Raw genomic sequence first — 142,166 nt, 5'->3', positions numbered from 1 at the left:
GTATTTAGAATATTACCTTCTTTATTTCATAATATATCCAGTTTGTAATTCCCAAATTGCAATTGATCTATCTTAATAATCGAACATAAACATTAAATATTGTTTGTATAAAACTTTCCATCTTATAAAGTCTATTGAGGATGCTATACATAGCCCTTAGGGCTACATATAAGCATTAAATTTACACTTAAAAATTGTAAATAGTTAAAAAATTATGAAAATATAAACACTATTTACACTGATTTACGTGTGTTTTTTTTATCATGAATTTCTAATTTTATACAATTTCTAAGAGTATATTTAATGCTTATATATATCCCATATAACATTAACCCTATTTATTTTGAAGGGAGAGGGGCTTTAATAATTGAATACGAGTTAACTTATACTCGTATTGTCAATATCATCAATGTCTTTTTGTGACCTCCTAAACATCAGGGATGAAAATTAATCATTCATTTATGCTTTTCCGTGATAGGAAAACGATGAAATGATGAGAAATGCAAAAGTAATGAGAATACGTGACTTACTACTACGTAATAAATGTGGTATAAAAGTAGCACAAAAGATAAAGTAGATAAAAAAGAAGCAAGAAAAGGGTAAATTGAATAAATCCTTCAAGGAATGAAATAATTTTTGACCAAGACATGAGTACTAGTCCACTATACCAACTTTGTGCTTACAATATGATAACTTTTTTTTGATACAAATCTTTGAAGACCATGGAATTTGGAAGAGGTTGGTCATTTGGTCCTTTGTAAGTCTCTTAGCTGAGGTAGTCATATATTAGTGGGCCTCTTAATGTAACATTACATTTGTCCCTTCAAAATTGGATACATTGATTGATTAAAATGGTTTTGTTGTTTTATAAAAATATAAAAATTTTACTTCTGCAAACAAAAAATTATAAAGTTTGAATTTTCTAAGGTCCATTAGGATTTAGGACCACTATATTTTATTCCTCCAAATTTGGATACAATGATTGATTAAAATGGTTTTGTTTTTAGTTGTTTATAAAACGTTTATTCTTTTTATTTAAATAAAAATATTATTTAAATATTTAAGGTCCACGGTTGAGAGTATGATTCGAATTTCTAATCTTGTTTTATTTTGACGGAGACTGAATCGAAATTCTAATCTTAAAATGACATAGTGAGTTCATCACCATTTTCAATTTTTCATCTAGCTTGTTTGGTTGATAATCAAATTTTATACCAATTATATATTTATATGTATAGTATTGAATAAAACTAAGATTGTAAGTTTGTATAAGCCCAACTTAAAGTACATTGTAGAAGCCCCTATTAGGTTAGGTTAGGTTCGGCTTTATCTTGAATAATTCTTTGAATACAAATTTTAGAAATAAAATAAAAAACACAGGTGTACATTTACATTAGCTGTAAAAATACCTTAAAATGTTTTTTTTTTTAAAAAAAAAAAAACTACACTAATATAAATAAAAATTACGTATGTTTATTAATAAAGTTACTCTCTTTAAATTATGGAGTAGTTTAATGTGTATTACTCTTGTCAGAAGGTATGTGTATTACCTTAGCTTTATAAAACTTTCCTACAATTTATTTACATTAAAATCATATCAGGTTGACTTTAAAGTTGCCTCAAGTTAAAAAAAAAAAAAGCCCAGTTACCCTAAAATGACTAAATATTACTCCGTAGTATATTACTGTAAATGTGTTCAATAATTATTACAATGTACGGATTATCATAAACCAGATATACATAAATATATTTTTTGTTCATAATCTAATATTGATAGAATATAAAATATATTTCTAGGCTTTAATTAACCATCAACTTAGGGTTCATTTGGCATCACTGTGGTTTTCTGTTTTTTGGTTTTTTATTGTTTAAAAGTATATTATATATGTCACATAATGAATCAAAAGTTATTTAGACTTATCAAATCATAATAATTTTGAAAACCGACAACAGAAAAGTGGAAACACCTTTTTTTGTTTCCTGTTTTTGGTTTTTAGTTTTAAAAAAAAACAGAAAACTGAAAACCAAAAATGATGCCAAACAAGCCCTTAAATTTTTAATTGAGTTGGTCATTTAACATTGTATCAGAGCCAACGTGACATCAGGGTCGTCCCAATAAATATGGAGGCCCTGTGCAATTTAGAAAAATATAGGCCTCATAGGATTCGAACACTAGACCAAGAAACATATAGAATAGTTGTATTGCCACTATGCCAAATTTTATGCAGTTTAATATATTTGCAACAAAATTGTCAAATTCAAGAATTTGAGAGCCCATCAGATTTTGGACCCTGAGCAACAGCCATAAGGGCCGGCCATGCGTGACATAAATGTCACATATTAAAATCACATTCACCCTCGCTTTCAAGTGAAATATTTCGCGCAAGATATGCGGAGGGCCCATGTTGCATCCATATGTCAAGTCCAAAGAATTCTCATGTGAGGGGGCGTGATAGATTTATATTATTAAACATATTCAAAGCTCCAACCATCAGGTTAAGCTTTTTTTTGAGTTGGTTCTTTAACAATTTTGATCCCATGAACTAACCTAGGCCACATGTGAGTGAAAGTTTTTGTCCCACATTAAAAGAGTGTAAAAGTATTGAAAAATGTATCTTAAATTGAAAAAACAAGAAAGTTGTATCCACTTTATATATAATGATGCTATAGGGTGACTCCCCTCATTGTCATATGATTTTAAAGTAGAACTTCCTTAGACTTGTATAATGGACACTGATAACAGATATAGCCCAGACTCGTTTATCAATTATTTCCACGTGTTGTAACGTAGCACATAAACTTATAAGCAACGACCCAGGGCATATTTCTAGTCACTAGTTTTTTGTGTCCAAGTTCGTACCCTCCACCATGACTGGTTGAGAATTCGTACCTTACTACGTTATCTACTCAAGCAAGATCGAGTGCGCATGCAAGAGCTACAAATCTCTTCTATGTCCCCACTCAACGAGCAAAATATATAGGTATCGTGCATAATTGATCAATGCATTATAATCCACAATAAATACTTCCTAGTTTCTTTAAAATGGTTTTATTGAACTAATATATTACGAAATATTTGTATATTATTGGACTTACCTAATAACCTTGCTTTAAAAGTTTAGGGAAGAAATATAAAATGAGAGGAACAGAAGATGTTGTTGATAACAAGTTTTCTTATGGTGATGATGAAGATCAACCTCTTTGATGATGATGGCAAGCCCAAAAGAACTGGTAACACCTTTTTTTTTCTTTTATTTGCTATTTCTTATATTATTTGATTGGTATTTATGCCATTCAATTCTCCTTGAATCACTACAAATGTACGATTTTAATATAAGCTCAACCATATTCTTTATGAATCGGAATAAGGCTTTGTTGTTGTAGTTGTAAGCTCAATTCAAGCTTGAGACAATAGGTTGGGATATTGCCAATACAACTTGAAATCACAAAAAAGGATGGAGTATACTTGTAGTAATTATTATTATTGTATGAAATGTCATTAAGAAGTAATATTACAAGTAATATTACAAAGGTATCTTATACTGCCAAATAGAAGTTCGTGGACATTCTTAATGATACTTTTAGGTACTTCGTACTCCAATGTAATCTTTTTTGTTTTACATATCCATTGAAAAAAAAAATGAATCTTGATGAGAAAAAACTTTTAAAGTAATAGAAGTTTAATTTTACAGTAGAATAGTCATATGTTTCAAATAATACAAAAAAAAAAGGGGGGGGGGGACAAGAATAAGATAATAATAAATGTGTGTTTGAAAATAGAGAATGATGATTAAAAATAAAGGAAAATTTAATAACTATTACGTGTAATCTATTAAAAAAAAAATATACTTCCTCCGTTTTTTTTTATTGCATCATAGTGGTTTTGGAGGCAAAATTTGGTAGTGGGAAAAAGTAAGAGAGAGAAACGTAAAAATACAAAATTGTCCATGTAATGTAAGATAAAATAAAAAGTAAGTGTGAAAAAGTAAGGGTATGTTGAGTATTTGCAGTGTGAACATAGATATTTTTTATCCTAAAAAGGAAATGATGCAATAATAAGTAAACTTCCTAAAGTAGTAAGTGATGCGATAAAAAAAAGAACGGAGGAAGTATATTACGTGTGAGTTTTGTCTTTAGTTATCATTTTGAATTTAACTTTTAAAAACATCAATACTTAACGTTGTTCTAAAATAATTGATAAAATAACAAGAATTTTGCTACTGAGCACTACAAATTCTTAAATGGACCTGGTTCACACTAATTTATCGTGGACCACTAACATCAAGGAAATTATGGTTGTTTTATTAGTAAAAAAAAAGGGGTCACTACAATAGAAAAAAGGTCTCCATGTTGAAATAAATTAAAAGTCATTTTGACAATATATAGGCTATAAGAGGTTAATTTTTTAATGTAATATTTTATATATTGGTTAATATGAACAATAAAGGTCACTATGTTAAATTTAGGGTCATAACGTTGTATTTTAAGTTCACAATAATATTAAATGTTATACTAGATTTAATAAAGGTTAATATGTTAAAAATAAGGTTACTATGTAAAAACTAAGGGTCACTATATTAAAAATAATGTAAGTTGCGTGTGTATAAACCTCGGGTCCACAATAGTCCACGCAAGTCTTTTTGACTGAGCACTCCTGAGGGTTAGGGAACAATTTAAAATAATTTCTAAAATAGTTTTAATTTGGAATGCATGTCCAAATCACTCATTGATCAGTGTAATAATGTTTATTCTAATTTTTTGTTTTTTGAAGTAATTTTTTTAGCTTTTTATTTGCCAAATAACAAAACGCTAAATTTTACTCTATTAAAACCTTTTCCTCCCCATATTATCACATATTTTATCAAACTTAATTGTCTCATGTTGTTATTATTTGATACCTAAGATTTAACTTTTGTTGCTGCATGATTTTTATTTTTTTATTTTTATTTTTTTTTAATAATTTGTAAGAAATATTTACTGAAAGTTATATTTAATACGTATATTTAATTTTATTTTAGACATCTGTGAATTTATTTAAGGTGTGATATCAAATGGTTATACATTTTTTTTATAAGTTTCAAATAATACTAATATAAGTATATATATTTAAATACTTTGTGTTATAATATAATTATAGTAAATTAATAAACATTTCCGATCTGGTTTCAAAAAAAAAAAAAAAAAAATCCAATCTAAATACAAAAAATCAAAAACTTAAATTAAAGAGCCCATTTTGTGTGCGATCAGTCACACCGTATGGTCGCTTGTAAAAAAGGTGAACTAACCCCTGTAATTTTGACTAAAAATCCCCTTTAACAATGACTGAGTAACCCCTTCAACCTTGATTGGGTAACCCATATAACACAAATCGAGTAACCCATATAATATTGATTGAGGGACCCTTATAACACTAACCAAGTAACCCCTATAAGACTGACAAAGTAACCTCATAATTGACGTATATTTTGTAAAGTGACCTGGAGGATTAAGTCAGAAACTCCCAACATTTTAATTTGAAATACTCCATAACAAAGTAATGTCAAAATGCTAAACCTATGAGCTAGTGTGTATATATAATATGCTGCCTTTGGAGTGTAGATTAAATCATCTTTGTTGGTTGATAATACTGCAGGAACTATATGGTCAGCAAGTGCACACATTATAACATCAATCATAGGCTCCGGAGTTCTTTCACTAGCATGGGGCACGGCACAACTTGGATGGTTAGGAGGACTCGTTACACTTATAACATTTTCATGTATCGCGTTTTATACTTCAAATCTCCTAGCAGATTGTTACAGATCCCCTGATCCTGTCACCGGAAAGAGAAATCACTCGTACATGGAGGAGGTCCGCGCCAATTTAGGTACAATCATGTACACAGGTTACAACACGTACGACCTTGGTTCATCAAATAAATTCTTTAACTGACCTTAATTTTTTTTTTATCATTAGGCAGAATAAACAGCATTGCTTGTGGGCAGTGGCGGATCCAGGATTTGATTAATAGGTGGTCCCATCATCGTCCATCGACCGCATAAAGTATCAAAAAAAGTCAAAGCTTGTATAATGAACAAAAAAAAAATTACATAAAAAAGTTCATTTCATAAAGTAATGCAAATTCGTATTACAACTAAAAAATTATTAATTTTATTACAATTGCTCTCGACGAGTTTTCATATTTTGATAACGATTTACAATATCATCCATGCTAACATTCAAAAACAAATCTCTTTCTAAATAAGTAATCAAACAATCATTCAACATTTGATCTCCCATGCTATTACGCAATTTATCTTTCACTTGCGTCATTCCGGAAAATACTCTTTCTACACTTGCCGTTGCAACAGGAAGAATCAACACTAACTTCAAAAGTAAGTAGACTTGATCATGAGTTTCAAACTTTCCCGTCTCAACAAGTTTCGTAGAAAGTTCACTTAGACTTTTCAAATTCCAAAATCTCTCATCATTTCGAACATCAACAATAAAATTTTCAAGTGAATGTTCAAAAAATAATAACTCAGAGCTTGAAAATTCATCGGGATAAAATTTGGCAAGTTGAACTAACTTTCTTTTGTCAAAAGAATGAAATCGATTTGCAGGATTAAAGCAAGACATACACACAAGTAGTTCCTTACTTACCTCGGGAAATCGATTTTCAAGTTCTTGTAATTGAAGATCAATGACACTTAGAAAAACTTCAACTCTAAAATGATGAAGATTAGTCACTTGTGGACCTTTACCTCTATACATTCTTCTCCCAGGAACCACATATCGCCCCTCCATGTTTGGAACCTCAATGCCATATTTAGCCATAAAAGAAGTGACTTTTTCCATATGTGAATCCCATCCTTCATCTCTCAATTTTTGCAAATTAGTCTTGGTTACATCAACCATGACCATTGCATTTACAATATCTTGATCATGTTTTTGCAATGCCACATTCAACGCATTTGTAATTCCAAATATATCAACCATCAAGTGTGCCACAAACACAAAATCAAATGACATCAACAAGTGTGTAATAGATTGTGCTTTATTCGAATCAAGTGTATCAGATACTTCTGCAATGGAATCAAGTGACAAAACTATTGAAGGATATAAATCAAGCACATTCAAAATGGTTTTAAAGTGAGATCCCCAACGAGTATCACAAGGTCTACATAAGCCACATTCTTGATTCAAACCAGTTCCCGATTCAATTTCACCCAAAGATAATGCTTCTACAACCCCTTGACGTTGTTTTTCTCGAAGAAATTCTTTCCTCTTAGGTGAACCTCCCACAAAGTTCAAGAGAGGTGCAAGTACATCAACAAAAAGCCAACCACAATCTGAGTTTTTCTTAGCAAGTGCAACTTGTGTCAATTGAAGTTGATGAGCAAAGCAATGAACAAAGTATGCTTGAGAACATTCATTCAAAATTATAGTTTTAAGGCCATTGATTGAACCTTGCATATTACTTGCCCCATCATAACCTTGACCTCGAACTTGAGAGAAAGTTAATGAGTGTTTCATGAGTAATGACTCAATAGCAGCTTTGAGAGTCAAAGAACTAGTATCAGGAACATGCACAATACCAAGAAAACGCTCACACACTTCCCCCTTTTTATTAACAAATCTCAAACAAAGTGCCATTTGTTCCTTATCGGAAACATCGGCAGATTCATCAGCAAGAATAGCAAAAAATCCACCATCAAGTTCTTCCAATATTGCTTTAGTTGTTTCTTTAGCACAAGCATTGATTATATCTTTTTGGACACTTGGAAAAGTAAGTTGACAATTACCAGGGGCCATTTTAAAAACAACTTTGGAATACTCAGGATCATGGTTTGAAAGAAGAGTTAATAACGAAAGAAAGTTACCTCTAGACAATGAACTTTCCTTTTCATCATGACCACGAAAAGGCAACCCTTGGAACAATAGCCATTAAATGGTTTCAATTGAAGCTTCTAATCTCTTACGATAGGCACTCATGGTTTCCGCTGTTTGTTTTGATAAAGCGGTGGCAATGCTACTCATTTGATTCATGAAAAAGTTCATAGCAATCACATCATTATTGTGAGCACTCTTGTGTCCACCAACATGCTTTACAATTGTGTCTCTTCTATTCCAACGTCTGAAACCTCCATTAACAAAAGCATCCACTCTCGCTGTGTTACCATCCTTAAATAGATAGCAAATGAAACAAAAGGCAGCATCTTTCTCAACACTATACTCAAGCCATGTTGGCCAAGTATCAAACCAATTAACATTAAATCGACGTTTTTTCGGCCCAAAAAGTGTTTGAGGAAACGCATGATCTTTAGGTTGACATGGCTTTCTTTGAATGTATGATCTCCGCACTAAATCCCTATCATCGGGATGAAAATCACACATCCTTCTTCTTTTCCCGAGGTCTTGTGGAAGATTAATAATATCAAGTGCACTTAACCTTCCTTCACCAATTTGAGCACTAGGATCCGAACCACCTTGGGGAAAAGATTGCCCATCTTCATTTTGAGGGAAATTGTGAGATGGGGAAGAATGTTGTTCACTAGCATGATGTAAAGGAGAACTTGGTTCACTTTCTTGAAAGGGTAAATCATTTTGTGGAGGAGGAGTATCATTTTGTAGAGGAGGAGGATTTAGAGTACGCACTTTTTTAGTAAAAAAACTTGAAATATCTCGAGTTGTTTTTCTTTTCATTCTGAAATTGAAGTTAAATGTTGAATTAGATAAATCATACAAGAAGGTAGGGTTCTCTCAAAGTTATTAAAACTAATAATATTATCAAAAGAACGCTCATTAACCTCAATTTCAATCCATCCTTCAACCCCAAATCTCCAAATTAGCAATCACCATTCTCAATAGCTAATAAGCAAGTTGGACAACTATTATCATTTATCAATTAAACAGAAATAATACTATAAAATAATAGGGCTCAAATGGTCAAATATCGGCCACAACTCACATTCACAAATCACAACATTCAACCTCTAATAAAATCATACAGATAATCAAGTGACGATAATCAAGTCATAAGATTCAAGCTCTAATAAAGTCATACAAATAATCAAGCTCTAATAAAATCAAGAAATTTCACCAAAAAAAAAAACAACTCATACAGTAAATTCGTGAATCGTGATATACATATAATCTGATAATTTTGATAATTAAACATTTAAATTGATGATTTGATATAGAATCTAATCAATTTGCAATGTAATTATGTAAATTAAAAGTTTAAAACTAACCTCAAAACAAAATTGAATTCACGGAGTACGGAATGAAGACCTCACAATCACGCCTGAGCAGAGCCTTGCTGCGGTTGCGGGACGCCGGGACAGACGACTGAAGTTGCTGGCGAGGTCGGCGACGGGGTTGCTGACCAGTGGTTTTGCTGCGGTTGCGGGCAGTGGACTGAACTAAGTCTCACGCTGCCTCTGTTCTCAGTCTTCTCACGCTACGCCTCAACGCCTGACGGAGTGACGGACTGAAGCTAATAGGACGCCGCGACGGTGAGAAGTTGAGAAGGAGCAAGAAAAACGGCCGGTGAGGCGGTGAACGGCGACGGGGTTGCTGGAGTTTGGGGATTTCGATTTAGGTGAGTTTGGGACTTAGGGTTTTAATTTGGGGGAATTGGGGTTCTGACTTATGTTTTCATTCTAAAGCAAAAAAAAAAAAAAAAAAATTGTGAGTAATGGGATTTGAACCCACGTCTCATGAGTGGTAGGATGGGAAAAAAACCACTAGGCTGCAAGCTAAATCCTTAATACATAGTGTTTTTTTTTTTTTTATAAAATAATAGGTGGTCCGCGGACCCACTATGACTACACGTGGGTCCGCCACTGCTTGTGGGATACTGCAGTATGCCAATTTAAGTGGAATGGTTATTGGTTACACGATTACTGCATCAATAAGCATGGTGTAAGTCCATCTATTACGAATTGATTTACAATGAAGATGTATAATTGCATCAAGCTAGCTAATTTACGTTCATTGTCGAAAATGTTGCAGGGCAGTGCACAAGTCTAATTGCTTCCACAGAAAAGGCCATTCTGCTTCTTGCAAGTTTAGCAATAATCCTTATATGATTGGTTTGGGAGTTTTCGAGATTTTTTTGTCACAAATTCCCAACTTACATAACCTCACAATTTTGTCAGCTATTGCCGCGGTTATGTCTTTTGGGTATTCTTCAATAGGCATTGGACTTGCTATTGCTACCATCATCTCAGGTACAGAGTAAAGGAGTAATCTACCTTTTATAGCGCGATAAGCTGATAACTAATTGAAATTTTTGTTAGTTATGACATTAATTTATTTGTGCAGGGAAAGGAGGGAAGACAACCTTAACAGGAGTAGAGGTAGGAATCGATGTAACAGTTGCTGATAAAGTATGGAGGGCATGTAGAGCCCTGGGAGACATCGCGTTTACTTACAGTTTCTCTGCAGTCCTTGTTGAAATACAGGCGAATATATGTGCATTTGATTTGTGTTTCAATAAAAAATTTAACACGGTTTGATAATGTACAAAATTTACATTAGCATTTGGTTATATTGACCTCAGGATACGCTAAAATCGGAACCACCAGAGAACCAGGCGATGAAGAAGGCAAATGGGATATCATTGTTCACAGTCACAGCCTTTTACATGATGTGTGGTATCTTAGGCTATGCTGCATTTGGGAATGATGCACCTGGTAACATGTTAACCGGATTTGGGTTTTACGAGCCTTTTTGGTTAGTAGATGTGGCCAACATTTTCATCGTTGTCCATTTGGTGGGTGCATATCAGGTACATATAAAATAAATCAACTTATCATATACCAAGTTATATTTATTATATAACGTGTTGAACTCAAATATTTGTTATGATGGGCCAGGTTTTTACTCAGCCCGTGTACTTATTTTACGAAACATGGGCCCGGGAGAAATGGCCCAACTCAACATTTGTAAACAAAGAGTACCCGATCAACATTAGCAACAAAACAGTGTTAAGCTTCAACTTACTTAGGCTAACTGGAAGAACCATATTTGTGGTGATAGCAACCGTATTGGCAATGGCAATGCCCTTCTTCAATGACTTCCTCGCGCTACTCGGAGCAATCGGGTTTTGGCCACTGACCGTATATTTCCCGGTGCAGATGCATATTTCTCAAAGAAAGATCAAACGAAGTTCAGTGAAGTGGTGTGTGCTCCAACTGATCAACTTCTTTTGCTTGCTTGTTTCCTTAGCTGCTGCTGCTGGGTCTATCCAAGGAGTTGGAGAAACTCTTCGTAAGTCCAAGCCATTTCAGTATAAAGTTTAAAAGTACAAAACTTTGATTTTATTTTTTGTCTTTTAAATTGTAATAATATGTATAGAGTGATTGTTGATTGATGCTCCTAAAATCACTGTAGTTAAACATGTCAATGGGTTTGTTTAATGAACATGTTTTTAATAAGTTGATTTATTGTAATAATAAGGAATTTATGTAGTGGATCACATAGTGGTTTGTGTAGCTAAGTTTTAAATACGATAGTTAATTAGTTAATAGGATATCGTTTGTACTTTGTATGGAGTATATAACCTTGTCAATTCGGTTAAAGTATGACCCCTATATGTTGATGTAACTTGTTCAGTTAATTATATGTTTGATGGATTATATCTAAATATCTGAGATTAAATCTCGTCTATATTTATATTGACATGTAAAGACCAAAATTTAATGGAATCTAAAATATCTATAGCTTAGCACATGTTCAAAAGATGATTCAAAGAAAGATAACACTAAAAATATAAAAATATGCCCTAATTTCCCCACTACACTCCCACTCACAGTCACCAGACCAACCCACTGCACCTTGCTGAGGCTGCCAAAGTGAACCAAGCTTGAGAGTAGACTTAAATAAAATAATATTGCATTAAGCATACTTTAAGATCACAATTTACTACTATTTAATTTTCTATTACCTAAAAAGATGATCTCCAACTATTTTGTTCCTCAAGATTTTGTCAAAACCCAACTGTAAGTATGTAATTAAAAGATGCTTGCCAAATTATAAAGTGTAATTATTACTAATGGTCCCCTTAATGCAATTTCAATGGACCAAATTATAGTGTTAATGTGTTATCACTATTATCATTCCCAAATTAGTTGTTTGATTAACATAGTCTTTACTAATTTAGGATGTAACATGATTAATAAAAATCAATTATTTAATAATCATGGAAATATATAGGATCACTTGTACTATTATTATTTTGGAAAATAAAGTTATGAATAGTGAACAGAAAGTTATAAACTGGGAAATCTAATTGATATACTGAAACACAAAGTACTATACATGTAAGGCCCTGTTCTCATCTGATTATTTTCACTTTAGTTCAGTTTAGCTTTTAATTTCCTTCTCTCATAAAATATTCATTTCATTTCACTTCAGTTCAATTCAGTTCAGCTTATTTCAGTTAATGAGAACAGACCCTAACTTTTTATGTAAAGTATTCTGAAACAATATTAAATATGTACACAAAATTATGAGTTTTAACTTTTCAACAATAATAAATAGCTTAGAGTATTTATAGCTTTAGTTGTACTCTAAAGTTATCGTTAATTGATATAGTCAATTACTCAACTTGGGTCATCCCCTTCAATAAAAATTATCGAGAGTGTTAGTGCCGAAAAAATAATCTGGTTTTGTTAGACGTTGAAGAGATAGATTGAGAACGGCCAAAATATAAAATAGGTGGATCATTATTCCACTTATCATCAATTAATTTTAAGATAAAACTATGCTAAGCTTATATGTATGTGGTCATACTCTTCTTTAACGTGGATATATGCTTATTGCTTAATCTAATGAAGTTTATCAGATACAATTTACTTTTGTCTTTTTGATATATTCTAGCTATAATGTTCCAAACACCAACTTTATTTGCAAAGTTAATTCATGCTTTATTAGATGAAAAGATATTGGGAACCTTAAAAAGTAGTAACAACCCTTTAATTACAGCCTACAAAGTCCATATCAAAGTATAAAACGGAATTTTAGGTGAAGAAAAGGTTATTATTAAAGCTAATCAAATACATAAGAAATAAAGATGCTTCAAAGTTTGATATCCTCACTTTGTAGAATTGTTGGTCTTACATACACACCGTTGAACGAATTATTTGTAACTTTTTTTTTTTTTTGTCATAATTAAGATAATTCATGACAAATAAGTGATTAAAGGTCTGTTCTCATTGACTTAACTGAATTGAAATAAAAGAAATATTTTATAAGAAAAAAAATTAGAAGCTAAATTGAACTGAATTGAATTGAACTTATTAGAGCTGAATTAAACTAAAAATAATCGTAGGAGAACATGCCTAACTCTATGATATAATGTTACTTTTGACAATTACTCCGTACAAATCTAAAATATTTTATTTCCACGAAAAGTAAAATTGTTTTCAACATTTCGTCCTATCCACCCACACCAAATATGCAGTGATTGGTCAATTGGTAACAACTCACAAGTCAAAACTCTCAAGTTATGAGAATTAGAGTAGGTCTCGTAAAAGTAACCTTCTTTGACTGAAAGTGCGTGTGTAACATCACTATGGCCATGTTTGGTAATTGGTTTTTTAGTGGCTTTTTGTTAGCTTTTAGTTTTTGGCTTTTTTAGGCGGTCAAACAGACAAAAAATGTATTTGATAATTGACTTTTTAGTCAGCGAAAAAGCTGGCTTTTAAGCCAAAATGAAAAAGCTGTTTTGAGTAGTTTTTTTGTTGGCTTGTTGGGTCACAAATTATCTAATAAACAGCCAACAACCAACAATTAATTTACCAAACACTTTTATAAACAGTCAAAAGCCATTATAAACAGCCAAACATTCCAGCTAGTCAAACAAGCCAAGTGAACCAGCCAACAACCATTTGCCAAACAAGGCCTATATCAATGTGAAAGGTTAAGATTTATACTTTCTCCGTTTTTAAAAGTTGATCTCATTACATTTTCTGGTCAAAATTCAAATGACATGAAAATGAATTTTCATTAATCAACAAAGGGTAATACTCTGTATAAGATATAAGATATAATATCATACTTGTAATTTAGAGTATATTCCAAAAGTAATTTTCAACTATTAGTTGGTGGTGCAATGATAAATGTGTGAAATAAACAGAAAAATTCAAATAAATTTACAAATATGGAGTATAAAAGAAGAAATATAATAAGTGTGGTAGCTTTAATTTGTTTTCATTTACGAGTATAAGGTATTAGGGGATTCCAATTAATGAAATCATAAATTAAAGATATTTGAACCAAATCAATGAGATGCTTTCACTAATCATGATACTTATTGGCTTGGTTTTAAAACGTGACAACTATTAAGGTGTGAGTTGTGTGACATTTATAATTAAGTCGTATAAGACGACTTCATATTACGAGTACTCTGTAATAAATTACTTAAGGGCGAGTGAAAAATACATATGTCACATTGTCACCATGTTTAGGGACAAACGGTATAATAATTGAACATTGCATTGTGTTGCAAATATTAATATTTGTAAAATACTTGCAAGATTAAAAAAAAAAAAAAAAAAAAAAAAACACTTAATTTAGGAGTTTCATATATAAGTAGCACAAGAGCCTAGTCACAAGTGACATAACAGTCTCTCCCACTTTAAAAATAGGGAGAGAGTATAGTGTGTGAAAGAACAAGAGTATTTTTCCTACCTAAATTATTTCTCAAATTATTGTAGGGCAATAATAAATTGCCCGCTTAATTTTGTAAATTCAGATTTTGGTATATTTTGTGGTTTTTCCAAAATGAGAGGTAGAAAAGATGAGGAATTCCAGCAAGGTGGTGTTGATTCATTGGCTACTAATTACAAGTTTGCAGATGATGAGGAATTTGATGATGATGGCAAGCCTAAAAGAACTGGTACGCATTTTCTCTTTTACTAGGGTTTCTACAACTTTTTTTTTGGTCCATTTTGTTGTGCCTACCAGTTGGAATTTGATCCTAAGTTGTATCTACGTGATATCTTATGAGTTACTTTATATCCCGTAATTTTCTTGTTAACACCATTGTTTTCTTATTATAACCTTGTAATTTCAGTTAAATTTTGCCAAGTTTAATTTAAACTTTTGACATATCAATTTGTAATAAAGTTTAAATTTTTTTGTATGATATGTTAGCTAACTTAATTTGTTGTGTAAGTCATGAAAGATGTTTTAAGCCTTGTTGATTTGTCTTTAATAGTGAGTGATATTTATAATTTCTTCCTCTATTCCCTTAAAATAACCCCAGTACAAATTTATTTATTTATTTATTATTTTTTTTTCAAACCTTAAAAATGTAGATTGTAATAAATTCCAATTAATCTATATAAAATTTTCATAACATGGTTATGTATGATTTTGTTTGATTATTTTGATGTATATATACACAGTATATATATTGTTATCATCAAAATTTCACAATAATTTTTTTTATGTGTATTGATATAAAATTTCACAATATGTTTTGAAGATTGTAAACAGTCAAATGTAACCGTCTTTAAACAATAGTGGGAGTACATTAATTGTTACATGCTTACATCCATTGAACAAGTGGTAAGGTGTTGTATCTTTGTAACAACCAAGGTGTGAAGGAGATTATATACTTCATAATTAACTTAGGATCGGAATTTATAAGTGTTGACAGCGATGAATATTGTCTTATACTCATAAAAATCTTTATCTTTCAAAATCTAGCTACCTTCACATGTATATAGACTTGTCCAGTATATATATATATATATATATATATATATATATATATATATATATATATATATATATATATATATATATATATATATATATATATATATATATATATATATATATATATATATATATATATATATTGGGGAGAGGGGAAAAAAATTCCTTTGACTGGTGATGTCCCAGCGATGATTGCTTCTAACAGACTATTTAACTAATTAATGCATCATATATATATAAAAGTGATAATTGAGAGAGTATGAGACTGGTAGCCGAGCGAAGGTGGCTGGTATGGACCGTATGGTTTGTTAGGGGGAGGGGGAGGGGGAGGGGGAGGGGGAGGAAGAAGGGGTATATTAGTCCTATTACTTTTTACCAAAATTTGTCTTGTTACTTTTTTGAAATAAATGTGCCTTATAACTTTAATTAGGAGGATAAAAAGGAATCATATTTCCCTAATTTGGGAATGATCTTTAATTTAGTTTTAATGTCTTAAACACCTCATGCTCAACTCATTTAAGTAAACTTATTTTTTTTTTCTAAAAAAAAAAAGTAAACTTTAATTTAATTATCACCCAATTTTCCCAAACATTAAGTTGATTCTCTTAATAAACCAATAATCAAGGGTGCATTTTATTTACGGGTACCAATTTTACTTATTCACAAAGTGGTGTGGTCATCCATCATCATTAGGTTACTTTGTTATTGATATAGGGACCGCTCGTTTAGTTTTACAAGAATTACTTTGTCAATATTATAGGGGTTACTTAAGGGTTACTCGTTCAGTGTTACAAGGATAACTTTGTTCTTTTACAAGTGGTCACGTAGTGTGATGATCAGCCGCATATAAGACGCACCTATTTCACCAAAATTTATGAGACCTTTTTTTTTAGAACAAAACTTATGAGACCTTGTGTAATTGTGTTTGGTTATTAAATGAATTTAATAATTTTTATTACCTCGGCCTTATCATAACTTATTTATCCAAAACCCTTATTATAAGGATCTTGCTAACGAGTCCCGGGCATTAGATAAGGATAAATTATATTGGTTGAAATGGTATTAAGTTAGGAATTCATGACAAAATCACGCGTCGTTCGGTGTAATTAATGTTAATTTTACTCTAATAATTTGCACTTTAATTCTCTTATCTAACGCCCCGGGGGCGCTCATTAGCTTTTGCCTTATTATAATCTATTACGAATACAAGGTACTTCCTTTGTTTTCCGTGCTCAGATTTGTTAATGTACACAGACTTACAAAAAAATGTGCATTTGTAGGGACTGTATGGACTGCAAGTGCACACATTATAACAGCAATTATCGGCTCTGGAGTTCTTTCACTAGCATGGGGCACGGCGCAACTTGGATGGATTGGGGGGATTGCAACCCTTGTAATATTTTCCATCATCACGGGTTATACTTCCAATCTTCTTGCTGATTGTTACAGATCTCCTGATCCTGTCACTGGTAAGAGAAATCATACTTACATGGAGGAGGTTCGCGCTAATCTAGGTATAAAACTACTACATACATAGTTAATATTGTTTTTTGCTTATATGTAACATAACATAGCAACATTTTTGTACATGTACTCGTTTTGTAGTGACAAGTAACAATTGAGCTAGCATGCCTTACGATTTTTGGCTGATGAAAGTGTTATTTTCGGGTTTATATAGGTAGATTGAACTGCATTGCTTGTGGGACAGTGCAGTATGCTAATTTAACTGGAATGGTAATTGGTTACACAATTACTGCATCCATTAGCATGGTGTAAGTCCTATTTTTTTTTGTTTATCAACTCTGTATTCTGTTTTCAATTTTCGATAAAAAATGATAATTAGAGTATGTTTGGTTTGATTGAAATTATTTCAGGGCGGTCCATAAGTCGAATTGCTTCCATGAAAAAGGACATGCTGTATCCTGCATGTTTAGCAGCAACCCTTACATGATTGGTTTGGGGTTGTTTGAAGTATTCTTGTCTCAAATACCGAATTTTCATCAACTAACATGGTTGTCAAGTGTTGCTGCTGTTATGTCTTTTGGATATTCCTTAATTGGTATTGGACTTGCAATTGCAAAGATTGCCTCAGGTTAATTAAACTCTTTCAAATGCTGCATGATGATTTTGCTTTCAGAATTTTTCAGTAAATTGTACAATATAGCTTAACTTGAAATATATGCAGGGGATGGAGGGAGGACAACATTAACAGGAATTGAAGTGGGAGTTGATGTAACATCTGCTGACAAGACATGGAGGATGTTCCGAGCACTTGGTGACATCGCGTTTGCTTACAGCTTTTCTCAAGTCCTTGTCGAAATACAGGTAGTAAAACTACTTTGTGCTTCATTATTATGACAAAATTTTAGGAATGTTCAAGTAATTAAGTTCTAAGACATTTGCCTAATGATATTGCTCATTAATTTACTTTAGGATACACTGAAATCAGATCCACCCGAAAATAAGGTGATGAAGAAAGCAAGCACAATCTCTGTGTTCACTACAACATCATTCTACATGATGTGTGGCTGCTTAGGCTATGCTGCATTTGGAAATAGTGCACCAGGAAACATGTTAACTGGGTTCGGGTTCTACGAGCCTTTCTGGTTGGTAGACATAGCCAACATCTTCATTGTCATTCACTTAGTTGGAGCATATCAGGTATCACTTTGTCATTTTTTGTGTTACAAACTTGTCCTAAAAGAGTGCAAAGAGTTTATCTAGCTAGTTTAGATATGTTAGACATTCTAAACATGATTTTATAGTATAATTATTGAAGATTGATGATATTTTGTTATGATGGGCCAGGTATTTGCTCAGCCTGTGTACCATAAGCTCGAGTCATGGGCCAGCGAGAATTGGCCCAACTCAACATTTGTAAACAAAGAATATCCCATCAAAATAGGCAGCAAAGTTGTGTTCACTTACAACATGCTCAGGCTAATTTGGAGAACAATATTTGTGATCTTAGTAACAACATTGGCAATGGCAATGCCCTTCTTCAATGACATTCTTGCGTTTCTTGGATCACTCGGGTTTTGGCCATTGACCGTGTATTTCCCAGTAAGAATGTACATTGCTAAAAACAAGATCAAAAGGCGGTCCATGAAGTGGTGTATGCTACAACTTCTTAACCTGTTATGCTTCCTTGTGTCGTTGGCTGCGGCTGTTGGCTCAATCCAGGGAGTTAGCCAATCTCTTGGTTCCTCCAAGCCTTTCCAGTTTAAAGTATGATTTTATTTAGGATGGCCTTTTAGAAACAATGGTTTGCAAGTGTACATTATATGTTGTCCGAAAATTAAGATGTTTGATGTTTATGAGGCTAGGAAGAACACCTTTTCTTTGGAGAAATGCAACAATTTTTATGAAGAGTATTGCTAATTGCATTGGCAATTGCCTTCAACTAAGTACACTTATCTAAAATGTATGAAGAAATACAGATAACTATAAAGTGTCTTTAAATTACTAAGGATCAATCTAGCAAATATGTGAAAAATCATCTCTCAATTAAAAATATCTTCCGGAGATCCAACAAACATATATATGACAATGCATGGGCTAACACAATTATATAATATGACCGGCTCGTTTTGTGTGTGGCTAATCATACCATGTGATCACTAATATATATATATATATATATATATATATTTTTTTTTTTAAAAGTAACCCTTATACTACCTCTGTTTCGTATTAGTTGCAAATTTGGAATATTTTATATCTCACAAATAATACCCCAAAGTTGCAACTAATAAGAAACGGAGGTAGTAATTAATATTGACCGAGTAACCATATAATACGAAGTAACCCACCCCTTTAACATTGACCAAGTAACCAGTATTACACTAACGATGTAACCTCTATATGGCTGGCCACACGCGTTGGTGTGAGTCGTGTGACCAGCCACATATAAGAATTTGTGGAATCCTTAACAGAAAGATATTCAATTGCACACATTTATCTAATGCAACGCACTGTTTCGATTGCTCACACACATTCTCCTTTTCCTTGTCTAAAATAACCCTTCCTCAAAAAATATTATTAGTGCTTTGGAAATGATTTTCCCTTTGCCCGAATTGTATCCCACTATTTCATGCAATCATCGCTTCTTACACTTAACTATGTAGTGTGATTTTCATAGTATGAACGAGTCATATTAAAGTTTGGTTAAATCATTGAGGTCAGAAAGCTCAATCCACTTACAAATCATAGAAAGGTTTTATACTAAAATTAAATCAATTGGTGGCAGTTGAATACCTTCTTCTAGTTTAATGTTATGTATTTTTTTTTTCTTCTGATCCTCTCGTTTTTTTATTCGGGGTAATTCACATATGAATAATAATGAGATTTAACTAAGTCCATGATATAGGGTCCGTTCACATTTACTGAGCTGAGTTGAACTAAACTGGATTGATTGGAGCTGAACTGAACTAAACTGTGCTGAAATAAATATTTTATAAGAGAGGAAAATTAGGAGCTAAATTGAACTAAACTGATTGGAGTTGAATTGAACTGATTAGAGCTGAACTGAACTGAACTGATTGGAGCTGAACTGAACTGAAATGAGTTGAAATTAAGTAAATATGAACAGAACCTTGCTTAGACCTAAAGTAACAAAATAACATTTTGCACAAGAATAAAATCTTATCGGATTTAGAAATCCTTATTCGGCACCCATAAACATGATTAATTAACACTATGAACTAGTTGACCAAATTGATATGAAATGGAAAAATAATATTCTTTTACTTTTAAGTTAAAGGCCACTCATAAGATGCTTTTAAGTTGTAATTAAATATTTTGCTACAATAATTACTAGGGAGGACCATTCTACAAGGAGAATTTTGTCAATAAATCTGATTATTTAAACAAAATAATTGATGAATAATTTCAACTTAGAGAATAATGAATTTCATTAATAGTGTATATTCTATAATAGAAATGTCCAAATAATTGAGTTTGTCATTCATGCATTTTATAGTAGTAGAAGCGAATATGAAAAGCAATGGCTTATATATCAGTTAGCTGTTTATGGATGCTTCAAAAGATGAAACCATATCTTTTTAGATTTTTTGGTCACTAAATTGAATAAGCACTACGTATAAGTTCAACAAAAAATAAGTTTATCAAAGTGATATCAAATGACAATTTTTTACATAAATCAACGGCTTTTTAATTAAATGTGGACCTCATGCATGATTATTAGGCCTGTCAATCCTTGACCCGACCCGATAACCCGATCGAACCCGACCTGAAGTTACTGAGAGTAACCCAAACCCGACCCGATCCAAACCCGAATAACCCGAATCGACCCGATTTGACCAAAATTTAATATTTCGTAATAATATTAAGTTTTACACTATTTTTAATTGTTTCTAAGCATAACCCGAAATCGACATGAAATAGTGAAATCTTACCCGAACCCGACCCACTGACCCGAATTGCCACCCCTAATGAAGTAATGATTATTGATAAAATGGGACAAGCTCAAACTCTGAAGTATTTGCATGTAAAGAAAGTGTTCAAGTCTGAATTTTCCAATTGTGATGGATGATAGAAGGGTCAAATATTGTTAAGTACTCAACTCGTAGAAGCCCCAGTTGTGATGGATGATAGAAGGGTCATTTTTTTTTTTCTTTTTTGAAAATACTACCCGTATAAAATTTGAACATGTAATCTTCAATTAAAACATTCAAAGTCGTACCACCAAGCTGTGTCTTTTTTTTTTTTTTTTTTAAAAAAAATTTTAATATGCAAATTGATACAAGTAATAGGTGCATCTTGATTCTTTGTTATGTACGAGTATATATATATATATATTTTGTATGTAAGAGTGTAAGACGAGGATTTTTTACGAAAGTAAGCTTAATTGGCAAACAATTTACCAATCTAGACGCGTGGCCAAACTATTTACAAAACTGAGCTTCTGACATAAAACGCTGCCTCGGTCAGCGTTTTACCTTTGGTTATTATTTTTTTTTTTATAAAATTTCGTATTATGTGAAATACAAATTTAAAAAAAAAAAATGGAAATACAGTAAAACGATGACTCAGTCAGCGTTTTTTTTGTATCCATAACAGAGAAAAACGCTGACTGAGTCAGAGTTTTACACCTAAGCATAAAACGCTGCCTCAGTCAGCGTTTTATCTGCTGGCTGAAGGCAGCAACAGCAGGCCCCCAACAGCAGCCAGTGCAGCCCCCTTCCACATCCACCACCCTCTCCACATCCACCAACACCACCACCCTCCTCCTCCACATCCTCCACCACCCTCCTCCTCCACATCCACCACCACCATCACCCTCCTCCTCCACATCCACCACCACCACCACCACCCTCCTCCTCCACATCCACCACCACCATCACCCTCCTCCTCCACATCCTCCAACACCTCCACCACCCTCCTCCTCCACATCCACCACCTCCACATCCACAATTTATTTTGAACGAAATGAGTCAAACGTGGACAAATAAGGAATTTGAAATTCAAACAAGACATAAATTCATTCAAATAATTATTCAAATAATAATGTAATGTAAGTGTTATGTACAACAAACTAGAGAAGGTCATTACAGCAAATAAATCAGATAATTCTATCCTATTCTGACTCATCAATTTGGTGTAACGGCTCTCTATCCTGTATGTCCACTCTCGGCCTTTGACGACGGCTGTAGTGACGGACCGTGGTAAATGGGTTCGGGCGTACTGGCGGAGTCAGCTGGCTGGAAGATGGGTCATCAGGATGACGTAGGGGCGCGAAACTGCGAATGTCGTACTCCTCTGCGTTCGTGAATGACGAAGGATCACCCCCACAGCTACTCTGGCCAGCCTCGAACTGTGAGTGACTAGAGTGGCCGCCATGATCGTCCCGGGGGTGGACGAGATAGGCGTGACCATATCTCTGCAAGGTAGCCATGCCCATATCTTGCACCCGCTCGACCTGTGCTCTGGGCGGCTCAGGTATGCCTGGAAGGACGTCCGACAGTGCGTCAACCATCGCCGTCATATCCAACGCCTGCAGTAATTAAGGATGAGTTAGTTGAATGATATACAAATTTAAAATTGATAAAAATAAGTTAATCAAATACACTTACATATCCCCTGATCACGTCAAAGGATGGATGGTAATGTGCGGATGGCGGTGTGTAGCTGGGGTTGATGAAACGCCGTGTAATCCGCATGTACTAAACTAACATCAATTTAGGGCTTTTATACTAGACAATTATCAAATTACAACAAACCAACTTAGAATTATCAACATAATTGTCAATTTACATCAAACTACCTTAGAATAAACAACAACATTATCAAATTAAAACAATGTAGTATATAATTATCAAACTAACCTAGGTTTTAAAATTTTAAAAACAAATAAGTGAGAAGTACTAACAATGTGATTATAAAGAAGAGGAGAGGCGCGGCGGCAGCAGGCAATAGGCGGCGGCGACGGCGGCAGGCAGCAGGCGGCGGCGGCGACGGCAGAGCTTTGAGGAAGATAGGCTATTGCATGAGGAAGAGTGAGTTTGAGTTTTTAGTTTTGAGGAAGAGTGAGTGCGCGAAAAATATACCAGGCAAAACCGCTGACTCAGTCAGCGTTTTAAAGACAAAAACGCTGACTGAGGCAGCGTTTTTATGTATTTCCATATTTTTTTTAAAAAAAATTTGTATTTCACTAAATAAGAAATTTTTAAAAAAATAATAACAGAGGTAAAACGCTGACCGAGGCAGCGTTTTACCTCAGAAGATCAATTCCGTAAATAGTTTGGCCACGCGTCTATATTCGTAAATAGTTTGCTAATAGGGCTCAATTTCGTAAAAAATCCGTAAGACGAAGTAGAAGTCTTTGTTAAGAAGAAGACCCTTGTTAATTGGTTGCAAGTGGATAATCGCAGACCCTCCTGTAAGGAATGATGATGGAACTCTTTCACAAAAGTGAAAGGAATGTCTCTAACTCACCGATCATTAGTCATGTTTGGTAATTGACTTTTTTTTTTGTGACTTATTATTGTCTGACTTTTATTTTTTTGTATGTGGTCAATAGCCCTTAAAAAATATGAATGGCTTTTAGAGCACTCACATCAATGAGCATTTTTTTGCTCATGAGCAAAAGTGGTGAGCAAATTTGGTAGAAATGGTACTACATCAATGAGGAAAATGAAAAATGCTCATGAGCATTTCACAATTTGCTCATGAGCATTTCACAATTTGCTCATAGGATGAGCAAATTTCATGATGAATAGTAATGTCGTGGGCCCCAGCATTCATCCAAAATTGATGAGCAAAAATGATAGAAATGTTACTACATCAATGAGCAAAAGAAAATATGCTCATGAGCAATTCAATTATTTTTTGATCACTAGTGGGATAAAATTTCCTCACCAAAAATGCTCATGAGCAAATTTGGTTGAGAAGAGAGAGAAAGTGGCTAGAGAGAGAATGAGCAATTTTTTTTTTGCTCACTAATGTGAGTGCTCTTAGGTTAGATGATGATCAAAAGGTAGCTATTAAGCCATTTTTTTAAAATGCTATATAAGGCTAAAAATAAGCATTTAATACCTTTTATAATTTGGTATTAATTTAGTAATGCATGACAAAATCACACTCAAATTAATGTAAATTACTGTTATATTTTCACTTGTTTTTTCCATTTTTAGCTCTTTATGTGTTATATATAGCTCTCAGGGCTACATAAAGCATGTAATCTTTAAGACTAAGAATAAGTATTTAATACCTTTAATTTCCTTAATTTGATTTTTGGTTTTAAAAATGTGACAAATAACTCATAGTTAATGTTAATTGGATAAAGTTGTTTATCAATTAATTAAAAACACATTCTTTAATTAGTTCAAAATTTGAGTTTAACCCAAAAAAAGTCCAATAACTTAGTTGATCCCAATAAGTCAGACACAGAAAGATGGACACAACTGCACAAGATTTTGTACATAGGCCTGGCTCGACCTGATTTTTATCACCTCTAATATACAAAAATGCATTAATCTTCATTGCCAAAGTAATTAGTGAAGTTTTTTTTTACATGATTTCAGAAAGGAAAAAAAAAAATATAAGTAAAAAAAAAAAAAAAAAGTAATTAGTATTTAACATTATTGAAAAAAGCTTAAAGTTTTATGCTTTTTTTTTTTTACGAGAGGTTAATGCTCAATTTATATGGTTGACTATTATAATACACCTAGTTGTGACATAGTAAAAGTAAAATTTTTCAACATCGTACTGTATAAATTTTGTACTCCGTATTTAATATGAAAAGGTTTTAAATAAATGTAACAATTTAAAAGTATTGGAGGCTTATAAATAGTACTGGTATGTTTCTGGCAATAAAATAGTGGACGAAAAACACTCCCTCTTTTGAGTCAATTACAAATCTAGCTAGTTTTCTTAATTGGTTGTTTTTCACCATTTCACTCTTTCATTTCTTTGGCTTCTTACCAACTTACTACAACACACTAATCTAAAACTGCTTCCCCAAATTTTATTTTTCTAATGGGAGACCCAAGAGATGAAGAATTCCAACACAAAGATGGTGTCGTACCGCCTTCTATATACCAAATTCCATACGATAGTGAAGAGTTTGATGACGACGGCAAGCCTAGACGAACGGGTACTCTCTCTTTTTCTTTTTTCTTTTCCTTTTATCATCCAATGAACTGACCTGACCTAAATTGAATTGTCGATGATTATGATGAATTATAATACGGAGTATAAGTAACTTAAATTGGTTTGTCCCGAATTTACAATAATACTCAAAACTTAAATGGTATGAAAAACATGCATCAAATCACTTCATGCTTTTTACTCCAAATTCATGAATGTTTTGCTTAGTTTGTAATTGGAGCTAGACCGAGTCACTTGGTCTCAATGTCACCTTTGAATCTTAACACTTTAATTTATATTTCATGGTTGAGAGTTGAAACACTGCCAAAAGAGTAGGCATAGGCAAAATATTAGCTAACTAACTTCTTGCTTAAATCTTAATTGGATATAACTTGTGTCGGACCATGGTCTTAGGGACATTAGTTATATTTCAATTTTTGAGACTTTATTTTCTCCATTATTACATAGTTGCACTATTTGTGACATTTGTCTTCTTCTTTTTGTTTTTTTATTTTATTTTTATTTTTATTTTTTTTATTTATAAATTTTAATGCGTTACTTTAATCATAAGTGCCTTTAATTGTACAATAATGATAAGTTATACTCGTAACAAGATAATACCAACATTTTACACCTGGGTGCACATAGAGGTAAATGCATGTAAGGATGGTTTTTTTTTGCTCATTGAGCAAAAAATATCCTTAGGGTATACTTTGCATCCGAGTACATATATACAATTCTCTTAAGATACTACTGTACTATTTTGCAAGTATAAATCACTAACTCAATTATACTCGTATATGTTTTCAGTTTTCTACTCTCTACATCACTTTATTCATTTGGGTTACGGAAATTAAAGAATTTGAAAATTACATACTCCATAATTTGATGCTTTTTATTCATTAAAACATGTTCTTATGAGGTCATGAATATATACTCCAGAGTTGTTTCTCATAAATGACAATAAACACATGTTCTCCATGCATAAAAATTTATTTTCCCCATGAATTTTTATTTAATGTGAGCATGTATTTTAGGAATATATTGACAAATTTGGTTTATTTTCTACCAATGTAATTTTAGTCAACGTTTTCAAGGTTTGAACTTTAAAGAGAAATATGCTGTAAAAAAAGAATAAAGGGACGAAGTGAATATCATTTACGAGTACTCCAATGAAATTTTATTAGTCAGCATTATCAAAGTTTATCCTTCAACAGAGACATTGTGTTGAGTACTTCTGATCTGTTTTTTTTTTTTGGTACTAGTGAAGTAGTGAATAATCTTATTATGATATTATGATGCAATCGATGCAAATAATATGAAACGGAGGTAGTGAATATGTATAAGAAAAAACTTTAGCCTAAAAAAGTTTTACCCGTCATAAAAAACTCTTTTACTCAGCCAAAAGCCAAGCACTTTACAAATATTGCTAGCATCTGCAGCTCAGCTTAGTCTAAGCTAGAACACTAAATTATTAAATTCTCCAATGTTGATGTATATAATTTATCAATTATATATAATTTTACAGGAACTGTATGGACTGCAAGTGCACATATTATAACAGCAATTATAGGTTCTGGTGTTCTTTCCCTAGCATGGGCAACGGCGCAACTTGGATGGTTAGGAGGAATTGCTACTCTTTTAATATTTTCTGGCATCATGCTTTACACCTCCAACCTTCTCGCGGATTCTTACAGAACTCCTGATCCCATCACCGGAAAGAGAAATTACTCTTACATGGACGAGGTCCAAGCCAATCTAGGTACATGTGTACCAGTTTGATAAATTAAATATCTTTAATTGCGTATTAGTAAAAAAAAAAAAAAAAGACTAAAAAGTTAATCTATTGAGACGTTTATAACAAGATCCATTTTAACTTTACAGGTAGATTCAGTTGCATTGCTTGTGGAATACTTCAGTACGCTAACCTAACAGGTTTCGTAGTAGGCTACACAATTACTGCACCCAAAAGCATGGTGTAAGACCTTCTATCAAAAGCTCAATCTTTTGCAACTATTGTTAAACGACCCTGATCCCATGTAGGCATATTGTTAAACGACCAACTCAACCAAAAGCATAATCTGATAATTAAGACCCAGAAATATGTTTTTTTATTCTATGAACATATATGAAGGTAAATGAATATAACTAAGTAAAGTAATTTGATGAAAATATTTCAGGGCAGTCCAAAAATCAAATTGCTTCCACAAAAAAGGACATGCTGCTTCCTGCAGGTTTAGCAATAACCCTTACATGATAGGTTTCGGAATCTGCGAGATATTTTTGTCACAAATTCCCAACTTTCATGAGCTAACATGGCTGTCAACTATAGCTGCAATCATGTCTTTCGCGTACTCCTCAATTGGTGTAGGACTTGCACTAGAGAGACTTATCTCAGGTAATTATACTTAGTCAGTTTCTAAGTCCTAACTCTGTTTAATTCCCCTGCTTTTCTGATAGCAATTTAGCTATGTTGTGTAGGGAAAGGTGGGAAGACTAGTTTGACAGGAGTAGAGATAGGTGTGGGTATATCTGCTGCTGAGAAAACATGGAGGATGTTAAGAGCGATTGGTGACATCGCGTTTGCTTATGGCTTCTCTCAAATTCTTGTTGATATACAGGTAACTTTGTGCTATCCTAGCTTGATCATGTAACCATTTTTATGGACTGAAGAACGCGTTCTTAGAGTTGGAGTAATACTAGTACTACCGAGGTTTAGTTGTGGCATGAGATCGATTTTCCTAGCAAAAAATACTCACAAATTTGTTATCATTACCATAATTAATTATTGTTTACCTTGTGAATTTCAATGTCTTAAGATTACATTGTCAATGAAACTATTGCTTAATCACAGAATTGTTTTACGGTCTCAGGACACGTTAAAGTCACGTCCAGCAGAAAATAAGGTGATGAAAAAGGCGAACGCAATATCAATGTTAACAACCACAGTATTCTACATGATGTGTGGTTGCTTAGGCTATGCAGCATTTGGTAATGATGCACCAGGCAACATGTTGACCGGCTTTGGCTTTTACGAGCCTTTCTGGTTGATAGACTTGGCCAACATCTTCATTGTCATTCACATAGTTGGAGCATATCAGGTATCTAACAACATTACCTCGACTTCAAACACATTTCGAATTTACCTCCAAACTAGACTTTAGTCACATTATATAAAAAACATGTTATATATATGATCCTAAGAGTTTTTGCTATGATGGGCCAGGTACTTGCTCAACCAGTCTACAAGATGATCGAATCATTCGCCATCAAAAAATGGCCCAACTCATTTTTTGTCAAGGCAGAGTACCCCATAAAAATAGGCAGCAAAACTGTGTTAAGCTTGAATTCTCTAAGGCTAGTTGGAAGATCAATATTTGTAATTTTTGTAACCATAGTGTCCATGGCAATGCCCTTCTTCAACGATGTCATTGCGTTCTTAGGAGCACTCGGGTTTTGGCCATTAGCCGTGTATTTCCCAATCCAAATGCACATTGCTCAACACAAGATCAAACGATGGACATTCAAGTGGTGTATGTTACAACTTCTCAACTTTCTTTGTTTGGTTGTTTCGTTAGCTGCAGCCGCTGCTTCGATACAAGGGATTAGTGAATCTCTTCGTACAGCCAAGCTCTTTCAGTTCAAAGAATAGTGAAAACAATTACGAGTACATTTTTGTAAGGCAATGAAAAAGTTAATGTTTTGTATGGTCTAGTGTAATTTGTATCAAAATTCGTTATGTTGTACGCTTAGAAGCATGCTAAGAATATGATATACAGAAATGAGTAGTTGGAGTGTTTGTGATAATGTCTACTAGCTAAATTTGTTAAAAGTCTAAATTTGTATGTACTCTGTAGTTTATAACATAATCCTTATTAAAAAGTGCTTGTGTAAAATTTGAAAATTATTAAATTATTTCGTTTCTCTCTTCGGAGAGAATCTTCACCATAATATATGTTAATTCGGATGATATACTACAAGAGGGGGGGTGAATTGTAGTATGTTCCTAGTGCCTACTTTTCGCGGAATATAAAACTGATTGCTGTTAGGAACTTAGACAATGCAAAGCGGATTTTACGAGGAAACCATTCAGGGCCCAACTGGAAGTAAAACCTCGACTCTACCTTAGGGATTTCAAACACAAACCACTTCACTATAATAGGGCAAACACCAAGTTACAACCTATTAGACACGGACCTTTATTTCACAAGTTCCTCACTGGACTTGCTACTTGATAGGATCCTATCCTACCCAATCTAAGTTCCATACTTAGATTCATGACAGGGTAAAGTCGTATCCCCTTATCAAAAATAATTACCTAAATCACTAACTAAGGTAGATAGGGAAGTAGGGTCGATCTCCACAGGGAAACTAGTCTTTTTACTCCTAATTTATTATTATAATCTAAACTATTTAAGTAACCAATATTTATAGTTAAATAAGAAACTAAACTACAAAGGGTAGGAAAAGGGAGAAAATAATATATGAAAGGATCTAGGGCATAGGTTCACCAATAAATAATACTCCAGGGTAAAACATAGTAATCAATCATTGACATTGCATAAATAACATGATTAACAGGCTCTCGCAATTTATTAATCAACATAGATCTAACAGGCTCTCGCAATTTACTAGATCTAAGTTCTTATTGAAAATAGCCTTTAATATCAAATTAACATCTGCTCGATTCATCAATTTAATATTGCTATACTTTTACAAGCCGCAATTGTAAAACATTAAAACAATTCAATAGGAAATTATCATGCAATATCAATAATCAATAATAGTCAATCATCAATGCATCAATTAACCAGATTGTAAAGGGCTTTCGCTACGTATTACAATCACAGAATTAATCTACCGGTATTAAATCTCATCTCTCGAATCTCGACTTAACCATTTATAAATTAATATGCCTATTGAAACTAGACCTAAACATTAATTCTCATCTCTCGAATCTTGAATCAATATTGTCAAACTCATGCATAAAAGATAGGCCTAATCTAGTCACAGAGCATTAAATCAATCAATAGGAAATTAATCTAACATTGATAATTAACAAGAATAAATTACCCCTTCATATTATTTATTAGATCCCCATAAACCCTAGAAATTAAACTACTCACACATATTAAAAACTAAACAAATCAAAGCAATAAAATAAGACATGATTAAAGGAATAGAATAAATAACTAAGATTAAGAGAAGAGGAATCGTTACCAAAATAAATCTGGAATTAAAAGTAGAATTAAGAACAAAGGTTTAGAGAGAGAATTCTAAGAGAATAATTAAGAGAGTAAAGAAAGTAAAGAGGAGAAGAAGAAGAAGTCCTAAAACCGTATTACGGAAGAGTATTTATACTCCGTACAAAAATCCTAAACTAAAACAAATTAAAACGACGCTAATCGTCTCCTAAATATACACGCGCCCGATCGGGCAAGGCACCGCCCGATCGGGCGTGCCTTTTTTCACCTCTAATAGCAATCTCGCGCCCGGCCGGGCGCGTCACCGGGCGATTCTCCCGCCCGGCCGGGCGCGCCTCCGGGCGCCAGCCTTTTTGGCCGGGCGGATCATTTGGGCCACTATTTGGACTTCGATTGGGCTCCAATTCTTCGGACCAATCTGGGTTTCCTCTTTGGGTCTTGAATACTCAGTCCAAACGCCCCGGTATCACCTATACCAAGCCCTTAATCACCGGTTCGATGACTCTAACCGGCCCTGGGCTATAAAATCTGGTCGTGCTTTTCCAATGCTCGTGATTGCTCCTAAATATCTCGGGAAAATACTCCAAAAGCATAATTCCCTGCAAAAGTCAACCAAACCTACGAAAACACTAGAAAACACCAATTAGTAATAAAAGTGGCTCTAAAGAGCCAAAAACACTACTAATTACGACCAAGGGACGGGGGTAAAATACAATATAAAATAGACACATCAATTCACTCGTACCACCAAAGTACTACACGTACTGCCAAAGTACAAACTGCTTGTACCACCTAGGTACAAAACTACTCGTACTACCAAAGTACTACCCACTCGGCCTCACACTAGAAGCTCAATTGGCTTCACCTAGAAGCTCACACATTGCACACTTACAATATAATTATTACGAGAATCCTCACGAACTCTCACACCCCAATACATAAAACACTCAAAACCCTTTTTCCCAATTACAAGATCTCAAAGAATAACTCTAAATACATACCAATGAATAAAGAGATAAAACTAATATGCTGGACACTTCAAGATCTGTCTGGAACTTACTGGACGAACTGTAACTGAAACCTGACTGGAACTTCGACCTGGAGGTTTGACTTAGCTTCGTGGTGAAGGATGAAACCATTAAGCACGACCACTACACTTCGTCTACCTCAACTTTGAATGAATACATATGAGCATATTTATAGTACACCCAAATTATTCTTTTCGTAAAAGATAAGTTTTATTAAAAGATAGAAATAAAATATATTTTCCAAAAATAAGTTTTCCAAAAATATATCTTTTGTTAAGAATATAATCTATCAATAATAATAAGATATATTTACCATAAAATCAGATTTTATCTAGATCATATATTTTCCAAATATACTAATATATCTTTTAACAAAAGATATACTTACCATGTCTTTTTACAAAAGATATACTTGCCATATCTTTTTATAAAAGGTATACTTACCATATCTTTTACAAAAGATATATTTACCATATCTTTTAACAAAAGATATACTTGCCATAAAATTAGATTTTATTTAAAACTTATTTTACTGAAAATATTTTCCAAAAATAACTTATCTTTTTCCAAAAGGGATTTATTAGAAAATAAATATTTTTATTCTGTAAAACCAAATCCCTAAAAAATATGCACGTATTAGGTAAATATTTATATCATTAAATTCGACCTGCGACCTTTAACGACGTGCAGACCTAAGTTCCGATTAGGGTTCGGAACTCTGACAGTCTCTGAGTTCCTGACAAGTCAGTAACTCTAATTTCATTGACTATCATGAGTTCACCTTGGTTCTTTAGACTTGTTCCAGACTGAATTTTATGTCCAACATACTTACATGAATCCTAGAGCGATATATTTCGATTTCTCCGTCTTCATGTTGTTTCTTTGAAACTCTTGTTCTGGAATCTTGTAGTATTGATGTATTCTAGATCTCGGGGCAACGTTAAGTTCCTGTTAGGGAACTCTTCATGTACCTGTTGGGGAACACGGAACTCTTCATGTACCTGTTAGGGAACATGCTCCGGCTCTCGTGGGAAAGCCTGCCAAAGGTTCCTTCTGCATCTCGTTAGAGAATATCTTATGGTTCCTTCGTGGTTTGGTTCTTGTGGGAGAACCTGCTTTAGGTTCATTCATTCCCTCTTGTTCCTCTTGAAGTCTTCTATGTTCCAACCCATTGACTTCACCTAAGTCAGTTCCTGTCTTCACATGAACACTTAAGAGAAACATTAGATTGAAGTTTGTTTGTCATAAACAAACTTCAAGTGAGAGAACTAATTAAACTTAAAGCTTATGTAAATACTCCTACACATATACGACTCACGTATGTATAGAGTACTTACCTCATGAAGCTAACATATGCAAACACCTATTTACATAGTTACCTTCATAGTTCCTTAGCCATCATCATGCTTATTAACCATAACACTCATCATTGTTCTTGTTCTTCTATTGCTTATCATATATTGCTTAAGTTCCTTATATATATACTTGTCATTGCTCAGGTTCCTTGTATCCTGTTCCAAGTATAACTTGTTCTTTCTATGCACAACTTAACAAACACATTAGATAGATAATCATCATTAGTTTACAATCATCAAAACCTAATTACTCAACAATTTCCCCCCTTTTTGATGATGACAAACTAATGATTCTTATCACACATTAAAGAATAAATCGTTGTACATTTATTCCCCCTTAGTTCTTCAAGGAAATAACATTTAGAACAAGTTAGGAACATACACAGGAACTTCACATAGTTATAAACTTAGCAATACACATCCTTATTATTATATATATACTTTCAAAGATCATGTTGCATGAACTTTAGACTTAACTACTACATACCATAAGCATCATACATATTCTTCCCCCTTTTGTCTTTATCAAAAAGGGTATTGTTCCACAAGTTTGTTTTCCGTAAATTACACACACATAAAGTCATATGTCACACCTACCACCATATAATAAGTAAATATATAATGGTTAAACACTTGATGTTCCTAAAAGCCTCAAGGTACTCACTTTTCAAACTGGATACTATTTCCACACTAATTTCCAACTCACAATCCAAAGGCTCAACTTCAAAACCCTTAATTGAACTTGACAAATAAGAAGTTAAAAATCAAGTAAAGATCAAAGCTAAAAAGTTATAAATGGATTGCATGAATAGACAAATGAAAGCGCAAGCTCAAAGGATATATAAAGAAGCATATGGAACAAAATAAGTAGAGGGAACATGAAGTGGAATTTGTGCTCTTCGTTTAGACCTTTTGAGATGATAAGGTTCACCACATTTGTTCTTCATTTCATACTCTTGAACCTCCTACTAAACACAACACATATTCATCTTGCTAATTGATAATTAAGTTCCCTTACTTCAACTACCAACTTCTTTGAGAAATATTCTGCTTACTGGAACTTAAACAGATTTCAGCTTCATAGTCAAGTTCCTTCAACGTTTAATGTTGCTCCTTCACTAGCTAGCTTACCAAGTATACGAGTACACGACATCAACATAGTCAATATTCTTCATATTTAGATATCTAGGAAATTAAATATTGGATCACCCTTATTCTTCTTCTTCTTCTTTCCTTTTTTTTTTATTTTATTTTTTTTAACATAGGGTGTCATTACACAGATTTTGCATGCTTTCCTAGAATAACACATTTTAAATCAATGAAGAAAATACTTACTCATACACTTGATTTCCACAACCAAATATGAACCAATTTGATTTCTTGGTTCCTACCTTATTCCCCCTGAGTTCCTTACCATTCTTCTTCCTTTTCAAGTGCTTACTTCTTTTCTTTTTCTTCAACTTCCCCCTCAACATGTAATCACTTTCTTCACGTTTCATTGAACCATAAAAAGATGATGAACAAACTTAGAGCACATGGGAATTAAGAATAAGAAGTATGGCTATATGAAAAGATAAGGAAATAGGGTCAATAGAATTCCGAATATATGAAAATATGAAATAAGTATAGCGCAACACGGACACACAACTAAAAGTTGTTGAATAATGTTGCATTCGAAGAGATATGGTGTGGATGCTTGAAAGTTGGCTAATAGATAGGTTAGTTCCCTCTGAAATTTAAACGGGTGAGATACAAACGGTCTGGGAACTTACCTGTCTTGTTCCATCAAAGTTTCTTCCATTGTTCCTTTGGCAACTTAGGAACTTCATGTTTGACAACACCCATAGTTCTATTATGAGACCTCTAATACTCTTAGGCAAGTGAGTATGTCTTTTACAACACAAGAACTAAGTGTGACACATAAACAATAAGCGTACATTCCTTACTTCAAGTTTAACATGCATAAGAACCCCAACTTGACATAACTTAAGGGAAAAATACTTTATACTCATGTTATGTTTCATCAAGTCTTGTTCCATTAAGCAATATACAAGAATATGACAAGTCAAGACAAAACCATAAGAGAATCCATTCACAAATTCACATATTGCATTCATACCAAAAATATATCAATTCAATTCATCTAATGCCGACATGTGAAAAGGAACTTATATCTTATGTAGTTTATAACCAGTAAAAATATAACTTTTAAAACATTGGTTGACATGATGACTTACCTTGGAGTTCTTGAAGTGGTTGTTTTGTTCCTTGATGATCTCAAATCTAATATGAACTTCCACTTCTAACTCAAGTTCCATTGTCAATGGTTAATGCTTACAAATATGTTTTCTCATCATAGAATCATCAAAAACCAATGCACAATGGCTCGTTAGTTGTACCAAAAATATAATCAATGTAAATAAGTACAACTAAAACCTTAGTCCATCTTGAAAACAAAAATTGACAATTTTAAAGCTCAATTTTCAAGAAGGAACTTGGATAGCAATCTATCCTAGAGTATGTTCCACATAGACATCTATAACAGAAAGTTATTCAAAAGACATCCATGACATCCATGTGGTACAACTCTAATCCCATATAAACAACAAGATAAAATAATATTCAATTACCTTCAAGTCTAGCTATACGAGCAACAAGTTCCTGAAAAACAATACATACCTCTGTATTGGTTGTTTCCTATAAGAACCAACATGGCCTTGTTCCAATCACGTGCCTTACTCAATAAGCTTTTTCCAGAACACCCTTTTTAATCTCCGACCCTTTTTAGGTGTTCTAGAATAGGTTCAGGATGTAACAAACACCTTCTTCCTTTTAAGCTCATTGAGTTCTTGTTACACATCTAACCTTCAAGCTCCATCCTCAAATGCTTCAATGTCTTGAGGCTCGACCTTAGTTACATATGCATATAAGACACTGTAGCTCCATAGTTTGTTGAGATTTTGCTGGTCGGAACAAATATTATCTCAACTCTGGAACTTCGTCGGAACTTGCTTTCTTGTATTGAGTTCATTGAACTTTTCTGCATGAGCTGGAACTTAACATCTAAAAGTTCCTCAACATATGTAGCTAGCCCTTGCTGTTATCCTTAGTGACATATTTCTTTACTAGGAACTCAGGTAGTTCTACAAGAACATGTGAGTTCATCTTTTATAACCTGCTTGATGGGAACAAACCTGTTAGTCTCAAAATATGTTCACTTATTGCACATTAAACATGATAGTGTAAACTCTTTATGTTTTATTGTTCTAGGCATTTATGGATAAATTGTCTTGGCACTTGTATCATTAAACATCCCTAAGTGGAACATAGGGTACGGTGTCTTGTTAACCAAAGATCTATTGCTTCAGTGTTGATGATGTAGTAAGCTAAGCGACATTGAAAACTATTCCAAATAACCTGCAAAGACCATTAGTATATAACTTTGTTCTCTTCATGTCTTTCATGATTCAAAGTTGGAAACTTGTTGTCAATCCTGTGTTCCTACTACAAACATCAAACATGAATGGAAATAGGTTCCATTGTTAGATCCATAACTTCATAAATAATTAACACTTAGCCACATACCCTATGATAGAAAAGACTTTCAACAAACAGTTCATCATCTCTTCTATTAAGAAAAGTAACCAAGTGTCCATTTGCGTTCATTACTTATAAACAAGACATCTCTTTCAATTAGTCTCTAAATATCACATGATAAACAGATCCATATCACTAAGATCCAATGGATTAGTGTTGCTTACCATCTACCCGATGTTGAAAGAGAATATAACATGTTTTAATTCTCATGCTTCTCAATCTTCACCTGTTTGGAACTTACGTATACATATACCTATTATCGAGTTCCTACTAGGTTTATCAAGCATAAAAAGATTAACATGTTTACAGTTTGAAGCATAGAATTATTTCGTAAAACATCTAGAGTTACAAGCATTTAAACACCAAAAAGTGCATCAAAAACTCGACAAGAAAAATGTTCACAATGGTATAGGAACTTGACTTACTAATCACCTGTTATGTAACAATTTTACCTTCTGTGTTAGTCTTATAAGTCAAAGTTCTTCCATTGTAGGTTTATAGCAGAAAATATCTTGATTTAACAATCATCATCCCTTTGGAACCTCGCTGTCGAGATACTACGAGTTCCTTCCTACTATGCACCTTCAACTGTTCATGTTCCTATTGATATCAGGTTGGAACATGCCCTTCTAGTCCTTTTGACCATTGTATCTTGGGTAGAGGAACGTGTTGGTTTAATCTCAAATTCTTCAACACCTTGTCAAAGTTCCTCAAGTATTCATTCTGAAGGTATAACCTGAAAAATCAAAACCCAAGAGAATTCTTTTGTGCTTTCAAAAGGTTAGTAGGTTAGTCAAGAGAAATAGATAAAATCTAAAGCATAAAAGTATTGAAACATAAAGTTCCAGTAAGAATACTCCCTTTTGGATGTCGTTCCATAAACGAAATTATAGATCTCTAACACGTAGTCTAAGATAGTCATCTTAACTCATCATCCTTCATAAGAGTCTGCTACAGGAATTTATGCTTGGTTCCAAAGAACTTTGAACAATAGGAACTTAACTGGAACTTGCATAAGAAGCTGAACACGAACTTGTACACTAACTCTTATAGCACCTTGATATAGAAGCTTTGTTATTCCTTTATCCTAAATCTATTTTATCAATTCAAGTTCATCAAGTTCCAACTAGTTAAGCACCAAGTTTCCAGCGGAACAAACTTTTATGCACCGATTTATCTCAATGGACAAACCTACAAAACAATCATTAACAACTAGCACCAAACTAGAAGAGAAGTTAGTTTGTCATGATATATGCTATAAGCTTTAAAACAACTTCTCTTTTACATCCATTCACAAATACCACCTTGGAAATATGTAATTGAATTTCGACAGGAATCTGTGAAGGATTAAGATATATACCAAAAGAAAATGACCAATATTTACATAGAGAAGTATAGGCGACTTACACACTTTTCCATATTGTCACTTCACCTACTACAAACCTCTTATAAAGGCTCTCTAGTGAGAGGAACTTGCACATAATTCCTTATATAAAAACAACCAAAGTATCATCATTATTAATAGGTTGTCTCCACTCACATAGCCTGCAAAATCATTCACTTTTTGGCTTTGGTTACCCAATATATATTGGGTACCTTCTTGTTAGTAATAGTCGTCAATAATCCATAATTAAAACAACTACGATTAAGCCAACTATCTTTACTAACAATAAACATCACGTGTCTACATAATAAATATTCAGAATAATAAAAACACATGATAAGGTCATTATTTGGCAAATATTCAAAATATTCGTTTATTACCTTGCCTAAACAATTAAGTTTCCATTCAAGGGTAGTCCAGGTTCCAAAAGACCAAATATGCATAATTCTAAACAATAAGTTCCTTAAACTATTTCCAGTAAACAGATTCTTTATTAATAATTCAATTTATAAATCTGAAAAAATGATTTTTAAATACACTCAAATCAGATTTGAGGTTACACAAAATTGATTTAAAAACATTAATAATAAAATCAACAATTTAACTAAAAATACCGCAAGGAACTCGCACACATAATAACATGCATATATCAAAGAATTCAAAGACGAAACACTTACCTCAAAGATGTTGATCTTTGAATTACTTCTGCTTTACATGAAGATTTTGGTCTTAATGTGGAGTTGGGAACATTCTCGGGCTGGGTTCCAATTGCTGCATTTCTCGTAGATATACATCCTAGCCTGGAACTTGCTCCTCGGGGTTACTCGGTTTTATCTAGAGCATTGGCTCTGATACCAATTGTTAATTCAGATGATATACTACAAGAGGGGGGGTGAATTGTAGTATGTTCCTAGTGCCTACTTTTCGCGGAATATAAAATTGATTGCTGTTAGGAACTTAGACAATGCAAAGCGGATTTTACGAGGAAACCATCCAGGGCCCAACTGGAAGTAAAACCTCGACCCTACCTTAGGGATTTCAAACACAAACCACTTCACTATAATAGGGCAAACACCAAGTTACAACCTATTAGACACGGATCTTTATTTCACAAGTTCCTCACTGGACTTGCTACTTGATAGGATCCTATCCTACCCAATCTAAGTTCCACACTTAGATTCACTCGTACCACCAAAGTACTACACGTACTGCCAAAGTACAAACTGCTTGTACCACCTAAGTACAAAACTACTCGTACTACCAAAGTACTACCCACTCGGCCTCACACTAGAAGCTCAATTGGCTTCACCTAGAAGCTCACACATTGCACACTTACAATATAATTATTACGAGAATCCTCACGAACTCTCACACCCCAATACATAAAACACTCAAAACCCTTTTTCCCAATTACAAGATCTCAAAGAATAACTCTAAATACATACCAATGAATAAAGAGATAAAACTAATATGCTGGACAGTTCAAGATCTGTCTGGAACTTACTGGACGAACTGTAACTGAAACCTGACTGGAACTTCGACCTGGAGGTTTGACTTAGCTTCGTGGTGAAGGATGAAACCATTAAGCACGACCACTACACTTCGTCTACCTCAACTTTGAATGAATACATATGAGCATATTTATAGTACACCCAAATTATTCTTTTCGTAAAAGATAAGTTTTATTAAAAGATAGAAATAAAATATATTTTCCAAAAATAAGTTTTCCAAAAATATATCTTTTGTTAAGAATATAATCTATCAATAATAATAAGATATATTTACCATAAAATCAGATTTTATCTAGATCATATATTTTCCAAATATACTAATATATCTTTTAACAAAAGATATACTTACCATGTCTTTTTACAAAAGATATACTTGCCATATCTTTTTATAAAAGGTATACTTACCATATCTTTTACAAAAGATATATTTACCATATCTTTTAACAAAAGATATACTTGCCATAAAATTAGATTTTATTTAAAACTTATTTTACTGAAAATATTTTCCAAAAATAACTTATCTTTTTCCAAAAGGGATTTATTAGAAAATAAATATTTTTATTCTGTAAAACCAAATCCCTAAAAAATATGCACGTATTAGGTAAATATTTATATCATTAAATTCGACCTGCGACCTTTAACGACGTGCAGACCTAAGTTCCGATTAGGGTTCGGAACTCTGACAGTCTCTGAGTTCCTGACAAGTCAGTAACTCTAATTTCATTGACTATCATGAGTTCACCTTGGTTCTTTAGACTTGTTCCAGACTGAATTTTATGTCCAACATACTTACATGAATCCTAGAGCGATATATTTCGATTTCTCCGTCTTCATGTTGTTTCTTTGAAACTCTTGTTCTGGAATCTTGTAGTATTGATGTATTCTAGATCTCGGGGCAACGTTAAGTTCCTGTTAGGGAACTCTTCATGTACCTGTTGGGGAACACGGAACTCTTCATGTACCTGTTAGGGAACATGCTCCGGCTCTCGTGGGAAAGCCTGCCAAAGGTTCCTTCTGCATCTCGTTAGAGAATATCTTATGGTTCCTTCGTGGTTTGGTTCTTGTGGGAGAACCTGCTTTAGGTTCATTCATTCCCTCTTGTTCCTCTTGAAGTCTTCTATGTTCCAACCCATTGACTTCACCTAAGTCAGTTCCTGTCTTCACATGAACACTTAAGAGAAACATTAGATTGAAGTTTGTTTGTCATAAACAAACTTCAAGTGAGAGAACTAATTAAACTTAAAGCTTATGTAAATACTCCTACACATATACGACTCACGTATGTATAGAGTACTTACCTCATGAAGCTAACATATGCAAACACCTATTTACATAGTTACCTTCATAGTTCCTTAGCCATCATCATGCTTATTAACCATAACACTCATCATTGTTCTTGTTCTTCTATTGCTTATCATATATTGCTTAAGTTCCTTATATATATACTTGTCATTGCTCAGGTTCCTTGTATCCTGTTCCAAGTATAACTTGTTCTTTCTATGCACAACTTAACAAACACATTAGATAGATAATCATCATTAGTTTACAATCATCAAAACCTAATTACTCAACAATATACAACCGGTACAATTTTGTTTGGATGAGCTAACATGGTCTTCAACTATTGCTTCAATCATGTCTTTCGCGTACTCAACAATTGGCATAGGACTTTCAATTGCTAGGATTATCGCGGGTAATTAATTGTTTTATTCTTGAATTCACCCTCATTTCTCTGTTTTTTTTTTTGTAGTAGAATGTGTAATTAAGAGAGTTTTTCGCTAAAATGTGTTAGGGAAAGGAGGGAGGACTACATTAACAGGAGTAGAGATCGACGTAGATGTATCATCTACTGCTGATAAAGCATGGAAGATGTTAACAGCCCTTGGTGACATTGCATTTGCTTATCTTGTTTCTCAAGTGCTCGTCTACATACAGGTAATAACCTTGTAATTGATAATACAAATTTAAATTAGTACTTATATTATGGTTATTGCAACATAATAACTTGAGATTAAGCCTTTCTATTTTAGTCATTTTGAATGACTACTTGTGTATAATCTTCATGTAAATGTCCATGGTAATGCAAGTAGACTCTCAAAGGACGTGTTCTGCTTAAGTTCTATATATATTTTCTCTTGTTATGACTCTGGCTTAAGTTTTTCCTAGCAAAAATTACAAGCAAACTTGTTACTATCACTGTCCACGATCCAAAAAAGTTTTAAGCGCGACTTGATAATCACAAAGTTTTTTTGTATGATCTCAGGATACGTTAAAGTCTAGTCCACCAGAGAATAAGGTGATGAAGAAAGCAAACACAATATCAATGTTGACGACCACCATGTTTTACTTGTTATGTGGCTGTTTAGGCTATGCAGCATTTGGGAATGATGCACCAGGCAACATGTTGACTGGCTTTGGATTTTATGAGCCTTTTTGGTTGGTAGACTTGGCCAGCATCTTCATTGTCATTCACTTAGTAGGCGCTTTCCAGGTATGAAAACGACGTTTCCCAAACTAGCTACTCACGTATTTTAATATTCTCATTGTCCTAAAATAATAGGTCACATTTTATTAAGGAAAAATTAGAAAAAATAATCCCAATTTTGATACAATAATCCCAACTTTGGATTATTTTGGAATAATCCGAACTTTAGGGGGTCTTCTTTTTCTTCAATCCCAAACCGGTCAACAAAAGTCAATGACCTATTATATCAGGTCACTTGACACGTGTCAAGTCCTGATTGGTCTAAAAAAATTAATAAAAAAACAAAAAAATTAAAAAAAATTAAAAAAAAAAAGAAAGAAAAAAGAACTTCCCTCCCTCAAAACCACCAGCCCCCCACCCAAACCACCCCCTCCACCAGCCCTCCCCCACCCCTTCCACCAGACCCCACCCGAAAACACCCCCCACACAGCCAAAAAACCGCCCCCACCCCACCACTCCCCACCTGCCGAAACCGACCCAAACCACCATCCCCGTCGCAACACCCAAAACCCTCACCGCCGTACTCCAAAATTGAAACCCCAATTATGTTTTTAAGGCTTCAATTATGGGTCAAAATTGAGGGAGAAAGGGGGCAGAAATGGTTGGGGGAGTGAGAACGTCGGCATAGAGGAGGAGGTTTGGGTGCCAGTGGTGATGGAGGGTTTTTTCGAGGAAGAGATTGAGGTGGTTTACGGGGTGGGGGAAGGGAGGGGGAGGGTTTCGTGGGTGGGGGAAGGGAGGGGGAGGTGTTTCGGCAGGTGGGGAGTGGTGGTCGGGGGGTGAGGGTGGTTTCTAGCTGCGTTGGGGGTGTTTTTCGGGTGGGGTCCGGTGGAAGAGGTGGGGGAGGGCTGGTGGAGGGGGTGGTTTGGGTGGGGGCTGGTGGTTTAGGGGGAATTAAAAAAAAAATTAATTTTCAAAGTTTTTTTTTTTATTTTGGACTAATCATGTACTGACACGTGGCTTTTAAAAAAAACATAAAAAAAAAAAAAATTAACCTTCTCAACAGGTAACCGATCATAAGGACTGAAGAAAAAGAAACCCCCCTCCAAAGTTTGGATTATTCCAAAATAATTCAAAGTTGGGATTATTGTACCAAAATTGATGAAAGCTGAGATTATTTTTTCTAATTTTTCCTTTCCTTTTATTTAACCTTGAATGTATATATGTTACGATGGGCTAGGTACTTGCTCAACCAGTCTTCAAGAAGATTGAATCATTAGCCATCGAAAAATGGCCCAACTCAATATTTGTGACAGCAGAGTATCCCATAAAAATAGGCAGCAAAACAGTATTAAGCTTAAATTCATTAAGGCTGACCGGAAGAACAATATTTGTGGTTATTATTATGTAACGTTATTGGCCATGGCAATGCCCTTCTTCAACGACGTGATTGCGTTGCTAGGAGCACTCGGGTTTTGGCCTCTATCCGTATATTTCCCAATACAGATGCACATTGCTCAACACAAGATCAAAAGATGGTCATCCAAGTGGACAATGCTCCAACTTCTAAACTTGGTGTTTTTGCTAGTTAAGATAGCTGCTGGTGCTGCTTCTATTCAAGGCGTTAGTAAAGGTCTTAATACATCCAAGCCTTTCCAATACAAAATATGATGAAATTTAAATCGCCTTTTTTTAGGTTTAGGCAATGCAAATGTTTTGTAAGTATGGTCTAGTAGTTTATAGTTAGCTCTTATGTGCAGAATTTTATTTTATTTTTTTTATGGTAAAAAGGACTCTGATTGAATCTCAACCCTCACGGTATTTTTGGTACGGTATTTACGGTTACTTTGAGAGTGAGGGGGGCTCTTATGTGCAGAATGCTTAGCATGTTTTTAGTTAATTTTATTTCTAGTACTCCGTATTTGGTCAAAGATGTGCAAATAGTACTCGCGGATAGAAATATTATTCCGTATTAGATATCTATTTTATGTTCTAACATATTTATAGACTCACTTTCTCACTCATGGGCAAAAAATAAAAATGCCACACTCTCTCTCTACTCACTTTCTCACTCCTCTTTTCCATTTTTTCTTATGGGCATTTTATTAAGAGCTCTTCCCACACTCATGGGCTAAACAAAAAAAAAAAAAAAAAAAAAAAAAAACCACACCACCATCTCTCCTATATTTTCTCTCACAAACACTCATGGGCCCATAGGTATTGTAGCAATTTATTTTTGCCATTCTTATGGGCATTTGATAATCTCCTCATGGGCATATTTTTTTTTGCTCATGAGTGGGATAACATTTTTAGCATTTTTACCATTAAATTCTCCTCATGGGCATTTTTTTGCCTCATGGGCATTTTTTTGCCCATGAATGAGAGTGCTCTTGAATCAAAGTTTATAAATTTTACCTTACAACCTACTTTTAAAATATTAATTTCTTCAATATAATATCTATTTTATGTTCTAACATATTTATAGACTCAAATTTATAAACCTTGAAAAGTTAATATTTATTTGAAAGATTATTTTTTTGTGGTTAATTATTTATCCACAACTAGATTAGCCCCGTGCGATGCACGGTTTTAATTAACAAATAAAATTGTACTCCGTAGTGTTGAACTCGCATATACTCTACAAATAATCTTCTCGAATGAGGCAGCGTTAGATAACTGATTAATATATTACTTAAAATAGTACTCCATATTAAGTTTTGTAATGTATGACAAAATCACACATCAATGGGATAATTATTGTTAATTTTACTTTAACATTTTCACATTTTTGCCATAGATAAAATCATAAGCCTATGTTGTTAAATGATATATTACTAATAATACAATCAACTATTTCAATATAATTGACCTGTAGTGGCCAACTTAGAATTAAATGAAACAACACCCAAATTATCAAATACAAAGAAAAACTACAAAGTTCAATTTATCAATCTTTGAAAGAAAAAAAAAAAAAAAAGTATTATCAACAACATGCTCAATAGTATGTCAAAATATTAAGGTGGGTGATTTCTAAAAAAAAATACACACACACACAAAAACAAAATTTTTGTTTTAAGAAGATATTCTGATTTGAAAAGAAAAAAAAAAATCAAAAGTCTTGTATTAAGAAGCAACCCCAGCAATATGATTAATCATTATTTAAAAGCAAACCAATCATTAATATGAATTTGAAGTAGAAAAACAACTATCCGTTAATATCCCTACCTTTTAGTAAAATATTAGTCAATTTATTTTATTACTTGTAATTTAAATTATTGATTTATGTAAAATGTATAATAATTTGGGATAAATACAAAAAACAACTATACTAATTCAAATCCCATTATTTTTGGAAATAATAGTGTACTGAAACTTTAAATAATGATTTTTTTTATTAATTTTTTTATTTATAGATATTTATATGATTATGGGTATGTTTGGCAAAATATAGTTGTAAAGGTAGCGGTAGCTGTAGCTGTAGTTGTGAGCTGTGTATGTAGCTGTTAGCTGTCAACAAGCTGTTAGCTGTGAAGATAAATAATTTTGATATGAAGGTTCGGTAAAGTAGCAGCGGTTGACTAGCTATTACATATAAAAATCAACATTTTATTTTTAAAACTATAGATTAAATTTTCAACAGCTACCTAAAAAACTAACTCTAATTTTAAAAGCTAATCTTTCTAACTTTTCATAAAAGCTACCTCCACCACTAAAAGCTATCCTAACCACTACTTTGCCAAACACTCATATTTTTTGTCAAGTAGTGATTTGACTTGATCAAACCACTAAAAGCTACTCAAAAGCTAGTGCCGAACACACCCTATATTTTAATTTGTTTATAAAAATAGTGTTGAATTATCATGTATAACAGTCATAACACACGACCTAACGTAAGGTTACAATCATATTGAATTATCATCTTTTATCGCGATTATTTTAGGACATTTTTTTATTATTATTATTTTTAATTTTAAAGGGGTTTAAAGGACAACTTTGTATCCAATTACATTGATTTTACATTCGCTTTATTAATTTTGTGTTTAATAATTATAATATGATCTAACTAACGAATTGTAATACCCCTCATGATTGTTTTAAAAGGATTTGATATACTACTCATATCAACAAGGTGCATCTTCCTTTTAGGGAGCCCATGTGCTAAAATACTCCAAAGTTAAGCGTGCTTGGCTGAGAGTACAATGTTATTTGTTAATTGACGGATAATTTATATATAATTTGTTAATATCATGTTAATTGATGCTTATTTGTTGTTATTGCTTGATCACGCCTTTTATGCATGTTTAAAAGGAAATTGACGGATAACTTTTATGCATGTTTAAAATAACATGATTAGATAATCTGATACGACATTTGCAATCATGAAATGCATTTTGTTTAAGGGATAACCTACAAAAATGATTTAAAATTATAATTTAATATTTTAGTTAACAAAAACAATTTATGTTAAAATATAAATAAATACTTGCAATTTTGTTTTTTATACATTCCATTTACAAGTTAAAATAATATCATGTCATATTACCTTAATAATCTTCTATATAATGAAGAATCAGGCTTTCCAACTACGCTCTTATCTATCACTCTCACTACAATGTCTGAACCCCTGTTTTCAGATTGCTCCTTCACTTTTGACAGGTAACCCCATATATATTCCTGAACATAGCAAGTTTGTTCTTAAGTTTGTTCTTCAAATATATCATGTTCTTCCTGCTAAAAAAAAAAAATCAACCATATTTACAAAATATAAATAAAATTAAAACAATTTTGGACAACAAAAATGGATTAAATTTTTAAGCGAAAATATAGGGAGGAAATTCATACGGAATACATTTTAGTACTATATTATTATAGACAAAACTTATACACAAGTATATACAGTAAAATGCCAAAGTAAAAAAATGAAACTTTTCATATGTTCTTACCTTCATCTTCTCCGTTTTAAAAAATTATAAATTTTGTGCCTTTTTTTTTGTTGTTAGAGTGGTGCTCAAGCTTAGAGGGTCTGAGTGAAATAGTACAGATTTGTTTTAGGTTTGAAATTAGACCATATGAGTTGTCTTATCAGATGTTCCTAAAAGGGGTTTTATGAGTTTAAGGTTTGAAACTAGTTTTAGGTCGGGGCGATGCCCCGGGTTATTTTTTATGTATAAAAAATTCTATTAAATTAAAGTGAAATGTATTGGTGGTTTTATAATTTAAAAAAAATAATTTTTTTAAAAAAAATATTATTGAACGATATCAAAATTCATTATAAAGTATGCAGTAACCTAACTTTTCTATTTCATATTAGTTTGTTTTATTTGTTAAAGGAATTTGTATCTACCATTATAAATTTCTTCAAAGTAAACACATGTTGTGGTTTTGAAATTAGTATGTATTTTTGTGTTACATATCTATAATACGTAGTACATATAACATATATGAATTATGGATGAGTAAATGAAAGAATGAGATTGTATTGAAATCAAATATATATATATATAAGTTCAATTAAAAATTAGAATGTATGAACATAAATTTTTTTGTGAGGAAACATTGATGATCGGTTTTAATATGACATGAGTCACATGACCCCACATCATTTATTAAGTCATGACGGTACGTAGCAAAAATTTCGACACATGGCAAAAAATATGACACGTGGCATGATTACAATTCTTGCCATGGGTTTTAGAATATATATATATATATATATATATATATATATATATATATATATAATATATATTAGACCATATGAGTTGTTTTATACAAGTAAGTGTTTTTTTTAATTTTTTTAAATGGGTCTTATGAGTTTTTTATTTTGTTTTTAAACCATAATTTACCATGTATTCGTTTTAGAGAGGGTTTTTTTTTTAATTTTTTTGAAAGAATTGGAGAGATTGAGACTTTAAAGGGGTATTTAAGAGTACACATTTTTGTCCGAGTTGGGTGTTTTTTTTTTTTTTTTTTGTATAAAGGAAATAAAAATTACTTTTTTTTGTACTTAAGGAGTTATATACATAACTAGGTACTGAACTTTACAAAATATATCAGACAGGGTACCCAACTTCTAATTTTATCAAGCAAGGTACTAAACTTTAAACCTACAACAACTAGTTTACCAATACTAAAAAAAAAATATAGGAAAACTTAAAATTTTGACAAAATTAAATGAAGGTACTAAACTTTGGCTATTTTTCAAAAAACAACTAGCCGTTACAGTTAAACCAAACCTGAGAGTTTATAAATATTTGGCTCCATTTTTTGCCATTCCACAACATCAGAATCACATCAGTTGCATTAAAAAAAAAAAGTGTACAAATTAATTAGTGGAAAAAAAATTGCAATTTAATTATACAAAAATAAGGGATGTCTAGGAGCAGTTTTGGGGTGAGTGCAGGTTCAAAGAGATGCAACTGTGGGCTGTTAGTGTCCAAGAGTAGGGCATGGACAAATGATAATCCTGGTAGGAGGTTCCTTACTTGCCCTGATTATGATGCACAAACAGGAAGAAGGGGATGCAAGTACTTCAAATGGGTGGATCAAGAGGATCCAACCACTTGGCATACAGAGGTAATTCTAGGGTTAATGCAAGAGAAACAGGAGTTGAATTCTGAATTGCTGAGTATGAGGAAGGAACTGAGACAATGTAAGCAGCATGTTTATACACAATGTAAGAATGAAACACTCATAATTCACATTTTTATACACAAAAAAACACCAAAACAGAGAAATAAACAACCATCACTTTTAGAATTTAACACAAAACAACAAAGAAAAGGAATATACCTTCTTTTGAGTAAAGTTTGGCGTACTTGCAGGAGTTACACTCAGTTTTAGTTGGCCACATTAATGAAGACACACGAATGAAAGAGGATATCTGTTTTAGGGTTTTGAAGAAAGATGATGAAGATGGTCTTTTAGCTTCTTTGGGAATCTTTATATAGAAGGAAATGAGTGGTGGAAAGGCAATTGGCTTTTGCGTTCGCACGCCAAACGAAGCTAATGATAGCCTTTTGTTTTACCAATGCATGTAGCTGACAAATTTTTTTTAAAAAAAAAGTAAATTTCGAATGGAAAAATGGAAACTAAAAATCCAACCTTTTGGCGGTCTGAAAAAAAAAAAATTCAACCTTCAATTAATCTCATAAAAATCCAACCTTTATACCCCGCCTTCTCCCACAGATCCATTTGACCTTGAACCTGTTAACCAGGTTAATTTTTTTTCTTCTTTTTTTCTTTCTCCTTCCTCCTTCATCCTTCCTTTCTCTTTCCTTCTCCTCCATATTTTCCGGTCACCGACCACAACCACCCAACCACGACCACCCCAATCACGACCACTGATGAGTTATATTTATATAGAGTTTATAGGCACGTTTATGCTAGTTTTATAATTGTTTTTCGAGTCTTCTGTCGCTTTTTAGGTCGCAATTGCATAAGTTGTCCATTTTATGCTCTATTATGCTTCGTTTGTGTTTTCTTAATGTTTAAGGTAATTTCCATAACTATTTAGACGCTTTCGGAGTGGTTTTGGAAGAATCGGACAATGAAAGGATGAAAAGTTGATGAATCGATGTCGCTCAATGAAGGATATGCATTTGTGGAAACTTAGTATGAGATTAATATGTATGAGAAATGAAAATAGCATCCACAAGGGTCGTTATGCACTTTACGGAAATGAATTTGAGTTAGAAACGAAGAAAAACGAAGGTTTGCAAAGTAACAAAAATGATATTTACTCACTCTTTTGACCATAACTCGAGTTTTACAGATCGGATTGAAGGGATTCAAGTTGAATTGGAAACTAGACTTGAAGAGCTTTCCACTGATAGGTCACACGCCCCGATAAGCTTCTTAGAACAGAAGTTATGAGCATTTGAATCCAGACGTTGCAGTCAGCCACCCGCGGGATCTTGCTGCGGGTCTGTCCCGCGCCCACTCGAAGGCTGCTGCCGCCACTGCCAGGGCGCGGGAACCACCCTGCGGCCGCGGGTTCTGACGAGCAGCCAAAGCAGCCACGTGTAGCTCGTGTTCTCGACTTTTCTTGCGGTTTTATGCCACGTCATCTTCTATCATCCAATAATAATTCAACTTATGTATTTATTATTTTCTTATTAATTTTCTTTAATTATTTTTTTAGATTAGTTTTAGGATAATATAAATACTCAAGGGATATTATTTTTCCCTTATGCCTTTTTATACTTTTTGTTATTTTACGTTCTTTTGAGTTTTCTCTTGAACGCTAGTTTCTCATGGCATCTCCATGGATTCTTCCATGGATGATTCTTGGGTTTATTATTTCAATTCATTGAGGTATTTTATTAATATCTCTTATGTTTAATTATGTTTTATTCCTTATATCTAGTTTTAATTATTTCTTCCATGTTTGAGTAGTTTATTTCTAGGGTTTGGGAATCCATGTTTATATTATGAATCTTGATTGATGTTTTTAATATTTTGATTATTAATTTCTTTAATTGATAGTGTTTTATTGTTAATCTTGCAACCTGATCAATTGCTTGATTAATTTTTGTTAATAAGAGTTCGAATCGAAAGATCTTACTTTTAGAGGCTTACCTACAATTAACAATTCTGATTATATTAGCGACCGAACTACATATGTTGAATTGAGAGCGTTAATAACCACGACCACCCAGATTCCACACCCTAACCCTCCCCCCCCCCCCCCCTAAAAATTCGAGTCACCCTAACTGTTAGCTGAGACAAACACTACAAGAGGGGGGGTGAATTGTAGGTGAGTTCCTAGTGACTACTTTTTGAATATAAAACAGAATAAAATAGGAATTTCAATGCACACAGGATTTTACGAGGAAACCTTCTAGTGCCCAACTAGAAGTAAAACCTCGACCCTACCTTAGGGATTTCGAACACAAACAATTTCACTATAATAGGGCAAACACCAAGTTACAACCTATTATAATCAAACCTCTACTCACAAGTAGGGGTGTACAAAAACTGGCCCGGACCTGAAAATCGACCTGAACCGGACCTATTGGGACCGGACCTAATTCGGACCTGTAGATTCAGGTTCGGTCCCGGTCCTTGAAATTCAAGGATTCCGGGTTTCAGGTCCGGTCCGGGTAAAACCCGGAAATTTCAGGTCCGGACCTGAAACCGGTAAAACTACTCTTTTTTATTTAATAAGTTTAAATAGGTCCTTAAACAGGTCCAAACAGGTCCAATCAGGTCCAAACAGGTCCATAATAGGTCTAAACAGGTCCAAACAGGTCTAAACAGGTCAACACTTTCATATTATTTAAAAAAAATAAAAAAAAAAAACTAATCAGGTCTATTCAGGTCTAAACCCGGACCGGACCTGATTTTTCAGGTCTGGACCGGAACCGGACCTGTTGATTCAGGTCCGGTTTCCGGTCCTTAAAAATCAAGAATTCAGGTCCCGGTCCGGTTTTGGACCGGTGTACAGCCCTACTCACAAGTTCCTGAACAAACTTGCTACAGAATAGGACTCTATTCTACCCAGTCTAAGTCTCACACTTAGACTCTCCCTCGTACTCCCTAAGTACAGGCTTTCCAACTTCTCAACAGAAGCTCTCTCTCTGTATGCAATGATAACAAAATCACTCACACCCAAATAACCCAAACCAATTACAAGTACAAACACCTAGTATATGATAGGCAAGCTATGCATGAAACCCGAAACTAATATGACAAGATGATAAGCTTGGCAAACTTACACAATTATAGCTCTGTAAATTCTTCACGCATAAACTCACAAAAACCTAAACTCATTTTCTTCTCTACTATTTATACAAGTATTACTTGTATAGAAAGTAGGTTTTCTTAAAGATAAATAAGTTAAACTTAACTTATCTTTTCACACGGTTTTTATGTAAATCATTAGAAGAAAATCTTTTCCAAAAAAAATAAGATAGAAAGATTGAGTTAAAAAGCATAATATCTTTTTAACAAACTGATTTTAAGAATTAATAATTTAAAGAAAATCTTTTTCGAATTCTATCTTTTATCTTTTCCGATTTTAATTTATTTTCCAAGCTAACTTGCTACGCTTCCAATAGACTTCATGCATATCCTACTTAACATATTTAACAATGAATCTAGGAGATAAAATCTTAACTAAGACATTGCTGCGTTGTGCTCTTGTACTGGTAGGATTACTTGCGCTCCACGCTTACTAAGATCCACCAAAGATCTTAGCCAGCCATCTTCAAGTTCCTGTGAAGGAACGTTCCTGTTAGGGAACTCAGTTCCTGTGAGGGAACTCTTCTTCTGTTTCGAATAACCTTCTTAAATAAAGAACTTCTTCAAGTCTTCTTAGTTTCAGTTACTTCTTCCATCTCCAAGATCAATTTCACCTAAACTAAACAAACACTTGAAAAACCTTTATTAAATGAGTTTGCTGTAGTTTAAATTCCTCATCATCAAAACCTTTAAACATCAACACTAACCGTCCCCCACGAAAACCGACACCCCAAGCCCCTCTCCCATGAAAACCGACCACCTTAACCCCCTCTCCCAAGAAAACTGACCACCCTAATTCCCAAATCGACCACCCTAACCCCCTCCTTTTAAAAATTCGACCACCCTAACCCCCAAATCGACCACCTTAACCCCCTCCCTTACAAAATCTCTGCCACCACCACTTACCCCACCCCACCCAACCCATACCCAGTACCGAAACCACCAACCCCACCTTGCGTTTTCAGGACCACCCTATCCCCCTCCGATCCCCTACAAAATCTCTGTCGTCGATTGGGGTTTGATAGGGGCTAGATTGCGCACAGGGGAGGGATAGGGAGGGAGAGGAGGTTTGCGCACAGGGGAGGGAGAAAGGGAGGTTGCGCTGCACAGGGGAGGGGGGAGAGGGAGTGGTGGAAGGGGAAGGTGGTAGTGGTGGCAGGGGAATTGGGTGGTTAGGTAAGGTGGGGATGGGGTGGTGGGGATGGGGGTGGTCAGGGGTTGGGCTTTTCTTTTTTAAAAAAAAAAAAATTTCTTTTAATTTTTTGTTTTTTAATGATTAAAAAAATAATTGACCAATTAATGACTAACACGTAACACATAACTTACAAAAATAGGTCATCAACAAGTAATGGATTTGTGAAAGAAGGTGGGGTATAAAGGTTGAAGGTTGGATTTTTTTGTCAGATCGCCAAAAGGTTGGATTTTTAGTTTCCATTTTTCCAATTTGAATTAACCTAGAATAATAGGTTGAAATCGGAAAAGTTACCTCCAGTGAAGGTAATAGTACTCTAAGTGATACAATTAGAAGTTGAGTACTGTTTCGGGGTTTTTTGGAATCCCTCGGGATACTGGTCACGTTCTTCCAGGCAACGGGACTCGGACACCTGCAAAACACGAATCTCCGGTGGTCAAAGATTCGCCTCCGACGATCAAGTTAGTGACCGGAAACGGAATAAATGTAGAGAGAGAAAATAGAGAGAAGTCGGAGCTTTTAGTGCTCTTTTTGAGGGTATATCACAATCCACCCCTCCCATCATCAATGATTGGGGTATTTATAGGGGTGGGAATTTGTGCCCTTTAGGGTAAGTGACCTAGGAATGTGGGCTCTGATTGACTGCGCAATCAGGTTAGGACACGTGTCTTAAGGGGTCGCTGTTTTTTGCGGCATTCCTAGAAGTTTGGGCCTCCTGATGTAAGGAGGCCTAGCCTTTTACCCTTATGTCATTCTCTTTATTTCAGGTGCTCTATTGTTTGTTTTTTGTATGTGTCATCTTCCTATGGCGTATCTCTAAATTATTATTGTTCTCATCATCATTTATTAATTCTAGCCTCGTCCGAAGACGAAGATGATCAAAATTCTGATCACTCGAAACAATATTCTCAACATGATGTAAATTCTAATGATGAAGGTGATCATCCTTGTTCTTGGATATAGCTTGTAATTTTTTTTTTTTTAAAAAAAAATATTATTGTAATTTAATTTAAGAAAAATTCACTAAACATGATTTCTGTTTGACAGGTACTTGTGATACTAATTCAGTTTCGGTATTTCTTTGATTTTGTTTAGCCGTTTCACTATCTAGTCCCTCTTTTGTGTTTAACTTCTTATGATATGATCACTCAACCCTATGATGTTCTTGTGCTCATCCTAGACGTGTTAAATCTTATGATGGAGCATTCACTTTTCAACCCCATTTGTTCAGTTTTCAACCTCATTCACTCACTTTTAGTTGCATGTCTTTTCATCCTTGAGTAATATTGTTGCTGGCAAATATCGTGTGCAGCCCAAGTTTGACAGCTCGGGAGTTGCAAAGGCAGAGATTACATCTCAGATGAGCCTGAAGATAACATCTCAGATCATAAGTTTAATTGGGTTGATTATATTGACCGTGTGTATGCAGAGGCAGAGATTACTTGTGAGTTCCTCGTTTTAATTTACGTGTGTGTGAAATACTAGTTTTTTTCTATCTACTCTTTACTCCATTTTTTTGGTAATTGGTGCTTCAATTCTTTCAACTGATTGATCTTCTGTTTGGATTTTGACAGGTACTTGCCCTGCACCTACAAGTCCAGAGGTAAACATTAGTATGTTTGTCCGTATAAATTTAATAAATTGAGAGATAAAATCATTGTCCATTAGAGATAAATGAAGTAGATGTCATTGTGCATTATTGTACATTAAAATCCTGGTTTCGCCACTGATATTTTGCATGTCACGCAATAGTGAATTGTGTTATTTATACTGCCCTTATGCTGGATGTTTTAGTGCCAAGATGCACAGGGAGCAGCTTAGAAAGATGCAAGGTACGTAAATTTTTCCCAGTCACCCAAAAACAATAAAGATTGAAATTTTCGCATGTAGTTTTGACCCTGCTTATACTTAATTGTTTCCAGGCGATAGTAGAATTCGTTCTATTCTTCCGGCAGATTACCTTTGCAATTGCTAGGCCGGATCTAAGGCTACTTCTTGGATCTCTTGATGATCGTTTGTTGACATCGATTTTCTGTGTGAAGGTGTAGACCCAATGCACAATCATGTGAATTGAACTTTGCATATAATCATGTGAATTTTAGCCTCACATTTCTCACAACCTAAAACATATTTAAGGAACAATAGGGAATTATTCTACCTCCATTAACCTCCCTCTTTTGTACTACCTCCATTAATAGTTATCTGCAACTTTGGGTATTATTTGTGAGATATAAAATATTTCAATGTTGTAGATAACCATTAACGAAGGTAGTATAATTTTTTATAAAAACTTAAAAAAATTGTATTCAAACTAATTTTTTTTTATTGTTGATTATTAAAATATCAATGTTAACTTTGTTAAATTGTTTGATTTTGCATGTATGATATGATAATTGATTGATTTTGATTTCATAATTCTCAACTCAATTAGGGCATGTCAAATTATTGATCTAATTGATATTAATAATTTTAACTTTGTTCAATTTTCTTTTAATAATCCCAAGTTTGGATTATTCTGAAATAAACCCAACTTTGGGGTTTGTTTACTTTTTTCAATCTCAATTCCCAATAATTAGTTGAATGAGTTATTTTTTGTTTTTTTTTAAATGACACGTGTCAAGTTATTGATTAAAAAATAATAATACAAAAAATAAAACCCACCCAGCAAAACCCAAGTTAAACCTTACCCCAACCGCCCTAAAAGATATGGCCACAATGCCCCCACAGCCCCCCTCTCTCGCTGGCCCACCGACGATGGTGGGGAAGGGGTTGTAGGTGTTTTCGGGAGTAGGGGGCTTCAAGGGATTTCGAATGGATGGAGGGATTTAAAGGGAGTTTTGAGTGGTGCTTCGATGGAGGCAGAGAATCGAAAAAGAAGGGGATTGGGGGTGGGGGTGGTTTGCAACACCGGCGTGGGGGGTGAGGGAAGTGGGGGTTAGGGTGGTCCGAAAGGGATAAGGTTTTTTTTTTTTTTTTTAATAGCCTCTAAAATTGATATTATTCTAAATAATTATTTAAAATTTAAATTTATTCAAAGGAAAAAATTTGCTTAAATTTGCTTTAAGCAAATTCTTTCCTTTGAAAATTAAGACAAAGGTACGTACACCTAACATTAGCCGAGTAAGTTTTGGATGCATGGCACACATGTACGATGGCCCACACCACACTACATGTAATACGAATTTTAGCCGTTTGTAAGTCAAAGTCGTCTTTTGCCGCGGTAAAAAGTCAAAGTTAGTGGCTCTTGAATTTTCGACGCAGAAGCAAGAACGATGGACCCACAATAGAAATCACGTGTGATTACCCTTATTATGATCTGATTAATTATTGTAGGTCAAGTAAACGGCTAAACATGAAGAGAAACAGAGAGAGATTGAGAGAAAAGAAGAAGTTTATTTCATTGATAGAAAATTAGAAGTGAATCAATCAGTTTACATAGCCATACAACTCTCACATTTATATTATACGGAGTAGGAATGAAAAATTGTAAATAATCACCCCTCAAAGCATCTAAAATTAATTTTACCACCAGATTTTTACACTTAATCCATTCTTTTAAATAGAGAACATTGATTTTTGAGTCTAAACTTTATCTATTAAGAGATATCGAAAGTTTTTTTAGATTCAATTTGAGGTTAGAATTGATGAAAAAGAAAAATATATTGAAAATATTTCGTTTTGCATGTTGAAAATTACCTCGATTGACACGGATTTTTTTTATAACTAGTTAAGCGGTGGGTTTTTTTTTTTAATTTCTTTATTTTTCTTAAGGGTGGGTATTTAAAATAAACAAACAAAAGGGTGATAAAATCAATTTTAGGTGATATAACGGATTGTTATTTACAAGTTTTTCTGATAGAATTTACAAGCTTCAAACAAACTATAGAAAATTAGTTACTAAAGGAATCTAATTCGCTTATTGAATGGATTGAATAGCTAACTTAGAATGTCATTCACAAATTGCTAACTTTATTGGTGTAGCTGCATTATCATAAGAAGGTTCTTTCTCAAAGTGTAATAAGCAGACAACAAGACCTGTGACCAGTTTGCACTTTGCAGAGGCTTATATATACACCAATATAATAAATTGAATTCGAGTAGAATTGATTGAGTCTACAAATAACGTCATTACTTAGGGTCTGTTCCGATTGACTGAACTCAGCTGAACTGAACTGAATTGAACTGAGTTGAACTGAACTGAACTTATTAATTAGTGATTTTTAACTACGGATTAGTGATATTTGATTATTTATTGATTATTTATTACTATACATATGTGTATATACAAATGTACATATTAAAATATTTACGAAAAATATACTATATAATTATAATTATAAAATGTATGGAAAATATATTATAAAATGTATGGAAAATATATTAAAAACTTGAAACCTCTAAACATTTTAAACACATATACTATTTATTATTATTATTATTATTTATTGATGATTATTATTATTTATTGATTATTATTATTAGTATTATTATTTCAATTATTATTGTTATTATTATTATTATTATTATTGTTGTTGTTGTTGTTAATAATAATAATAATAATAATAATAATAATAATAATAATAATAATAATAATAATAATAATAATAATAATAATAATAATAATAATAATAATATTATTATTATTATTATTATTATTATTATTATTGTTTTTGTTGATGTTGTCGTTGTAATAAGAGCTTAAAAGAATGAAATTTGGCTTTATATCATTAGCAATATCATTAGAAATAAATTAAGAGCTGAGTTGAACTGAACTGAACTGAACTGAACTGAACTGAACTGAACTGAGCTGAGCTGAACTGAACTGAACTGAACTGAACTGAACTGAACTGAATTGAACTGAACTGAACTGAGCTGAACTGAACTGAACTAAACTGAACTGAATTTCAACGGAACAGAACAGGCCCTTAGCTATGGTTGGATTAACTAATCAAGTAGCTAATAAATTAAGAAAGGAGACAAACAAAAGTTCACACATCAATACATCATCCTAATATTCCTAACTATACCAATGACTAAAGGATGTTTCTACAGCGGTCGTATAAAATATGACTACCTTATTATTTTAATGATAAATAATATGAGCGATCCATTTTTTCTAGTTATAAATTGGACACAATTAGTGTAGGATTCAAATAACTCTAATCTAGTTATTTTAACAATGTGCGTGCAAAGAGTATAGTACGTGGAGAACTAAAGCAAGTAATTAATTTACCAAACCATGTGCTTATAGTGTGCTTAGGTATAGACTAATCCCAAAAATGAAAAGGTTTTGCCTACCCATTTTTGACTAGTGATCACTTTATTGTTGTGTCAATATATATTGGGAAAGCTATTATTGTTTTAAATTCAATGGATCTTAGAATATTATACATTTATACGTAGTATTTTATTCCAATCAAATACAGGTATTATCTTCGTTGAATATATATATATATATATATATATATATATATATATATATATATATATATATATATATATATATATATATATATATATAAAACCAGTTATTTTTGCTCATAATTATTTTCGTTGTATTAAAGTTTCCTTGAATTGTCCATTTGCTGTATATTTGAAGATGACATTTTTAAAAAATATATAATTCTAGAAGAATAATGTTTGATAGTTTTTATTTATTTTTTTTATTCTAGAAGAATTTATTCACTAACTTTATAATACGATCCTTTGAAGTTATTTTCCACCCACCTTTATATAAAAAATCTCATTCCACCCAAATTTTTGTACTTGAATATAAATTTCTTCACCTATTTATAGACTTTTTGTTTTAGTAATATTGGATAAAGGATGAAGATTCACATTTCAAACCACATTTTATATGTACTCCGTATATTATTATGATGCAAATCTAACAAGATTTTACATAACTAATTAACTATATTTTTCTTATTATATAAATTATAATATTTGGTCAAACAAGAATGATGAATAGGGGTTAAATTTAATTATTGCAATATTACTAGTATGAATGAATTTTTCATTCAAATCAATAAAATTCATTACGAAGTACTTTTATGTATGTTTAATAACCATATCTCGTTATATTGTCATGATATTTATCTTTAATCAAACTAATCAACACAGTTTTATTATTTTATTTTTGAAACTTGTGAAATAATCTCTCCGTTTTTAAATACTTGCTCCATTTCTCCATACGCGGAGTTTAAGGAGAAAATTGGAGAAAGTAATAAAATATGGAGGTAGTGGGGTTGTTGAAAAAATAAAAAATTGTAAAAAAAACCAAAAGTAGTGGAGAGAATATAAAATTAATATTATTGGGTCTACTTGATGAGAGAAATTAATTAAATATTATAAAAGTTTTCCAAATAACGAAATGGAGCAAGTATTTAAAAACGGAGGAAGTATGCAAATAAAACTTTATTTTGGGACAAAGAAATTGACATATCACCAATTTTAAGTACAAGTGATTGAAATAATGTGTAACCAAATCATCTGCACAAGTTAATAGTACTGTAGCATCTAATCTCTACAATCTTAGACTTTTCAACACATAATTATATATCATTATCTGAAATAAAGTTTGATATTATCTAGAAACACATGGACCAGTTTTTTTTTTTTGGAGAGAACACATGGACCAGTTTAGCCGTGCAGTATTTTATACATTTCATTAATCTATTATTAATGATTAAATGACCAAAGATGCTCTTAATTACATTGACTTTGACTTACAAATAATGATGTTCTAGCCAACCCATGATACAATAAAATCATACAATAAGCCAAATGAAACACACCAAATCTGAACACAAAAAAACGTTGAAAAAATGACCACAATGTCCCTTTTTTCTCTCTCTCCTGATTTCCCACTTCTAAATTCCAAGCTCCCCTGTTTCTGAAAACAGAGCAACCAAAAACAGAGCAAAAACCACCCAATTCAACATACAAAATGACAAAATTACCCTTTACACCCACCAAATTCCTCCCCCATTTACCCTTTATCATCCTCACCCTCCTACCCTTTTTGGTAATTTCACAATCTGATCAACAAACTCTGTTGAAAATCAAGGAGCAATGGAACAGTCAACCACCAACAGACTCATGGACTTCCAATACATCCTATTGTCATTGGCCTGGAATCATTTGCACCGGTGGCGAAACCGTAACCGGAATCTCCCTTAATAGCCAAAACATCGAAGGCGAAATCCCTCCATCCATTTGTGATCTCAAGAATCTCACTCTTCTTGATCTTGGAAACAATAGTATCATAGGTAACTTTCCTACATTTTTATACAATTGTACCAAGCTCCAAACTTTAGACCTTTCTCAAAATTACTTTGTTGGGAAATTACCAAATGACATAAATAAGCTTTCTCCTAATCTTCAATACTTAATCATTAGTGCTAACAATTTCACTGATGATATTCCATCTTCATTAGCCCAACTTAAAGGGTTGATCAAATTGTACTTTGATTCCAATTTATTTAATGGAACATTCCCTTTTGAGTTGGGACAGTTGGAAAATCTTGAGGAATTGGTGTTAGCTTTCAACCCTTTTTCCCCTAACAAATTACCCAAAGAATTTGGGATGCTTAAGAAGTTGAAGTTCCTTTGGATGACTCAATGCAATTTGATTGGTGAAATTCCAATTGATTTTGCCAAATTAACTAGCCTTGAGCATTTAGACTTGGTTCAGAATAGCTTAGTGGGTGAGATTCCAAGTGGGTTGTTCTTGCTCAAAAACTTGACTAAATTGTATTTGTACAAGAATATGATTTCTGGGGGATTGCCAACTTCAATCGAATCGTTGAATTTGGTGGAATTGGATTTATCACAGAATAACATGACAGGAGTAATCCCTGATGATATTGGTAAACTGCAAAGTTTAACAGTATTGAATTTGTTTCAGAACCAATTTCATGGACCAATACCATCAAGTATTAGTCTACTTCCTATGCTGACAACACTGAGGGTGTTCATGAACCGGTTATCTGGCACCCTTCCACCGGAAATGGGCCTACACTCGGAACTCACGAGTTTCGAGTTGTCTGACAATGCATTCACAGGCCAACTGCCTGAGAATCTGTGCTACAATGGGAAGTTGATGGGTGTTGTGGCATTCAACAACTATCTAAACGGAACGATTCCAAGATCTCTCGGCCAATGCAGCTCTTTATACGTAGTTGAAGTGTACAACAACAGCTTGACAGGAAAAGTTCCTGCAGGGTTATGGACTTTGCCTAATATGATGTTTATGCAGCTTAGCAACAACCAATTTTCAGGCCGACTTCCTGAGAAATTGGCTGCAAATGTGAGCCTAGTCGAGCTGAGCAACAACAAGTTTTCTGGCAAGCTTCCATCAAGTAGTGTAAGCACTTGGAAGAGTTTACAGAAGTTTAAAGCAAGCAACAATATGATCACAGGTACTGTTCCATTGGAATTAACTAGCCTTTCGAATCTTAACACTCTCTTGCTTGATGGGAATCAACTGTCAGGTGAACTTCCTTCTGAAATTATCTCATGGCAGAGTTTAAATAGCTTAGATCTCTCTAATAACGAGCTTTCTGGTTCGATTCCTTCTGTTCTTGGTTCTTTACCTGTTCTTACTTATCTTAATCTGTCTAATAATCAATTTTCCGGCCAAATTCCACCTGAAGTTGGTCAATTAAGGCTTACTTCACTCGACTTTTCCTCGAATAAGCTTACTGGGGATATCCCAGTTGGGCTTGATAATAGAGCATATGAGGATAGTTTTTTGAATACTCACTTATGCTCAAATACCGGATTCTTAGACCTTCCAAAATGCTCGAAACATCAGAGAAAACCAAACCTGTCATCCAAATATCTTGTCTTGATCATAGTCCTTGCAATGGTTGCCTTGCTAGCAACTTTATACTACACTGTGTTCATTATCAAGGAAATCCGACAAAGAAAGAACAAGGAAGAACTTGATAGAAGTACATGGAAATTGACCTCTTTTCATAGACTGCAGTTCACAGAAGAGAAAATTATTGCCAGCTTAACTGAGAAACATGTGATTGGGTCTGGAGGATCAGGGACAGTTTACTGGATCCCCGTTAACCAATCAGGAGATGCTGTCGCGGTTAAGAGGATATGGAGCAACAAGAAGATGAGCAACAACTTGGATAAAGAGTTCCTTGCTGAGGTTCAGGTTCTCGGTACTATAAGGCATACCAACATAGTGAAGTTACTTTGCTGTATTTCAAGTGAAAACTCGAAATTGCTCGTGTATGAGTATATGCAGAATCAAAGCTTGGATAAATGGATCCGTGAAAGTAATAGGCAAACTGTTACATCAAAGAATGGCTCGGTTAATCAAGCAGTTTTGGACTGGCCTACTAGATTGAAAATTGCTATTGATGCTGCTCAAGGATTAAGTTATATGCACAATGATTGTTCACCTCCTATAGTTCACAGGGATGTAAAATCCAGTAACATTCTGCTAGACTCAAAATTTAATGCCAAAATCGCTGATTTCGGGCTAGCAAAGATACTGGCTAAACCAGGAGGAGAGCCTTACACAGTGTCTGCTGTTGCTGGATCATTTGGTTACATGGCTCCAGGTAAAATTTCTACCCCAATCTTACACAATAAAATTTCGAAAAAAATTCTCTGACAATGTACTTATATTATATCAACTATGATTAGCTGACAGTTTGCTATCTGAATGTGTATTGCAGAATACTGTTACACAACCAAGGTGAATGAGAAGATTGATATCTACAGCTTCGGGGTAGTACTACTCGAGCTAGTGACAGGAAAAGAACCCCACATCGGAGATGAGCACACAAACCTTGCAGAGTGGGCATTGAGGCATTACAACGAAGAACATCCAATCAAAGATGTCTTCGATAAGAAAGTGCAAGAGCCTTGTTATATAGAAGAGATGACCAATGTGTTTAAGATAGGGTTGATGTGCACCAGTGCATCACCAGCCTTTAGGCCATCTATGAAGGAAGTTTTGCAGATGCTTCAACGACATATCAGTCTAGACGGTATTGGAGTAGCAAAGACAAAGAATGATCGCGATGTTTCCCCTCTTTTTGGGGGTGAAAATTACATCTCTAGTTGTAAGAATAGCAAGAGGACAGTAGAAGATAGCTATGACATGGTTTGAGTTTGTAACTATAGTGCGAGTTTGCTGTATTTCTGTAGGATAACCAATTATACTGTAAATGTAGGACAACAGTTTCACATATATACGAGTAGTTACAGTTATCATTGTAGTCTCTTGGGAGGTTTTTATCAAAGCCTGCATTCTGTTCTCAGCTACCATTGTGGCGAAACAAGTTATATAATACGAAGTAATTAGAAATACTCCATTTTTCATGTATGTGCAACTATCAAGCAAAATATAGGAATAAAAGTTTCGATCTTTAATTATGTAAATGAAGAAAAGCCATACTATTATTGCAAAAATTAACAATGGTAATTTAGCAAGACATTCCAGCATGCCACGAGTCATTTTATGTTACCAATTGGTTGTTGGTGTACTGGTGATTAGGACTACACTTGGTAGGGAGCACTCATGTTCGATCCCCCGCAACTAGGGCTGTACACCGGTCCAAAACCGAACCGGACCTGAACTGGACCTGAATGGACCGGGACCTGAATCCTTGATTTTTAAGGACCGGAGACCGGACTTGAATCAACAGGTCTGGTTCCGGTCCAGACCTGAAAATTCAGGTCCGGTCCGAGTTTGGACCTGAATAGACCTGATTATTATTTTTTTAAAATAATATGAAAGTGTTGACCTATTTAGACCTGTTTGGACCTATTTAGACCTGTTTGGACCTGTTATGAACTGGTTATGGACCTGTTTGGACCTATTTAGACCTTATTGGACCTGTTTAGACCTGTTTGGACCTGTTATGGACATGTTTGGACTTGTTCATGGACCTATTTAGACTTATTAAATAAAAAAAGTAGTTTTACCGATTTCAGGTCCGGACCTGAAATTTTCGGGTTTTACTCGGACCGGACCTGAAACCCGAAATCCTTGAATTTTAAGGACCTGGACCAGACCTGAATCTACAGGTCCGGGTCAGGTTCGGTCCCAACAGGTCCGGTTCAGGTCGGTTTTCAAGTTCGGGCCAGTTTTTGTACACCCCTACCCGCAACAACAATCGGGAGAGGATTGGAACCTAACCACCCAGAACTGATCCCCGAATCCGGATTAGCCTAAAGGGTGAATCGGGTAGAACACAAAAAAAAAAAAGACTCATTTTATTTTATTTTATTTTTTTTTTAAAACACGAGTCATTTTATGTCAATCAAAATCGCTTTAATTTAATATTCCTTTCACTTATATAACAATGTCTAATGAAAAAACAATACAATCATAAGCAAAGAAAAAAGTTTGTATGAAAAATTATAAATCAAACGATTGTAAAATGGAAAATTCTCTCGAAAAAACCTTTGTGAACCCTAATGGAAACCAATATTCTACTGAAGAAAGAGATCAATTAGATCGATCTAATAAGAAACCTAAACGTAAAATCAATCATATAATCATCAACCAAGGAAGCCAAGAAGATGTAACGATGGCTGAGGGAGATGAAAATCTACAGGGAATTGTGAGAACTGAGAGTGGAGTAAACAATGGACGAAATGGCATGAATCCTCAAGCCATAGGAGTTTCTTTTCGTGATCTTATGGAAAGAGACACATATGGTGGTCAAGCTGCTCATGCTCATGCAATTCTTGTAGATGATGATGAAGAGGATGATATTTCGGATGATGAAGAGGTTCCAGAGGAAATTCTCAAGGATGAGAGATGCCCTGTAATCAGACTTTCGAAGGAAGAAAAGAAGCAATTGAGGAAAACCTAGAAAACATCCTTGATTATTAAGATGTTTAGTGGTAAATTAGGGTATATGGGAATGATGCGCAGACTTAAGAAAAAATGGAACATTAAGGGGGATCTCACTCTGACTGATATAGGATGTAATTACTATATAGCAAGATTCACTAATCATGCTGATTATAATTATGTTTTAACTCAGGGTCCTTGGATGCTTGATGATCATTATTTAACTATAAGGAAGTGGATTCCCAATTTTGTTCCTGACGATGCTCCAATGAAGGTTCTGACTGCTTGGGTGCGCATTCCTAATCTACCAGTGGAATACTTTGATGTCGGCTTCTTGAACAAGGTTGGGTCTAAAATTGGGAAGGTGCTTCGAGTGGACAAAACTACTGCTCAAGCAGAGCGAGGACAATTCACAAGATAGAGTGTGGAAATTGATCTAACCAAGCCTTTATTTTCTAAATTTTGGCTAAAGGGGAGCATTTGGAGGGTGCAGTATGAAGGCATACGAATGGTGTGTTTTAAATGTGGAAAACTTGGACATGTTGAAGATGAGTGCCCTATGCTAAAAATGAGAGGAGATGATGCTTCGATGGTAGTCCATGAGAATCCTTTACACCACCAGGAGGCAAAGCCGGAAGAAAACGAGAGTTTTGGATCATGGATGTTAGTCAAAAAACCAACTCGAAAACGCAATCCTAGGCAAGAGAAGGTGGCTACTGGTGGTGCTGGAGGCAATGAGGTGGCGACCAAAGTGGTTGACAAGTCAAATCTTCGTGCAAGAATTGGGGAAGGAAAATCAGGGGATAATCAGGTTGTTAGAGAGAATAAAGGGGAGGGATCAAGGTTTGCAATCTTGATTGATCAGGAAGAGGAAAATAATGAGATAAACATGGAAACAGATAAAAATTTGGAAAATTTTGTTCCAAGTTCAAAAGATAATGATGGAAATTTTGTGGAAACAATTAATTTGGGAGAGGATTCTCAGCAATTTAGGAGACAAATTGATTTTGTTCCCAAATTCCGTGTAAACAATATCTCAAAGGCAAAAAAGGGCCCCTCGAAGACATTTCAAGAAAAGAAAAAACCAACTACCCAGAAAGAGATAAATCCCTTGAAAGATATCACCAATGACTTGGAATTTCTAAATTCCAAAATTAATTCAGTTGAATTGCAGGGTAGGCAAGAGGTTGACTTTAACTTGGAAGCTAATAAACAAAGCAAACCCCAAGCCAAAACCACGACTGAAGAAGCACAAGACCAAGCCAGTGAGAAGCAGTCACAAAGCATCACTCATGTTTCGAACACCCTTCTCGATTACCCTTCAAGTCCTAACGGACAGAATTATGTGTGTAGGAGCTCCGATGGAGCAACCCTACCTTGTGAAGATGTGCCCCCTGATTCATATTATGGAGGTACAAGTGGAGTCAATGTTACCACCAATCTCGACCCCCCCGGAGTTGGTGGTCACAATGAAAATTCCCAATGAGTTCCAGCGTCTGTTGATGCTCTTAAGACAAGCGTATGTGTCATCTTTACCTTCAATTCCAGTGTCCATGGAAGATAGTATTCCAAATTTTAATCCGGACCCTTTGCCTGTGACTTGTATGATTTGGAATGTACAAGGAGCGGGAAGCAAGAGTTTTATCAGTATTTTGAGAGAGTTAATCAAAATGAATAAACCGGATGTTTTAGCGTTGGTGGAAACTCACATGGGTGGAGATTAAGCAGTAAAGATAGCTTCGATAATTGGCTATGATGGTCACGTTAGGGTGGATGCGGTTGGATTTAGTGGAGGGATATGGGTCTATTGGAAACAAGCTCTGGTTACAGTCAACCCAATCTTCCAGCATCAACAACACATAACTATGGAAATCACTCGTGTAGGTGCAATCCCTTGGTACTTCTCAGCTATATATGCAAGCCCGGATCCTTCCAAGAGACAGGAGTTGTGGAAAAAGCTTACAGACTTTGCATCTAGCCATAATAAACCATGGTTAATGGCAGGGGATTTCAATGATACAAGATACCCTTCCGAAAGGAATAAATCTTGTAGTGAAACAAATAGGAGATCGAGAATGTTTAATGATTGGGTGGAAGAGATGGAATTATTGGAAGTAGAATTTGTGGGTGCGGCTCATACTTGGGCAAGAGGAAAAAGCATGGAAACTAGGCAAAGTGCGAGACTTGACCGAGCATTATGTAATGGAGACTGGGCAATGAGATTTGATAAAGCATCTATGAGACATCTTTCGGCAGTCCACTCAGATCATTGTCCGTTGTTTATTTTGCCTAATGGGTTTGTACCCATGCAATCTTTTCATATACCTTTTCGGTTCCAAGCAACTTGGCTGACCCATGAGAATTTTAAAGACTTTGTAGCGGAGAAATGGGATAAACATGGCAATTTAATCAACTCTCTAGCCAAACTATCAACTGATTTGCAGCATTGGAACAGGGATGTTTTTGGGAATATCTTTAAACAAAAGAGACACTTGCTTGCTCGCATAGCAGTTGTGCAAAAAAAGATGGTTGTGCAAGTTGATAGAGGACTCATTAAATTGGAAGCGAAGCTGAGACGTGATCTGGATGAAATCTTAGAAAGAGAGGAAGTGTTTTGGTATCAAAAGGCTCGAATTGAGTGGTTGAAAAACGGAGACCGCAACACAACTTTTTTCCAGTTGAGTACGGTGGTGAAGAGATGGAAAAATAAAATCGTGTCTCTGAAAAGGGAAGATGATGTGTGGTTACATGATAAAAATGAAATTAAGGATCATATTATGAATTATTACTCCAAACTCTTTACAGAGGAAGGAGAACCTTCACATTATGACCTTCCGCAAGACATTTTCCCAGAACTTTCCAATGAAGACTGGAGATCTTTAACCTTGCCATATTCGAGAATGGAAGTTGAGAGAGCTGTTAAGGAGATGAGAGCATTAAAAGCGCCGGGGCCGGATGGATACCAAACCCTCTTCTATCAAAAAAATTGGGAGGTGGTTGCGGATACGGTGTATGATACGATTATTCCCATATTGGAAGGAAAAGGTATGCCAGACCACTTGAATGAGACATTTATTGCCCTCATACCAAAAATTGAGCAGCCGGAATTAGCTTCCCAATTTTGGCCTCTTGGGTTGTGCAATGTAGCGTATAAGGTGGTGACTAAAGTGTTAGTCAACCGATTAAAACCTGTTCTTCCGCATGTGATTTCAAACACCCAAGCAAGCTTTATTCCGGGGCGCCAAATAACAGACAATATTGTGATAGTTCAGGAAGTTATTCACACAATGAAGAGAAAGAAAGGGGAAAAGGGATATATGGCTATTAAAATCGATTTCGAAAAAGCGTATGATCGATTAAGGTGGTCGTTTATCCGGGATACTATGATTCAAATGAATTTGCCTATTTTCATGATTGAACTAATAATGGAATGTGTGACTACGGCTTCTCTTCAAGTGCTTTGGAATGGGGAGCCATCAAAGAGTTTCAAGCCGAGTAGAGGGATTAGACAAGGCGATCCCTTATCCCCGTACTTGTTTGTGATGTGCATGGAAAGGTTCTATCAAACCATTGAGGAGGCAATTGTTCAAGGAAAATGGAAATTGATCCGGGCTAGTAGAGATGGCCCCCTGCTTTCTAATTTATTTTTTGCCGATGACATTATTTTGTTCGCGGAAGCGAGTGTGGAACAAGCGGAGATTATACATCAATGTTTGGATCGCTTTTGTAGAGCTTCGGGGCAAAAGGTGAGCTTGGCAAAATCGAGGGTCTACTTCTCCAAAAATATGGATGAGATGAAACAAAATACAATCAGTGAAGCCCTTCACATGGATAAAACTGATGATTTAGGAACATATTTGGGGATGCCTACTCTTTGTAGCCGTGTGACTCTTGAAACATACAGCCACTTATGCAAGAAGATTGACAGACGACTTGCGGGTTGGAAGTCGAAGTACCTCTCTTTGGCCGGAAGGATTACATTAGCAAAGTCGACTCTTTCTACTATGGCAATGTACTCTATGCAAACGGCAAAGATTCCTAGGGTTATATGTGAGAAAATTGACAAGAAAACAAGGCAATTCATTTGGGGTGGAAGTGATGACCAAAGGAAAATTCACGTATTGTCATGGGAGATGCTACAAAAACCAGTAAGTCAAGGAGGTATAGGGATTGCATCGGCAAAGAAAGCAAATGCGGCCTTCTTTACTAAGCTAGGATGGAGGATATTAGCGGAGCCTAATGCGTTATGGGCTAGGGTGCTAAGAGCTAAGTACTGTAAGGGACGATGCGACATGGATATGTTTGAACCGAAAGTTGGAATGTCTAATATCTGGTCGGGTATCACAGAGAATGCTAAGGTCATTGGGGAGGGAACTAGAATAACAATTGGGGATGGGGCTCGTACATTATTTTGGGATCATCGATGGTGTACTGACCAACCCCTTTCGAACTTAGCCATCCAACAGGTGCCAGAGGAATTGCTTGCTGCTACTGTTGGTGAGATGTGGGAAGAGGGGGAGGGATGGAGATGGAATATTTTTTCTCAATTTCTTGATCAAAATACTTTGAAAATCATTCAAAGTCATGAATTGAGGCTGGACTCTAGCCTAGGAGACCTAGTCTACTGGAAGGAAGGCACAAAAGGGCGCTTCACTATTCGTTCTGCTCTACGTATAATGAGACATCAAACTGATGTCATAGATGACAATTGTTGGGAGGTGGTGTGGAAAGCCCCCGTTCAACATCGGATTCGTGCTTTTTTATGGTTGGCTTGTCACGATCGGTTGCTAGGAAATCATAATCGCTTCAAGCGTAAGCTTACGGACGACCCTAAGTGCTACACTTGTGGTGCGAGAGAGGAAACGACTCTTCATATTCTCAGAGATTGCCCTGCTGCAAAGGTAATTTGGAAAAAAAACGCTCCCTACCTCTGTTGCAAATCAGTTTTATAGGGGGAATATTAAGGAGTGGATTGTGAAGAATATGGAGAATCCGGACCATGAGGATGAAGAAAGTTGGGTTACTTATTTTGGCATCACCTTATGGTGGATATGGAGGTGGCGCAATTGTGTGGTCTTTAACAGAAGAGATGAATTGTCGATTGATGTTAGTACGTTCTTGCAAGTGAGGTATGAAGAAGCTAGAAGAGCATTACGTGGGGACATAATTGGAGACCAGAGCAGCTCTAGAAGAAGGGAACAAGTGAATGTGTCGTGGTATGCTCCAGATTATGGGTGGTATTCCCTGAATTGTGATGGTGCGGCAAAGGGCAATCCCGGCCCTGCTGGTGGAGGTGCGTTGATAAGGGATTATAGAGGTAATTTAGTCTCAACGTTCGCTTGTAATTTTGGGTATTGCTCGGCGTTTAGGGTTGAAGTAATGGCTTTGTCTAGAGGATTAGAAATAGCAAAAAATCTGCAAATTGACAAATTGGAAGTACAGATGGACAATCTTGCTTGCATCCAAGCTTTGAGCAAACGTGAAGTGCCAAGAGGAGAAAACATACATGACATCATTTACTGCCAGAAATTGATCAATGACCCAAGATGGGAGGTGAAAGTAGCACACGTTTATCGTGAAGGGAATAGAGCGGCAGATTGGTTGGCCAACCACGGAGTTACTCAAGACTCTCAATTAGTATTTTTCAATAATGAGGTTTCGGTAGAATTTGGTCGTGTGTTAGATGAGGATACTAGGGGCGTGGCTTTGCCTCGCTTAGTTACTCCGTAGGGTGTCTTTAGTTTTCTAGTAGTGCTGTAGTTCTTTCTTTGTTTTCCTCTGCTCTGTTTTTCTTCTTCTCTTTGGTCTTTGTACCTCTTTAGAATCAAAAAAAAAATATAACAATGTCTAATAAGATTTGTATTTATAGCCTTCCATCATTTTTTATTTTAATCACTGCAATTCATTATCTTCCCTCACTTATGCACCGGTTGCTATACAAATAAAACGATGCATTTAACCACAAATAAACAATGCATTTGATGCTCTTTTTCATTAGTGTCACGTACAATGTTTAAAGCCTCCTTCACCAATTCATTCAACGATCAATCATCTCAAATTAAATTATTTGTTCTTTATTTTAGGTCTCTACTCAAATCAAGCATCATGCGTTGAACAATTCAAGCACAAACATTTAGATAAAAACTAGTCAAATTAAAATTAATAGAATTGGATATGATTTTGATTTAGATCAAAACTAGTCAAATATGAAATTAATAGAGTTGGATTTTGGACGCTTCTATTATTATGCAAATACTTTTTGTGATTTGAGTGTTGGACTAATATTGAGGTGAATTTTCTAAAAAAATTTACTAGAAAATATCTCCTTCCACCGTTGTATATTGGTGACACAACCATCCATTAGTCAATCAAACAATTTAATTAAGTTTTTTTTTTTTTGTTTTTTTTAAATTTTTTTTTTTATATTTTCAATTAAATTCTAACCAACTCAGTATCACAAAATACAATGGAAATTACTTTGTGAGAAGTATTTTCCCCAATATTTAACATGGTATCAAGAGCCAAGTATCAAGAGCCAGGATGATCATGGGATGGAAATTAAAACACGGGAATTCGTGTGAGAGGCGAGAGTTCGTGTGAGAGGAGAGGATAAAAAAACACGAGAATTCGTGTGAGAGAATGAGAAAAACCTTAAACACAAGAGATCGTGTGAGAGGAGAAGAAAAAATATAAGGGGTTCGAAAAGAAAGACATTCTCATTATATTAATATATTTTTTTGAACGATTTGAAAAGAATGACCTTTCCATCAAGAAAGAAAAAAAAAACACTTAAACATGAGAGTTCGTGTAAGAGGAGTGATCAATTGTACACATTATTCATTGATTGCGTATAAAAAAGTGTGATTGTGAAGAATTTTTTTACTCCCTCCGTTTCATAATGTTAGTCCCATATGGAATCAATCACATAAAATAAGAAAAGAATTATATTTGGAATCTAACATTAAAATACAACATGATTCATAATTAGTTTACCTTATTTAACTTTTTTGATTTTTTTTTATTAGAAAAGCATAAGTCATAATTGCATAATTTTAGGTAAATATTTCCTTACCTAGAGTCATGTCATTAATCCACAACCAATTAATTTCATAAAAAAAACAAGTTATAAATGAAATATATTCAATATGAGTACATCTTTAATTTTGAAACGCCCAAAATAGTATATGGGACTAACATTATGAAACGGAGGGAGTAATTTTTTTATGTTATTTTCATAATTAATGTATAAAAGTGTGAGAAGTATATATTGTGAGGGTTCACAATTTAATTTTTTGTTTTTTATGAGGAATTGATTTTTCTGACCATTTTTATCATGGTGAGGATGAAGAACGTGGTAAGATCATATTCAAGTTCAAGAGGATTATTTTTGTGATTATTCGAAGGCTGATTACATATTGCAGCTTGATGATTATATAATGCAGTTTTTTTTTTTTTATTGTCCAAGTCGGGTGTTCGAGATCTACACCTCCGACTTGAGGGAGGTAATGAGATAGGAATGTATTGTGATATGATATTATGAAAATAACATCATATGAGATATTATTGTGAAAATATATACTTCCTCCGTTTTCTTTTAGATGCAACACACACTTTTTCACGGTATTTAAGAAATGTGAGGTTCACATGATATAATACACTTTAAAATGGGATGAGTGGTTGTTAGGAATGTAATTTAGTGGGTCATGTGCTTTAAATAAGGAAAATAGTATAGTTTTTCCCTAAAGTAACTTTCCTTTTATAGTATGTTGCAAGTATTGTGACATTTCCTTTTTAGGGAAGTGTTGCAAGTAAAAGAAAACGGAGGAAGTATGTCATATATTGTGATAGAGTTTAGGAAGTTAAGATATTTAGGAATATTAGGGTTAGATTTTCCTATTGTCTATATATATTGTGATTGTAATGTGATCGAATATTATGAATGGGAAAATACAATGGAAATTACATTGTGAGAAGTATTGGATTTTACCTTTCAAAAGACGAAAATCCACATTCTTTCTTTTCATTTATGGATCACCTTGTACAATGCCAAATTTATTAAAAACAATGGGCTACATACTACTTATGCTGTTATATGCAACATTACAATGAAATCATTAGGTAATTACTAATTAGTCAATGTGAAAATACCATTGAAAATACCATTGATTAGGTTAGAATAATTAGTTGTGGAAAATACTATTCTAGTTGTATTATATTCCAATTTTTCCATCCATCAATTTTCCATTAAGTTTTTTGTTTGGTGAAAAAACTTTCTACTCCACTAAATACTTGTGACTCCCAGCTACTAAATGTGATTCTTGGAATTTATAAAAAGTCTATGCACCCATGATTTTTTACACTTAGTTTACATAGACTTTAGTGCCAAGAAAGTTCTTACTGGTCATCATATTTCATATGGAGTAACATTTGTACTTTTCCTTGAGCAACTAGAAATAGAGGAAAGTTATGCATTTACTAATGCATAACATTGATTAAAATATTATAAAAACACATGGTAGAGAGAGAAAAGAGGAGAGAGATAGGAAGAGAGAGGCATGTAGGTGGACCACACCTATTTTTTGATCGGATTGTATCACGTGATGGGGGACCACATGCTGATTGTTCCACTGAAAGTTTATATAGTACCATTGAATCCTCAGTGGTACTATTTAAGCATAAATTTAGTACAACTAAATGCATATATAATACCATTATGTGCGCATATAGTATCACTGTATATTCAATGGTACCATTTGATATCAAAATATTTATTCGTTTGTACATATGCATAATTACATAAATACCCTTTGTTATGCATTTCTAAATGCCTAACATTCCTCCCTTTAAAATTCCTCCTTTTCCTTCTAGCTTGTTGCACGGGGAGGAAGGTTTTTTTTTTTTTTTTTTTGGATAGTTTCAACTAGGGGTGTCAGTTCGGATAATCGGATCGGGCCTGTTATGGTCAGGTCGGATCGGGTAAATTTTTAAAGTTGACTTATACTAAATTATTTTGTCCACGCGAGTCAAAATCTAAATCGGATATTTTTCGGGTCGGTTTCGGAATCGGGTCGGATGCGCTTTTGACACCTCTAGTTTCAACGTCTTATTAAATACTTCCTTTGCTTTTTATTGTTACTCCATTTTTTGAGTCATAATTAATAAGTAGTTCGGGCATTGCCCCATGTTGCTACTTTTGTAGACGTACAATCGTCCATCAATAAATTTTAGTATCTATATTTTTTTTAATTGAACCTTGTGGTTTGCCCTTATATATATATTTTTACATATTAATAACATACTTGGTAGTTGTCTTAGATGATGAAATAGTTATCGTTGTTATAATATGTTGAGGGTTCGATTGTAAAACTCGTACTAAATGTATGTTTGTTTAGGAAAGATCTAATTTTTAAACTAATACCTCAAACCTACGAGGTATGGGGTTTAGAAATCCAAGGAGGAGGTGGGTATGGCTCAGACCACACCTTTAGTTATCAAATAAAAATAGAAAAACTCGTTCTTAAACACAAATCAAACACGATGTAGCATCAAGTTCCAACCTCATATCATCTGAATTTCATTCCTAATCTCAAATCCATACCACTTTATTAACCAAACACCCAAAAGTGTTAGATAAAAGAATTAATTGCGAAATTATGAAAGTAAAATAAATATTAACTACACCATCAATCAGACTCAATAATTTTAACATATCCCAATAGTAATATTCGATTTGAACAGAGTAAAATTTTATCCAAATAGTGAACACCCCTATTTCCGTACCAACACCAGGCACAAACCATAGTAAGTGAGTACTTATTAGGGGTAAGCAAAAATTCAAGGTACCTTGACCTGCAACCGGAACCTGTAGATCAGGTTCCGGTTTCAGGTAGTAAAATTGAAAACCTGTTGCAACAGATTCCGGTTCCAGGTAATAAAGTTATGAACCCGGAACTTGTAGCGTACCCTGTTCGTACAGGTTCCCCGTAGAATACATAAAACCGGAACCTATCATTTAAGCCCAAATATAAAAGCCATATACCAAATTTGTTTAAAAGTCGTTATCTACCTCTCTCTCTCTCTTCTTTTTCATTTTTCATTTTAATCTTAAAGGTTTAATTAATGGTACTAATATAAATATTTGTAATTTTGTATTCAATATTCTAGACAATCAGTGTTGTTTGGTTATAATTGTAGTATTGTATTAAAGTTGTAAGATTTAATCGTGAACATCCGTCTTTTTTTATTAATTTATCAAGTAACTATTAAGCTTACTTTGAAAGATAGGGTATTTTGTATCGAAATCAGAACGTGCAAGTTCCGATTCTGGTTTCTATTTTTAGGAACCTGTTGCAACAGGTTCCGATTCCTATTTTTAGGAACAGGTTCTGATTTCGAATCTTGAAATTTTTACGGGATACCTAATACCCTCACCCCTATTCCTTATTAATGTACAACCTATCATTAATGGATCGGAGTCAAGTTAACGGCTAACCCCACTTTCAAGGACCAACGTGAAAATTACGGAGTACCCGAACTATTTTTCTATTATGGCCATTATGATTTATGAGGGAACATAGAAAAACATAGGAAGAAACTATTTTGTTTTTTCCATGCCAGTTTGCAAATTAACAATCAACTCACAAAAGGTGGATGATTCTTCACTACCATTATACTCCTTTTGTCCCCTATTGATAGTCCCTTGTATGTAATTTTCACGGAAATTAATAAATATAAATAGGATGTAGTAAAAACAAATTGAAAATATAATTTACATTGGGTATACAAAAAAGTAGAGAGAGAAAGTAATACGGTGTAAAAGTGAAAAACAAAATTTACATAGAAAAGTTAAATTTGCATAAATATGTTGCAAATTGGAGAGGATTTTGGTAAAAAAAAAAAAAAAAAAAAAAAAAAAAAAAAAAAATTGATATTAATGGTACTTAAAAAAGCAAATGGACTATCATTTAGGAATTTAAAATTTTTCATAAGGGACATAAGGAACAGAGGGAGTATTATTTTTTTATTGGTTAAATTTTTTTATTTATTTTAATGTCAAAAATTATTAAAAATAATTAATTTAATTTTAAAATTCATTTATTAATTTGGTAATAATTTCCTTTTTTATATAATTGTTTAAATTTGGTTTTTATTATTTTTGAAATTGAAAAATTAACTCATAACTTAATTATGAAAATATTTTTAAAAATTTAAAAATTAAAAAAATAAGAAAAATCATTTTTAATCAATTTTATGGGCTTAATATATGTGACCAATTGTTTAATTTGTTATTTTGTGAGTTTAATATATTTGAGTTTGTAAAATGTCTTCGAAAAATTTACATAATTTCAAAAAATTCTCTCAAATTCTTTGCGTTATATCTTCGTGCATCGCACAAGGACTTATATGGTAAATAAATAAATAAATCAACCACCAAAATAAGGATGACTACGTAGAATTGCCAACACGAAGTAGTAATTTGGCCTGTGTAACACACGCTATTAACATTATTAGAAAACTTGGAAAATAACACAAGAAAAATGACACATGACAATATGATACTCCTTGCCTTGGAGTTTTAATAATAATATAGATTACAAAGCATATTTTTTTTAATTATATATAATATATACCCATTATAACATTATATTGTTTTCAACGAATATAGGATTAAGTGATTTAGACAATATGACGATATATATAGCATGAAGTATATCACGTAAATTTGGTTCAAGCATCTAAGGTATGAGTTTAGAATGAGTGAAACCCATGTCTATTGTTTGTTTTTATAAAATTCAAGTTTGAAACCCATACCTCAAACTCCTAAGGTGTGGGGTTTTGAAACCCAATGGGGGAGGTGGGTATGAGTCATACTCATACCTTTAGCTTCAAATTAATAGAAAAACATATCATTCCCAATTCAAAACCAAACAAATGGAATCAAGTATCAATTTTGAAACCCATACCGCCCTGGTTTCATACCACTCTTTGAACCAAATGCACTGGTATTACAGTTATTGTAAAGAATTTTCCAAAATGATTAGTGGTGTAATTGATTGATTTTTGAGGAGTCCTATTAACCATCTCGTTGGCATTGACTTGACTTAGAAAATAATGCGATATTCCTATTCCCATTCACATTATATTAAACTCCTCCGGTAGCCCAACCCCAACTAAACATGCCAAACCGAACACTAGAAGCCGTTGATAATTTTAACCAATTTTCCCTCCTTTTTTTCTCCCTAACCATATTTTCCCACGCCTAAAATCCTCTGGTTCGGAAACAGAGCAACCAAAACATAGCAATACTATCCTACTCCACCTATAAATGACAAAATTACCCTTTTCAACTACCAATCTCCTCCCTATATTGTCCTTTATCCTCCTTATCACTCTACCCTTTTTCGTAATTTCACAATCAGAACAAGAAATCTTATTGCAAATAAAACAACAATGGAGTAATCAACCACCAATGAATTCATGGAATCACACCACCCATTTTTGTCAATGGCCCGGAATCAATTGCTCCGGTGGCGTAACAGTAACCGGAATCTCCCTTAATAGCAAAAACATCGAAGGCAAAATCCCTCCTTCCATTTGTGATCTCAAAAATCTCACTGTCCTTGATCTTGGAAACAATTATATCCAAGGTAACTTCCCCACATTTCTAAACAATTGCCCCAAGCTTCAAACTTTAGTCCTAGCTTCAAACTATTTTGTTGGGAAATTACCAGATAGCATAAATGAGCTTCCTCTTAGCCTCCAACACCTTAACCTCAGTGCTAACAACTTCACTGGTGATATCCCACCTTCATTAGCTCAACTTAAAGGGTTGATCACCTTGTACTTGGATTCCAATTCGTTTAATGGCACGTTCCCTTCCGAGCTGGGACACTTGGAAAATCTCGAGGAATTGGTGTTAGCTTACAACTCTTTAGCCCCAAACAAATTGCCAAAAGAATTTGGGATGCTTAAGAATTTGAAGTTCCTTTGGATGACTCAATGCAACTTGATTGGTGAAATTCCGAAAAGTTTTGCCAAGCTATCTAGCCTTGAGCATTTAGACTTGGCTGAAAATAACTTGGAGGGCGAAATTCCTAGTGAGTTGTTCTTGCTCAAGAACTTGAAATTTTTATATCTGTACAGCAATATGTTGTCAGGGGAATTGCCAAACCCAGCTAAGGCCTTGAACTTGGTGGAATTGGACGTCTCAGGAAACAAATTGACAGGAATAATCCCTGAAGATTTTGGAAAGTTGCAGAAATTAGAAATTTTGAAATTGTCTCAGAACCAATTTCATGGAACAATTCCACCAAGTATAGCTCAGCTTACTTCCTTGAAGTCCCTGAGTTTGTTTATGAACCGGTTTTCTGGTTCACTTCCCACAGAAATGGGCCTGCACTCGGAACTTGAAGGCATAGAGGTGTCAGACAATGCATTCACCGGCCAACTGCCGGAGAATCTTTGCTACAACGGGAAGCTGTTAGGTGTTGTGGCATTCAACAACTATCTGAATGGCACAATCCCAACTTCTCTAGGCCAATGCAACTCTTTGTATGTTGTTCAACTCTACAACAACAGCTTTACAGGAGAAGTTCCTGATGGGATGTGGTCTTTGCAGGGTATGAAGATCATGTTACTTAGCAACAACCAATTTTCAGGCCAACTTCCTGACAAATTGGCTTGGAACTTGAGTCGTATGGAAATCAGCAACAACAAAATATCTGGTAAAATTCCGTCAAGTGTAAGCACTTGGAGCAAATTGCAGGTGCTTAAAGCTAGCAACAACTTGATCGCCGGTCCTGTTCCGTTAGAGTTTACTAAGCTGCCACTACTTAACACTCTTTTACTTGATCACAATCAACTCTCAGGTGAGCTACCCTCTGAAATAATCTCATGGCAAAGATTAAACAGTTTAGACCTCTCTCATAACAAGCTTTCTGGTTCGATTCCTTCTGTTCTTGGCTCTTTACCTGTCCTTTCTTATCTTAATTTGTCTAATAACCAATTTTCCGGCCAACTTCCTCCTGAAGTTGGCCAATTAAAGCTTAATTCACTCGATCTTTCTAACAATAAGTTTACTGGTAAAATCCCACTTGGGATTGACAACAGTGCATTCAAAAGTAGCTTCCTGCACACCCATCTATGCTCCAATACCGGATTCTTAGACCTCCCAAAATGCTCAAGTCATCAAAGAAACTTAAATTTGTCCTGCAAATATGTTGCTTTGGTCACAGTCCTTGCATTTATTGCCTTCATAGCAACTTTGTACTTCATTGTGGTCCTAATCAGAGAAAATTGGCAAAGTAAGAAAAGGCCAGATACTTGGAAACTGACCTCTTTTCATAAGCTACCGTTCACAGAAGATAAAATCCTTGCTAACTTAAGTGAGAAAAATACGATTGGTTCAGGAGGATCCGGTAAAGTTTACTGGATCCCCATTAACCAATCAGGGGAAGCGGTTGCGGTTAAGAGGATATGGAATAACAAGAAAAAGAGCAACAATTTGGAAAAAGAGTTCATTGCTGAGGTCCAGGTTCTGGGTAATATTAGGCATCTCAACATAGTGAAGTTACTTTGCTGTATTTCGAGTGAAAGCTCGAAATTGCTTGTGTATGAGTACATGGAGAAACAAAGCCTGGATAAATGGATCCATAAGAATAAAAGGCAGCCTGTTTCATCCATGAGTGGTTTGGTTCAACAAGCAGTTTTGGACTGGCCTGCTAGATTGAAAATTGCTATTGATGCTGCTCAAGGATTAAGTTATATGCACAATGATTGTTCACCTCCTATAGTTCATAGGGATATAAAATCCAGTAATATTTTGCTAGATTCCGAATTTAATGCAAAGATTGCTGATTTCGGGTTAGCAAGGATTTTGGCTAAGCCAGGAGGAGAGCCTAATACAGTCTCTGCTGTTGCTGGATCTTTTGGTTACATGGCCCCAGGTAAGTTTTCCAGCTTACTCTTATCATATAAAAAGTATATGTTGTAAACAGGAAAATATTTCAAAGATGATTTCTACCAATATACTATCTGCTTTTATTAAATGAAGATGAATGTGTTTTCCATCTGATTGTGAATTGCAGAATATTGCTATACAAGCAAAGTGAATGAGAAGATTGATATATACAGCTTCGGAGTAGTTCTACTAGAGTTAGTGACAGGGAAAGAACCTCACATTGGAGATGAGCACACAAACCTCGCAGAGTGGGCATTGAGGCATTTTCATGAGGGACATCCAATCATAGACGTCCTTGATAAGGAAGTGCTAGAACCTTGTCACTTGGAAGAGATGACAAATGTGTTCAAGATAGGCTTGATTTGCACCAGTGCATTACCTTCTTTAAGGCCATCAATGAAGCAGGTTTTGCAATTGCTTCAACGATATAGCATTCTAGAAGGTCCTGGTGGAGGAAGAACAAAGAATGACCGCGATATATCCCCTCTTCTTGGAGGCAGAAACTACATCTCTAGCTGTAAGAATAGCAGGAGGACATTAGATGAAGATGACTATGACATAGTATAATTTAGTTTGTACCCTAAATCAGAATAAAATCAGTGTGATCTTTGTTTGATCATAGGAAGTAGTGATTAGCTTACCGCATTTCCTATATTAGTAGGGTAGTGATAAGTTTCTGAATTCAATCCCTTATAGTTTTATCACAAATTCTAACAGTATAGAGTCAAATAACTACAACTTATATCTAAGCCAAGGAACAACCTCCGAAAAATTCATTCCTTCAATGAAGAGTCCATAACAATGAACAACTCTCTAACAAGGTCAAGGACTACCCACTTCATCATATATGCAAATTTAAACATGCCGTTCCATTTTAACTCCATATTTTCCATCACATTTATCTTCCACTTGCTTATTACACATCGAAGTCAGAAGGTGCAGCAGGCCAACATTTCATAATTATGTTAAAGATAACTACATTAACCAAAGTTTACAAACTAAGTTCTTGACGTAAATTCAGGAACTAATGCCGCAAAAAATCTCATAAGCTCCTCTTGAGTCTTGAGAGGAGCCTGTTTGAGAAAACATCCATGATGTCAGATGAAGCTACCGGTCAGGCGAAGCCAATTTTGCTGTAGGGGAGCTTGCAAGTTCCCCAAGATACACAGTTTTGAACGTGTGCAAAGTGCAATACTTTCCAAGATGCAAAAACTGTTAATGACATCTCTTGTTGTATTTGTATTGCATTTGTGTGTAACAGTCTTTCCTACGGTTTTGAATATTGACTTATGAGTGGTACTGTTAAGTATTAGCCTAATTTTGTTCCAGACTAGTATAGATCTTTTTACAGCTATACAGGGTGACTTTCACATTAACTTGCAAATTACGACCACATAGGTGAAATTTTCTATCTCAAATCATACAATTTTTTTCTCACAAATCAATGATTGCAAAGAACAAAGAAAACAACAACGCGTAAAATTATGTGAACCAAATTAAAAGGACAACGATTAAGAATAGAGGGAAGACTTGCCAGTCAGTCAACCGGTTGGGATAGATCGTTTATCTCTATTACGTCTCATCTTGTGTCTCACGTCCACTCAATTTAACAATCACCACCTATTATACGACATTGTTTGGCTATCAAGTAGCAATCAACAAAACGTAAAGATCAAACAGCAAGTATTTACCATAAAAGAGGGAAAAGAAGCTGGAGAATGATCAAACTTGGTAGGGCATCCTTGCTGATGTAGTCAAGACAAAGGAACTGAATGTAGATAAACCAAATTTCCTATCAGCTTCCTCCTCAATACACACCTTACATGTCCTTTTCGGCATAGTTTTGGGTTGAATTGTAGGTCACCGTCATCTTCGCATAGGAATGAAGCATGAGGAGCATAACCCTTATAGAATGGAAAATCTTGAATCATCCTTACTCTGAATTTTAAGTAGCTAAGGGGCAGACTGCAGCATCAACTCTACTAGACACTACTGAGATTATCTTGGTATTTTTCTGAAGGAATCACATCATACAAGCTGCTACAAACCATAATATGAAACAACATTAGCACTTGTTGAAGTGTAAACATGATTAAATCTCATAACTTCATAAGCTCCTCCAAAAAAGAACCTACATAAAGGTAAAACCATAAAAAAATATAAAGCACTGAAGGGAAGACAATGTGTGCACTTGTCGTTGTTAAGTTCACAACTAAACTAACAATTGCACAGCAGTAAATTGTTAAGAGGATAAAATTAATCCAGAAGCTGCAGTAATTATTAAATAAAGTAACTATCATTGAATAATCTTAGATCAATCATGAATCCAATGAGGATCAAAAGACAAACGAGGAGATAAGAACTCAGGCTCTTCAATTAGAGGGATGACTTTATCAGTCAACTGGAGAAATGCTGATAACCAAACTACGTAATTTCTGTGAAATGGGGCAAACTCTGTAATCACTATTAATGAACTAACTCCGTATCTGGACTCTAGCATAAACGCTAGTCGAAATCAGTTCAAGTTTTCTATTATTGTTTCTAAGGCTGAATAAATTGAAACCATCAAATTTCCAAAATTTCCCACTTTTAGTTAACTTCTCTGCCTTCAACTTCCAAAAGCGCAAATTATATTTAGGGGAAAAGACACAAGCTACTCAAAAATCACATTAAAAATGTCAAAAATTTACCTTCCTTGCCCCAAATTTCTCCCTTTGTTCACTCTCCTTACCTCGCAACAATTTGGAAAAAGAGTTCATTGCTGAGGTCCAGGTTCTGGGTACTATAAGGCATCTCAACATAGTAAAGTTACTTTGCTGTATTTCGAGTGAAAACTCGAAATTGCTTGTGTACGAGTACATGGAGAAACAAAGCCTGGATAAATGGATCCATAAGAGTAAAAGCCAACATGTTTAAACAATGAGTGGTTCGGTTCAACAAGTAGTTTTAGACTGGCCAGCTAGATTGAAAATTGCGATTGATGCTGCTCAAGGATAGAATTATATACACAATGATTGTTCACCTTCTATAGTACATAGGGATGTAAAATCTAGTAATATTTTGCTAGATTCCACATTCAATGCAAAAATTGCAGAATATTGCTATATAACCAAGGTGAATGAGAAGATCGATATATACAGCTTCGAAGTAGTTCTACTCAAGTTAGTGACAGGGAAAGAACCTCACATTGGAGATGAGCACACAAAGCTCACAGAGTGGGAATTGAGGCATTTTAATGAGGGAGATCCAATCATAGATGTCTTAGATAAGAAAGTGCTGGAACCTAGTCATTTGGAAGAGATGACAAATGTGTTCAAGATAGGGTTGATGTGCACCAGTGTATTACCTTCTTTTAGGCCATCAATAAAGGAGATTTTGCATTTGCTTCAACGACATAGCATTCTTGAAGGTTCTGGTGGAGGAAGGACAAAGAATGACCGCGATATTTCCCCTCTTCTTGGAGGCAGAAACTACATCTCTATCTGTAAGAATAGCAGGAGGACATTAGAAGAAGATGACTATGACATGGTCTAAGTTTGTAACTTTAAACACAAAAATCAGAATATATAAAAAAAAGTGTGATCTTTGTATGATAGGAAGTAGTTTGATGATAGATGGGTATCAAGTAGTGTAGATATATTCTCCCTTCGTCTGAAAATAATAATGGCTTACTGCATTTCACATGTTCATAGGGCAGTGATTGGCTTTTACAAAATACACTCACCAAGATATTATATGATTAAATGTAATAATCATCAAACTATGATGATAATTGAGCTGTATATAGCTAAAGCCTCCTCTGTAACTAGCAAGCAAAATAATTACAAAAATGTAATGTAGTTTCTGCAACAGAACTATGAATAAAATATCAAGGAATATTTCTAGCTTTCTTCATGAGGAAAACCCAAATTGATATGCCTAATCCCAAAATAGTACTCCCTCCGTTTTTAAATACTTTCTCCATTTCTCCATGCGCGGAGTTTTAGGAGAAATTGGGGAAAGTAATAAAATATGGAAGTAGTGGGGTTAGTGAAAGGTAAATTGAAGAATAGATAATATAAAGGTAATAAAATATAATTATATTTACCTAGTATAGCAGTAATTCTTTCTAAAAAGTAAGAATCAACTACTGTGAATTACTACAAAATAGCAACAGTTGTATTTATTTTATGTGCGCTTCACTTGAAAATTGGATGATCTACAAAATAACAGCAGTACTAGCCTACTAGGGATTATATTTTCATGGAAAAAGAATTAAACAAAGAGTAAAGGGCAGCAGATGTACTACTATTATGACTTTATCAGTAGTACAATGCCTTTTTGATATGCGTTCTAGGTCCTTAATTATACGGGATTTGGCTAAGGTGACTATTATTTGCCAATGGAGTGAGTAAAATAATCGCACAATAGTTCAACCAGAGCATAGTTAGAAAACAAAAAGATTAAGCCTGTAAGTATTTACCATAAACGAGAGGAAAAAGAAGCTGGAGAATGATCTAACTTGGTAGGGCATACTTGCTGCTGTAGTCAAGAAAAAGTAAACTGCAAGAATTCACACAAGAAGAAACAAATTCATCAAATAAACATTCTTGGTCCACATTTTTTGGCTTTCACTTAATAATTAGCAATTCAATGAACTTAGTTACACACACACGCACAAAAAAAAAAAACAAAAAAAAAATATTAATCAGAAAATCATTGAGCTTACTGACCATTTTTTCCCATCAACTTCCATTTCAGTCCTAACTTTACATGTCCTTTTGGTGTAGTTTCAGTTTTGGTTTTAGTTCACCGTCCGTGAACAGCAATAATCCATCCCAATAATATTAATAACTTCAGAAATAAGAACACAATCCTTGTAGAAGGGCAAATCTACGATCATCCTTACTGTATTTTATGCAGCAAAGGGGAAATCTGCAGCATTAATTCTGCCCATTAGCCATTGAGATGATCTGAGACTAACAAACTTGATCCTCGATATTTTTGCAGAAGATACTTACAGCATGCAAATTAGAAAACATCTAACACATTTGATATCTGCAAACAGGATTAAACTTCCTCCAGAGAAGTAAACGCAGTGTAAGAAAACAATCGAAAAAAAACAATTGAGCACAACAAATTTTTATTATCAACTGATGTGAACATATATTTAGTTAATAAAAGATCCATAGACCAGAGAAAAGCAGATAATAACAACACAAAACTCCTCTATTATTAGAGTGAAGACTTATCAGTCAACTAGTGGGACTGATTTCCAAATTCCGTACTTTCTGTTTGAAATGGGGAAATACTGAAAAGCTAATTACATTACTCAATTCTTAAAGTGTTTTTCACGAGATTAAACTAATTGGATCTACTTGTAATCAGTATTAATGAACATCTATGTACCAGTACTAGTGCGAACATACACACGAAAATCACACTTGTATATTCTTAAAGGGATGACTAATCAGTCAACTTATCCAAACTACGTACTTTCTGTGAAAACAGAGAAACTCTGTCATCACTTTAATATAAACACAATAGTCTTAAGCAGTTCAACTTTACTATACTTGCTCCGGCTACAAGAATTGAAACCTTCAAATTTCCCATCTCTTTGTTCCAAAATTCCCACTTTTAGTTATAGGTTCACAGCCTTTAACTCCCAAAAGCACAGATTATATTGTAATTAAGGGAAAAGACATAAGCTACTCAAAACCACATAAAAAATGTCAAAAATACACCTTCCTTGCCCCAAATTCTTCCTTTTGTTAGCTCTCCTTACCTTTCTACCCTTTTTGATTATTTCACAACCTTCCCTCTCAGAACAAGAAATCCTATTGCAAATCAAGCACCAATGGAGCAATCAACCACCAATGAGTTCATGGAATTCCACCACCCCCTTTTGTCAATGGCCTGGAATCAACTGCACTGGTGGTGTAACAGTCACCGGAATTTCACTCAATAGCCAAAACGTTGAAGGCGAAATCCCATCATCCATTTGTGATCTCAAGAATCTCACCCTACTTGATCTTGGAAACAATAATATCATAGGTAACTTTCCTACATTTCTATACAATTGTACCATGCTCCAAAAATTAGACCTTTCCCAAAACTACTTTGTTGGGAAATTACCAGATGACATAAATAAACTTCCGCCTACTCTTCAATACCTTATCATTAGCGGTAACAACTTTACTGGTGATATCCCACCTTCATTAGCTCAACTTAAAGGGTTGATCAACTTGTATCTAGATTCCAACTTATTTAACGGCACGTTCCCATCCGAGTTGGGACATTTGATAAATCTTGAGGAATTGGTGTTAGCTTACAACCCTTTTGCCCGGAACAACTTGCCCAAAGAATTCGGGAAGCTTATGAATCTGAAGTTCCTTTGGATGACTGAATGCAATTTGATTGGTGAAATCCCAAAAGAATTTACCAATCTAACTAGCCTTGTGCATTTAGACTTGGTTGGAAATAACTTGGAGGGCGAAATTCCAAGTGGGTTATTCTTGCTCAAGAGCTTGAAAAAATTATATCTGTACAAGAATAGGCTATTTGGGGGAATGCCTACCTCAATTGAAGCCTTGAACTTGGTGGAATTGGACGTCTCACAAAACAATTTGACAGGTATAATCCCAGACGATATTGGAAAGCTGAGAAAATTAGAGATTTTGAATTTGTTTCAAAACCAATTCCATGGAATAATTCCACCAAGTATAGGTCAGCTTCCTTCTTTGAAAAGGCTTGGTTTGTTTATGAACCAGTTTAGAGGTTCACTTCCCTCAGAATTGGGCCTACACTCAAAACTCGAAAGCTTCGAGGTGTCAGACAATGCATTTATCGGTCAACTGCCGGAGAATCTTGGCTACAATGGGGATTTGTCGAGTATTGTGGCATTCAACAACAACCTTAATGGGACAATCTCGACTTCTCAATTGACAGCAAATCTTATTTGGCTCGACATAAGCAATAACAAATTTTCAGGTCCTATTCCATCTAGTATTGCCAAATGTGAAAATCTTCTTGTGTTCAAGGCAAGCAACAACCAATTATGGGGCAAAATTCCAATGGAGTTGACTGCTCTCTCATCTCTTTATAGTCTTCGACTCGATGGAAATCAATTATCAGGTGAGCTGCCATCGAGCCTAAGTTCATGGGAGTCACTGGCTATTCTAAACATTTCAAAGAATAACCTTTCTGGTCCTCTCCCAGCAGCCTTAGGTTCTATACCTCACCTTCAAATTTTGGACTTGTCCCAAAATAAGCTATCAGGCCAAATTCCATATAAATTAACACAGCAAATATCACTGCAAAACCTTATCACACTTAATCTCTCATCCAATAACCTCAAAGGGAAAATCCCTCGTGAGTTCGACAATAAGGCATTTAATCTCAGTTTCTTGAACAATGCTAATTTGTGTTCAGATAAACAAATTTCACGTCTTCCTCCATGTTTTACCTCTCATCACCGATATCTTGTTGAGATTCTAGTTCCTGGAGCAATCATTTTCCTAATATTTCTGTGTTTCACTTTCTTCAAGATAAACATGGGGAGACATGAAACGCATGGTAGTGAGCAACAAGCATGGGAACTTAAACCATTTCACCGAATAGAATTCACAGAAGCGGTGATTGTGTCTAGCCTGACAAACAATAACTTGATAGGTACTGGGGGGTCAGGAAAGGTATACATGGCCCCTGTAAATGATTTAGGCAACAAAGTGGCTGTCAAGAGAATTTGGAATGGTAGAAAACTAGAAGACGCTCTTGAAAAGCAATTTCTAACAGAAGTTGAGTTTTTGGGCACATTAAGGCATGCTAATATAGTGAAGTTGTTGTGTTGTGTCTCAAGTGCGCAAGAAAAGCTTCTTGTATATGAATATATGGAGAATCAGAGTCTTGATAAGTGGCTTCACAAGAGACGAAGAGCAAATGAACCATCATCAATGAACTCAGAGGCATCAAGAAGCAATCTGGAACTGTATATTGTTTTGGATTGGCCAACGCGTTTGAAGATTGCAGTTGGAGCTGCAAATGGGCTATGTTATTTGCATCATGCCTGCTGTCCTGTCATCATTCACAGAGATGTGAAATCAAGCAATATTTTGTTAGACTCTGAGTTCAACGCCAAGATAGCAGATTTTGGACTAGCTAAGGTGACAATCAAGGCCAAAGGACCTCACACTGCATCTGCTATTGCAGGCTCTTTTGGTTACATAGCCCCAGGTTGGTTTCCTGTGAACACTTTATTTTTTATCCAATCTACTTTTTATAAATGGGATTTATTTATTCAGTTGATATTTTCTTAAATTTTGCTTTATTACTTCTACGGCAAATAAATATTATCTTTTATACGACATATTTCTTAAACACCACATGCTCCACTAATACTATTAGTAAATAATAGCCGGAAACAATCTTACTATACTATCCAAAAAAAAAAAAAAAAATCCTATCCAAAAATTCAAAATATGAAACCACTTTCCACTAGAGGTGGCCAGTGGGCCGGGTTGGACCCAGTCCACCCTAACTCGCACGGCTGGTGGGTCACGTGGGTCCGACCCGGTTTCAATCCGGCACAGCCCGGCACAGCTCGGATTTAATCCGGGTTGTGTCGTGGGTCCAAAATTTTCGACACAACCCATTTCAACCCAGCTCAGTTTAACCCGTTTGATTCGACCCAAATCGCACAACCCGTTTTGACTCATTTAATTCGACACACCTAGCCCGTGAACCCACCTAACCCGACCCACCTGGCACAACCCAGCCCGCACGGCCCACCCGCACGAATGACCCACCCAACCCGCACGAGCCAACCCACCTAACCCGCACGCATGACCCACCCAACCCGCACGCATGACCCACCCAACCCGCACGGCCGGCACAACCCGCACGGCCCGCACAACCCGCACGGCCCGCACAGCCCGCACAATTCGCACGACCCGCACGGCCCGCACGGCCTAACATCCATTTTAAAAAAAAAAACGGCTAGTTTTTTGTATCTAACGGCTAGTTTTTTGTATCTAACGGCTAGTTTTTTAAGTGTATGATCATCCATTCTATTTTTCCTATAAATACCAATTCCATTTCACTCAAATTTCCACACAAATTCAAGCTTTCTTTCTCTCTTACTTAAAAATTCTTATTGTTCTCAAATTCTCAAGTGTTATATAGAGTTATATTTTTGTTAAAAAAAATCTCCTTAATATTATTATTAGTATTCTTAAGATTCTAAAAAAAAAAAGTTCTTCTCCATATTATAATTAGTAATCATACAAAAAAAAAATGAGCTCAAGAGGAGGAATGGGAAGGAGTCAAAGTGGTGGTCGAAGTGGTAGCCAAAGGAGTGGTGGTGCAAATTTTTCGTATGAAATTAATACGGAAAATTTAAACCAATTTGTCAATGAATATGGAGATTATGGTTTAGGAGATAGGCAAAATATTCAAACGTCTCCACCACAACATTTCTCCCACGAGTCCCACCAATCATCAAGTTCAACTATGCCACCTCCATCGCAACCAACATCTCAACCTTCATCTCAAGGTAATTTCTAATTAAATTTTTATTGTTATGAATATTTAAAAAAACTATTATTAATGATTATAAAGTTAGTTTAGTTTCCAATTTTCTATGATTTACAATTAGTTAATTACCATGAAAAATGCGTTTAAATAAGTATAATTAAAATATTTAAAATTTAAAAGCTTATTTTCATGAATAGCATTTAAAAATTAATTTTAATAATTTGATTTATGAAAGGTGGTGGCGGTGAAAGTAGAGGTCGAGCACATTTTTCTTGGGTGTGGAAACATTTTGAACGAGTTGAGGTCACACCCCCGGGATGGCAACCTGGTCAACCAAAGAGGTTCACGTGTACATGCCTAGTTTGCAAGGCGCTAGGTGCAAATGTCAAGTCATATAATTGGAAAACGGGAGATGGAACCGGAACCTTGAGTCGGCATTTGCAAAATAAACACGACTTGTTCGAAAATGGCCCCCGTCCTTCGGGGGGTGGCGTCCAAACACAATTGGGTGGATACATGAACCAACCCGGCGGAGGTACACCTTTCATTTATAATAAAGATAGAATGATTGATGAAATGAGTACTTTAGTTATTGCTAATGAATACCCTTTTAGTTACGGTGAAAATGCAAACGTTGAGCATTTTAATAAAGTTGCATTACAACCTGCATTTACTCGTGTCCCCCGAAATACCCTAAGACGTTATACACAAACTTCTTATTATAAGTATAGGAGTGGTTTGATTGAATTATTTCGTACTTTTGATGGTCGTGTTAGTTTTACAAGTGATACATGGACTTCTAGTTTTGGCGAACCTTTTCTTTGCATTACTGCTCATTGGGTGGATGATGATTGGTTTATTCAAAAACGTATACTATGTTTTCAAGCTATGGAAGAAAGGCATACCGGTTTTAACATCAAAGTTCGTATTTTGGATTGTTTAAAAGAATTTCACTTGAATAATAAAGTTTTTTCTTTGTCTCTTGATAATGCAACTGCAAACACAAAGTGTATTGACTATTTGAAAAATGACTCCGAGTTGAATTTGTTGTTGGGTGGTAGTCTCTTGCATGTTAGATGTTGTGCTCATATTTTGAATTTGTCTGTTCAAGAGGGTCTCGCTGAGTTGCAACCATTGCTAAACCCAATTAGAACAGTTATAAAATGGATTAGGATTACTCAGTCAGTTAGAAGAAAGTACATAGCTATGTGTAAAGAGAGAGGTCTTAAGAAAAGACAATGGTCTATTGATACCCCTACCCGTTGGAATTCTACTTTCAAGTTGTTGAGTGATGCTATAAAGTATCGTGATATTTTGACCCAACTTTACAATGAGACTCGTGTTGATCCTACTGAGTTAATAACCGAAAGTCATTGGACTAATGCTTCTTTTGTTCGTGATGTTTTAAATGCTTTTGATAGTGCAACTCATATTTTCTCTTATATTTATGAGCCTAACGTTCATTTAGTCATAATTGAGTGTGTTAAAGTTGTTCACACCATCGAAGAGCATATGAAGATTGATGGACTTCGTCCCGTTCTTGATAGCATGAAACGTAAGTGGCATACTTATTTTAGTGAATTTCCAATCATTTATGGAATTGCTGCTATTCTTGACCCCGGTGTCAAAGCTGAAGGTTTGGAAAATCTTTTAGAATTTTATTATACAAGTTTAAGTATCGATTATGATGTTAGTGAATATATTAACAAATGCAAATCTGTTTTGGGAGACCTTTATGATCATTATGCATCTATTTATGGTTTTGATTTGGCAACACCAACTACTACTAGCACTTCCGATTCTAGATTTGGTTTTCTTGATAAAGTTATGAAAAAAAAAACACAAAGCATCTACATCATTCTCATCATCATCTTCTTCAACACTTGCTATTAATGATTATTTGTCATATCAACATGAGACCAACAACAACTTTCAAATTATAAAATGGTGGCAAGAACATAAAAAAAGTTTTCCTATATTGGCGAGAATTGCAAAAGATATACTTGCAGTTCCCGCTTCATCTGTTGCTTCCGAGTCTGCTTTTAGTGCAGGTAGAAGAGTGTTAGATGAAAAAAGATCTCGCTTAACTCCGGAAAGCATTCAAATTTGTGTTTGTAAGAAAGATTGGGATCAAGCTGAAAGAAGAACTCAAGGTTTAAAGGAAGACGAAGACGATGAAGATGATCCTGTGATGATATTGGAGTCGTCAACGGATGATGCAGCTTCCGGGGATGATGATGCAACAAACATGGGTGGCTAGAAAAGTCTAAATCAGGTACGCTAAGAACTACGTGGGCTTTGATTCTTTCGGGATACGTAGGCAACTTATTTTTCGAAAATTACAATTTAATTGCAAAATTAAATTTTAGTTTTCTAAAGATAGGTCCAAGCCCCCCCCCCCAAATTTCAAAAGAAGTACAATATAAGAACTACGCTGGCTTTGATTCCTTATTTTATAATATAAGGATACGTAGGCATCTTAATTAAGAGCAAGCCATCAAATTGTTAATTTTGTAAAAATTAAAACACCACACAACCCACCCGACCCTAACCCACGAACCCACCCGACCCTAACCCACAAACCCACCCGACCCTAACCCACCTAACCCACAAACCCACCCGACCCTAACCCACTAACCCACCCGACCCTAACCCACCTAACCCACAAACCCACCCGACCCTAACCCACTAACCCACCCTTCGACCCACCCTAACTCACTAACCCACCTTGACCCGTCTAACCCACGAACCTAGCTCGACCCACCCATGACCCGTCTAACCCACAAACCCAGCTCGACCCACCCACGATCCGTCTAACCCACAAACCCAGCTCGACCCACCCACGACTCGTCTAACCCACGAACCTAACCCTGGTGTGTCCAACTTCTCCGACCCAACCCACGACCCGGCCCACCCTACCCTACGTGTGTCGTGCCGTGTGTCATGAAACCCCAACCCGCGACCCACCTAACCCTAACCCAGCTCGCACGACTCGCACGGTGGACACCTCTACTTTCCACCAAGTACCTCATTTAATGATTTTTGTAGCTACAAACAGTAGGAAGATTATGGAGTGTCATAGATTTAGTAAAGATCACAGATTCACAGTGATAAAACTGCATGTGATTTCATGTTTATAATTTAAAATCATAGCTTGCCACAAAACACTTTGAAAACCTCAATAGGGTCACCTCTTCCATAATCATCAGCACCTCTAAGGGAGGAAAACAAAACCACCATATAAACTCTTGTATCTCTAATTTCCTCTCATTTTTTCACATGGATACATAGAATATTGGCGTACAAAAAGGCTAGACGAAAAGATTGATGTCTACAGCTTTGGAGTTGTGCTTCTTGAGCTAACCACAGGAAAACATCCCTGCAAGGGAAACGATCATTTGAACCTGGCAGACTGGTCATGGAAGCATTGTTGTGAGGAACATCCCATAACTGATGCTTTAGATGAGGAAATCAAGGAACCAAGATTCATAGAACAGATGGTGAATGTGTTTAAGCTAGGTGTCATGTGCACAAGCCAAACGCCTAATTCAAGACCAACTATGAAGCAAGTTGTTCAGCTCCTTATTAAATGGAGCCACGATGAAGACCATGATCAGACACAAACGACTAATGAGGCATGAGTATGTTGAAACTCGAAACCCTCCCCTGATGTAGAAAGAATTACTTGCAACTCAGCTCAAGGGCACACAATTAAAGGAGATTTGAGGTGAGTTGCAAGTAAAATGAAACAGAGGATGTATGTCTTAGCTCTAGGATCTACAACCAACTTCACCTACTATAAGGAAAACCCTCTCTGAGTGATGTAAAGGGGGGAAATATAATTGGTCGTTATTCAGCAGTCACTCCTATGTACATATATTATCTCTATATGTAACACTTCCCAGCATCAGAAGGGAATTATATAACTTTTGAGATGTAAAATCATTTTCGGTGCTTCCAGATTCAATTTCCCATTACACCAAGTAAATTTCATTTTCTTTAGTTGCGAAAAATAATCTTTCTAAAAAAAATTGCCAAAATTAGTGAAATGTCAATCAATTTTAGTAAGCAACATTTCTTGAAAAATCTAAGCAACACATGATACAAAAGTGTTTTTTTTTTCTTGATCTTTCAGATGAGTGCCAATATGTATAAATTAAGGCAGTTTCCGGTTTTGTAAACAAACATTGCATTCCACAAATCAAATATATTAGCAGCTGAGAATATATAGTTGTCTTAACCATTAACAGAAAATAATTCATATGTTAATACTAATTCATCAAAATCAAGAAAAATTGAAATGTCCCATTAAAAGTAATCAAATTTAATATCAGAAATCACATAAAATGTTAATACAAATTCAGAAACAGCAGGAAAAATTGAAATATCCCATTAAATGTAATCAAATATAATATCAGAAATCACATAAAATGTTAATACTAATTCATCAACAGCAGGAAAAATTGAAATATCCCATTAAAAGTAATCAAATTTAACATCAAAAATCACCTAAAATTAGACACTGTACCAGCCTAAGTATAATTATAAGTTCAAATAATGAGATTGATACTCCTGTTGCGAATTTAATAGCCAATTAAACGGAAGCATGACGCTAAATTAGGTTACAATTTCAAAATTATGCAGTTTAAAAGGATTAAAAAGATGAAATGAATGCAATTCAATGAATAATAATAATAATAATAATAATAATAAGGAAAATTTGCAAATTACCACCCACAAAATATACCTATTTTAATATAACCACCCAAAAAAAATATATTGTAAAATACCACCCACTAATTTAAAAAAACGCTCAGATTGCCACCCATTTAGAATTTCCGGTGGAATTTCCGTCTGTGGGCCCCACTTTTTTTATTTTTTTCCTTTTTTTTCTTCTATTTTACAGATTTCTCACTCTCTCTCCCCGATTTTTCACTCTTCTTCTTCCTACCTTCTTTCTTTCTTATTCCCAACCACCACCACCACCATTGCTCCACCTTTTCTAGCAAATCACCTATCTCCTTTTCCAGCAACACCGAAAACCACCCCTCCCCTTCCCCCCAACCCCCTGAAAAACCATTCATTCCGTTCGCCAGCCCCCCCTTAGTTCCGCCACTGCCTCCTTCGTTCCAAATCGCCACCACCGCACCAAATCGCCACCACCGTTCCACCTACAGCCTGCAATTGAGCCACCAAGCACCACAAAATCGCCACCAAATCCGTGCAAAACTGCCCATGTTAACCCACACACACCAAATCGCACCAAATTGCCACCAATCGCACCAAATCGCCACCACCGCACCAAATCACCACCATTGTTCCAACTTTGGCCCGCAATTGAGCCACAAATCGCCACCACTTCCCAATTCAATAATACAGGTACCCTAATTGTTGAAATAACACAACTAATTCCCCAATTTTCCCCAATTCAAGGGCAACAAGAACCCTAATTAACTAATCCCCCATTTTTTCCCCAATTACAGTTCTTGTGGATGCTTCTGCAATTAGGGGAAGCGTTTTTTGTGAAATTTTGGGAAAATTTGAAGAAGAAGATGGTGTTTTACTATGGAGAAGTGTTTAATGGGAAAAAATCGAGGAAGCAATGAGTTAAAAACCAAAAAATAGCTGTTATTAGCCGTTGAGTGGGGTCCACAAACCGAAATTCCACCGGAAATTCTAAATGGGTGGCAATCTGAGCGTTTTTTTTATTTTAGTGGGTGGTAATTTAAAATAAAATTTTAACTGGGTGGTTATTTAGAAATTGATACTATTTTTGGGTGGTAATTTGCAAATTTTCCTAATAATAATAATAATAATAATACAAAATTAAAGTGTATGTTTAAGCAATTGACTAACCTGTTGTTGGAATGAAATCCCCAAATCATTGGTAAGTAAGATGTTAATGGACAATTATACGTGCCGAAACAACATTTTGGTTTTTTTTTTTTTTTTTTTTTTTTTTTAGAGACTAGAGAGCTACATACCGGGGTAAGAATATATCCAAAGATCTTCTAGAACTACTCCGTTTCACATTTTTGCAACGATTTGACATAAAACAGAGAGGAAAAATGTCTAATCGTTGCAAATAATATGAAATAGAGTTAGTAGAAAAAAAGCTCTAACAACTTGAGATATCCTTCATTCTCATTATTGGAAATTTACTTTTAGTTTTGACATTTTTGAGACAATAAATCTTGTTTAGTGCAACCTTACGTTAATTTTATTATAAAACCCAAGAGTTGGTTATTGGATAAAAATATAGAATAGTCCAATGATAATAGGGTTTGGATCAAGTTTAAAAGGCTTTTAATAGACAAGCCCTTATTGGGTAGGGTCATATATATAGGGTCAATATATTTTTCCAATAATATAGACAAACAATATATGTAGTAGATAATACAAAAATAAGGAAACTTTGCATATAATCACCTTTTAAATCTTTTTTTTTTTTTTTAAAAAAAAAAAAAAAAAAAAAAAAACCACCTTTTAAAAAAATGTTGCTAAAAACCATCAAATTTTTTTTAAAAAAAATTATTGCAACTTACCACCAACTGCCGGAAAATGAATGCTGACCACACTTTTCTCCAGCGTTGACCTAGTCACGTGGTGGTGGTGTTGACCTATTTTTTGTTATCATCTTCCTCCAAATCCACTACCTTTTTCTCTCCCCAAACATTTTAATTCATCCAAAAATGACGTAGCACTACGAGCCACATACTCCCCGTCATATCATGAGCAGCACCTCCATAACTCCTCCACGGATGGTCGGAGCTCGGTGGTATCGTCGTCGACATGGTGGGGATATGTGGATCCGGAACCTAAAGACCCAATTCTTGGTGTCCACCGAAACTTTCTTGGATAATCCTTCTCCTAACAAAGTCAATGTTTATTTATACGAATAAACATTATGCTACATGAAAATGAACATTTATTTTATAGAAATGAACATTTATTTTATAAAAATGAACATCATACTGTATGAACATAAACATTTAATTATTGAGAAATGCAAAATTATTGTAAAATATGTTCAGTTAACAAAATGTTCATTTCTGAGTGAGGGACCACGAATATGTAACTGGTCTCGAGACCCGTCTTCAACAACTAGACCACTGAGAGCAACATGGGCTCTCCCATATAAGCCCAACCCAGCCCATAATAAAACAAAGTATCTGAAAACCCTAGAAAAAGCTTAATACTTCCATAGCAGATTAGCAGCATCTTAAGTTCAGAGGAGAGAGAAAGAGAGAGAGTGAAGCTCAGACATTTGCAATGGCGGCGAAGCAGAGGAAACCACGAGTAACCCGAAACCCAGAATTGGTGAAGGGAGTCGGGAAATTCTCCCGATCAAAAATGTACCACAAACGTGGTCTTTGGGCTATCAAAGCTAAAAACGGCGGCGTTTTTCCTCGCCATGATCCTAAACCTGTTGAAGCTAAGTCAGTTGAGAAGACTTCTAAGTTCTACCCTGCTGATGATGTCAAGAAGCCATTGATTAACAAACGCAACCCTAAGCCTGCTAAACTCAGGTTTGTTATTTCTCGATTGTTTGTTTTTTTTTTTTTTCAAGGGATTTGGTTGTGATGTTTCATGTTTGAATTGGGTTTTGTTTTGTTTTTTTCAGAGCGAGTATTACTCCTGGTACGGTTTTGATCATTCTTGCTGGGAGGTTTAAGGGGAAGAGAGTCGTCTTCTTGAAGCAGCTTCCTTCTGGATTACTACTTGTTACTGGTTAGTTTCTCTGTTTAATTCTGTTTTAATTATATATATATAATGCTGTGATTGAAACGTTAATGTTGAGAAGATTGACTAATATAAGTACATAATGCTTTGATAGGAAAGGAAAAAAATGAAATTAATTGGGAGGTTGTGATGGCTTTATGTTGCTAATTGTTTGGTTATAATTGTTTTCGAGGAGTTATAGAAGATGAATGATCTTGCTTGTTTGCTTGCTTGATAGGTAGTGATCGAATTATGGTTTACATTTTGCATAAATTGCTTAGCACTTACATTGTTAACCCCTCAAATTCTATTAAAATTGTTATTTGAAAGTCTAATCTGATCAAAGCCAATAGAGTCATTTGTATTTGATAAAAATGGAAATTTATGCAAGTACAAGTGGATTCTTGTATATCCTGTAATGCAGCTTCATTTGGGGTTAAGAAATTATGGTATATTGCTAGTGCATGCTTACAATTAGTCAGTCATCATTCAAATCAGACCTGATGTATTATTATTTCACCGCTATTCCACCTTGAGCCTGCCAATTTCCCACCACCGTCACCATTTCTTTCCCCTCTCAACATTCTCTCTTCTAACTTCTTTCCTTGTATCATCGATAGTTTCCCTAAATTAAATCAAATCAATTGAATTTGATGATACCCCTCTTTTCTTTAATGAGCTACTTCGTATAATACTATTGGAATGTTGTATGAATAAGCTTAGAAGTATTAGATCATTCAAAAAGGATAATAAAGTGGGGAGGGAATTAGAGATTTGCATGGGTTGCGGTTGGGCAGTGTCAAATTATTCATCCTGTTTACTTCTAACCTCTTCCCTTCTATTATTAATGAGTAATAAAAAGAACAAAAATCAAATGTTCTTGTTTGACTTTGGAAATACGTCAAAGAGAACAAGAAATATGTTTTAATATGTCAATTGTATATTAGTCCAAATCTTGAAATATATATGGATGTAAGAGCTCTACTAAAATGCTTGTATTTTTGTGTGATTTACTAATTTTTTGTAGTGTTACAGGACCTTTCAAAATTAACGGTGTCCCCCTAAGGCGTGTGAACCAAGCTTATGTGATTGCCACCTCGACAAAGGTTGACATTTCTGGAGTTAATTTGGAGAAGTTTGATGACAAATACTTTGCCAAGAAGACTGAGAAGAAGAAGAAGAAGAAGGGAGAGGGGGAGTTTTTTGAAGCAGATAAGAAGGTTTGACATTCTGCCTCATGCATCCTCTTGCTCTTGTTTGTTGTTGAAAATTGGCTATTGTTTCTAAGCTGAATATGTATTTTCCGACTCATCTTTGTTTTCTGTCCTAAAATGCAGGAGGAAAATGTTCTTCCGCAAGAGAAGAAGGATGATCAAAAAACTGTTGATGCATTGATTGTGAAGTCAGTTGAGGGAGTGTCTGACTTGAAAGCTTACTTAGCTGCAAGATTTTCACTTAAGGCAGGCATGAAGCCACATGAGTTGGTTTTTTAAGGGGCAAGTTTTGGATCGTTGATTTTGCTTTGTTAATCTGTGTTTTTTGTATGCTTGCATATTGGTAGTACTTCCTGTATTCCTTAGTCCCATTTTGTAGTAGACATGGCTTACATATATTTAGATATGAAATATATCAAGGAATATTCTTTGGTTGACTCTTATCATTACAAGAAAATGCTCAAGAGTAACCTGTTTCTGATCTGTGGTGCATGGTACTAGTACATCAGTACATGTCTGGTTTTTGCTACTCCTTACTTTGATTTTGCCGTGGGAGGTGTATTACATGTTGGCAAACTGTCTCTTTGGTGGTTATTTGCAAGCATTTGATGAATAGGAAATTAAGAATATTATATTTGCAGGGCATTTTTAGTGTGCTTGAGGGAATATGTGGATGATTCATCTGGTTGAGTCTTGAATTAACGACTTCGAAATTTCTCTGTAGTACTAGCCTGCTAGGGATGTTCACAGACTTCACACTAGGTTAACTGTACTGTTAACCTTTTAACTAACCATATAATAAGTTCTTTTAAAAAAAAAAAAAAAAAAAAGAAATAAGTTCCATTTAGTTGATTATAAACGGATAAAGATTTTTAAAGGGTTATTAAGGGCCTGTTCTTAGGGGTGTTCATAAATCGGTCCGGACCGAAAAAATGGACCGGACCACCCCGGATTGAACCTGGACCGGACCAGACCAGACAGAATTAATCGGTCCGGTCTTCGGGTCTTGAAAGTCATTTTTCCGGTCCGGTCCAAAACTCTATAAAAACCGGTTTTGGACCGGACTGATTTTTTTATAAAAAATATGTGTGAAACCTTAAATAACGTTTAAAATTATCCTTAATAAGCTTAGAATACTTTAACTTTATAAGTTTTTTTGCACTAAACATACAAAAAAGACGCAAAAATGACGTTACAATATCGTTTTTTCCAATATTTTTTTTGTGTTTTCCTTGAGTTTATTAAAAATTAATATTCTTTTTTAAAAAATTCTTACATCGGTCCAAAACGGTCCGGTTCGGGTTTTAGACCGATTCTTTCGGTCCGGTCCGGGCTCGGTCCTAACTTAATCGGTCCGGTCTTCGGTTCTTAAAATTCTAATTTTCGGTATTCGGTCTTATCCGGGTTGGTCCGGTCCGGTCTTGGACCGATGAACAGCCCTACCTATTCTTTTCCGTTGAAATTCAATTCAGTTCAATTTAGTTCAGTTCAGTTAGCTCTTAATTTATGTCTAATGATATTGCTAATGATATAAAGCCAAATTTCATTCTTTTAAACTCTTATTACAACAACAATAGTAATAATAATAATAATAATAATAATAATAATATTAATAATAATAATAATAATAATAATAATAATAATAATAATAATAATAATAATAAAGAGAGTGGGTTAGGGTCTTGGGCCGTAGCAAATTTTAGCTTTTTTTTTTAATATATTTTTTTAAAATTTGTTTAAATGGGTTAGATACATGTAAGTGTTTTGTGTTCTTTTGTCATAATATTATTTTATTTTTAAATTAAATAGTATATGTGTTTAAAATGTTTAGAGGTTTCAAGTTTTTAATATATTTTCCATAAATTTTATAATTATATAGTATATTTTTCGTAAATATTTTAATATGTACATTTGTATATACACATATGTATAGTAATAAATAATCAATAAATAATCAAAGATCACTAATCCGTAGTTAAAAATCACTAATTAATAAGTTCAGTTCAGTTCAGCTGAGTTCAGTCAATCGGAACAGGCCCTAACTTACATAGTTATTTATATTTTCCTCAATAAAAAAATAAAAAAAATCGGTTAATCATTTACATAAAATTGTAATTGTAACCGTTAACCGTCATATTTAATGGATCGATTAACTAACGGTTAGGTAAATTAACTAATAAAACGTTGGTTACTTTTTACACCCTGACTTTGTACTCTTTGGAAAAAAAAAAAAAAAAAACAAAAAAACAGTAGAAAGATGACTAGGTTGTACGCAATACTAATTACTAAATGATGATAATGGTACTGGAATAATGGTAATGAATAAACCCAGTGAGTAAGCATACTTAATAATCATCTGTATTTCTTTTCAACCAACAACAAAATCAGTCTATTCCCTCTTTTTTCTGGTATTGACTCCAATTTCTTTAGGAACGTGTGGAGAAGCTCACTCAAATCCATCTTTGACTCGTCATTCAAGTTTAACAAAGACTAGAAATTTTGACTATGAACAAAATCTGAATGGGTAGCTGTTTATAATTTATAGGGGTTCTGGTTGATAAAACTGCAGAAAATAAACTGCATGCTTTTATGCTAGTATACAACCTTATGAAAATGTCATATTTCTTCTTACTTCCTACAAAAGTCTTGCTGTCTTTGCTATATCTCAGCATGGCTTGCTTTCCCTTGCTGGCTAGTTCCGAAAATCCGGTCTCAGAACAGGCAATCCTGCTGAAAATCAAGCAGCAATGGGGTAATCAACCCTCAATGCAACAGTGGACTTCAACCAGCTCCCCATGCCATTGGCCCGGAATAATTTGCACTGGTAGCGAAAGCATAACCGGAATCTCACTGAATAGCCAAAACATCAACGGAGAGATCCCTTCGTCCATTTGTGATCTTAAAAATCTCACCCTCCTTGATCTTGGAAACAATAACATCCAAGGTAATTTCCCCACTTTTTTATATAATTGCACCAAGCTCCAAACATTAGTCCTAGCTTCAAACTACTTTGTTGGGCAACTGCCAAATGATATACATAAGCTTTCTCCTAATCTTCAACACCTTCATCTTAGTGAGAACAATTTCACTGGTAGTATCCCTGCTTCACTGGCTCGACTCGAAAGGTTGATCACCTTGTATTTGGATTCCAATTTGTTCAATGGCACATTTCCTTCGCAGCTAGGAAACTTGGAGAACCTAGAAGAATTGGCGTTAACTAACAACTCATTTACTCCTATGAAAATTCCCAATGAATTTGGAAGGCTTAAGAGCTTAAGGTTTCTTTGGATGGAAAATTGCAATTTGATTGGTGAAATTCCTAATGATTTTGCTAGTCTAAAGAGCCTTGAGCGTTTAGACTTGGTGGAAAACAACTTAGTTGGCGAAATTCCAAGTGGGTTGTTCTTGCTCAAGAACTTGACATATATGTACTTGTATAAAAATAGGCTATCAGGGGGGATTCCAGCCTCGATCAGCTCCTTGAATTTGAAGGAAATCGATCTCTCGAACAACAATCTGACAGGAACTATCCCTGAAGTATTTGGAAATCTGCAAAAATTAGAGATCTTGAATTTATTTCAGAATCAATTCTATGGAAGAGTACCACCAAGTATAGGCTTGCTTCCTTCTTTGAAGATACTGAAGTTGTTTAGCAACCAGTTTTCAGGTCCACTTCCCTCAGAACTGGGCCAACACTCGAAACTACATCGCTTTGAAGTGGCAGATAATGCATTCACAGGCAAACTCCCAGAGAATCTTTGCTACAACAGGATGTTGTTAGGTGTTGTGGCATTCAACAATTATCTGAATGCGACAATCCCAGCATCTCTAGGCCAATGCGACTCTTTGCTTGTGGTTTTACTCAACAACAACAGCTTTTCAGGAGAAATTCCTAAAGGCTTATGGTCTTTGCAGCATGTTCAGACCATACGACTTAGCAACAACCAATTTTCAGGCCAACTTCCTGAGCATTTGGCTAGGAACTTGAGTCGCGTGGAAATCAGCAACAACAGATTTTCAGGGAAAATTCCATCAAGTGTAAGCACTTGGAGAAATTTACAAGTGTTTGCTGCAAGCAACAATATGATCACAGGTACTGTTCCATTGGAATTAACTAGCCTTACGCGCCTTAGCATTCTCTTGCTCGGTGGAAATCTACTCACAGGTGAGCTTCCCTCAGAACTTATCTCATGGCAAAGCTTGAACAGCTTGAATCTCTCTTATAACAAGCTTTCTGGCTCAATTCCCTCGGTTCTTGGCTCTTTGCCTGTTCTTAATTATCTTGATTTGTCGGATAATCAATTTTCTGGCCAAATTCCACCCGAATTGGGCAGCTTAGTGCTCAATTCACTTAACCTTTCCTCAAATGAGCTTACTGGGAAGATACCGTATGGGCTCGATAACAGTGTATTCAAGGCTAGTTTCTTGAACACCAAACTATGCTCTGATGATAGAATTTTAGACCTCCCAAAATGCTCAATTCATCGAAAAACCCCAAAAACGTTGTCCTCAAAATATCTAGCTTTAATTATAGTCCTTACTATAGTTGCCTTCCTAGCTATATTATACTTCATAGTGGTCATAATAAGTGAAATCAGGCAAAGAAAAAATAAGCAAGAACGCGATACTTGGAAACTGACCTCTTTCCAAAGGATACACTTCACAGAGCAGAAGATCCTTCATAACTTAATCGACAACAACGTTATTGGGTTTGGAGGATCCTGCAAAGTTTACAGAATACCGGTTAATCAATCAGGGGAAGTTGTCGCAGTTAAGAGAATATCGAACAGCAGGAATAAGAGCAACAGTTACGAAAAAGAGTTCACTGCTGAGGTCCAAATTCTAGGTACAATAAGGCATCTCAACATAGTGAAGTTACTTTGCTGTATTTCAACTGAAAGCTCGAAATTGCTTGTGTATGATTATATGGAGAAACAAAGCTTGGATAAGTGGATCCATGGGAGTAAAAGACGAGCCAATTTATCGATTAGTGAGTCGGTCCATCATGCAGTTTTGGACTGGCCTACTAGATTGAAAATTGCTATTGATGCTGCTCAAGGATTAAGTTATCTGCACCATGATTGCTCACCTCCTATTGTTCATAGAGATGTGAAATCCAGTAATATTTTGCTTGATTCCAAATTTAATGCCAAGATTGCTGATTTCGGGTTAGCAAAGATTTTGGCTAACCCAGGAGAATCTCACACAGTCTCTGTTGTTGCTGGATCTTTCGGATATATGGCTCCAGGTAATAAAACATCTAGCTTATATTTCTAAGATAATTCTAACAATAAATCCAAACTACTTGATAAGCTGACAGCAAAGTGTTTATTGTCTGAAACTTATTTTCAGAATATTGCTGTACAACCACGGTAGATGAGAAGATCGACGTCTACAGCTTTGGAGTAGTTTTACTTGAGCTAGTGACGGGGAAAGAGCCCCACATCGGAGATGAGAACTCAAACCTTGCAGAGTGGGCATGGAAGCATTACAGTGAAGGGAATTTAATTGAGGATGTTTTCGACAAGGAAGTGCAGGAGTCTTGCTACTTAGAAGAGATGAACAATGTGTTCAAGATTGGGTTGATGTGCACTAGCACATTACCTTCTTCAAGGCCATCAATGAAGCAGGTTTTACAGATACTTGAACAATGCAGCAATCTAGAAGATTTAGATAGAGCTAAGGCAAGGAATGAGCGCGGAATTATCCCTCTTCTTGGGGTGGGAATTCTATCAGTAGTAGTCTAGCTGTATAAATTCCAACAGGACACTTAACATAGGATATCTTGACACTTAAGTTAGATGAGAGCTAGATAACAGGAAGTGCAGAAAATATTGTCTTCCATTCATAATAACACATACTTCTTAGTATTAGAATAACCAAAACACTTCATTTTTTCCCTTTGTTGTAGCTTGTTTCAAGTTATGAGTTTGATTATACAGTTCCATGACTCATTACAGTTGTTGCAGTATTCCACAACTTTCCCTTTCCAGCTATCAAGTAAAATAAGCACAGAAAATCCTCTACTTGTCTCGATGTATATTTTCTAACTACTAGTCTCTTAATACGAAAGTGAAGACGTTACAAAAATCTGATCTTGTCCATGAACTGAAATTTTCGAGGTTCAACCTATACCGAGAAAGATAAGAAAAAAGAAGCTGGAGGAAGGAAGACCAAAACTGGTAGGCAGACTAGCCAAAGTAGTCCTAGTCAAGGAAATCCAGAAGCATAAAAGTTCAACCCTTTGAACATTTCTTGGTCAACCTTCTCCGGTTCACATTCACAAGAAGATTAGCAACAAATAATTTTCGACACTCTCATTTTCCTCCTCTCCTTGTTCTTGGATAGTAGCATCAGATTCAAGAGGAAAGAATTACTTGTTTTCAAGAGCATTCAGGTTTTCAGTTTTTTCACCCAATGAAAAGTCATACATCCACGAGGCGAAATTAGGAGTAATTACATTTGAATAAAATCATTTCACGAAATACTCTTAACACCACCAGTATGCCCTCCATACATAAAGCAGTCATTATGAATTCTGATACCGCAGTTGAGAAATTTCATGCTGTATGAAACTTTAGCATGCATATAACTTTCTCAATTCTCAAATATGAAATTCATACAGTGTATTTACATGTATTTCTGAACAGCAAAACATAAAAATAAATTCCAGTATATAAATCCATCAATGTCGAACCAACTAAACATAGAGCACGTCACATTGATCATCCACTAAATTCACACATCAAAGTCAGAATATGCAGCAAGCCAAGTGAAAGAAGAAAATTCCAGTACTAGCATATTTATAATCTCATCAGAGATGGTACATAACCCAAGTTTACAACTAAATTCATTACTTAAAATCTAGGCACTAATGCCGCAATAAATCACACTTCTCAGTCACTCTTCATTGTAATATACCTTTTTTTTTAACTTCCATTTTTCAGCTTTTTTTTTTTCTTTTTTTTTTTTTTTTTTTGGCTACAATACAGAAATTCACTTCCTACATGATGTAGCGGAGATCCCATTGAAGTCTGGTCTCAGGTATCTCCTGCCGATGACCCTGGTTAAGGGTTCACACAGTCTTCCCACATCCACAGCAACATTTGTGACGCTCTGAAGCAGCTTTTGAACAAGCAAGCTGCCTAGAGGAATAGAGAGAACTGCTACAAGGGATCCGCACGAACTACACCACATCCATAACCATACATACATCACAATTACGGGCATGAGAACTCAGAAAATTGCAGTTCTTTTCTTCCGCACGACAAGATTCCAGTGCACCTGGAAAACCATAATTTAATCCAGCAGTAAATTTTTGAAACTTACCAAAGCTGCTGGACTTCTATTTACAAGTGCTTCATGATGAGTATCTTTAATATGCTGTTTGCCATCAATCTCAGGTTCAACCTGCTAGAAGAAAAGAAAGGCCAGAGAACCAAACAACACAATACATGGTCACTAAATTTTGCAAAAAAAAGAGAATGAGATATTAATTTCATGCCTTGTGATTGGCTTCAGCACAACTTTTGTGGAATATGTAGTTCTACCTCGAGTTTCTATGGCCATGCCGACGGCAGTACTTGACTACAAAACGACAAGAGTAAAAAAAATTGTTGTTAGGTTCAACAATAAGGAAGATAATCAAAGAACCAAATGACAATTGTTGGGCCCTAGGCAAAACCAGGACCAGTAACACATGTTACTGATTGAATCTACATGTTTGTAGCTAGAAAAAAGCTGAAGAGACTGCTAGAAAAGCCATTAGAAAGAAACTTCAAGATACTCTACAAATAGATTGATGGTAAAGCAGATTCGAAATATTACAACACTGTTCAATAGAATAGAGTAATAAAAATAATGAAAGATTAATTCTTCAGGATCTGTCCTTTCTTTGATTGAAAAGAACTAGAGATAAGATCAGACCGGGGGAGGAAGGCATCAATATATAGGAGAACCCAGAAGTGCTTAAAGGCAAGAGCTTCCTTTTCACAACAGGCCAAAGTCTACACATCCTAAACAGTGAAAACAAGAAAAAAGAGACTGACAACAAAACGACAACAAAAAAGTCGGAAGTAATTAAATATAAACAAGAGAATATGATGAAAGCCTCAAACCTCTAGCTCTTCCGTCGATCCACCCTGCAAAACATCAGTCCCGCCCAGATATCCAATATCAGAATGCAAACCAGGATCAGCCCCACATAGATCATCCTGCAAAGACCCCTTTTTCCCTCACTAATTTCGAAACTTTACTATTCTCATGCCATCTGCCAGTTTCTTAACCCAAAGTCCTCATAACAGAGTAACTCACCTCATGATTGAGAGTCTGAGTGCCAGAGCTGGACACAAAATGGACCCCGTTTTCAGCTCCCTTGGTCTGCTCACAATGATCCATTACTTCATCAATATCATCCTTTGCAGCCCTCTCTATTAGGTCCTTTGCTCTACGGAAAGATTCAGTCTGAGAATTCTGAGTCTCAGAAATCTCTTCATCCTTTCTAACCAGACAAGCATCCATAATTCGATTACAGATGTCAAATGAAGCAAGATTCTCCTGGATGGAGGAGTCCTGCGACAGCGCATCCATTGTATGTGCTTCATTATCAACCACAGAAATATTATCAGTGATATCCTGCTTCTCCAGCGGAATGGTACTATGAATGGCACTGTCTAGCAGCACATTGTGTGAGTTCATACTTGTGTCACCATCCAAAAATGATGATGTATCTTGCACGTGGCAAAGCATGTCTGAGGTAGAGCTCAAAGGTGACGGAGTGTAATATCTAGAATTGAACTCTGGAGAAAGAGTTTCCAGCCGTTGCGGACTGATAGATGCCTTCTTCTCAAGACGTGATGGTGTCAGATCCCCCATCTCAGAATCCGTACGTCTCTTGAGTGGTCTATCAGTAGACCCAGGGATATTCCCTTCAGCATCACCACACATTTTTTCAACCTGCTGATTCATGTGTCTTCGAGGTCGTTTATAGCCTTCAGGAAAAACATATGGAGGAAGCTGCTTTCTACGAACATGCGACACAAATATATCCATGCCAGGTTTCCAATACATATACATATTAACCTCTTGCCTAAACTCATCAACAGTTCCTCGAATATCAAACTGCTGACCTTCTTTGACTTTCACCCCTTGTTTCCTCTGCAAGCCCATGAAGAAAGCACAATGGGCACATTCCTTAGATGTGTCTACAAATTCATATGGATAAGGATGGCACTGTAACATGCCAAATGTGTCTCTCTCTATCTGCAGATTACAAGCAATAATCAATAAGAATAACATATAATATTCTACAAGCTTAATGAGTCGTAAAGTCGTAACTCGTAAGGTACCAGGTCCAACTTGAAAGTTCAGCTAAAGCAATTACTACCTTCAAGGTAAGCTGCCGAAGTCGAGATTCTACCCAGCCTTTCCAAGCCAACAAATCATCTGCATTATCCGCAATGATATCAACTTGCAAGTAGTTTTTGTACGACTCAAAGAAAAGGTATGGCTCAAAAAGGGTACTCCATTGGGCCTTTGTCAGCTCAATATCCTGCACAGGGACACATGCACAAAAATCCATAAATAACATATCATCAAAGGGGATAAAGACAGACAAAAGAATCACATATGCTCTTACCTGACAAATTTTATTGCCATGCTCAAACTGCTCCATCATAACACGCAGTGTACTTGTTGAGACATTGTAGCTAGAATTCATGCACGGATATGCAGGAGTAATAATTGGCATATGATGAGTGCGGTCCCTAGGATTTTTACGAGGGTCCCACACAGGGAAACCAAGATCCTCCTCTTCAATTGGACAGAGCATCACAGGATTGGGCCAGCGCCATTGAGTATAAACTCTAAAAAATCGAGATAGTAACATGCTAGGAATTGCATTCGGGTATAGTTGGCATACTCTAGCAACTAAAAGAGCCCAGTTCACCCCACCTAAAAATCCAGTCACCTACATTCGGAGGAATGTGAGATGTTCAAACTACTACACAACCAATTTGTCACTGATAAGCAAGATAAATCTTACATTTGAATAGACACCCCGTCGCTTAGCCCAAAATTTGAGACACCTTAGCGTTGTCCGGAAATGCTATAGCAATTGCACAGAGGTTAAGAAGCATCATAAAAAAAAAAAAAAAAAAAAAAAAAAAAGGTCAACAAAAAGTAAAACTGGCTACAAGAATATCGAGCATTCACCTCAATATTAGGAACCAGCTTAAGGATTTGGTCCGCAACTCGACATCCATTCAGACTACGAACTGTTTGCTCGTCAACATTATGAAGTACGGAACCCTGTGATATATCCAAGTCCTGGAAAAAAATTAACATTAGTAAAATAGTAAACAAATCAACATAAATAAAGGAGTGTGAAAACATTTACATTATGAAACTAATCTACACGATTATTTAACCACTTTTGAAGTGCGCATAACCAAATAAGAGCATGAAAGAAAACTTCAGCGGCTAAACATATTCAACAGCATAAAGCACCATACAGCACATCGCGTATCTGCGCCTTGACTTTTCTGGCCCATGGATCAAGAATGACAACACAAACCAGGAGAAATGCGAGCCACACCATTCAAGGAAAAACCAACATCTGCATCCTCATAACAAGTGAAAGAAGCAGCAGAGGGTGTTGTACCTTATTACTTTATGATATTTTATGCAGATGAGAAATCCAGGATGAAAAACTAATATCATGCACTGGTTCCATTCTCTTTGAGCCACAGGAGAAGGAAAATAAAACAATAGAGTAAAGATGGTAGCTTGAACAATTGGGAGGGTGCTGACATTACAATTCTCAAAATAAGATACAGGATCCAAATGACAAACAATTGACAAAACATAGAGAAGCATAATTTTATTCTTTTTTATAGTCTTCTCAAGAGTAACCAACAAAAACCAAGTAGAAAGTATACAGCAACATGCAAATATAGAATGATTCAAGGTCAAAACTCAAAATAAACAAAGAGAGAGAAAAAAAAAAAAAAAAAAAAAAAAAAAAAAAAAAAAAAAAAAAAAGAGGTAAAGAAAATAATCCAAGTGATAGAAAAATATGGAGTGGCATTTTGCTTACATCAGGAACAATCAGCATCGAAACACTTGCATAGAGGAGGTCAACAGAAACTCCTAGAAATTTGAATTTCATTACAGGGACATGAGCATCAGGGACTGGCTGAAGCTCAGTGACTTCTTCTATTTCAGCCAGAATGTCGTGCAATATTATAAAGAAGTCTTCCTGAATGACAAAACCTCAACAGGTTGAGTGTCTCCTTAAGGTGTGTCTAAGAAATAATAGCCTCAAGAAAATGACTAAAAAAGTTTAAGTTCATTTTCCGGATGATAACATCTCAACTAATACAGTCATTACTTACATCACGGTTTACATACGAAGGCCCAACGCACAGGGTATCAATGTCTGCACCAGGTCCGTGTACCTGCCATAAGTCACCAGTTATCTTAATTTGTTATAACAATATACTTCCTCTGTGTTTTTTTTTTACTTGCAACATTTCTACAGTGTACACTATTTGCACACTCCACTTCTATTACTTTTTGTGATTTATACTTGGAGAAAAACAGCCATATCTCATGTGATTTTTGTTGGACCCCTCCCAATGTGTAAGTAACTGAAATTTAATATTTATAATTTTTACAAATGCATAACTAATGATAACAACAACTGAAGTTGTGCATCGCCAAACATAAATAGAAAATATTGCAAGTATAAAATAAAAATTAAAAATAATTATGTGTTTGTTGTGTATGCGTGTGTATTATATATATAAAACAAGCTTCCTAGTCACCAAGAAAAAAAAATTACATAACCTTTTTAGGAAGTTCTATATTTGTTGCATCATTTCCCTTTTTTAAGAAATGTTGCCTTGTATATTAATTACCTTGCTAAATGTACATTAGTGCTGCCTATTTTTACTGTCATTAATAAATAAAAAACATCATCCACCAATAACTAATTACTCCCACCACAAACAAAAGAAAATCAATATTTCCACAACATTATATCTCACATATTCGCCACCTCCCCAGCCATTTTTGCAACTTGATAGCTTAATTTTGCGCTCAAGTATGAGCCCTCAAATGTCTCAAGCTAAGATCCCAACTCCACTTTTCTTAACTCAAATGTAAACACCCTACAATCAACTCAATTTGGATAACTGAGCTCGTGTTGAGCTAGTTTACAGCTGCATTGTCAGCTTCATTGCTGCAATTGATGGGAGAAGATAAAGGTTTATTCTTAATGGAAATAAAAATTTCTATAACCCTTCCTTGTTCCGCCACATGGGTCCACTTAATCTAATCTATTATATTATTGAATAGCCAAATGTCTCTCAAACATTTTGTCCTCTTCCAATCTAAAGGTCAAATAAGGGGCCTATTCTTTAGCTTTAGTGGTAGGATTCAACAGACACGTCTCTCTTAATGAATGATATCCTTCTCTTATTTTCAAAGAAAATTTTCTTTATTATTTGATGAAAACAAGAGAGCAAATTCAGACACGAAAATACCCCTTAATATTTGAGAAAAAGAATTCTTAGTTTGTTCAGCAAGGAACAAGAAAGAAAATTGTTGAGCTACATATAGATGTCTGAAAAATAGAAATTTCAGTCTTATTTTTTGGTCAAAGAGTCGATACATATGGCAAGAAGCTACGGTCAATAAGACTGGCCATAATGACAAGAATTGCATTCAAGGCAAAAAGTAGAACAAAGGCAATTCAAGATACCGAAATCCCAACCAAAGTAGATAAGCCACCAGTCTTAAGTATGCCTATGAGGTCAAGGGTTTAAACACTTTCTCCACTGATTGGGGGGCAAAAGGGAAGATAAAAAGGAAATGAAGAAAAGCTTACTATCAGCAAACAAAAGAAAAAATGGGCCCAATTATCTAAACCTTTATTGAACAGAGAAAGTTAGTAACTAGACGGACAGTCAGATACGCTTTCAAGTTTTATCACTCACAAAAATTGCCTTATTGGATACATTCTCACAACATTAGAGAAGTATAACTAGAACTTTTTAGGCACTTGCACTTTCTACATCAACCAAAACCTTAATAAGTAACAAAAAATTCTAGAGGTATTGCTCAGAGTCTTTTCATCCAATAGCACCAACAGCTCCAAGTCTTCTGATAGTCTCCACCCATTCCCCCTTTTAATAGGAAAAAGACTCCAAACATTGAATGATAGTTGTTTAGATTAACCTAATCTAGGCCAAAGAGAAGAGCATTAAAGGTGTTAACGCAGTATCCATCAAAGTTTTCAAAATTAAACCAAAAAAAAAGTAGCACTAAAAGCTCCACACACAGATATCAATTTTAAAAATTGGAAAAAAAAAAAAAAAAAAAAAAAAAAAAAAAAAAAAAGTGATCGAAAGGACCACTTTCAGATGTATCCCCCCACCCCCACCCCCACCCCAGTGTCAGTGAGATACACACATCATCCCCAATCCTTCATAGTTATCTGATGAGATTAACTTGCTTATACATCTGTATAAATTTTACAATTATTTGGCAGAGGGATCTAAGCAATAAGAGATGACAATCATTATCCTCTTTTCATGAATAAATGAAAATTTGCAACACAAAAAAAGGGATAAAGGAGATGTAAGGAAAACTCATGGTGCAGCAGAAAGGCAAACATTTTAAATAGAGAATTAAAAACTAATTACCCCCAGTCGATATGACCCAAAAGTAAAAATGAGAGCATTCGCATCGTCAACCATTTGATCTGTGTATCCTCTTTGGCGAGTCAGCTGCTTTACCCACCCTTTCACAATCTGCATGACAAATTATAAAAATAATTTACACTGGTATTCTGTTCATAAATGATAGCTCCATGTAATAACTTTGTGAAAAAAGCAATGCAACAAATAAATCCTTTCACATTCACTTGTTATTGTGAAGAATAATTTTTAGCCTGCCTTGTGAGTTATGCAATGATCATCAATCAAATTTTCAAAATCAGAAATTCCAGGCATGGGAATCTAGTACTTAACCAATTCTGAAAAATAGAGACTAACCTAACAACAAAGATAAAGACAGTAAATAAAAACTTCAAGGGCATCAAGAACTACAACTATTTTGATTCAACTACTTCACGATGCCATTATTACCACCAAGCTGATTACCAACTGGTATATATTGCTAATATGCAATTCAACCGAGACAGAATTCAGCATACAAAAAAGAAAGTGAAAGCCATTCTTATATCACTACATCAGTAATCATAGCACATAAGGCAATTACTCTGTCCCGCCAATCCAAACCATGTGTCATCTATTACTTAGAATTTGAACACAAATTTAACTCAAAATAAACTGATTAATTGTCTATGAAAAATCACTCCGTACTACTGTATTGACAAAACTACAAGCAATTTCACATAATTAACCTTATAAGTACATAATTTCAGAGTAATTGACATTCACATATAAACCTCAAAAACGAAAACAATTGAGAGGAAGCAATCAATATCAATAATTCAATAATAAAACGATAATTCAAGGAAGATATTTACCTCACGAATCCGATTTAGGACCTCCTCCCTCTTATCTCCTTCCTCACTGCTCTCATATAGCCCCGAGTCAATCAAAAACTACAAAATCAACATCAATTATTTAAAAATTAAGAATTATCATGAAATTAGAGCATAAAAATATTAAAATAAAACCAAATTGAAGAAGCAATTACCTTCCCTAATTCAGCATTGCGTATAAGATCAATCTCAGTGGGACCCGCAAGTGAAATCGGCTTATTAATTCCATGCTTTTTCGCCGGCAACGAAGAAGAACTACTATTAAGCTGCTGCTCAGATCCCCCCACCATTTGAACACCGCCAAAATCCCAATCAAAAACCCTAACCCTAAAACGCCAAAGATTGAAAATTTAGTTGAAAAACAGCTCAATTCCTTCCGAAATTGAGCATCAATGAAGCATTCTCTCTTCCCAGAAAAGGGATGTAAAAGAAACCAAAAAAACAGACAAAAAAAAAGAAATGGGTGATGAAATCAAGCTTTACAGATTTGCCAACAATGGGAGTAGAGATAATTATGGTTTTTTTTATTAAATTTGGGTTTTTTATAAGGGTTTATGATGATTAATGAAATGATTTGGTAAGAGGGAGAAGAATGGGACAAAGACAGAGGAAAGAGAGAGAGATCTGAAGAGTGAGATGAAAGAGAAGAAGAAGGGGAGAAGAATCTGGGGAAAATGGAAAAAGGAAGGTCAAAGAGAGTGTGAATTCTGATGTTAGGCCGTGTTTGGTAAGCGAAGGCACGTACTAATATGTTAGACCCCACTCTCTTTTGTACAAGTATAACAAAAAAAAAATATCAACATATTTTAATCATTATTATTTCACCCCACCACAGCAAATATCATTGAGTAGGGGCGTTTGCGGTCCGATTTAGTTTGGAGTTACTGGTATAAATTTACTATTTTGTGTGCTTTGAGTCTCTAAGAGTAAACATAATGATTCCCAATAATCATTGTGGTTATAGGTTATTTTATTAATTTCTCCATCTTCCATCTCATCCATAATTATTTTTATACCCATTTAATAACCAATGTATCCCAATAGTTAACCACAACTTTTTAGTTATATATTTTCTCTCTCTTACTTTTACCAAACCCCACCACACAATCTATATCTTAAATTCTATCATATATAAGTAGAGTTAAGTACATTGTTGGGGTCTAAGTTTTTTATTTTTTCACCTTTTGGGACCTAAGTTTTTTTTTCACCTTTTGGGACCTAGAGTTAAGAATCTGGTAACTTAACTCACCTTTAACTCAATTGAGTAAAAACTTAGTCCCTTAGCATTAAATATTGTCTAAAAAACACAATCCCTTGATAAAAACATAATCCCTTCATAAATTTTGTCAAAGCAAAAAACATACACCTGTCAAAGCAATTAGGAACAATTTTTTTCAACGAACACAAATCCAATATTTGACTATTAACTATTTTTCTTCAAAAAAAAAAAAACTATTAATTATTTCAAATCCAATTTTTTTCAACAAACAATTAATTACCAAAAGTGTAGTAGTGTACGTTTAATTAATTATCCTAACTATATCAAAATTGTATCTTTTAATATTTGCATCAAAAAGAAATTATATCCTTTTAATATTAGTACTTTTATCTTATGTTTTTTTTTTCCATAGAGGAACAAGCCAAGGCAACAAAGAAAATGAAAAAAAAAAAACAACAAACTAAAACAAGAAAATAAATCTACCTAAGGAGGGATTAGGAGTGGATTACAACAAACTTTTATTTGTATGTATAATAGGATAAAAATTGTTTAAGTCTAAATTATAGTGTTAGAATTTTTGTTTTCTTAAGAATTGTTTGCAATTGTTATTTGACTATCTTTTATTATGAAATCTTTTTTCACCTGTAAATAAAAATAAAATAAAAGTAACTCCACAATAATCATAAATTGGATTCCATTAGGATTTAATATATTTCTCTGTTAATTTTATCTTCTATCAATATACATAAAGATAAAAACTAAAATTTTCTGTATAACTTACTCTATTTATAGAATTGATTTTTTTTTTTTGTATTTTTCCAAAAAGATTAGACTTATTAGTAAATTAAAAGTACGCCACCTATGAGTCGTAGCATATATGAACAACTATACCTGTTTAATTATACGATTATGAGGCTGGTTTAAATTTTTAGTAAAATGAAGCTTCTTGCATACGCTTCCAATACCCCAAGCACACACGTGTCTCTTTTTGGAAGATCACCAATCAAATCAGTCAAAAAAATGCTTTTAGGGGTCTAAGTTTTATAGGGGACTAAGTTTTTTTTTCCTACCAACTTTCTAATTGACTAAGTTCTTAACTAAGGAACTAAGTTATTTAACTCAACCTAGTTAAATGTACACCGGAAATTGCACATGAGGTCCCAAACGGTGAAAAAAAAAACATAGGTCCCAAAAGGTGAAAAAATTAAAAACTTAGACCCCACTATTGTACTTAACTCTATATAAGTAATATAACTAATGCACTTGGTAATATTCAATCAACACTAATAATTATTTATTAACATACATTAATTGGATAAAATGACTTATAAAAATTCATTTTGATTTACAAAAGAGTATTATTCACTTTCATAAAATTGTTTTAAAATACCTCAATATTGGGCTCATTTTATAGAGGAAAATAAAATAGAGCCGATAGTATTTTTATTTATTTTTTTAGAATTGTATTTTAAAAATTAGATGGCCGTTACAAAAATTACAACGGTTATAAATTCAGAGTAAATCTCAACCATTCAACAAATAAATGGATGTCTCAATCTCCTTGTGCCACATCACCAAGGACAAAACTTAAACTCAAAAAGTGGTTTTTTTTTATTCAATAGCCACCCTTCATAACCGGTTACAACAATAACCTGGTTACAAGAATTTGCTCCAAAATTTTCTCTCTCCTCAATTTTTTATTATTTTCCTAGTTTTTCTCTCTTAATAACTATGCACAATGGTTATCCGCTGTGCATGCTCTAGAGGTGATTAACATTGATCCGGTCCCTAGCCCGGCCCAAAATAGGGCAAATAGGGCAGATTTGGGCAAGTTTTAAACGCTTTTTAGTTAAAAATCCGAACCCAACCCGAAAAAACCCGCTTTAGCCCGACAAGCCCGCTACTTTTTTACGGGTTTTAGCACGAGGAATTGTGTTAAGATCCGACCCGAATTTTGATCACCTCTAGCTCTGAAACATAAGGAGTACACTAAGGGTTTGTTATGTTCAGCTTAATTTCAGTTCAGTTCAGTTTCTAATTTCCTTCTCTCATAAGCAATTCATTTCAACTCTATTCAATTTAGTTCACTCCCAGTCAATTCAGTTCAATAAATCGGAACAAGCTATAAATTAAACGATATATATATGGTTTAAATTTTAAACCAGGTTGTGTTGCGTGTTTGGTGGATGTGGTGGGAACCCATTTTATGACTTTGAGTTAACAAATTTGAATCCGTCACCCACATTTACTTGGAGGCAGAGGATTCTCGCCTTTTCCTCCACTTCTACTGTAGAGCACGTATGATTACAAAGAACTTGGGATCATGCCATAATCCAACTACATAAAAAAAAAAAAAGAAGCATAATTAAACCATACAAAACATGTTTTAATTAGTATGTGAAGGAACTATGGAGTATGAAACAACACTTCGCAAACACCACAGCTTCATATGGCCATAGTATTCTATGCAAGAGGGAATTTGATAATGATCAATTTGATTAATGTGTAGTCTTATCAAGGGTTATTGGAAATCATTAGGTTGAGTTGATTCAACTGAGCCTCGCTCCATCCCACCATTGAGGCTTATTATGACTAACTTAATTGTGACTGAAACATACCTTAATTTAGATAGGTCTATCTAATGGGTTCGTTATCGCGTTGAACTTTAATTTGATCTATTCATTTCAATTCAGCTCCAAATCAGTTCAATTTAGTTTAGTTCAGCTTTATTCAATTCAGCTCTAATCAATTCAATTCAGCTCTAATCAATTCAATTCAGTTTAGTTTAGCTCAGCTCAGCTCAGATCAGCTGAATAAATCAGAAGAGGCCCTAAGCGGGGTTTAAGGCACAAGCAGCTAACCCCAAGTCCCCAATCCCATAGGATCTCCTTCAACAATCCAAGGCTAGAATCACTCAATAAAACTACAAAGAGCAACACCTGAATGCTCACATCTACCACCACTCATCACCTCCTTTGCAGAGTTCTTCATCCCCTCCAATCTCTCTCCTCTCCAATGGCGCGCGCCATGACCCGCGCCATCCCATTTTCCCTAAAACCCACCTTCTCAAAACCCCGCTTTCTCACTTTTACACCACCCCATTTCAGAGCTAATCCCTCCCTAAAATCTTCACCCATTTCTGGGTTATTATGGGTAGGAAATGAATTTAGCAATGGCGGAGGATGGAGGGCTTTGAGAAGGCCTGGAATGAGTGTTTACTGCGGCGGCATCGGCGGCAGCGGTGTTGGTTTTGGGGGTGGGGAGAGAGGGTATAGGAAGGTTAGAAGGAAGGTTGTGAAGAATAAGAAGAAAGCTAAGGAGTTGGAGCTTAGTGTTAAGATTCTTATTGAAGAGGGTTTACCCAATGACCCTGAAATTTTGGTAATTGTCTTTTCTTTAAATCTATTTTAAGGGGTATTTTAATCCATTATCTTGTTAAATGTTGATTGCCTTTTCTTTGATTGTAATTTTTCATGCTTTATAATGTTGAATGAGATATTTAATTAGTCTTATGATTGAATGTTATTGTTATGAATTATGACTGATGAGCAAAAGTTGAAAGGGGGTATTGTACTCATGTATCTTTCTTGCAATGTACAAGAAAGTGTTGCTGGGGTAAGTCTTTGTAAGTGGTGTGTGTTAATGGTATGCATTTTTTTTTAAAATATAATTGCTCTTTACTTCGAGAGGATTGGCTAGAATCGTTGTGTGTTGTCAATTGAATAACTGTAATCTTGTAGAAGTTTGATTCTAGCCTATGTATTCAGAGCCGTGTTCTGAATTCTTGAACTAGCAAAGGGCTATCTTTTTATTGTTGTTGAAGCTTGGCTGAAGCTATAGCTACTAAAGGTTGTATCGTATCTAATATAGCTTCCATTAGCGCTAAAGTTCTACTAAAGTTTCATCTCCAATATATTGAACAAGGGGTGCGTATTCAACAGAAATTTCAAGATGAATTTTCTTGTCAAGATTATATTTGTGTTTTTAAAGTGAGTCATTCTTTTGAGCAGGAAGGGGGATATTACAGTGCGCAGGAAAGTTTGTTTTTTGAGATATAGCATGGTGTTTAGGATGAGGAAATTTGGAGTGTGAAACTGTTACTGATCACATGACTATATTGGGTATACCTAAAGGGGTGATCAAATCCTTCTGTTTGTGAGTTAGATTTTTACCATCATTTCCATCCTATCATGTATGCTAATCTTTATATGACAGTTGATTTGGTGATAATGACTAGAGCAGAATTGGTGAGCAATGTCATTCTGTTTCAAATAAGATGGGAAGAGAAGAGCTATACTTTGGTGGGTTAGTTTGGATGGGAAGACAAAGAATTAAGACTGGGGATCTTGCTGAAAGGCTCATAATCCAATAGATCAGTTATTAAAAGGGGAATGAATTTGGATCAATGTTTTGGATCTAGTTATCTCTTCTAGTTTCTAAATCATTACTCCAGATTCAAATTTGGTAGGTGGCAATTAATTGTGGTAATGAGAATGAATTTGTATGTAATTTTGTAAGGAAAAGTCCTATGCCATTGCCCATGTTAATGTTAGTTTACCTCAAAGTGTCTTTTATCTTCATACATTTTCGTCACCATTCATTCGATTTTTTTGAAGGAAAACACATGTTTGTGATGGGGTTGCATTGCCATGGACATCAATGAAATACTTTCCTTGCAGAATTATATATAAATTGGTTCTCATTATCTACATTTCTTACGACTTACCAAACAGCTGTAAGATTTTCAATTGGTGACTGCAAGACCTGAGAGGAAAAGAAACCTTTTTTTTTTTTTTTTTTTTTTTTTTTTTTTTTGTGGTTCTGAAGTTTGAGGAAGCTCTGCTTTGAATGCTTCTTTTGCTTTGGAAAAGTATGTTGTGTACCAATAAATGTCCACCTGCAAAGCTTAAATTTTTCATCCTCTATCACTTTTGGGTGGAGGGAATATATGGTAATAGCCAGTTAGAATTCTTAGAAATTTCTGAACTCATGAAAATATGAAGTCATATTAAATCAGGTTGCTTCTTGCAAATTTTGCCTACATAGTCATGTTTATCATAATTATGATTTCTGGTTCTTTTGTCAGTTTATCCTTTTAATCCTTTTCATTTTGTAGAGTATTTCTGAAATGCTCAGGCTAAATGCTCCGATGGCAATGAAGTTGGCATTAGATGGACTGAACAGTTCAGATTACAAAACCAGAGATACAACAATAGATGATGTTGCTGGATATGAAACCATTGAGCTGTCTTTACTTCTATGCAATGATGAGTTCATTCGACAACTTAATAAAGATTGGAGGGATGAAGACCATGCCACTGATGTTCTATCAATGTCCCAACATATTCCAGAACTTAAGCTACCTATTGTAAGTGATGATAAATTTAGCTTTTGAGTAAAATCTTTATGGAATTTCTTTTGACCAGTATGTTCGTGTTTCAGCTTATGTTAGGTGATATTGTGATTTCTGTCGAGACAGCTGCTAGGCAAGCAGAAGAACGTGGCCATACACTACTTGATGAGATACGCGTTCTTCTGGTTGGTTCTACTTTTGGTTCCTCCCCCATGATTTGGCTGTGATGATTTTTGCCTTAAAAATTACTGTATGCTGAATGTGAATATGATTGGTAAAGTTTTTGCTTCTTGAGTTCTTCAAATTCACTGCTTCTGTAATGAACTAACATTGGAATTGTTTTCAAAATGCGATGCTATTTTTGTCGAATCTTCTGGATATTTTGAGTTGTCAGAATGTTCACTATGCACATTTTGTTGATCCTGTGCACCCTAGACAACATTCTGTATGCAGGTTGATTTTGTGCCCCATTCCCATTAGAAAAGAAAAAAAAATTAATTGATCAAATAGTGGGGGGGGGGGGGGATGATGATAATGGAACAGCTCTCTCTTTTTCCTTTTGGCATTGATGTATGTTTCATTTAAAAGCATTAAATATTTAAATCCTATGTTCCGATGTTCTATGAGCTTAACTGGGATCATTTTCAGGTTCATGGCCTACTGCATCTTTTGGGTTTTGATCATGAACTAAGTGAAGAAGCAGAGGCGGAAATGGAAAAGGAGGAAGAACTACTTTTGAAAAATCTTGGCTGGGAAGGAAAAGGGTTAATAAAGAGTGCATGCGATGCAGAAAATAATGGGAGTCTTCAAGTTAAAGATTCTGATGGTAATTCTAATCTATTGCTAACCCTTTTTCCTGACAAATATGAGCATATCAGTCTGCATGAATGCATGTTTTGTTCATTTTTGAATTTTCTTGTACTAGTCTGCAGTGATGAGAATCTTACACGCTGATTGCTAAAAGACAGGAAGAAAGAAGGCAGTCTTCGATTCTATAGACCGAAGTTCAAATATATTTTCTGTGACATGGATGGTGAGATTTATATTGCCACTTCAAATGTTATTTTTCTTTCTTAGTTTATCGTGGCTAATACTTCTTCCTGAAATTCCTAATGTATAAGGCACTCTGCTGAATAGCAAGAGTCAAATTTCTTCTGCAAATGCAAATGCTGTCAGGGAGGCATTGTCAAGGGGTGTTCAAGTGGTCATTGCCACCGGAAAAGTAAGAATTTATGTTTGTTAATTCCTCTATCTTTTGCATGTCTTTAAGTAACCTGTATCTGTCAACTGCATGTCTACAACATATTAGATGAGGCGTGTGATAATTAATAATACTAAAATGTTAGATATTGATATGGATAATTAAGGTGGAAATGTGGAATATATAATCTGCCTTCCAATCTTCAGCTGTTAGAGTGTGGTAGACACCTGATGACTCTTTTACTGAGGGTTTTTTTTTTTTTTTTTTTTTTCTTTTTTACATCTAATGTTGGCACTTGAGTATCTATTGGAGTAAAGGCCAAACTTAAGCCTTGCTACTGAAGTAACGATGGAAAAACATACGCTGAAGATGAATGTGCTTTAAAAGTGAGTGAGGCTAGGCCCTTGTGGCATTTTAAACCATACAGGCTTTATGCATTAATTTGCTCAACATTGCAGTATAATAGTATATACTTCCTTTGTTTCTCAATATATGCATCATATTCCTCTTTGGGATGTTTCACATTAGGTGCATCATTTCTTAGGTTTTATGTCCGAAATTACTATCTTGTCCTCAAAATAAGTGGGGTCCATCTCTCTACTTTTACTTTACATACCATAGTTAAAGCTTATCACATGAACAAATAAATGTAAATCTCTCCATTCTTTCTCCTCATTGGTTTGTGTGTCATTTCTCTATGATGCATCAATTGAGACAGAGGAAGTAGACATTGGATATTCATGATTTTCATCTGTAATTCTATATGGCTTTTCTATATCTTTTACACCTTAATCTTTTTGTTGGCTGGGTAATTTTGGGTTTTGCCCTGTAAATTCCATTCCATTTTGGACTTGGATTTGGCTTTTCAAGTTATGAATTTTATTGATGTCATGCTTGTAGGCTCGTCCTGGTGCCATAGACACATTGAAGACTGTTGATTTGGTTGGAAGAGATGGCATTGTCTCTGAATCATCACCAGGTGTTTTCTTACAGGTACACCTCAGTACTTGTCTCGATTTTATGGCATTCCTGCTGACATGCTGTAACTTCTGTTTGTTTATTCCTGTGAATATTTATCATTTGTCAATTGAGAAACTTGTGTCAAGTGTTTACCTATTTTTCACTAAGGCCCTGTTTGGTTTGATGTAAAATGTTTTCATGGAAAATGAATTTTTCATTTTTTCCCATTTTCCTTTGTTTGGTTTGTTTAGGAGTGGAAAACAATTTTTCAAGGGTGGAAAATTCCATCCTTAATGATGGAAAACATTTTCCTTCCAAAAACAAGGGAAGCCACATTTTCCTCTCTCCTCCTTACCTCTTTTTTTTTACTTCCCTCTCATTCATCCTTACATTTCCACTCTTATTTTTTATTTTTCTTGGACTTTTCTTGTATGCAACCAAACAAAGGAAAACTAATTTGCAATTGTGTTTTTCCTTGAAAATATGTTTTCCATGAAAACTAATTTTCCATTGAAAATGTTTTACATTAAACCAAACGGGGCCTAAATTGCAGTCTTTGGTGCATGGTCATATAAGTCCTGTTTTAGTTCCAGGCTATATAATATATGAGAAGACAAACGTGCCTCCACTTTCTCTGAGCTGACCAATCTTCAGAATAAAATTAGAGCAGATTTGTGTTGGAAAAGTATAAAAGTAGGCATATAAATAAAATGACCTTCAAACTTGATTGTCATTTACCGGTAAATAAAAAAAGCTTATGTATTAAGATGTACTCTTACCTGAAAACAAAATGGAATTTACAATTTATTTCGTCTTTGCTGCCAAGTCAGGAAACTCTGTGTTCTCGTATTGGCGATATTAAATAGCTGTTCTGATTTCCGCCCAGGGATTGCTTGTTTATGGAATACAAGGCCGTGAAATTTTAAGAAGGAATTTGGACCCAGATTTTTGCAGGGAGGTATGTACTATCTTTCAAAGCTACCTCAAAAGTAACATAATCTGTTGTATACTTGCATTAGGTATTTGGAGGATTTTGATGATAATGAAAATGCTCTTTTCTTCTAAAATTAGGCCTTCTCCTACTCTTGGGAGCACCAAATCCCTCTTGTTGCATTCTGCGGCGATCGTTGCTTAACATTGTTTGATCATCCACTTGTAGACTCACTCCATAGTGTATACCGTGAGCCAAAGGTACCTGGCAGTGATGTCAGCTTCTGTGTACAACATCATCCCCCGGGATTTATGCATAAATTAAGTTTTTTGCTAGGGAAGCTGATATATATATATATATATATATATATATATATATATATATATATATATATATATATATATATATATATATATATTTTTTATTGAATTCCTGCAGGCGGAGACTATGGCTTCAGTTGATCAACTGTTGGCTGCTGCCGAAGTACAGGTAAGATACTTGAGCTTCCCATGAATCAGGTACTATGTACTAAAGATAAAACCTGGCATAGAATCATTGTAGGACTAATCAGAGAAGAAATGCTTTTGGCCACAAGAACTAGCTTATACGAAGTAGATGAGCAGGTCTATTGATGCATGCGGCATGGTGGGGGCTAAATGTAATTGGTGCCTTGGGATGATGGGAAAGAAGCAAACTCAATAGTCTCATTATCCAGGCAACATGAGAAAACAACAATATCTAACCATCCGTGTAGCTAAATAAGATGTTTCTTGTAGATAAGTCACATATACTGTTTCAAATTTCCCTTTGGAAACTAGTCACGTATACTATTTTGGGAAGTTTGGAAAAGTTGGATTTAACAAAAATACTCTTATATTGAGTGTTGGTTAGAGTGTGGGAATGACCCAAATTGTTAACCATCATAATGGTTAAATAATATGACAATTATTTCTAGATGAAGGTAATGTCATAAGAATCTATAGCACCCGGTGTCATCCACGAAACTGACATAATTGCATTAATACTGTTATTAAATTTCTGGAAATAGTCAACTCTTGTCTTTGATCAATGTCTTCCAGATCTGTCTCACTTTCTGACTTTGAATAAGAGGCATGTACCTAGGCTATCTGCAGCTTACTTTAGTAATTAGAAACACTATACAAACTCAACTGTAGTTAGGGAATTCAGACAATTATCCCTTATTGTTTGAACGTTTTCGTTTTGAGGCTGAGCATGATTAGCTACCACGAAAAAATCCACAGGATACAGCAAATTGCAGAAATTCTTTTCAATCGACACGGTTGTATGCTGGCATTGATTATCCTGTGAAAAATACGCTAGAGAGGACATTCTCAATATTTCAATAAATCCATCACATCTTCTAGACATCATAGACCTTGGCTAGTTGTAGTGGACTGTGAGCTGGTGGAATATACAGTTTTATTTGAATCAGTCTAACTTGAATTGAATAGCACCTTTTCTCCAGAATCAGGAATAGAACCCAAGAAGTCCTGTTGCATGATAATCAACAGTCCTGGAAGATCAGTAAAATTCCATCAAACAGAATTTAAGTCTAGTTAAATTAGTGACCTGGCTAGGAAGAAAATGGTAGTTTCAGATTTGCTGTCTTTTATTCCCTTCGTTATACACTTGTACTAATCTTTTGACTCCTGCAGAAACTGGTGTTTTTAGACACTGCTGAGAGAGTGGAGACTGCTATAAGGCCATATTGGTCGGAAGCAGCCGGAAATCATGCTAGTGTTGTTCAAGCTATTCCAGACATGCTTGAACTTGTTCCCCATGGGACTTCAAAAGGAAATGGTGTGAAATGGCTGCTTCAACATCTGGGAGTATCAGCGGACGAGGTATGTCATCAATTTATCATTTTTCTATGCTATACAAACTTACAAAGCCATCATCAATTTATCATTTTTCTATGCATAGTGTAAGGGGACTACCACTGCAAATCAACAATAAGTTTTTGTTTGAGGCTTTTTACTGGGAGCTTCTGATAATTCAATCAAGTTGACCATAAATGGCAAGTACTTTTCACCTTTAGAAAACAAGTAACATGAAATAAAAATTTAGATAGGCTTTGGTAAGGGCAACCCAGCCAAATTCAGAAGAGGCCACCCAAGTTCTAATGTTATGACTACTTGAATTTCACATCAGCGTATTTTTAGGGTGAAAAGAACGAAGCCATAGTCTATAATAAATTATTTCACTTTAAGCTATCAGCTTTTACTTTCTAATTTCTATTACTACAGTACAGATGGTTCTTTTTTCTTAATGCTGTTGTCACAGAGCTAAATCATTTCAATTAATTATTTCTAGATTATGGCGATTGGTGATGGGGAAAACGATATTGAAATGCTCAAGTTGGCTAAACTTGGAATTGCTCTTAGTAATGGAGCAGAGAAGACAAAAGCCGTTGCTGATGTGATCGGTCTTAGCAATGATGAACACGGAGTTGCTGATGCCATCTATCGATATGCATTTTGAACTTCTTGATGAAGAACATAAGAGTGATGGCATTATCTATCATAACTTTCTATCCTTCACATTCCCATTTTTATGCTTCCTTCATAACATTGTTGTATTCATTCTTTGATTCCAACAAAAAATAGTCCAATATACCTATTGCTAGGGTAACAGATACATATACATAATTTCATTGATTTAGGATGCCAAAGTTTTGTAATGTCACACTTGATAATTTTTTTGGCAGCGTCAACCTTGAAATGAATACATTTTCCCCAACGAATTTTATCTAATTGTTGCTCATTGCATTCTATATGAACCTCACTCGAGGCTGCTGTCTCTTGTACTTGAAACTTCGAAATATTGATCAAAGTTAGACTATTGTCAATCTCTAAAGAAAGATGAACCTGATAGCAATGCACCTTCTCCAAAGAAAAATAGTACATTGAACTGGAAGTAATCATGTTGCAGAATAATGTATAATAGTATATATACTACATCTGTTCTTTTTAGTAACAACATTTTTACACTGAAAAAATGTGCATTGGCAAACATGAAACTTCAAATGTTGCGACTGACAAAGAATGAAGTATATGGGAGAAGTTACATTTTGATCAACTCAAGTCTTGAGCAGTACACCAAATTATAATCGTCAATTGTGTACAGAGGCTTTTGCTGCCAAAACAAAAAAGCATTACCAATCCCAGCAACAACACGATAGGCATGCCTAGCAAAATAACATCAAAAATCATCTTCTGTAGTTTAACTAAACTTTACAACAAAGGCTGGTATTGACAGGCCAATTTTATCCTTCACAATAAACTTCTAGTTTACGATGGTATCATCACAAAACATGCTTAATCAGATTACTTCATACAGGATGTTTTCACTTGGAGAATCTGATAGCAATTTGTGACGCAAGCTCAATTATTCATATTTGGAAGCATCATATTTTGCATGTCTTGTAGCACATTCCAGAATAGTTTTGTCAGCGGTAATGAAGTAAGAAGAAATGGTTGCTGCACACAGAAATTATGTTCGTCACAAATTGTACAATAGGGCGTAAACAAAAATAGCTATAGTACTAGTAGTACAACAAACTGCACCTATCCTTTTAAAGTTAAAATGTTACAGCAAAAAACACTATCCTTTCTTCTTTGTCAATATTAAGTGATATTATAATCCTTGTTAACTGTTTCTCATACATGCCACAGAAATGAGGTGTGAAGTGTTTGATTCAAAGGACCAAGGAATCTACTAAACTAGACAGATATATGAGATAATATATCACAATTATAAAGCTAGATGAACATTAAAAATGAAAAGTTAATAGGTTAAATAATACATTATACTCAACATTTGGAAAATGTAAAATGATTTGAGATGCAAAGCTAGAGATAAACAATTATTTAACAAGTGTTACCTGCAGATATAAGGAGTGCCTGTGCACTATAATTAAGGTTGGCCTTTGCCCATGGGTTGACTCGACAACCACCTATCTGTAATTTTGAAAGAGGTACAAAATCAACAACACAAAAAAATTGATACGCACGAAACCACATTATATATGCACTGTTTACTTTGTATAACCAATTGAGGCATCCCATGCCCATTGTCATGTCTAGGTTCAACATAAGGGATCAGGAGGAGGGATTTTGAAGGGTGTTAATCCGGTGGACTGTACCAGACATAGTAAAAGTGCTTCAGAAAAAAATGCTTCCAGTAAATCTAGAGTATTTAAAATTATAGTGATTCTTAACCAAGTCTTACAGCTAACTGCCTTAATAACACTTCCTAAATCCAAAGCTCATAATAAAACTCCAATAATATTCTTATTGGAAAAAAGTGAGAAAGAGAGGGTGGGGACTTGGAGGGCTACCAAGGAGAGCTCATATTCAGCTCACCTCAGTGCAGTGCGGTGCAGTGCAGCACAACTTAGCTACATGAGTGAATGTGTGATTGAGTGAATGCGTGCGTCCATGAGTGAGTACAAACTATGTGATTTAGTTTATGCATGAATAATGAACGTGTGCGTCCATGAGTGACAAGAACAAACCAGAATAGAGATGTGCACCTTCATGAGTGACTGAGATTGTGAATGCTTGAGTGAGTGATTAATTTAGTGAATGCTTGAGTGAGTGATTGTGTGAATGTGCATTGTGTGAGCAGTGTGTCGCAATGAGTAGTGACATGTGAGTAGTGAGAGTGTGAAAGTGTGTGAGTTAGCTTCGTGTGTGCACTACTGTGAGTGTGTGAGCAAGCGAGTATGTTAGTGTGTGAGCAAACTAAATGGAATCACGAGTAAACAATGTCCAACAGAAATTGAGTGATCATTCACAATGTGTAAACAATGTGTGAGTGAATGAGTGTGAGTGAGCGAGTGTGCGAGCTTGTGAGTGATTGTGTTTGAACAATTGAGTGAGTGTGTGAGAGGCAGTGAGTGAGACTGAGTTTACGTGAGAGGTTGTGAGTGAGAGTCTGTGAGCTAGAGAGTGAAAGTGAGTTTGTGTAAGTAAAAGCAACATTAGAGCAACATGGCAGAGCAGACTAGTGCAGCATCACCAACAAGTATGCAAACCATTGTAGCAACAGCAGATGTGGAGCAGTAGCAGCACACCACACACAAACATGCACCCATATGTAATTTTAAGTCAAATGACACCAAAACAACAGCTAGCAGACCAACAAAGCAAGAACAAACAGCAGTTATAAACCAATATACAAGTAATAACTCAATAGCAGTAGAAAAATGCATTAAATTTTAAAACAGGATACATGGTTCTAGAATTCAAATATGCACATAAGATCCACCTAAATCTATTACTCAACAATTTAAAAAAAAAAAAAAAGAGGCACAACAAATCCACTTGTTCTATGACTTTACAAATTCATAAAAAAAAACAGGCACATCAGTTACAATCCACCTTATAGGTTATGGAACCATTGAGGTGGCAACCGCTTACGACTGCCTCTCCGAAGATGCGGCCCGCCATCACCACGTGGCACGTCATCATCACCATCATTGTAGCAATCATCACTGCTACCATCGACTTCTATAATCATATTTTTTTTTATCCCACAATTTAAGCTCTTCCGTGTATGACTCAAGATAATCGTGTCCGTTAGAGCCACGATTATCGACAAATCGAATTTGATGATAAAAAAACTTTGAGTTTGTTTCCATCCAAGATCTAGTCAGGTTCGACTTGGTCGAATTGTTTTGCAACAAGATGTGGTTTATGATGAACCATAAAGTTGTTGCAAAAGATTGGGCCAAGTCAAGTTACGAAACGTTTATCGTGTTTAAGCTCATCTGGAAGAACCCAATTGGCATAGGGTGTCCAGCAAATATTATTCAACAAAACAGTGATATTTGCTGGACACCCTATGCCAATTGGGTGCTTCCAGATGAGCTTAAACAGGATAAACGCTTCGTAACTCGACTTGGCTCAATCTTTTGCAACAACTTTATGGTTCATCATAAACCACATCTTGTTGCAAAACAATTCGACCAAGTCGAACCCGACTAGATCTTGGATGGAAACAAACTCAAAGTTTTTGATCATTATATTCGATTTTTCGATAATCGTGGCTCTAATGGACACGATTATCTTGAATCATACAAGGAAGAGCTTAAATTGTGGGATAAAAAAATATGTTATGATCGCTATTGTTACTGCTATAGAGTTATTACTTGTATATTGGTTTAGAACTGCTATTGTTACTGGCTTACTGCTATAGAGTTATTACTTGTATATTGGTTTAGAACTGCTATTGTTACTGCTGCTAACAAAGTAGTCTTTATCAATATGATTTTTTAACAAAGTAGTCTTTATCAATATGATTTTTTAACAAAGTAGTCTTTATCAATATGATTTTTTAACAAAGTAGTCTTTATCAATATGATTTTTGAACATGTATTACATGGAGACTCTTTAGGATATGGTAAAGCAGTAATGGCTAAGAGAGACTGATCTCAGACTTTCAAGCCCAAATTGCAAAGAAATGATTATATAATTCCTACGGCTCAGCTTAGTTCTATTCTTAATTTTTCTCAAGCGAAGATGGTTATCAAATTCTCACTGGAATAAGGATTTCAGAATACTAGCTTAGTTCTATTCTTAATTTTTCTCAAGCGAAGATGGTTATCAAATTCTCACTGGAATAAGGATTTCAGAATACTGGCTTAGTTCTATTCTTAATTTTTCTCAAGCGAAGATGGTTATCAAATTCTCACTGGAATAAGGATTTCAGAATACATCCACTACTAGAATAGATGAGATGGGCTTAGAGTATATACGCAACCACAAAACTTCTTTACAGGATCCAGGACTCTCACTTTGGTAGGTGGGAAACAAGATAAGTGATGGCTATTAGTTTACCACCTAAATTCTAGACAACCATCTCTCTGGAAGATCTATTCGCTCTATCAACAAGTTAATATTGAACTGGACATAGTGTAGTATAGAGAATTAGCACTCAATATTTAGTCTTGCATATTGCCCAGATTAGATATATATTTTGTTGTGATCAATGTCTTCCTCAATAATGAATGCTATTCTATGTTATTCATTGCTCATTGTACATACACCCTACTATCAACATAAGCTTCAAGCTCACAAGATTATAATTTTAACATCTTTTGATTCCATTTTTCGACACGAACCCAATAAAAAAATATCATTGCCCCATATGCAGATAAAGAAAATTCCTCATCATATGTCCTAAAAAAATTCACTAAGGGCAAATATATGATCATTGATGTTTCAGTTTTTTCGGGTTCAATTCTAAACGCTTCTGGGTTTTCAAGTATACATAATATAATTCACCCACTAACTTAATTTCATGAAACTAACAACATACAAAAACTTGAAAATTCCAATAAAATAACAAATTAAACAACAAAAAATGAAGACAATTATGAATTTAAACACATACCACGGTAACAGTAGCAATAACAGAAGCAATTGCTGCCGCTTTAAATCCAGCTCGAGTTGCCTCTACAAAAATAAACCCAGAAAAAAAAAACGCAAAATTACTCACCCATATAAACAATTGAAATTCATAATAAATAAAAAAATTGAAATTTATTAATCAAATTAAAAACCCAAATCAAGAAAAAGATAAAGAACAAGATCCGAGAATACCTCGAGCACATTCAGCTTTAATTTGATGGGGTTCAAGAGGAGCAGGAATCAATATAGATTGGCTGATGTTGTTGTTGATGGAGTTATTTTTTTGACCAGTAATTGCGCTTAGAATTCCCATTTTTGTCTCTCTTATTACAGAAATTCGATTTCTTCTGTTGTAGCGAATGAACTTGCCAAAGGTTGAATTTGGTTTACATGTTCTCACCTTTAGAAGGTGAGTTGTATTTGTTCATTAATCATTCCCATGGATGGCCAATTTCGGTGGGCTGGTATGACCAAATATTATACTACTCGTGTTAAATAATAGGCCGCATCTCTATTTTTGATCTGTAACTAATTATGACAGTTTTTTAATGCATTATAACTTATGTATAAATTGATGATTAATGCATGGTTTAATGCAGGTCTTAATACATTGTTTAAGACATGTCTTAATGTATTGTTTCAGTTTCATATCTCTTGATAACATTTGACAGTTAATGCATTGTTACTTAATGCATGTCGTAATGCATTGTTCAATGCACGACTAAAGCATTGTTTAGTGCATGACTTAATGCATTACGGAGTATGCACCACTAAAGCATTGTTTATTGGAAAATATAGTGACATACTAGGAGTACTATCTTTTATATATGAGAAACTCCTCATATGATAAATGAAAGTGGAGAGATGAAACATAAGTTCTATCTTATCACTTTAGCAGAGTTATTATTAGGTGTCCATTTTCACATAATCACAAACACTTTTATACATTGAATTACAATAATCTTACAAGTTATTGTAATTGTTCTTCGTTGTATCTCCTGAGTAATTTTCGTGATACACGGTTATAGTATATGGTCGGAATTATACTTTTGGGAAAGTGATCTTGTTCACTCCTCAAAGATTTTTCCAATAATTTCATTTCCATTTCTTTGTGAGGAGAGTTTTTAAATGGCTAAAATAAAATTGTGGCCATTGTAACTGAGTGAATCATAACCCTTCAATTTATAAAATTCATCATATCCATCCATTTAGTTTACTTTAACCCTTATAAAAAAAACTCAATTTAATGAGATAAATAAAAATTTCAAATTTTTTAATACTAGAAAATTTGGTGGAAGGATGAAATTTATAATTATTTTAATTGATGTTTTCATTTTTTTTTTTAAAATTATCTTTAATGTCAATCGATTGGTTTCTTGAAATTTCCTATCATCTTCTATATCTATCTCGTGGAATATGTTACGAGTATACGGTATACCATGCAAAAATGATGGATTTTTGGTAATATACAATGCTGTAGACTAGGTATATTGTTGATAAACTATAATCCGTTGTTGTCTTGTTGATTTTTAATGGAGATGAGGAATCCTTTGAACTTTAGAAATTGAAAGTATATGCATCAATGGCAAATAAAGTTCAGTTTTTTTTTTTTTTTTTTTTTTTTTTTAGAGAAACTGTAACACTGTTTTTTTTAATCATAATCAAGAAAACTGTTTTTTTTTTTCATTTTTTATTAAAAAAATAAAGTCAATTGGATGAATGGACAAGATTGAATATTGAAAATATAGGGCCAAGATTAAAACTAAATAAAATGGCCACAATTTTATTGTAGCCATTGAATAGTCTTCTTTCTTTGTGACCCTTGTTTACTAGAAAATTCCCAACAAATATTACACTTTTGTACCCATGATTAATAAAACTTGTTTATCATGGAGATGAACTTATATTTTCTCTATTTTTGATCGATAAAGGTTATTCCCTTAAGTTTTAATGATGCAAATACAATACGAGGGTCCAAAGAAACTCGGTTGTAGTACTAAAATCTACAACTATTACATTGATATGGTATAGTTGTATAATTTTAGGTTTTCAAGGTTGATTATGATTCTTAAGCTTAAAAAAATTGGATTTTTTTTTTCAAGTCCACAAATGAAATTGATAACAATAGATCTTGAATACCTCTCCTCAAGATTTTATGTAGTCCCATGGTTGGTGTTCATTGGTAAAAAGTACTAGAACAATAATTCTAATTCAACATTTCAATTTAAAAACACTTTTTTCCAATTGAATATGATACATAAGGATGTACTTGTATTAACAAACTTGGAGCCTAATGTGGGTTAGTTATTTCGTGTTCGATGTTGGAGTCAAGGCCAACTCTTAGACACGTTTTATAGTTAATTATGTACTCGATTAACGAGTTGGATTTATAGTACATGTACTTGCTATTCTTGATAAAAGTCTAGTTAAAGTATGCTAGATTAACGTCAACCTCTTTTCTAAATTGGAAAGATATACTGTATAAGTAACCTTGATCGTGTTCTTTTTTTATCTAACATATGGAGTATTAGACATTTAGGAGATCTAAATACAAGAACTTCAAATAAAAAATCCGAGTAACATAGATTTATAGCACCGTTCCCCTGGCCAGCTTGAGAAGTTCGTCTTACAAAGGTCTGATTACTCTAACAAGACAGAGACCGAACCACCAAAACTAAGGTCACTTGATTTGATCAATGGGTAGTATAATTTTCAAACTGACCATGACAGATTAGAATTGATCATATGTAAATATGTAATCCTTCTTGAATAACTGTATTACTTGAATTCAGATTTCACGGAATTATCACATACCTCACATTCAAGCATTATAGAAGACTGTCGATTTTGCTAGGAACCCTCTCCTTATCATTAATTCAATTAATTAACCTTGACAATATGAAAGGCTTGATAGCCATTTAAATAAATAGGCATTTGCAGAATTACAATTATTATTCCATATTTGAAAACATAAGCCGCTGTATGGATCAACCATCTCCAAGATCAACGCAAACAGTTCATACAAAAAATTAACACAAATTCTTCAAGGGAAAAAGCACAAAGGATAATAAATAGTTCACGATAGAAAGCCAATCCCCAGTATATAGAGAAGCAAATCCACACCAAGCTCCTTTGTGTACATCAAATATGTAATTATCAACCTACACAGAAGATTTCAACCTTATTCAGAAAAAGCAAATTGAGAATGAGACATGATAAATAACAGATTTTATACTAGTATTATACTCTTTACATTTCACAAAGAAGTTCGAAATTGACTTTGACATGATTTATTAAGAGTAAATTGTCAGTGGAACTCTCAGTTGAATAAAATAGAGGAGCATCGTCTTTTTAACAACATTTCAATTTGGCTACAAGGAACTTCATTGTGACACGGAGGGAATTTATTATCAACAAAGGTGCAACGAAAGCCGGGGATAAGAACGACATATGTTATTCACAAAAACTTAATCTCCATATTTGTAGTTATGTCATTGTGCAATTGATGTTAATACAAATTGCCAAAATTAAAAGACTTCAGCATGGAAATATGACTATACATGGTAGATAGTTGTATTTCACATGATCACATTGACATAAAAGTATATTATGTACTTAAAATTAGCACATACTCAGGTAACAAGGATTGGACATACCAAACTATTTAGAGACCCTGCTCAATGAGATAATCACCCAGCCTTTCAACAATCATGTTGCACTGACCAGGAGTCACCGGTTCATCATATATACCAATAACAAAGGCCATTCCGGTCTTCTTCACACAAATGCCACCTGCACCCTGTAGTATGTATGATAAAGAAACAATAAGGACCAGCTTAAAAATGATACACTCTGTAACTGAAGCACAGCTAGATGTCTCACATAATGTACACACAATACTTCAACTAATTGAAGATGCCTCTCTACTACTATGAAACACAAAAAGTAGTGACACAAAGAGCGAAAATGAGTATCACTATATTGATGTGTTGTTACAAACACAATTACTGCAATCAGGGGCCTTGAATGAGGAGAGAATTATGCCAGGCATGTAAAAGATATAGTACCTCGAGGCTGAAGGAAGGGCAACCAAACAAAAATTCAAGATTAATCAATCCTATTTGACCACATTCTTGATATTACGAATAATAATATCAGATTGACTAGCCCATATTGACATTACACTATGAAAGACCTACCAAAAGAATAATAAACAAGGAGATACAAGGGGCAACCTTCATGCCCAAAAAAAAAAAAAAAGAAAGGCTAGGTCCTGACCATAGAATTTTCCCACCCAATCAAACTCCAAAATTATTTTGCAAATTGCCTTAATTATCGTACATTCCACTTTTCACAAACAAAAACCATATAGTCCCTCCGTCCCTAAATTACATTCCTACTTCTAGCCTTTATTCCTCATATAATAGAGAGAAGTAGGAATGTAATTTAGGGATGGAGGGAGTACAAGAGACATTCCTTAAAGGACTGCATGCAGGTATAGCAAAGCAATTATTCATGTTTCGGTTCACTTAGGAAACGAAACCATGGAATAGTGGATAGAGATACAGGCACGCATAACAAACTAAGCAAGGGGAACCATCAAGCCAGTAACAACATCGACCCGAAAATGGTTCCAGAACAATCAATCGTTACCTTCTTGCCACGGATAACAGCCCCAGGTTCCCCTTGAATAACCATGTACTTGGTTCCACCAAGGTAAAGCCCGGTGGGTGCGAGGGTTCCAGGCTCATCAAAATCCTTGGAAATAGCAGCGATTTCATCTGGTTTGAACTGCAATATCAAGAAACATAAAGCATATGAGCACAATAAAAATTCAAACTCCATAAATGTATATTTTCACAATTTCACGTCATCAACAAAATAATGCCACTCTTCCCTAAATTCTACTAAAACTACTCACAAGATCTCATCATTTTATCAACTCCTAAATATCACACAATTCTTTTAATGAATCAGTGGTCATAATCAACCCTAAATTCCACTATTATTCACTGAAATCATCGACAAAAGAAATACAAAATCAGCACACAATTAAGCTCAAACCCAGAAAACAACCAATTAATAGTTAAAAATTAGAACCAAAATTAATAATCAAAATTAAAACCGACGCATCAAAGGAATCGATGAAACAAAAAATACCCAGATGATAAAAACATCAGATCAAGCAAAATCAATCAAACCCACATGAAATTAACCACCAACTAGATCTATGAATCAGATTAAATTCCCAAAAAAATTAAATTGATGAAGAATAGACCTGAGGAAAATTGGCACTTTGAGCCCAGACGCTGCCGTCAAGACCGAGAATAGCGGCGGCGGAGAGGTGGTTATTGGTGCCCTCGATCTCGCACATCAAATGGTCATCGACGTAAGTTTGCCACGACATTTTTGCTCTTCTTCTTTACTAGAGCAGATTCAGTGAAAGAGAGGAGAGAGAAAGAGTGTGTGATAGAGAGAGAAATGACGAAATGTGGAAGAAGAAGTAGGTAGATGGGAGGGACTGAGAAAGGGTAATTTTGGTCTTTTTTAGATTGGGCTCTGAGGTACTATGGCCTATGATTTTCTGTATATTTTTTTTTCCTAATAATAATTTTTTGGTAATAATAAAAAAAAATTAATACTCCAATAAAAATAAAAAAAAATAAAAAAAAAACGCTATTATTACAAGATTTTGAGATTATTTTTGTTATATTCATAAATTTTGAAGTTAATAGTATCAATTATCAAATTTGTTAGAGCTCTCTTTAGCCACTTGATAAAAAAATTAATTGGTTGATTAACGCATTAATGATATGATGTTGATGGTGCAGTTAGCTTGATGGTGGTCGGCCATTCTTTGATTAATGAGTCTCTAATCTATATTTTTTGTTTCATATATATTACGTATTAGTTGTGTGTCAGATTCAATTGTTGGCTGACATTAATATAATGGTCTTATGGTTTTGAATTCAAAATTAAAAAACTTGTTAATTTCAATTTAAACAAAATGTGGTATACTTTCTTTTTAGGATATGGTACTCGGACCAAATCATACGAACATTACGGAGTAATATGTATAGACGTATAGTAATTACTTTAGCGCTTAAAATGGAATTGACAAGCGGTTTTCTATCTTTTCAATTTTTCATGACCTATATTATTTTGTTTTGAGAAGTGGATAATCCATTTTCAGAAGATGACCATTACGGAGTACGGAGTACCATTTAAGATTTGTAGTAGCCACGACCCATTTTTTAGCTACATATGCTAGTAAGGCGGTCTAGTCATGGGTTTCCCTTATTATACGATTCACCAGGATAAAAAATGGAAATGGTCTAACCTTAACCTTTCATTTTCTCATTTGTTTACATCTCATTCCCCTTTCCTACAATCATACAAAGCAGGCAAACACTTCCTTAAGTAGTTAAGTTGTTCTCGTTTAATTTTAATTGGTTAATGGTAAGACTAAAAAATTGCAAATTTGTACATTTTATTTCCCAAAATTTGACTATCCAATGGTAAAACTCTCGTGAAATTTTAAATAATTTCATACCAATATCCATCACTCGTAATTCATTTTATAATTTTTTTTTCATAAAAAGACTTTTCATTTTTCAATATAAAAAAATGTTGAAAATATTATCAACTACTCGTAAAATATTTCTTTTTACTACTACTAATATACAATCAATTGCACATTGTACGTGAAACAATTAAACTGTTTTTTTTCCCTGTGTTTGTACCTTTTGCTTGAAATTTTTTCAGTGGAGGCGGATGCACCATGCTTGGTGCATCCGGTTTTCTTTTAAAAAAAGGTGGAATGAATATTTAGTTATTCAGTAAAGAACATATAGTTGTTTTATAAAGAACATATAGCTATTTTATAAAGAACATCTAGTTTTATATGGTTTTTTTTTTTTGTAAATCTAAAGAACATTTGTAATATTAGTAAAGAACATGATAATATTAAAGAACATTATTCATATAGTAAATGTACATTTGGTATAAATAACCATGTATGCATATAAAAAAAGTACATTTGGTATAAATGATCATGTATGCATATAAAAAAGTACATTTTATTGAATTATAATGCATATTGTACTATATTCTAATGAACATATATGTTATAATGTTGGTTACATATAAAAAGTACATTGTATTATTTGCATCATGTAAGTATATGAAAAAAGAACATTTTACTGTATTTTAATGTACATTGCATTATTTGAATCTACAACTTTTTCTAAAATTGTCTATTTGCTTGTTTTTTTCTTCAAAAATGGATTATTCGGAAGATCTTCTTCAAGAACTTCATTTTATTTGTCATCTTGAACAATTTTGGACTCAAAATTTCGAATTTCTTGAAATTTTGTTTGAGGTTTGAGGAATTTAAATGGGTTTGAAGTTTTGTTTGGAGAGAGAAAGTGAACTTTTGGTAAAAAAAAATATTGAAATGATTTGTAATTAATGTATAGTAAAAAAAATAATTATAGTACTATTTATCTATTTCATTATACAAAAAAAAAATAATTATACTATTATACAAAAATAATATACAAAATTGTTGCACAAAAATCTGATGTACATTATAAATGAACAATATGTTCTTTTATGTATATGTCCATGTACATTATAAAAGAACACTATGTTCTTTTATATGCCCATGTACATTAGTATATATCTGCATGTTCATTCTACCTTTTTATACTTTGGAGCGGATGCACCATGCGGATCGTGCATCCGCCTCCACCAACCAAGCTTTACCTTTTGCTGGTCATTTATTTCCATTCCTTTTTCTTATAATCTCATTAGTTGGGCCAACATATTTCACAAAATTTAACAATAATACACAAAAGGAATCAACATTATTGTTCACTAATAGTAGATCTTATGATCAGAAAAGTAGTCAATCATTAAAACAAATGCCATTTGCATCATATTATTTCACACACTAAGTTGATGCTGCTTTGATTAACTTTGCCTTTAACAATACTAAAAAAAAAATCACAAAAAAGTTGCCAGTTCATAACATTGATTTCTCACTCTGAACAAGAGTACGTACTTTCAAACTTTATAGTAAGCAAATGTGCTAAGAATCATAAGAATCAATACATCATGATTCAAGATTCATGATAATGGCAAATAATTCATACAAGAAACACCAAAACCTTTCCTGTCATAAATCTTATGCCAGACAATCTAACATTTACCCCTTCTAAGGAGCGAAAAAGAAAAATAGAAAACAAAAGAAAATTAAAATGCCAATCCCGAGCAGCAATCCACACCAAGCTCCTTGTGTATGTCAAATATGTAAATATTAACCTTCAAAAGAAATTTAAAGTCTGTTAGAATCAGATGATAGCGAAACAAAATTGACTGTCCACTATATATCAGTTTTTTTTAATATACTACGTAAAATTTTTCCTATGAAAAGCACAGCCCAGAACACTGAGCTCCCTCCAAAGCAGAGGCAGGGAAGGATAACAAATGTTTTACTTTAATAGAACCTCCCCTGCTTCAGCTATTTCAGAAAAAGAGCTGACTGAACAGCCTGAAACATGTTTTAATAAAGATGAGAGGTAATGAGCAAGAATCGGAGGTTCATAATCCAAAGAGGTGGGTATGAAGGAGAGAGCATACCAAAATATTTAGAGGCCCTGTTCAATGAGATAATCACCCAGCCTTTCAACAATTATGTTGCACTGACCAGGGGTAACAGGTTCATCATAGATACCGACGACCAAAGCCTGATCGGTCTTCTTAACACAAATGCCACCAGGGCCCTGAAGAATACACATTACACAATGACTTACAATAAGCAACCACGAAATAACATTATTCTTTTTCTGTATAAAGTAGCTGAAGCATGAAGTCTTTTGACATTTATCTAAGGCCACAGAAATTCATGTGGTGCAACATTTGAAACAGAAGAAAAATCCAGCTTTCATTATGTACAACAGAGCACAAGACAGTATGATTTAAACAACAAAAAGGCACAAAACTTGATTAGGACAAAATTAATCATCAACATAAGCACAACCCACACACTAAGCCTTTCAGTGAGACGGCACTTGTTGGGTAGACACCCACATTTTGTTTTTTGATTGTTATTTCCAAAGGCATGAGACCTTACAAAGTATTCAGTCTGATACATTAGATTATCCAATCTACTATCTACCAACAAGAAGTTTCTAAAATTCAGTCTAATTAAGTTTAGATAAAGAAGGCAGGTTTAATCACATTGAATATGTAAAGCTAGTGAGTAGTGACTGCTCCCAACTCCATAGGCTAATTTTTAAGGATCATTTTCAGGTTGCATAGTCGCATAGAAACTTTTCTAATAATTTTCATTTTCAGATTTAACTTTTTTTGTTTCCTTATAAGCTAAGTACTATAGTAGCTGTGGTCGCTACTTTTAATAGTGGAGCGAACTTTCTGGATTTATTTCCTAGTTTAAAACAATATTGCTACAGAAAAGGGGAGAATAAAATCATACTTGTGTTTAATAATGGAGCATATCTAGCATCAAATATTGATCATAGAATTATGTTGATAGCAAGGAATTGCACTACGTCATAAATTTAACTTTTGAGGTCTTGGTCTTCCTACAACTTTGTCTTTGTTGGTAATTGCTTTTCTTTAATTACCATACTTTAGATCAATGATAATCAATCCCCTATCATACCTAAATAAAGAAGAATGCACTCCGAGACAAGTATGATCACATGAAATTCATTACCAATCAGCAATTTAGAAACACTAGAACCATCAAATTCATCAAAACAATTTAATTTTAAAGCCTGCCCATATGTTCAACTATCAAAGCACAAATCCGTAACAATAAGGTCATAGTAGTTCAAACATATTCCAGACAAAGATAAATGCTACTCCGAACTTCAGCTCACCGAATCTAATACCGTGACATCTTGAAAGAGAAAACAGGACATCTAAACATTAATGATTCCTTATGTACCAGATTCTATTTCCAAGAACACCTCTAGACCATATGAAAAGTGGCATGCAACGGGATGAGCAAAGAAAAAAACAAAACACACAGCAAAACTCGAACTCAAACTCAGATCAAACCATCAAGAATCAATCTTTATCATTCTATACCTTCTTTCCACGAATAACAGCCCCAGGTTCACCTTGTATAACCATGTACTTAGCTCCACCAAGGTGCAACCCGGTCGGTGCAAGGGTACCGGGCTCCTCGAAATCCTTCACAACCGCAGCTATTTCATCTGGCTTAAACTGTAATTCCATGAAACACAAACCACATCAAAATTATAATCAAGTCCCATTATATCAGAGGACATAAACACATAAGAGAATAACAGTGAACCAGTTACATTTCCGTCGCTTTTAATAAAAATTTGCAACAACAAATTCCACAAAAATATCATCTTTATGTATGTAATTACCCATTCATTCAACAATCACATAACAATTCCTCCGCCCTACTAATAGGATCACACATTCACACCCATATAATTAAATCAAATCAACACAAAATCAAACCAACAACAATTCCAGAATTCCTTGATCCAAGCAATTCAAATTCAACAAACACCATATACAAAACCTAAACCATGATTAAATCAAATTAACAAAACTGAAAACAAAAATCAAAGCCAACCCATCACAATTATCATCAAAACAAAATGACCCAGAAAATCAAAACATCAGATCAATAAAAAAACAATCATACCCACATAAAATTAAACCCAAATTTAATCCAAAAAACCCACCAAAATTAACAAAGAAAAAGCATAAAATTCAACCTGAGGAAAGGTAGAACTCTGAGCCCAAACACTTCCATCAATACCCAGAATTGCAGCAGCAGTAAGATAATGCCCAGTCCCTTCAATCTCACACATCAAGTGATCATCAACGTAAGTTTGCCACGACATCTTTCTTCTTCTTTGATCAGAGAAATTTCTGGGGTTGTTCTGAAAATAGGAGAGAGAATGAGAATGAGAGAAAGATGGTGAGAAATGGGAGAGAAATAGAGGGAGATGAGATTCGAATTAAGGGACAAAAAAGTTGGCGTAAGAATGAAGCGGATGGTGGGAGTATGTCAGGGTGTAAGAAGAACATATGATTTGGGTCACAAACTCCAAAATTTTTGCCGTGAATATTGTTGGTTTTTCCATGTATTTGCCTATTTTTAGCTTTTACTTTGGTGGTGGATGTTGTTGCATCACTAATTAAAAGAAAAGGAATAAATAATGGAGGCGATTATGGGAATAATCGAAGTTGTTGCTTTGACGGATCTTGATTTAGTCAATTGATATATGTTATTCCGTTTTTTATTTTTGTTGGTGGTTTTCTTTTGATCGATTGATTATGCTAAATCAAAACCAACCACTTGTTCGTGTTTCAAAAAAAAAAAAAAAAAAAAAAACACTTGTTCGGTTTACTTAACGCATGTTTATATGTGTAAATATCAATTAAGGAGTAGTTTAGTTGGTAATATATATAGCGGTTGTACTTAAAACTTGAGATCAACATAAGCACAACCCACACACTAGTGATTACATGCTTACCGACCTTATATATTTTACAAATTATTGCATGATATTATATGTAGTAGGCTAGTATTCAGTTTTTGTTGTAAGTTTAACTTATCTTCACTAATCATAATTAATGTGTTGACATAATTTACTGTAACATATTTATGTGTTTTAGGGCATGTTCTAATGTACAGAATTGAACTGAACTGATTGGAGTCGAACTGTACTGAACTGAAATGAATTATTTATGAGAGAAGGAAATTAAGAACTGAAATGAAATTAAGCTGAAAACAACATGCCCCTAGTCAAATCTAAATAATAAAATGAAATTTTTAAAGCTTTTAGTGAAACAATGGTCCTAGCAAATAATTCATAGAATGTTTAGTTAAAAGAATTATAATTAGCTAATTTGATAAATTTTAAATTTTCCTCTCTTGTGATGGATTAGAAAATATGATAGCAAATCACCCTTCATGTATGTACTAGTGCAATGGAAAAAGATAAGTATTTCTCTAAAAATGTCTCAAATATTAAGGTTTACATATGTTAGGATTGGACAATAATGGTAACTTTGTAAATTTTCAAATCTCGGGTAAAATTTGTTACCTTTATGTCGGTGAAGTAAAAAATTATAACAATAAAAAAGTTCAAACTACAAATATTATGGTAAACAAGAAACAAACACTCCTTGCTTCAAACATTGAAAAGTATGTCCATTTAATGAAATTGAAGTCATGAATCATAAGAATATAAAATGGTTGCCTTTATCAACTTTTATTTGACTACTGCATAATATATTAATACAGAACGTTAATTATATGATATATATACAAATCTATATTTACATTTATTCTTTGTTTTACCCTTTGTATTTAATTGTTCAAAATATAATATGTGTGCATGAGTTAAAATAATCCGTGTAGTTGCGTTACTTGTTTTTTCAATCAATCATAAGGAAATTATCATATTATTTT

General features: G+C 34.5%; 13 protein-coding genes, 2 long non-coding RNA genes and 1 pseudogene across 24 annotated transcripts; 11 read left to right on the top strand and 5 right to left on the bottom strand.

Moving 5' to 3' along the window:
* Positions 1-2,998: 2,998 nt before the first annotated feature.
* LOC110705533 (amino acid permease 6-like) lies at positions 2,999-11,288 on the top strand. Of its 2 annotated transcripts, none has more exons than XM_021883424.1 (7): positions 2,999-3,231; positions 5,633-5,872; positions 9,819-9,906; positions 9,997-10,214; positions 10,315-10,448; positions 10,547-10,774; positions 10,863-11,288. In XM_021883424.1, exons 1-7 carry the CDS (start codon positions 3,153-3,155, stop codon positions 11,286-11,288), a joined length of 1,413 nt encoding a protein of 470 aa, XP_021739116.1. In that variant the 5' UTR covers positions 2,999-3,152. The 2 variants fall into 2 exon arrangements, with proteins under 2 accessions (XP_021739116.1, XP_021739115.1); XM_021883423.1 differs by having other exon boundaries at positions 10,309-10,448.
* Positions 11,289-14,546: 3,258 nt separating this feature from the next.
* LOC110705532 (amino acid permease 8-like) lies at positions 14,547-19,183 on the top strand. The gene is made up of 7 exons (XM_021883422.1): positions 14,547-14,887; positions 16,995-17,228; positions 17,393-17,486; positions 17,589-17,806; positions 17,900-18,039; positions 18,148-18,375; positions 18,523-19,183. Exons 1-7 carry the CDS (start codon positions 14,773-14,775, stop codon positions 18,946-18,948), a joined length of 1,455 nt encoding a protein of 484 aa, XP_021739114.1. The 5' UTR covers positions 14,547-14,772; the 3' UTR covers positions 18,949-19,183.
* Positions 19,184-24,880: 5,697 nt separating this feature from the next.
* Positions 24,881-29,218, top strand: LOC110705531 (amino acid permease 8-like). Its single transcript, XM_021883421.1, has 7 exons — positions 24,881-25,330; positions 26,852-27,085; positions 27,208-27,301; positions 27,504-27,721; positions 27,805-27,944; positions 28,197-28,424; positions 28,550-29,218. The coding sequence occupies exons 1-7, from the start codon at positions 25,213-25,215 to the stop codon at positions 28,973-28,975; spliced, it is 1,458 nt and encodes a 485-aa protein (XP_021739113.1). The 5' UTR covers positions 24,881-25,212; the 3' UTR covers positions 28,976-29,218.
* Positions 29,219-40,853: 11,635 nt separating this feature from the next.
* On the top strand, positions 40,854-43,542 carry LOC110705303 (annotated as a pseudogene).
* Positions 43,543-53,408: 9,866 nt separating this feature from the next.
* On the top strand, positions 53,409-54,983 carry LOC110705302. Its single transcript, XR_002508062.1, has 3 exons — positions 53,409-54,207; positions 54,338-54,595; positions 54,686-54,983. It is a non-coding gene; the product is annotated as an uncharacterized LOC110705302 (long non-coding RNA).
* Positions 54,984-59,182: 4,199 nt separating this feature from the next.
* Positions 59,183-63,101, top strand: LOC110705527 (receptor-like protein kinase HSL1). Its single transcript, XM_021883418.1, has 2 exons — positions 59,183-62,347; positions 62,465-63,101. The coding sequence occupies exons 1-2, from the start codon at positions 59,713-59,715 to the stop codon at positions 62,899-62,901; spliced, it is 3,072 nt and encodes a 1,023-aa protein (XP_021739110.1). The 5' UTR covers positions 59,183-59,712; the 3' UTR covers positions 62,902-63,101.
* Positions 63,102-76,669: 13,568 nt separating this feature from the next.
* Positions 76,670-80,265, top strand: LOC110705528 (receptor-like protein kinase HSL1). Its single transcript, XM_021883419.1, has 2 exons — positions 76,670-79,541; positions 79,683-80,265. Exons 1-2 carry the CDS (start codon positions 76,922-76,924, stop codon positions 80,120-80,122), a joined length of 3,060 nt encoding a protein of 1,019 aa, XP_021739111.1. The 5' UTR covers positions 76,670-76,921; the 3' UTR covers positions 80,123-80,265.
* A 151-nt stretch (positions 80,266-80,416) lies between these two features.
* On the bottom strand, positions 80,417-84,641 carry LOC110705530. 2 transcript variants are annotated; one of them, XR_002508095.1, is made up of 5 exons: positions 84,556-84,641; positions 84,268-84,469; positions 84,018-84,097; positions 82,902-83,037; positions 80,417-81,595 (listed from the first exon to the last, which is right to left on the bottom strand). It is a non-coding gene; the product is annotated as an uncharacterized LOC110705530 (long non-coding RNA). The 2 variants fall into 2 exon arrangements; XR_002508094.1 differs by lacking the exon at positions 84,556-84,641 and having other exon boundaries at positions 80,417-81,592; positions 84,268-84,353.
* A 601-nt stretch (positions 84,642-85,242) lies between these two features.
* Positions 85,243-93,010, top strand: LOC110705529 (receptor-like protein kinase HSL1). The gene is made up of 2 exons (XM_021883420.1): positions 85,243-87,766; positions 92,357-93,010. Exons 1-2 carry the CDS (start codon positions 85,264-85,266, stop codon positions 92,704-92,706), a joined length of 2,853 nt encoding a protein of 950 aa, XP_021739112.1. The 5' UTR covers positions 85,243-85,263; the 3' UTR covers positions 92,707-93,010.
* A 3,226-nt stretch (positions 93,011-96,236) lies between these two features.
* Positions 96,237-98,482, top strand: LOC110705526 (60S ribosomal protein L6-like). Its single transcript, XM_021883416.1, has 4 exons — positions 96,237-96,594; positions 96,690-96,796; positions 97,823-98,007; positions 98,125-98,482. Exons 1-4 carry the CDS (start codon positions 96,338-96,340, stop codon positions 98,278-98,280), a joined length of 705 nt encoding a protein of 234 aa, XP_021739108.1. The 5' UTR covers positions 96,237-96,337; the 3' UTR covers positions 98,281-98,482.
* Positions 98,483-100,587: 2,105 nt separating this feature from the next.
* Positions 100,588-103,993, top strand: LOC110705525 (receptor-like protein kinase HSL1). The gene is made up of 2 exons (XM_021883415.1): positions 100,588-103,249; positions 103,354-103,993. Exons 1-2 carry the CDS (start codon positions 100,591-100,593, stop codon positions 103,746-103,748), a joined length of 3,054 nt encoding a protein of 1,017 aa, XP_021739107.1. The 5' UTR covers positions 100,588-100,590; the 3' UTR covers positions 103,749-103,993.
* Positions 103,994-104,692: 699 nt separating this feature from the next.
* On the bottom strand, positions 104,693-113,298 carry LOC110705523 (nuclear poly(A) polymerase 4-like). 8 transcript variants are annotated; one of them, XR_002508092.1, is made up of 14 exons: positions 112,729-113,298; positions 112,556-112,633; positions 111,708-111,815; positions 109,395-109,457; positions 109,097-109,258; positions 108,214-108,327; positions 108,044-108,106; positions 107,639-107,968; positions 107,387-107,551; positions 106,315-107,262; positions 106,119-106,226; positions 105,552-105,588; positions 105,331-105,414; positions 104,693-105,187 (listed from the first exon to the last, which is right to left on the bottom strand). XR_002508092.1 is itself a non-coding variant. In XM_021883412.1 (13 exons), the coding sequence occupies exons 1-13, from the start codon at positions 112,861-112,863 to the stop codon at positions 105,407-105,409; spliced, it is 2,319 nt and encodes a 772-aa protein (XP_021739104.1). In that variant the 5' UTR covers positions 112,864-113,298; the 3' UTR covers positions 104,693-105,406. The 8 variants fall into 8 exon arrangements, 5 of the variants coding, with proteins under 5 accessions (XP_021739104.1, XP_021739105.1, XP_021739106.1 ...); XR_002508093.1 differs by having other exon boundaries at positions 105,331-105,411; XR_002508091.1 differs by having other exon boundaries at positions 105,331-105,588.
* A 3,364-nt stretch (positions 113,299-116,662) lies between these two features.
* Positions 116,663-125,011, top strand: LOC110705521. The gene is made up of 12 exons (XM_021883408.1): positions 116,663-117,173; positions 118,909-119,160; positions 119,235-119,330; positions 119,794-119,971; positions 120,110-120,178; positions 120,267-120,367; positions 121,247-121,339; positions 122,193-122,264; positions 122,378-122,497; positions 122,676-122,726; positions 123,914-124,102; positions 124,572-125,011. The coding sequence occupies exons 1-12, from the start codon at positions 116,736-116,738 to the stop codon at positions 124,737-124,739; spliced, it is 1,827 nt and encodes a 608-aa protein (XP_021739100.1). The 5' UTR covers positions 116,663-116,735; the 3' UTR covers positions 124,740-125,011.
* A 158-nt stretch (positions 125,012-125,169) lies between these two features.
* On the bottom strand, positions 125,170-130,135 carry LOC110705522 (early nodulin-93-like). The gene is made up of 4 exons (XM_021883409.1): positions 129,866-130,135; positions 129,657-129,718; positions 126,142-126,217; positions 125,170-125,737 (listed from the first exon to the last, which is right to left on the bottom strand). Exons 1-4 carry the CDS (start codon positions 129,984-129,986, stop codon positions 125,646-125,648), a joined length of 351 nt encoding a protein of 116 aa, XP_021739101.1. The 5' UTR covers positions 129,987-130,135; the 3' UTR covers positions 125,170-125,645.
* Positions 130,136-132,557: 2,422 nt separating this feature from the next.
* LOC110705520 (profilin-like) lies at positions 132,558-135,234 on the bottom strand. Its single transcript, XM_021883407.1, has 4 exons — positions 134,952-135,234; positions 134,327-134,464; positions 133,330-133,472; positions 132,558-132,834 (listed from the first exon to the last, which is right to left on the bottom strand). The coding sequence occupies exons 1-3, from the start codon at positions 135,078-135,080 to the stop codon at positions 133,338-133,340; spliced, it is 402 nt and encodes a 133-aa protein (XP_021739099.1). The 5' UTR covers positions 135,081-135,234; the 3' UTR covers positions 132,558-132,834; positions 133,330-133,337.
* Positions 135,235-137,680: 2,446 nt separating this feature from the next.
* On the bottom strand, positions 137,681-140,816 carry LOC110705519 (profilin-4). The gene is made up of 4 exons (XM_021883406.1): positions 140,461-140,816; positions 139,793-139,930; positions 138,317-138,459; positions 137,681-137,998 (listed from the first exon to the last, which is right to left on the bottom strand). The coding sequence occupies exons 1-3, from the start codon at positions 140,587-140,589 to the stop codon at positions 138,325-138,327; spliced, it is 402 nt and encodes a 133-aa protein (XP_021739098.1). The 5' UTR covers positions 140,590-140,816; the 3' UTR covers positions 137,681-137,998; positions 138,317-138,324.
* Positions 140,817-142,166: the final 1,350 nt, after the last annotated feature.

This window comes from Chenopodium quinoa, unplaced genomic scaffold (genome assembly GCF_001683475.1).
Source record: "Chenopodium quinoa cultivar QQ74 unplaced genomic scaffold, ASM168347v1, whole genome shotgun sequence".
Taxonomy (NCBI): domain Eukaryota; kingdom Viridiplantae; phylum Streptophyta; class Magnoliopsida; order Caryophyllales; family Amaranthaceae; genus Chenopodium; species Chenopodium quinoa.
Note: the sequence above shows the minus strand (reverse complement) of the source record. Positions and strands in the feature narration are given on the sequence as shown.

Coding starts and splice junctions, on each gene's coding strand:
- LOC110705529 (XM_021883420.1), top strand. CDS start 85,264: ATGTCAAAAATACACCTTCCTTGCCCCAAATTCTTCCTTTTGTTAGCT. Junction 87,767..92,356: donor TTTTGGTTACATAGCCCCAG/GTTGGTTTCCTG, acceptor ATGGATACATAG/AATATTGGCGTACAAAAAGG.
- LOC110705520 (XM_021883407.1), bottom strand. CDS start 135,080: ATGTCGTGGCAAACTTACGTCGATGACCATTTGATGTGCGAGATCGAG. Junction 134,465..134,951: donor AAAGTGCCAATTTTCCTCAG/GTCTATTCTTCA, acceptor TTGATATTGCAG/TTCAAACCAGATGAAATCGC. Junction 133,473..134,326: donor CTGTTATCCGTGGCAAGAAG/GTAACGATTGAT, acceptor TACATACTACAG/GGTGCAGGTGGCATTTGTGT.
- LOC110705532 (XM_021883422.1), top strand. CDS start 14,773: ATGAGAGGTAGAAAAGATGAGGAATTCCAGCAAGGTGGTGTTGATTCA. Junction 17,229..17,392: donor GGAGGTTCGCGCTAATCTAG/GTATAAAACTAC, acceptor GGGTTTATATAG/GTAGATTGAACTGCATTGCT. Junction 18,040..18,147: donor AAGTCCTTGTCGAAATACAG/GTAGTAAAACTA, acceptor AATTTACTTTAG/GATACACTGAAATCAGATCC.
- LOC110705522 (XM_021883409.1), bottom strand. CDS start 129,986: ATGGGAATTCTAAGCGCAATTACTGGTCAAAAAAATAACTCCATCAAC. Junction 129,719..129,865: donor TAAAGCTGAATGTGCTCGAG/GTATTCTCGGAT, acceptor TTATTTTTGTAG/AGGCAACTCGAGCTGGATTT. Junction 125,738..126,141: donor GGCACTCCTTATATCTGCAG/GTAACACTTGTT, acceptor TTCTGTGTGCAG/CAACCATTTCTTCTTACTTC.
- LOC110705531 (XM_021883421.1), top strand. CDS start 25,213: ATGGGAGACCCAAGAGATGAAGAATTCCAACACAAAGATGGTGTCGTA. Junction 27,086..27,207: donor CGAGGTCCAAGCCAATCTAG/GTACATGTGTAC, acceptor TTAACTTTACAG/GTAGATTCAGTTGCATTGCT. Junction 27,722..27,804: donor ACTAGAGAGACTTATCTCAG/GTAATTATACTT, acceptor TATGTTGTGTAG/GGAAAGGTGGGAAGACTAGT.
- LOC110705519 (XM_021883406.1), bottom strand. CDS start 140,589: ATGTCGTGGCAAACTTACGTTGATGATCACTTGATGTGTGAGATTGAA. Junction 139,931..140,460: donor AGAGTTCTACCTTTCCTCAG/GTTGAATTTTAT, acceptor ATGGAATTACAG/TTTAAGCCAGATGAAATAGC. Junction 138,460..139,792: donor CTGTTATTCGTGGAAAGAAG/GTATAGAATGAT, acceptor TGTATTCTTCAG/GGCCCTGGTGGCATTTGTGT.
- LOC110705528 (XM_021883419.1), top strand. CDS start 76,922: ATGACAAAATTACCCTTTTCAACTACCAATCTCCTCCCTATATTGTCC. Junction 79,542..79,682: donor TTTTGGTTACATGGCCCCAG/GTAAGTTTTCCA, acceptor TGTGAATTGCAG/AATATTGCTATACAAGCAAA.
- LOC110705525 (XM_021883415.1), top strand. CDS start 100,591: ATGCTAGTATACAACCTTATGAAAATGTCATATTTCTTCTTACTTCCT. Junction 103,250..103,353: donor TTTCGGATATATGGCTCCAG/GTAATAAAACAT, acceptor ACTTATTTTCAG/AATATTGCTGTACAACCACG.
- LOC110705533 (XM_021883423.1), top strand. CDS start 3,153: ATGTTGTTGATAACAAGTTTTCTTATGGTGATGATGAAGATCAACCTC. Junction 3,232..5,632: donor TGGCAAGCCCAAAAGAACTG/GTAACACCTTTT, acceptor ATAATACTGCAG/GAACTATATGGTCAGCAAGT. Junction 10,775..10,862: donor ATTTGGTGGGTGCATATCAG/GTACATATAAAA, acceptor ATGATGGGCCAG/GTTTTTACTCAGCCCGTGTA.
- LOC110705523 (XM_021883410.1), bottom strand. CDS start 112,863: ATGGTGGGGGGATCTGAGCAGCAGCTTAATAGTAGTTCTTCTTCGTTG. Junction 107,969..108,043: donor GACGGGGTGTCTATTCAAAT/GTAAGATTTATC, acceptor CTCCGAATGTAG/GTGACTGGATTTTTAGGTGG. Junction 105,589..106,118: donor GATCGACGGAAGAGCTAGAG/GTTTGAGGCTTT, acceptor GTCGTTTTGTAG/TCAAGTACTGCCGTCGGCAT.
- LOC110705527 (XM_021883418.1), top strand. CDS start 59,713: ATGACAAAATTACCCTTTACACCCACCAAATTCCTCCCCCATTTACCC. Junction 62,348..62,464: donor ATTTGGTTACATGGCTCCAG/GTAAAATTTCTA, acceptor TGTGTATTGCAG/AATACTGTTACACAACCAAG.
- LOC110705526 (XM_021883416.1), top strand. CDS start 96,338: ATGGCGGCGAAGCAGAGGAAACCACGAGTAACCCGAAACCCAGAATTG. Junction 96,797..97,822: donor TGGATTACTACTTGTTACTG/GTTAGTTTCTCT, acceptor GTAGTGTTACAG/GACCTTTCAAAATTAACGGT. Junction 98,008..98,124: donor TTTTTGAAGCAGATAAGAAG/GTTTGACATTCT, acceptor CCTAAAATGCAG/GAGGAAAATGTTCTTCCGCA.
- LOC110705521 (XM_021883408.1), top strand. CDS start 116,736: ATGCTCACATCTACCACCACTCATCACCTCCTTTGCAGAGTTCTTCAT. Junction 119,331..119,793: donor ATGAGATACGCGTTCTTCTG/GTTGGTTCTACT, acceptor GATCATTTTCAG/GTTCATGGCCTACTGCATCT. Junction 120,368..121,246: donor TGGTCATTGCCACCGGAAAA/GTAAGAATTTAT, acceptor TCATGCTTGTAG/GCTCGTCCTGGTGCCATAGA.